The sequence below is a fragment of the Phoca vitulina genome, unplaced genomic scaffold (genome assembly GCF_004348235.1).
Source record: "Phoca vitulina isolate PV1807 unplaced genomic scaffold, GSC_HSeal_1.0 scaffold2, whole genome shotgun sequence".
NCBI lineage: Eukaryota > Metazoa > Chordata > Mammalia > Carnivora > Phocidae > Phoca > Phoca vitulina.
The window spans coordinates 27,194,194-27,338,372 of NW_022589705.1; the positions used below are offsets into that span (position 1 = coordinate 27,194,194).

At 39.9% G+C, this 144,179-nt stretch overlaps 3 protein-coding genes and 2 pseudogenes across 8 annotated transcripts in view; 2 read left to right on the top strand and 3 right to left on the bottom strand.

Annotated features, from left to right (window-relative positions):
• Positions 1-46,066: 46,066 nt before the first annotated feature.
• LOC116644500 (DBIRD complex subunit ZNF326) lies at positions 46,067-68,331 on the bottom strand (the record flags this gene model as incomplete). The annotated part of the gene is made up of 8 exons (XM_032424102.1): positions 65,807-68,331; positions 63,218-63,416; positions 61,181-61,292; positions 56,802-56,949; positions 55,028-55,127; positions 52,931-53,061; positions 51,199-51,294; positions 46,067-46,225 (listed from the first exon to the last, which is right to left on the bottom strand). Coding segments are annotated over exons 1-8 (1,125 nt in total), but the record flags the coding sequence as incomplete, so codon positions are not given.
• A 10-nt stretch (positions 68,332-68,341) lies between these two features.
• On the bottom strand, positions 68,342-79,357 carry LOC116644506 (DBIRD complex subunit ZNF326-like). The gene is made up of 4 exons (XM_032424114.1): positions 79,215-79,357; positions 76,806-76,850; positions 68,553-68,588; positions 68,342-68,457 (listed from the first exon to the last, which is right to left on the bottom strand). Exons 1-4 carry the CDS (start codon positions 79,228-79,230, stop codon positions 68,342-68,344), a joined length of 213 nt encoding a protein of 70 aa, XP_032280005.1. The 5' UTR covers positions 79,231-79,357.
• Positions 79,229-115,179, top strand: LOC116647037 (annotated as a pseudogene).
• LOC116627265 lies at positions 114,356-114,583 on the top strand (annotated as a pseudogene).
• Positions 115,180-133,629: 18,450 nt separating the features above from the next.
• Positions 133,630-144,179, bottom strand: part of LRRC8D (leucine rich repeat containing 8 VRAC subunit D) — a 113,230-nt gene continuing 102,680 nt past the window's right edge. For all 6 annotated transcript variants that reach the window (XM_032424169.1, XM_032424124.1, XM_032424151.1 and 3 more), the window contains one exon: positions 133,630-136,572. In XM_032424169.1, coding sequence (XP_032280060.1) covers positions 133,994-136,570 — 2,577 coding nt within the window. In that variant the 5' untranslated portion in view covers positions 136,571-136,572 and the 3' untranslated portion in view covers positions 133,630-133,993. The remainder of the gene's footprint in view (positions 136,573-144,179) is intronic.

A 144,179-nucleotide genomic window follows, 5' to 3' on the forward strand; every position in this document is an offset into this window, starting at 1 on the left:
ATAGGTACTACTCTTCCCAATTTATTTTTGAAAAAAATGAGGCTTGGGGCGCCTGGATGACTCAGTCAAGTGTCTGCCTTCTTTCTGCTCAGCGGGGAGCCTGCTTCTCCCTCTCCTGCTCCCCCTGCTTGTGCGCTCGCTTGCTCTCTCTCGCTGTCAAATAAATAAATAAAATCTTTAAAAATAAAAGAAAAAGAAAAAAACTGAGGCTGGGAGAGGTTATGAAACTTGCCCAAGTTCACAGAGGTAGCAGCCAGGATCCTAATATATGTAGCCAGATTCCAGCGTTTTTGTTTTTGTTTTTGTTTTTGTTTTTTAACCATTACACTAGGAATCTCCCAGAGAGCTTGGAATATATATTTTTTTTAATCAGAAAGTATTTGGCATTCCACATGGAAACCTTGCTGCCTCAGACCAGCATTAGCCCAAGTCACATCTCCTTACCCATGAGAGAAAATGTGCTGTAAGATAAATACCAGGAAGATGAGATATAGGTGGGTGATTTGGGGTAAAGGTACTTAAACTCTCTGAACCCCATTTTTCATCGTTAATAAAACAGGGAAAATAATACCTACTTCTCATGGTTGTAGATGAAGATTAAATTAGATAATAAATGTAGAAATGCCTTAATGTGATACATTACAACTGTTAGCAGCTACAATGATTCATTCCACTAATATTTATTCAACACTATGTTCTAACCGATAGAGATGAAACTGTGTAGTCACAGCTGTGCCTATCAATGAGGCATTTAGAGTCTAATAAAAAGACAATCAGAAAATAAAGTAGTGGGGCACCTGGGTGGCTGAGTCGGTTAAGCGTCTGACTCTTGATTTCCGCTCAGGTCATGGTCTCAGGGTCATGAGATTGAGCCCCGGGTCGGGATCTGCGCTGGGTGTGGAGTCTGCTTGAGTCTGTCCATCTGCTCTCTCTATTGCTTTTCCCCTCCCCCGACCCCCACTCTCTGTCTCTGTACTCTAAAAAAAAAAGAAAAGAAAAGAAAGTAGGAAGTGCCAAAACAGAGGATATATATGCCGCAACAAGGACATGCAGGTAGAATGCCTACTCCTGACCTATAGGGGTGAGGAGGGCTTCTTGGAAAAGGGGAAACCTATATCAGGACCTGGAATGCGCTAGGGAAAGAAAGTGGGAAGAGATGATGGGAAGGTAAAAGACAGAGATGTCTACTAGCATTTTGGTTGGATGTTGGTGCCTTTTCCTGGTGTAAGAAACATTGAAAGAAATCATATTTGGAAGAAATGATAGTAAGTTGTTTTAGATATTAAGGACCTGAGGTCCCTGTGGCTAGAAAGAGCTGTCCACTAGGCAGCTGGATAAAAGGATCTGGAGCTCAAGAGATTGATTTTGCAGGAAGCTATAGATTTGGAAGTCATTAGCATGTACATAATACTTGAAAGCATAAAAGTTATACAGAGTAAGAAGAAACAAGATGGTCTAGTTCAGGTAGAAAAAGAAGCTATGAAAGGCTTTGGATTCTCCTTTTTTCTGCTTTCACATGGATCTTATTCCATCAAGTGTCTTATCCTCTTTTACTTGTTTTCTTAACCTCTCCCTTGCTAATTATTCTTCCAAAGGGCAATTAAATATACTAAGTCTCTATTACCAAAAAAACAAATAGCTTTTTTCTGCCCCCTAATTCTCTCTAGTTTCGGTCCCATTTACCCCCTCTCCTTCAGAGCTGAACTTCTCTAAAGGGAAATCTACAATGGGGACTCTCCTGTTCCCCCCTTGCCATTCACTTCTCAACCCACTCCAGCCTGTCTGCTGCCCCTGTCTCTCTAGTGAAGCACTCTTATCAAGGCCCCTAAGAGCCTATTTGTGGCTAAATCCAAAAGATACATCTTTACCTTTATCTTACTTGACTTCTCCATCATTTTAGAGATTGGAAATGTCCATTCACCCTCTTGTTTGGAATGCACTCGTGCCCTGGCTCCCTTAACATGACACTTCCTTGCTTGTCCTCTCCCCGCTCTGACTGCTCTCCACGCCCCACCCCCATCCCTGTGATGGCCTCTTCCTTCTCCATGCCTCTCAGACCTTGCCATTCCTCAGGATGCTTTCCTGGGCCCTTTTCTTATTGCACAAACACATTCCCTCCCTTTCCCCAAACCTGATATTTTAATCCATGCCCATGTTACTAGCTAGGATAGACATAACCTCAACTTTTTTTAACAGACAAGAAAGAAAAAAAGGATAACAGAAGCCAGGAGTAATTTTTTACATTGCGTTGCAAAAAGTTACACCTATGTGATGGTTTATATTTTCTCTGAAAAGTAACAGGCACAGGCATCTGCTGAACATGTGGGAGAAAGTGGTAGGGTCCGAGAATATTAGGAAAGAAGTCTTGAAATAGTTGTTGTGGAGGACTGGAAAGAAGATTAAGTAGAGAAACATAAATGGATAACTGAGAAATGCTGAGGTTCTAGTTACAGCTGTAAAGGATGGTTTTTAAAGATCTCCAATCTGCTTATGACTTCCTCTAGCAATCTAAATACAAGCATGGAGAAAGCCACATATGGTTTGATCCAAGGTGGAATTTTCCAGGTGGGCTCTACAGAACCTACAAAAGGATAATAAAGGAGTTAAAGATAACAACAAGAGAGTGGCAAAGTGTTGATCTATGGATGTCTAAGCTGAGAAAAGAGAAAAGTTTAAATAGGAGGGATCAGAGAATGAAAATCTTGATAAGTTTTGGGGTGCCTGGCTGGCTCAGTCAGAAGATCATGCAACTCCTGATCTTGGGGTCATGAGTTTGAACCCCACATTGGGTATAGAGATTACTTAAATAAATAAAACTTAAAGAAAAAAAGAAAATCTTAAGTTTGAAGGAACAGCTGTAACTGACCATAACTGAACAAGCAAACTGGGAAGACTGGTGAGTCTGGTCAGAGAGTTGGATCATGAATCTTATTGTATCAGAGTTGGGACAATTCTAGATGATGACAAAGCCCAGAATATGGCCATGGTAGTGGTTGAAGATGAATACAGAGGATGGTCATTGGAGATGAAAGGTAAGTTCATACCTGTGTAGGTGCCCAATTAAAATGATGCTTCTGCAAATTCATCATTGCCCAACTCAGAAGTATTGTAGGCTCCTTCTGTGCTCTTTCCTGAAGCATTTCTATTATTGCCCTTATTCCACTGTGTCTACTTAGTATGGTCTCTGTTTATCCTCTACTTGTCTGTGAGCTCTTCAATGAAAGGTGTCAGATTGTCTTCTTCCCACCCACCACAGTACACAAGGTCAATTAGCAAACAATACTGAATGCATAATTAGTAAAAAAATTGTTTCAATGTGACTTCAAGCATGGGCCTCTTTCTCTAATTCCTGGCATATTTCACTGTTTTTATCCAAAAATAAAGATAACTATGCATTTCTTGTGTATTCATTGCTCTTTTTTACTGATAAAATATTTTTTTTCTCAATAACTTATTTTCTAAAGCTTTAGAGATGGAACCATGATCTTTATTTTTCCCTCAATATTCCTTTATCACTTTTCCTCACATCAGAACCATGCCAAGGGTTTGGCTAATGTGGAAATGCAATCTTCAGATAGATCCTTCATGATATAGAATCATCATTTCATTCCATGAATGATTTATTAGTTGCCTACCATATGTCAGGTGGGCCAGTAACAAGGCTCCGGGGATGGAATAGTGAACAAGATGAGTATTTCCCTCAGTAAGATGTAGAGACAGGTGAGGAAGTAGGATGATGGCCCAGCAATGGCTGTATCCGTCAACTGACATTGCAATAACCAACAGGCCCCAAAATCTTAGTGGCTAAAAGGCTACAAAAGTTTCTCTCTCCATCATGGGTCTCCATGGCAGATGTCATCCACATTGTGCTTCACCATTGTACCTCCATTATCAACACGTGCTTTCAGAATTGCCACGGCCGAGGAAAAGAGAGAAGGATATGAGCACAGGATAACTGTCAATCTGCTCACAAATCAACCAAATCGAACCATATGGCCACACCTAACTTCAAGAAGGTGAGAAGGTGCGATTCTCTCAGATGCTCAAAAGTCAAGAAACGGTTACATTCAACAGTGGAAGCAGTACGGCCACAGTGGCAATGTGGAAAGACAGAGGCCATGACAGGTACGAGGGTATTATCAGAGTCCTTGAAGACCTCTAGGAGTCATGGAAGACTTAACGGGGGACATAACATTTAAGCAGACATGCAGAAGATACGTAAGAATTTAATAAGTTGAACCGACAGCAAAGGGAGGCAGAAGGAACCATTTATATAAAGAAAGCATGGGAAGTCTATCCCCCTCGCCTGGTCCTGCTCATGCTACAAAAGTGGCAGCCAATGACATGGATGTAAATGGTGAAGTAAGAAGAATCAGGGCTGGAGGAATCCGTAATAAGCCCTAGACACACACATACACATACTCATACAATCATATATAAAAAATGGAGAGGTGTAGAGTGGCTAATATCAAAAATACAAGAATCAACTCTTGGTGAGGATGTGGAGAGAAAAAAAGGAACCCTCATGCACTGTTAGTGAGAACACAAACTGGTACAGCTACTGTGGAAAACAGTATGAAGGTTCCTCAGAAAGTCAAAAACAGAACTACCCTGGGGTACCTGGCTGGCTTAGTCAGTAGAGTATGCGACCCTTGATCTTGGGGTTGTGAGTTCAAACCCTACATTTGGTGTAAAGCTTACTTAAAAAATAGAATTACCCTATGATCCAGTAATCACACTCCTGGGTATTTACCCAAAGAATAAAAAACACTAATTCAAAGGGAGGCATGATATGGAAGTAACTCAAGGGTCCAGAGATTGATGAATGGATAGAGAAGATGTAGTGTGGATATATATATATACACACACACACACACACACACACACACACACACACACATACATACATACACACACACACTAGAATATTATTCAGCCATACAAAAGAATGAAATCTTGCCACTTGCAATGACATGCATGGATCTAGAGAGTGTAATGCTAAGCGAAATGTTAGTCAGAGAAAGACAAATACCATGTGATTCTACTCACATGTGGAATTTAAGAAACAAATGAATAAATAAAAGATACACACCAAAAAAAACCAGACTCTAGCTATAGAGAACAAACTGATGGTTACCAGAGGGGAGGTGGGTGGCGGGATGGATGCAAAAGGCAAAGGGGATTAAGAGTATACTTATCATGATGAGCACTGAGTCATGTATAGAACTGTTGAATCCCTTTATTGCACATCTGAAACTAATACAACATTAGTATGTTTACTGGAATTAAAAAATTTTTTAAAATTTAATAGGTGCCCCTGAAGTTTTGATGATAATGCCTTCCCTCACTACCGTCTAGGGACGAAAACACCATGATGTACAAAGGAATTCCAAAGTTTCAAAACAAAGTTCCATGGAGTCCACTGACAGGGACAAAACTACTTCCCTAGCAACTGGGTCCAAGATAGAGAAGTAATGAGCTGATTATATATCCCAACCTATGTCTCCTGATATCCCCCACCCTCAGAGCATCTGCTCTCCTGTACTCTGGGGCCAACCTCAAATGGTTACTCTGAGGATCCAGTAGCTCGAAGCTCACAGTTGCTTAGCACATAGTAAGACCCTCAATGAAGTCAGCTCTTACTCTGTGGCCCACACTGAATTAGGCACTCTTTGTAAGCTATATACTTTCAAACCTCCCCAGTTGGTAAGAACTATCATCTCCATTTTACAGATGAGAAAACTATGAATGACGGTATAATATCCCCAAGGATACACCGCTAATAGTGACAGGAGCCAAGAATTAAAGCTAGGATGGTCTTAATTTAAATGCTGCTTAAATGGTGTTTAAATTACTACCAACAGAGGTAGAACTGCCGAGTTCATTTAGAATGAGGATACTGTATTTGACTGAAATTTTCTTTATACAGGTATATACATATAAAGCAGTAAGCAAGTATAAACCGTGAGCCAATCATAAAGCCCAGTCAACACTGTGTGTAGTGATGGTGACCCTCTGGCATAGACATCAAAAGACATGGTTCAAGTCTTCCAGTTTAATTTTTAAGTGTCCATCTCATAATTCCATGACCCCTCCAAATTTTTATAGTTGGCTGGAAGCAACTCAACTCTTAGAATCACATATCTCTTTCACTCATCTGAACACACTTGTTAGTGCAGATTAGAACTTGTTAAAGATTAATTCTTAAAGCATCCTCAAGCTTCTTTTCCAACAAAGGAAACATCAATTATAGGCTCACACATAAACTTTGCCCCTTTCTTGAATACTTGCTGCCCTTTATAAATCTTAGATTTCTTCCCCTTGAGTATTCGTTCAAAGGAGAGATTTTATTGCCTCCAGGGGTTGTTAAACTGATTGCAATACTGCCTACTTAGAGCAGTTCAGTGGGAATTATGCTGGTTCGATGCTGTCAGACCTAGAATATAGCTGTCAAATAGCATTACAAGTAAAACACCCTTGATAAGAAATAATGACCAAATGTCAATCTGCTTTTCACTACCCTTACTACAGACTTGTGCCACACACACACACAAAAAGCAATGTTTTACACATTATAGTAATAGCACATTTCTGATATTTCAGTTAAAATTCTAGCAGTGTTTTCAAGGACAAAAAAAAAAATAGTTCCAAACGCAATCTGGGCTCAAAAATTGATGGAGACTTTCTCCTTTTAATGAAGTATTTGGCCATCTGTTTCAAAACTAACAAACTTTATTAATGCAAGTTAATGTGACACGTCTTAAACCATTTTTATACATCAACTACATTTCGATTTTAAAAAAGTGTTTCATCATTCATTCATTCATCCCACTGAAATTTGTTGAATTTCTAGGAGTGTGGCATTGTGCTGGATGGTTATCAGGGTACACACATAACATTCCTTATAAACCACTTTAATGGGTCTAGATTTAATCCTGCCAGCAACTGGGAGTAAATGATCAGATCTGATCTTTAGAAAGACTAATTTGGTTATAGTATCATTCTCTCTCTTCTCTGTCCTTTTTCTTTATAGCACTGATCATAATTCATAATCACATATAGGTTTATACCCATCTTCCAACTAAATTATAAATCTATGATATCCGGGATCATGTCTATTTTATTCATTATTGTATACATAGAGCCCAGTACAGTTACTGGTATAGAAGCCATTTGGTAATTATTTGCAAGATAAAGTGACTAAACACATGTATTGCAAGGGTTTGACACCGTATTTTAAAAGACCAGTAAGACTGTTGTAGTTTATGGACAGTTCATGGGAACCTAAAATAAGGTAGTGATATTGTGCCAAAATAAGACTTGAATATATGTTTAATATTATATGAGGATGACAGAGAAAAGTGTCTAGAATAACTCAGAAAGTCTAATTTGACCTAATGAATACTGCTATATCCAAGTCAAAAAAGAAGTATGTAAGAGTAAATGACCATTTATCAGCTATGTCCTGATGAAATATTTCTAAATTTTAGGTATTATACAAGATTCAGTAGATACAAATAAAACATAGTATGTAGCCCCATAAAAAGGTGTCTATTATATCATTTTAAAATAATTTGGGGGGGCGCTTGGGTGACTCAGTCGTTAAGCATCTGCCTTCAGCTCAGGTCATGATCCCACGGTCCTGGGATCAAGCCCCACATCGGGCTCCCTGCTCAGCGGGGAGCCTGCTTCTCCCTCTCCCACTCCCCCTGCTTGTGTTCCCTCTCTCGCTGTATCTCTCTCTGTCAAATAAATAAATAAATAATTTAAAAAGTAAATAAAATAATTTTGGGGGGACCTGGGTGGCTCAGTCGGTTAAGTGTCTGACTTTGGCTCAGATCATGATCTCAGGGTCCTGGGATCAAGCCCTGCATCGGGCTCCCTGCTCAGTGGGGAGTCTGCTTGTCCTCTCCCTCTGCCCCTGCCCCTGCTTGTGCCCTCTCTCTCAAATAAATAAAATCTTTTAAAAAAATAAAATAATTTTTAAAGCACAAATAATGATTTAATTAGTGATTTAATCCATTTAATCAATTAATGATTCAGTATCACACTGATAAACAATCCTTTCCCCTTTGACCACACCCCCAGTTCCATCCTCACCATCAAGGAAAATTATTTTTAATCTGAAAGAATAGAGTACAAGTTCACTAACAACTTTTCAAATCATTTCCTTTACTGAAAAAGGTTATTATGTCAGTACAATATCATAATGTCCTAGATCTCAGAAAGATACTTGATTTGGTTTCCCAAACATTATTCACTTCCCCTTCATCCATTCTTTACTATACATGTCATTCCACTGCTCAGAAACCTTTAATGGATCCCCCACTGAATTTAAAATTACATTCAAATTCAGTAGCTTTTCAATCCCAGCTTTGAATCCTACTGCCTTTCTAATTTATTTCACATACATGGCCAATATCACCCTAGGAGCCGGGTTTGGTTTCTTCCCCATCACAAGAAAATTAGTCTCATCACACCGTGACCATGTTTTTTGGTCTTTGACCAAAGAATAGACTGGTTGCTGTTTCACCAGACCTATTTCTCAGGGGCCTTTGCTATTTCTAAAAGCCAAATTGACCCCCCCACACCCCCGCCCAAGAGTAAAATTTTTCCATTACTGAAAAAGGTCACTGTGATGGTTCATTTTATGTATCAACTTGAGTAATATAATTACCAACAACAAAAAGTGCAACAGGCTCCAGAGGAAATTCTAAAGGAGGTGTTCTATAAATAACGTTAAGGATAATCTCATTAGAACAGGGGTTACATTTCCAAGATGACCACTTTGAAGGGACTTACATGTACTGAAGTTTCCTTTACAGCGGCTAAAACACTGGTTTCTTTTCTTCAGAGTTCCCACTGGATTCTTAAAGTCTTTATTTTCCTTTTTAACAAGGCTTTTATTAAACATAGATGGTTGGCTCCAGTTTGACACATTCTTCTTTTTCTCATTTCAATTAATATTTACATTATTTAAGGTACCTTTCAAATAGTTGAAACACAAATAACAAAAATCAATATATTAAGCAAAAGATTTTAATGTGTTCAATCTTCCCTATAAACAAACCAGAATGGAACAAAAAATTTTATTATGAGTCTTAGAGTTTTTTCAACAGGACATTAAGAAATAAAAATTTTTTAAAGATTTTATTTATTTACTTGTGAGAGAGAGTGCACGCACAGAGGAAGAGGGAGAAGCAGACCCCCACTGAGCAGGGAGCCCGACACAAAGGACCCTGGGATCATGACCTGAGCTGAAGGCAGATGCTTAACTGACTGAGCCACCCAGGTGCCCCAAATTGTTTTTAACTCTGATGTCACTGCTGAATTTATTTTCCAAAATTAAAACTCTAAAATAATTAAGTACTCCTACATTTTTGTTTTATGACTTTTAATCTGAAGACAAGAATATTAACAAATAAGAAAACTATTTTTAACTGCAAAATAAGGCGTAAAATATAGGAAACTTTGCTGTATGTTAATGGAAATGCTATTCTCTTGAAGAAAAAATAATATACGTCAACCTTCCATCATGTTTCCTAGCCTCTCTTGAACATTCTACATAACAGAATAAAAAGAATACAGAACTGAAATGAGGGCATAAGACATAAAAATCTCAAAGGTTTTTAAAAATAAAAGGTTTTAAACATAATTTAGACAAAATGTTATTGTTGATTAAAGCAAATTACTTTCATCTTCACAGGAAATGAAATGCATAGTTTAAAAAAAAAAAAAAAAAAAAAAAAGTTCCAGATCAGGCACTCACAGTTGCTCTCAGCTGTAGGTCTCTTGTCTCACTCTGAGTGTGCTGGGTCCATTACAACTGAATGGTTTGGGGTTATTTAAGTTTATTTAAGTCATCTCTACACCCAACATGGAGCTGAAACTCATGACCCAGAGATCAAGAGTTACATGCTCTACTGACTGAGCCAGCCAGGATCCCCAAGATCTGCTCTACAATCTTTTTCTAATCTCTGGTCAACAACCTTCCCAAGCTCCACACCTTTATACTTTTAATCAGAAAGCCTGTAAATGACCCCTGCCCCAACATTCTTGGAAGATGGGGGAGTGGGGGTGAAAGGCAGGGAAGGAAACCACCAGACATTGAAAATCCTTGTTTCCTCTCTCCCCTAGTTTATATAAATTTGAGCCCATCCTCCCCATCAGCTCTGAGACTGATCCCTGCATGTTCTCCCTTTCATTCCATCCTACCTTGTCTGGGACCTCATGGCATCGATTACCCTCCCTACTCTCCTCTCCTAACCTCTCCCTCAACCTTGCCCTTTCCACCAGATCCTTTGCCTTGGCTTATGCAGACATTCAGGTTTTCCTTCTTGATCCTACTACTCCCTTTACCTAGCTTCTTTCCCTTTACTGCCCAAGAAATAGTCTACTTAGCTGTTAGTCCTCAACTGGATTCACTTCTCAGTTCATCACAATTGAGCTTCTGCCTCCACCTTTAGTCCTAATACAGCACCTCTCCAAGATCACTACTGTAATGGAGCCAGATCTAGTGTCTCCTTTGCAGTCTCCATCTCGTCTGACCTTTCTTTAACATCTGACCCATAGAAGATTCCTTTTCTCTCAGAATTTCTGAACCTTATTTTTGTGCCCCTCTGACAGTCTGCTGAAGTCTATGGCCTACTCAGAATATTGTCCCTAAAGACATAAAATGAAATAGTTGGAATTACAAAGGAAACCAATTTATTAAAATACAGCTATAAAAATATTTTCATTTGTGACATAGTAATATGTGTACTGCTTCATTAAAGCATTAAATGAGAAGTCAGTGGATCTAATAACTACCATGATTTCAAGGTAGTGATGAGACATCTGCAACAACTTAATATGGCACAAAGACACCTGTAATTCCTATTAATAAAATCCACAGGTACTATAAATACCTGTGATATAAATGGCTTGTTACCAATAATTATACCAAATATAAATGGTTTGTTACCAATATTTATAATAAATTCTATTTGATTTATAGCTCTACATTTCATATTTAGGTCTGTAACCCATCTTGAGTTCAATTTGTATTTGATGTGCAATAAAGATTCAACTATATTGGAGATAACAGTTGGTGAGAAAGCGAGCCAGGGCTTCAATGTTGCTAAATAAACTGTAGTAAACAATCTATCCTCTCCCATCCAATTTGTGATGCTATCATATATCCGTGGATCTACCTGCCCTGTTTTTTTTGTTGTTGTTGTTGTTCTTTTTTTCCATTGATCTGTTCTTATGTGTGAACCACAAGATTATAAAACAGCTTTGTACATGTCCCTTCTCTTTGTTATTCTTTTTCAAAAACTGGTAATTATTCATGACTTCCATGTAAATTTTAAATGTTTGAGTTCTTTAAAAAATCCTATTAGAATTTTTATCAGAATTACACACATTTATGAATTAATAGAATTAATGAATTAATAGAGAGGGAATTTGGTAGCTTTATAATGTCATCCCAACCATGAACATGTTTAATTACTCCATATGTTGTGATTTTTTTTATGTTCCTTAATAGAGTTTAAATTTTTTCTCTTTAAAGGGCCTATGTATTATTTAATTCCTAGATACTTTATAGTTCTAGTTGCTATTGTGAATAATATCTTCAATCATATTTTCTAGTTAGTCATTATTGGCATAGAGGAGCACTTTTGATTTTTTTTTAATTGATCTTGTATCCAATAACATTGTTGAACTCTCTCATCAGTTCTTATGTTTGGCTACTAAAATGCTGCTAGATTTTCTCTGTTGACAATTATATAATAGGTCCTTTCAATTTCTTTACCTCACTTCTTTTCCTTATCTTAGTCTATTGGTTAGAATCTCCAGTACAATGTTGAATAGTATAAGGGACATCTTATATTTTCCTGAATTAAAAAATTCATCTTTGTTAAGTATAATATTTGTTGAAGATTTCTGAAATATGGTCTTTATTGTACCATATCCATTCTGTTGACAGTTTTCTGGGACTTTTTTTCTTAAGGTTTTATTTATTTATTTGAGAGAGAGAGAGAGAGAGAGCGTGCGTACAAGCTGGGGGGAGGGGCAGGGGGAGAAGCAGGCTCCCTGTTAAGCAGGGAGCCTGACCTGGGCTCAATCCCAAGACCCGATGAGATCATGACCTGAACCGAAGACAGACGCTTAACCAATTGAGCAAACCAGGCACCCCACAGTTTTCTGGGACTTTTTTAAAGAATAGATGTTTAGGGGCACCTGGGTGGCTCAGTCTTGATTTCAGCTCAGGTCATGATCTCAGGGTTATGAGATGGAGCTCCACGTCAGGTTCTACACTGGGCATGGGGTCTGCTTAAGGTTCTCTCTCACCCTCTCCCTCTATTCCTCCCCCTCTCCCCACTCTAAAAAAAAAAAAAAAAAAAAGATGTTTAAATGGTATCAAAATTTTTCTGCATGGATTTAAATTACCATGTAATTTTTCTCCCTTAGTCTCTTAATGTAGTGAATTACTCTGATAGATTTTCAGATATTAAGCTATTTTTGCATTCCATAGATAAATCCTATTTGATCATGATGTATTATTTTGTAGTATAAGGTCAGATTTTTGTCAGCTCATATTCATCTAGGATGTTCTTCATAGTTTTAAAACAAGTCTGTAAGTCAAATGGACATACCCTTTTCTTCTTCTCTTGCACTATCTTTATCTAGTTTTCAAATCAATGTTAATTTAACCTCATAAAATAAATGGAGCACTTTAAAATGATTAATTTTGTGTTTTGTGAAATTCACCTCAATTTGTAAAAAATGATTTAGGCAGTTGTCTTTTGTTTTTTATTTCCTTGCATAACTTGTATACCATAGAGAAGTCCTCTCCTTGAAAAACAGATAGAACTCATTTATAAAACCACCTGGGCCTGGGACTTTTTTTCTGGGGGAAAGAGAGAAAGATCTTTTACTATCATTTCCAATTCCTTAGTGGTCTCTAGCTTATTCAAATTTTCTATTTGTCATTCTATATTATTCTGGAAATTGTTTAGTTTTTTTCCTTGGTTTTCAACTTTTTGGTGGATATGGGTCATAATATTCTTTAACAGTTTTCTAATATCTTTAGTTTCTGCAAGTTTCTCCTTTTACACCCTGTATTTTGCAAACTTTAGTTAACCTTTTCTGTTTTATTGCCTCATCTATAAAATGGAGATAATAGTACCTACCTCATAGGGTTGTTGAGAGGATAAAATGCATTAATAGGGGTAAAAGTTTAGAACAATTTGCAAGCACTAACAAGTGTAACAATATAGTAAACACTGTTAGCATTAGCTGCTACTGTCTAGTTTACTGATATTTTCAAAGAATTTTGGATTTATCTTCTCTAGTTTGGTGAGATTCTATTATTTATTAATTTTATCCCCCAGTTTTGTGTTTCTTAAAGTATCTTTTTTTCTTAAGATTTTGTTTAAATTCAAATTAGGTAATATACAGTATATTATTAGTTTCAGGGGTAGAATTTAATGATTCATCAGTTGCATATAACACCCAGTGTTCATTACATCAAGTGCCTTCCTTAATGCCCATCACCCAGTTACGTCATCCCCCTAGCCACCTCCCCTCCAGCAACCCTCCGTTTGTTCCCTATAGTTAAGAGTCTCTTATGGTTTGCCTCCCTCTGTTTTTATCCTATTTTATTTTTCCTTCCCTTCCCCTATGTTCATCTGCTTTGTTTCTTAAATTCTCCAATTGTGATTCTTAATTTATCCTTTTTTTCTCCATAGTTTGTCAACTCTTTTTATTATATCCTTTTATTGTTCTTTTTTACCAGTATACAATGCCCCTCTCTGACTCTAATGACATTTTTCACCTTAAATTCTATTCTTTAAATAGTGCTTTCATCAAGGTCTTTTAAAAATTTCAGCTTCATGTGTCTTCTGTTTCCCATGAAGACCCTGATACACTAATATAGAGATTTGTATGTCAGTCCTCCATCTCTCTTAACATTTATCTTATACTTTCTTTTTATCTTTCTTTTTTAAAGATTTTATTTATTTGAGAGAGAGACACAGCATGGGGTGGGGGGGGTGGGTGGAGGGTCAGAGGGAGAGGGAGAAGCAGACTCCCTGCTGAGCAGGGAGCCTGACGCAGGACTCAATCCCAGAACCCTAAGATCATGACCTGGGCCAAAGGCAGATGCTTAACCAACTGAGCCACCCAGGCACCCCACGTGCCTCTATCTTTTCATCTTTCTTAATGTGTACCAAAAGAGTTCTTGGCCATAATCTACTAATTCACTAATTCATCCTTTGGCTATATCCATTATATGAATCAATTTATTGAATTCTTGTTTTTGACAATTATAATTTTACAACCAGTGTTTACACTTTGTTCTTTTCCACTTCTTCTTACAGCTTTGTAGCTTGGATACATTCCATATCTATTTGAGAGTATTTATTATGCTTATTTTAAACTCTTATCCTATTGGATAAGAGGATTCTTATTAGATTTAAGAATGATGAAGTATTGGGCACCTGGGTGGCTCAGATGGTTAAGCGTCTGCCTTCGGCTCAGGTCATGATCTCAGGGTCCTAGGATCGAGTCCCGCATCAGGCTCCCTGCTCCTTGGGAGCCTGCTTCTCCCTCTGCCTCTCTCTCTCTGTCTCTAATGAATAAATAAATAAAATCTTTACAAAATAAAAAAAAAGAATGATGAAGTATTAATTCTGCTTCATCAGACAGAGGTTTTTTGTTTTTGTTTTTTTTTTGGTCATCATGGTTTTACTCCTTCAATATTTTCTTCTAGCAGTTCACGTTCCCCTAGGCAGCCAACTCACTGGTCAGCACTCTGCACCTTAAAGAGAGGAGATAAAGGCCAAACCCCAACTCACTCCCCTCCGTGAGAATTGGAATGCGGAAACGGGTCTTCCACTGCACAGTGGCTGCCGTTAACATCTAGGTTTGGCCACTTCCCACTGGTGTTTGTTGTGTCAGATAACCATGCCTCACAGGAACCTCCACTCTGGTCTTTCTTATTACCTACACCTTGTGGTTTGGATGGGTAGGGGGCAATATAGAGACTTCTGGCTTTTGTTACCTGCTCTCATGCCTTGTGTGGCTCAAGCACAACTCTAATATTATTTCCCTACTCCTACCAATAGCTGATCTGGTGATGCAATTTTCTTTTGATGACAAGGATGGTCATGACCTACTCAGGGCAATGGGGAGGATAAAACAAAACAAAACAAAACAAAACAAAACAGCACAACTGAAAAGTTTTCCTCTGCCTATTTCTGGTTGTTGGCATACAGCCCTCTTATGCGCTGGGCCACCACTGCTTTCCTATAAAGGGGCTCAACCACATTCTCTCTCTGCAGAGACATCTCACAATTTTTATGTTGTTTTCTCAGATCCAACAGCCCTCTTCCTACTCTGTCAACAGCTTCCATACTGAGTTCAGGAGAGGGAGAAATAGCTCATGTTACCTCACCACTACTTTCTCTTAATTATAAAGTATAATCACCCCTAAAAAAAAAAAGGGAGGAAGAGAGCACATAACCATAGGATCCACATACAACATTATTCAGAGCCACTGGCCTTGCAACTGAAGGCCATTCTGCTTATATAGAAAGCTGGAAAGAGCATCAGTACCACCTGAGAAGAAAAATCCAGATAAAGGACAAAATCCTAACTTTCCTTAAACCTACTAAAACTAAAATCACATGGCAACCAAGTAGCCTGAAATATAAGGAAAGACAGGCCTTTCTAAGGATAAAAACACAAATGCTGGCTCACTTGTGGCAAAGCATAGGAGAGAATCAAGGCACCGTATAAGAATGTAAGTAGAATTCAACTAAAATTTTTAACAAATTGTTAGGCTGAGCATACACTAGTATGAGTGCATAGGATCACTGATCTCTGCAGACACACAGAGTTCACACCGCTCTTCTCCTCTGATATCTATTATGTGCATACAACAGGTTAAGGGCAGGGCAGAAGGCCAGGAAAATCTTCCTTCAGTGATGCAGGCTAGGAAGACACACACACACACATACATACACACACACATACAGGTACACAATTCTAAGCACATCTTATTCCAACCGCTAAAAACCAAAGAAAAAGAGAAAACGTAGAAGGCAAGAGAAAGCTGCAGAAAAAAGATAAAAAACATACTAAGGAGAAAAGATATGAATTATAGCAGACTCTTTGTCATAAACTATAGAATTCAAAAGACAATACAGTGACATCTTTAAAATACTGAAAAGGAAAAAAACAAAACAAAACACCCTATACCCGTGGAAAGATCTAACAAAAGCTGAGAGATTTCATTGGCAGCAGACTTGCACTATAAGAAATGTTTAAAAAACTCGTCAGTAATAAGGAATAGGACATCAGAAACTTGAATCTACACAATGAAATTACATCTCCAGAGATGATTAAAATAAAGATAAATGTAAAAGATATTTTCTCATTTTAATAGTGCTAAAAATAATTGACTAAATTTAAAATAGTAATGACGAATTGAGGGTTTATAGCACAGTATGCATAAAAGTAAAATATAAGACAATGATTGCACAGAAGATTGAAAGGAAAGAGGGACAGATTAGGAGTATGTTGTTGTAAGGTTCTCATGCAATAGGTGAAGCAGGATGAAATTATTTGAAGGTAGACTGATTATTTAAACATGTACACTGTAAACACTTGGACTCCAACAAAGAAATCTTTAAAAGGAGTATAAATAGTAAGTCCAACAATGGAGTCAAAGTGGATTTTTTAAAAATACTCAATGCAATGGAGCACTGGGTGTTATGCACAAACAATGAATCATGGAACACTATATCTAAAACTAATGATGTAATGTATGGGGATTAACATAACAATAAAAAAATTAAAAAAAAAAATACTCAATGCAAAGGCAGACAGCAAAAAAAGAGGAGCAAAGATAATGGGACCAAAAAAAAAATCCACTAGCAAAATGGTATGTATAATTTCAACCACATAAATTATTACATTAAATGTAAATTACATAAGTACATCATTTTAAAAACAGATTACCAAACAGTATAAAAAACAAAACCCAACTACATACTGTCTACAAGAAACTCACTTTAAACCTAAAAATTCAAACAGGTTAGGGACACCTGGGTGGCTCATTCGGTTCAGTATCCAGCTCTTGATTTCGGCTCAGGTCATGATCTCGGGATCCTGGGACTGAGCCCCATGTTGGGCTCCAAGCTTGGCAGGAAGTCTGCTTGAAGATTTTCTCTCTACCTGCCCGCCCTGCCCCTCCTCCTGCTCATGCACACGCACACGGGTGCGCTCTACCTATCTCTTTCTAAAATAAATAAATATTATTTTAAAAATGCAAACGGATTAAAAGTATAGGATGAAACTACATATATCTTGCAAAATAATGATTAAAAGAAGGCTGGGGTGGTTATACTAAGACCAGACAGAATACAAGACAAGAAATATTGCAAGGAATAAACAAGGACATCACATAATAAGAGTCAATTTATTAAGAAAAAAAATAATTCTAAATGTTTTCATACCTAACAGCTGAGCTTTAAAACACATAAGCAAAAACTTATAGAGGTGAAAGGACAGACAGATACATCCACAATTATAGATGATGATTTCAATGCTATGGACTTCAATAATAATTAAAAAAACAAAAAACAGAAACTCAGTAAGTATACAGGAGAGCTGAACAACACTATTAACCAACTTTACATAATTGACACCCAACACCAGCAGAATACACATTATTTTAAGTGCACATAGATCATTCATCAAGAAATATTCCAGGCCATAAATCACACTCCCTAAATTTAAAATAATTGGAATGATATGAAGAATGTTTATTGGCAGGGACAGAATTAAATTAGAACTCTAAACCAGAAATATATTTTTAAAATTTCCCTAAATATTTGGAAATTAAATAATGCACTTCCAAATAACCCACTGGTCAAAGAGAAAGTCAAAAGAGTAATTAGAAAATATTCTTAACAGAATGAAAATAAAAACACAACATACGCAAAATTTGTAAGATGTAGCTAATACAATGCATAAAGAGAAAGGTATGGCATTAAATGCCTTTATTAAGAAAAAAATGGGTCTGAAATCAATGATCTAAGTTTCCATCTTAAGAAACAAGAAAAAGTGCAAATTAAACCCAAAGCAAACAGGAGAAAAGAAAAATAAGAGCAGAAACCAATAAATTTGAAAATAGAAAAAAAGAAAAAAACAATGAGGCAAAATCTAATTCTTTGAAAGGATCAATAAAATTGGTAACACTACAGCCAGACCGATTCAGAAAAAAAGGAGAGAAGATGCAAATTACCAATATCAGAAATAGAAGAGGGGATATCACTACGGATCATACAGTCATAGGATAATAAGTGATTACAAACAACCTTATGGCCATTTATTTGACAAAAAAAAGATGAAATGGACAGAGTCCTTAAAAGACACAAACTACCAAAACTTAAGAAGAAATAGATAACTTGAATTTTCCTACTATCTACCAAAGAAAATAAATTTGTAATTCAAAATTTCCTATAAAGAAAACCACAGGCCCAGATGGCTTTACTGGCAAAAAAATTCTCAAACTTTTAAGAAAGAAACAATATCAAAAATGTAAATTCTACACAAACTCTTCCCAAAAATAGAAGAGAAACGAGCACTTCCTGTCTCATTTTAAAAGCTACCCATTACCCTGATACCCAAACCAGGCAAAGACATTACAACAAACCATTATCCTTCCTGGACATAGCCACAAAGCTCTTCACTAAATATTAGCTAACTAAATCCAGCAGTACATTCGTAAAATAACTATACCATGACCAAATAGAGTTTATCCCAGAAATGCAAGGCTAGTTAAATATTTGAAAAATCAAACAATGTAATTCATCCTATCAAAAGACTAAAGAAAAAACTGTTGTGATCATCTCAGTAGCAGCAGGGGAAAAAAAATCCGATAAAAGTCAACGTCAGGGGGTAGGGGGATGGGTTAGCCTGGTGATGGGTATTGAGGAGGGCACGTTCTGCATGGAGCACTGGGTGTTATACGCAAACAATGAATCATGGAACACTACATCAAAAACTAATGATGTATGTATGGTGATTAACATAACATAATAATAAAAAAAAAAGTCAACGTCCTTCACTATAAAGCCCTTCAGCAAACCAGAAACCGAAGAGAAATTCCTCACTCTACTAAAGGGCATCTACAGAACACCTGCAGCCCACGTCATCCATTAAGGTCAAAGACCGAATGTTTCCACCAGCGCACCGGGCGGCCCCGTGGATCTGTGTCTTGCTTCGACAGCGCTCGGACAGGAGAGTCCCAGGACCCCGTCTCCCAGCCCCCCACCACCCTGCAACCTCTTTTCCAGTCCCAACCTTGGGAACCATCTTCTCGGCCACCCTCTGCCCCCGGGACCAGCCAACACGGTGTTCTGCGCTTCGCTCCTGGTAGTGGATCGACCACGAGCCCCCAGACCTGTCAGAGGGACTCCCCCCACCCCCCGGGTGGAGGCCACCCAGCCGTCCCCCGCCGGGTCAACACGCTCCCGGGGCTCCCGCACCCACCTCTCTCTCCACCGCCAGGACGAGGCTCCGCGGGGCGGCCCGCTCCTCCAGGGCTGGCCGACGCCAAGCCAGACGACTTCTCTCGAAGATGCGAAACCAGCGCGGCGGCCGGCCTCTTTCCGGCCGTGCAGCAGAAGCCCTCTCAAGTCGAGGGGCGCAAAGCCCCGGACGCCACGCGAGCCCCCAGCGGCCTGGAGCGGCCCCTGAAGCCCGCCCTTTACCTGCGGGTCTGGCTTCCGCCCGCGCAGGCGCCGGTCTCTCAGGCTGCCCGCAGAACGGCCGCCGGGGGCCGCAGGTGAAGCTCATCCCGAAGGTGGCGACCACCTGACTCACCTGGCAGGCTGGCGGCCCCAGGCTGGGCCCGGGCGGGCGTCTCTTCCAAACGCCCATCCTCCAGCACGGTTAGGAGCCTCCAGAGCCCAGCAGGCTTTGAGGGGCCCTCTGGCAACCCCCTGGTGTCAGGGCCTGTGGGTGAGGGTCTCCCTGCAGCGGCTAAGCAGCTTGTTGACCACCCCGAGCCCTCTCCCAAGCCTGGACCCAGTGGATACAATAAACCTTTTTGACAGCAAAAAAAAATATTTTTTTAAAGAATGAAACTAAACCACTATCATACACCATATACAAAAATTAACTCAAAATGGATTAAAGACTTGAACATAAAACCTGAACCCATAAAACTCCTAGAAGAAAAATGGGTGGTAAGCTCTTTGACATCAGTCTTGGCTATGATTTTTTGGATTTGACACCAAAAACAAAATTAACAAAAGCAAAAATAAACAAGTGGGACTCCATCAAACTAAAAAGCTTCTGCGCAGCAAAGGAAACTATCAACAAAATGAAAAGACAACCTACTGAAAGGGAGAAAATAATTTGCTAATCATATACCTGACAAAAGGTTAATATCCAAAATATATTTCAAAATGCATACAATTCAATAGCAATTTCCCTAAGATTGTTAAACTACAATTTTCCTAAGTCCTTTCCAACTGTATGATTCCAGTTGTAAAATAGTAAAAAAAAAAAAACCCAAACAATCCAATTTTTAAAAATGGTCAGAATATTTTAATAGATAAGAAGATATACAGATGGCCTACAGGTACATGAAAAGGTACTCAACATCATTAATCACCAGGGAAATGCAAATCAGAATGACAATATCAGCTCACACCTGTTAGAATGGCTATTATTAAAAAGATAAGAAATAACAAATGTCAGCAAGGATGTGGAGAAAGGGAACCTTTGTGTACTGCTGGTGGGAACGTAAATTGGTGCAGCCACTATAGAAAATGGTATGGAGGTTCCTCAAAAAATTAAAAGTAGAACTACTATGATCCAGCAATTTCACCTTTGAATATCTATCCAAAGGAAATGAAATCACTAACTTGAAAGATATCTGCATCCGCATGTTCACTGCAGCATTATTTACAATAGCCAAGACATGGAAACAACCTAAATGTCCACAGATGGATAAATGAAAAAAGAAAATCTGAAATATATATACAATGGAATATTACTCAGCCATAAAAAAAGATGGTAATCCTTCTATTTGCAACAACATGGATGGGCCTTGAGGGCATTATCCTAAGTGAAATAAATCAGACGAAGAAAGACAAATACTGCATGTTTTCACTTATTGTGGAATCTATAACCAAAAAAAGAACAAAAACTAAAAAACAAAATAAAAAAAAACAAGCTCACAGACACAGAGAGCAGATTGGTGGTTGTCAGAGAAGGGGGAGGTTAGGCAAACTAGGTGAAGGGGGTGACAAATTACAAGCTTCCAGTTATAAAGTAAAAAAGTCATGGGAATGTGATATACAGCATGGCAGCTATGGTTAATAATACTATGTTGCATATTTGAAAGTTACTAAAAGAGTAAAACTAAAGAGTAAAAGAGTAAAGAGTAAAACTTTACCATCACAAAAAAAGTGTGTAACTGTGTGGTGATGGATGTTAACTATATTTACTGTGGTGATCATTTCACATTATATGTATATATTGAATCATTATATTGCATACCTGAAAGTAATGTTATATATCAATTATACCTCAATTAAAAAAAAGAAGCGCCTGTCTATCCACACACCTTCTGCCAAAGTTCTTAGTTTTTAGATCTGATTCTACCATTTGACCTTACGTTACCCTCTCTATGCCTCTGTTTCTTCATTTTTAAAATAGGATAATAATAGTGTCTACTTCATAGGGTTGCTGAGGGATTGAAATGAGTCAAGAAATGTAAAGAGCTATCAATTACACCTGGACTATCATAAGCAGTCAATAAATGTTGTATATTATTGGCACATTAGCAAATGAAATAGCTAGAACAGCAAAAAAGCACCAGGTTGGAGTCGGAAGACCTGGGTTCTAAATCCAGGTCCAGAATTAACTCACTGTGTGACATTAGGCAAGTCACTTTACTTCTCTTCATCTTAATTTCCTCATGTATAAAATGAGATTGTTAAACTACAATTTCCCTAAGTCTTTTCCAACTGTGTGATTCCAGTTGTATCATGTTCTGAATTCTGCATTAAAGGGAAGTTAAAATAGACATATATTAAGTGGGAATCAAGTTTTTTGTTCCATGAGCATTTACCAAAGCAGTGTGCAAAGATAAATAAAGACACATTTCACCGCAGAGGAATTCATAAGATGGTGCACAGACTAAGTGTTGTGAGTAGCGCCGGACCTGGGGTTTACCTCAGAAGAATAAAATCTGGGAGCTTATTCTGTGGGCATTTGTTTCCAAATTTAATTATAATGCATACCGTACCACTCTTGGTGAAATAAGATAAATGCCAGTTAGACAATCAGCCTATATTTACTCTGTCCAGAGACATGAGAATGTATAAGCACGCTTATAACAGAAAGAGCACCCTTCTTCCAAGTATGTAGAGTAGGGATCAAGGAAGACTTATGACATATTTTTGGACAGGATGAAATAGTCACCCTGCCCTCTCCATATTGAAAGCTTTCTTCCTTTAGCTAGAGCATTGAACGCCTATTAAAATGCAATGGACAGTGACTAACATAACATAATAAAATTAAAAAAAGATGGAATGGACCCTGAGAGGGGCTGCAGTCGTTTATTTCTTAATATGAATGAGTTTAGTCAGGGCGTGCCTGGGTGGTGCTGCTGATTAAACCTCAGACTCCTGGTTTTGGCTTGGGTCATGATCTCAGCATCCTGAGATCGGGCTCCACACTCAGCGTGGAGTCTGCTTAAGACTCTCTTTCCCTCTCCCTCTGCGCCGCCCCCCCCCCCACGCACTCTCTCTCTTTGTGTCTAAAATAAATAAATAATAAATCTTTTAAAAAATATATAAATGAGTTTTGTCAGTTCTTTCTCCTAAAAAAAGGAAGAGAAGAAAGCATGAAGACAGAGTTTCCCCCTCCAAGTGGAGGAGAAAGGAAAGGTGGGGAGATAGCTGGAATAGTGCTCTAATCTTTCCCATTCATAGTTCATTTAAATATTTAATTAAATTATGTAATTATAATTACAAATAAGCAGACTTAGGAACAAGAATAGGGACCCACTGGAATCACACCCCTTACAAGAGAAGCAGGTGCCCGTGGGAACCCTGGAGAGCAGCCAGATGACAGGAGGGCTCGGCCAGCTGTGGGCATCAGACGGCAAGAGCTGGTTTGGTCAAGAGCTTCAGTTGTACTTCACAGTTTGCTTAGGGCTGGGTCTGTCTACCATTATCAAACTCCACCTCTGCTAATTCAGAATTCATTGTAGCACCAAACCCAAATAAGTCAACGTCATCATATTGTTGAGCCACATGCTATGGCAAGTACGTGCACTGTGTGCTAAATGCTAGGTATTGTTAGTTGCTCTTGTTTTTATTTTCTTCTTTGGTCCACAGTACAACACAATCTTATGATGGAGGCTTTATTATTCCATTCTACAAATGAGGGCCATAGACAGGTTAAGTAATTTTCCTGAAGACTGAACAGCTATGAAGAACCGGGATTCAAACCCATGTCCAATGACTCCAAAGTCTAAGCTCCTAGTTACGATATTTTGCTGAACTTTGTATGCATTCCTGTGAAACGCCACCAGCAACGTCTATGCACCTTTCATTCGCTGGAACTTTTGTGGAGCACTACAGGCCAGGTCCTGGGCCGTGAGTGCAGAATAGGGACAGGAGCACAGCCCTAGTCCTGAGGAAACTGGAATCTAGTAAAAAATACGGTATAGTCAGATCACCTGGGCTCAAATGCCAACTCTCCTTCTACCTGGTATGTAAACTTCAGGGAAGTTAATGTCTTTCAACTTCAGATTCCCTGCGTGTGGAAGACCATAAGAGCTCCCACCACCCAGGGTTGTTGGATGGAACCATGAGACAAATACCTTAATAGCCCAGTGCCCAGAAAACACAGTGGACACACAATAAACATCAGCTGGTATGATTACTGGTGCCGACACTGTGAACAGGTAGCGCTCCTGGGAGGTCATCACAAAGCATGATCCCACCAGTCATTTACAATTTAAGCTGAAGGGGGAGTACTTCTACTGGCCCTGGACAAAATCGCAGACATCATCACAGCATTCTGAAGATGCCTAGGTAATAAGAAGCTTATTCAGGTCACTTGAAGGCATACTAACTGTTAATCCAGCCATGAGAAGGTCCAGTCCTATGAAAGAAATAGAACTCGAAGCTGGTTTAACGTTCAGTATCTCTGGAGGGTTTTGCTGAGGGCTGACAGTGTTCCTAGTGAGACAGACAGGCCTCGTCCTCTCCCTTTTTCCCGAGGTGCCTCCCAGACCTCAGCATTTCCTCCCCCCCCCCCCCCCCCCTTGTCACTAGGTTTCTCACCCTGCCAGAGGCAAAGAAAGTGGGATGGAGGAGGAGCGGGAAAGAGGGGCCGGAAAGTTCTAATTTGGAGGATTCTCTTTGGGGCCAGTTTCTTGCACTTGGACTCTTCGTTGCTGTGGGCGTTTAAAGATGACGCTTTTTAACAATTTGACGGATTGTTCAAAGCCTCCCCCCTCAAAAGAATTTTTTGAGTCGTATTGGACTACTTTTCCTTTGTCAGAGGGAATGCATTTTGCCCTGGCTGGCCCCCTCCTTTCTCCCCAGCTATCCTGGAGGGGAACTTCCAGGCAGCAATCGTGGGGAACATTGAAAATGACCCCGGACTGCTTCAGTCTCTCACGTCTCACCCAAACTTGTTCCTGCCATCAGAGCAGCTCACTGACCTGTCTTTACCTTTTACCATTTCCAGGCGAGACTCGAAAAGGAGTCATGTCTCCCTAACTGCCAGAGACCCACTATCTCCATGGAGTCCTTGTGACGCCCTTCCTTGACTGGAGGTGAAGATAGAAGCACCCTCCCTGCTCCTCCTGCCGAGCACGGAGGACTCACAGTGGAGCTCTTTCAAAAGAAATCCTCCTCACCAAACCTTTCCTCATCTCCACTCTCTTGATCCTTCAATATCCGCAAGGTGAGCAGGGTTTTTGTTTTTGTTTTTTTCCCCGAGTCAAGAAACTCGTGGAAATTTCCATCTTTGGAAATTTGTATGTATTGCATCTTGGTGCCTCAATCAAAACTTTCAACTTAAAATTCTGTTACATTATTTTTGTTATCATCTTTATCAAAATATAAAGCAGCTATCATACAGTGGGGTAAGTGCTATAATACAAATGTAAATACAAAATACTACAGTAAAATGGAGGGCAGATAAGCGAATTTTATCTAGGATTGGGAGAAGTCAGGCATGGAAAGCTTCGCGGAGGTGATGACATACAAGTCGAGCCTTCAAGGATCCGCTTGTTCATGTAACAAATATTTATTGAGTTGCTATTATGTTCTAAACAGTACTCTGGGTGCTTGAGATCTATCAGCGAGGCAAACAAAGATCCCTGCTCTCACAGAGCTTACATTCTAGCAGGATGGGGGGGACAGACAATGCACATAATAAATAAACTACATAACTTGATAGAAGGAGATAACTTCTATGAGGGCAAAAGAAAGAGTAAGGCAGGAAAAAGAAGTTCATGAAACAGCAAAGAGGAAGGATGTTCCGAGGGAGAAAACAGTCTGAACAAAGGCCCGGAGGTTTAAAGGACATGGTGTGATCAGAGAACTGAGGACAGCGTGGCGTGACCGGGGTTTGGAGCGATATGACAGCGTGCGTGCCAGTCCCTGCCGCAGGCTCATCCCCACTCAGCCCCTGGCACTGAGCACCGGCCCAAGAGAGTTTGTACCCTTGGACTTATTCCCATGGTCAATGCCTGACACCTAGAGAGAGAAGACGTATAAATAAAAAGCCGGGGGGGGGATGCTGCATTTTAAGAGAAATTTTATTAAAAACTCCATATGGCATGAGGTGAAAAGACTCTGGTGCCTCTTCAGCAGCAACAACACGACGATCAAGCCCCCGTTCCATCGCCGGCAAAGCGCTGGTGCGGCGGACACGGCCGTATACGGCGGTACACGGTAGACGCGGCTCCGTGTCACAAAGCAGAGCCCGGCCGCTCTGCACGGTGCCCGCAGGACCGGCACACCGAAGGCCCGCAGTGGGACCCACTGCTCAGGGATCAGCGGGTCCACCTGCTGGAAGACAGCCCAGCCCAGCACTAGAAACAGAAATGAGAGGCTTCTGTGCCCCTGCTTCACGGGGGAGACAGTAGGTGGAGGCTGAGAGGTACGGTGACAGGTTGGAAAGTGCTCGGCGGTACAGCAGTCGTGCGATAGGTCAGAAACCAAAGACGGCTGTTGTGAATGTGGGTTCGTTTCCCACCCTTATCCCTCTCCTGAGTGGAGGAAGCCTGCCAACAGCAGCAACAAGGACTGGGGACTATACTTAGCATGACTCTAACAGTAACAGTAAATGGATCTTAAAAGAATGCTGTGGCAATGGGCCTAATTTCCTTAAATTTCCTGTTGCAAGTCCAGCACCAAGCCTTCCACTGAGATCGCATCAGACTATCACCAGTAAAGAAGTTCTTAACTCCTTTCTTTAGAAGAAGTTGATATAATCAGGAGCGCCTGGGTGGCTCAGTCGTTAGGCGTCTGCCTTCGGCTCAGGTCATGATCCCAGCGTCCTGGGATCGAGCCCTTCATCGGGCTCCCTGCTCCGCGGGAAGCTTCTCTCTCTCCCACTCCCCCTGCTTCTGTTTCCTCTCTCGCTGTGTCTCTCTCCGTGAAAAAAGAAAAAAAAAAAAAAAAGTTGATATAATCAGCTTGGAGGCACACTCCCCCGAAGTCAGGCTTTAGATCCATACGCTGCACCCAAAGACAGCAATTTTGGAATCAAATTACGTTCTCCAACTTTTTTTTTTAAAATTTTATTTATTTATTTGAGAGAGAGAGAGAGAGAATGAGAGAGAGAGAGCACATGAGAGGGGGGAGGGTCAGAGGGAGAAGCAGACTCCCTGCCGAGCAGGGAGCTCGATGAGGGACTCGATGCGGGGCTCCAGGATCACGACCTGAGCCGAAGGCAGTCGCCCAACCAACTGAGCCATCCAGGCGCCCACGTTCTCCAACTTTTAAAAAGGGGATATGGTTTCATTAACAAAAAGGGTACAAGTCGGGGACGTGAAAACTATCTTTCTTCTTAAGTTATGGCCAGACTCTCCTTTGAAAAGTGGGACTCTGCTGCCCCCTGCCTTCCACTGTAAAAATTGCTTAGGATAAAATTGGAAATCACTAAATCATTGAAGGACATATCTTTGTGTCACACACACACACACACACACACACAAGCCCGCACGCGCACACGCACATGAACGCACACATGCACACACACCCCAAAACTTAAGGGTTCCAAAAACATCCTCTGTCATCTCAGCCCTACTATTATCTAAACACTGGTCCCCTAGACACAGTGACAAACACAGTTAGGCCCTGCATGAATCTGCCCTTCTGTGCTCGTCCTGGAATAATCTGACTCCAGCCATCACGTCCACGCTAAAGGAGAATCACCAACTCATACCACCCAAGCTTTACTCATACCTGGATATCCCACAATGCCTCTCAACTCAAAAATGACCGAAACCAAACAGCATTTTCCCTCATAAACCAGCCAATACGAGGGTTTCCTTCAGTGAGCTTGATTTCTTTTAATGGCACTACTAATCTCCAGTCACCCAAGTCAAAAAATCTTATTCCATTGCTGATTCCCCCCTCACAGGACTCCCCACATCAAATGAACTGCAGGTACTGTCCTTCCCTATTAACACCTTTCAAACCCACATCCTCCTCTTCGTTGTCACCCTGGGTTAGGCACTCATTGGGCCGCGGCTATTTCTACCTGGAATGTTCCACTAACCTAACTGCAGGCTCCAACTCATACCAGCTTTTCTCCACTCCAATACAACTTCAAATTGCTGGCAGATTTATCTTCCTGAAGTCCAGCTCTGCTCATGTCACTCTACCATCTCCTGCTTGCCTCAGAATAAAATCCAAACCCTTTAGTCTGGCATGGTCTGTGCCATCTGCCACCAACGGCTTCTGCTGCCATGTTCACTGTGCCACGCAGACGCACAGCCCTGGAGACGGCTGTGGTTTCCTTCTGCCTTGCTCCTGATACTGCCTCCTTGACCGCTTTTCCTCCACCACCTCCACTATCCCTAGTTCTTTCCATCCAAGTCATTAGCACCTCTCAAGTCCTAGGTCAAATGCCACTTTTCCCACAAAACTTTCCCTAATTCCTTCAACTGGAGCAAATCTTTGTCTGAAGTCCAATCATCTTCCATCTGTTCCTATCTTCAGTTCATACGAGCAAACATTTATAGAGTTCCTCTTATGTACAGGAATATACTAGGTCTTGGCACATTGGGGCAAACAAAAACAGACATGACACACCCCCTGTGTATCTTACAGTCTAATATTTACCACTTTCCAACTTGTGTTCTTTCTGTGCATCTTACTTTTCCTCCTAGACTGAAAATTTTGTAAGTACAGCATCCATGTTTCCATGTTCCATTTGTTTTTTTTTTTTTAAAGATCTTATTTATTCATTTGAGTGAGAAAGAGAGCACAAAAAGGGGGTCAGAGGGAGGAGCAGATGCCCCACTGAGCAGGGAGCCCAATGTGGGACTCAGTCCCAGGACTCCAGGATCATGACCTGAGCTGAAGGCAGACGCTCAACCAACTAGCCACCCAGGTGCCCATTCCATTCACTTCTTATGCCTCTTTCACACATAGTATCTAACAGAGTGTCTGTGTTTATTATTCAATAAGTATTTGAATAAGTCAATAAAAGTATTAAATGTTCCTAGATGGCTGAATTTCAGGGTCATTACTCACTTCCCAAGTTCAAGAAATGGATTAACTCAAACTGAGAGTCTAACAACTTCTATGGATTCCCTGATTTAAAAATTATTCATTTATACTGTACTCAGAACAGATTTAAGTTACAAGCTTTGGAATCAGAGAAAACTAGACATGAATTACAAGTCTGCTCTTTACCTGTTTAGCTGTGTGAACTGGGGTGTGATGGGTCCAGGGGCATTACTTAACTGCTCTGGGCCTCAGCATCCTTATCTGAGGTTGGGTGAAGATTAAGTAATATAATAAAGGCAAGGCAACTAGCACAATCTCTGATATGTCAATATTGTCAATATGTCAACAAATTGAGGTTATTACTGCTATTTATCATGACTGCTTTCCTCTAAATCATAGCATATCAAAACTATTCCCCAGAGTTTGTTGGAAAACTGACTCAACAGTCTCTGCCAACATTCTTCTTCCTTGCCATCTTCCACTACAGACAACTGGGGATGGCCAAGTGACCCAGTTCTGACCAGAGAGAGATAAGCAGAAGCCTGCTAGAGAATTTCCAGGAAAATACTTTCTTTCCCAATAACAGAGACAGATATGCCTGGGGACTGCCTGCCCCTCCATCCCTCTTGCTGCCTTAAATGTGGATACATTACTTGGAGCTGCAACAGCATCTTGAGATGACAAGGGAAAGACCAAAAGAACCAAGATGCTAACTCAGATGACATTGAGCAGCTGAGCCAATATCAGCAGTTATCTGACTCCAGAATCCTTGTTATATGAGAAAAGTAAACCTATTTTTTTAAGCCAACATAAATTGACTTTTGTTACTTGCAGCCAAACACATCTAAAACCTAGTCAGCCTCCTAAAGCAGTTTAGGGTATATGTAAGAGAATATTATAAAAGGTAAATTAATAATAGTTATGTTCTCCAAAGAATCTTCAATGCATAAAAGTCAAATAATTTATCAAACTTTGTATAGGAGGGGTTCTACCTAGAAGTCTAAAAGGGATTCAAATTAAACTAAGCATCATCCTGAAACAATCCTGAGGGAAGAAGATACAAGAACCCATTAAGAAAATCTTGCCAAGGAAGATTTCTGTATGTTTATCACTCAGCTATGTCTCCTGCTCTAGTCTCTATTGGCTCTATCTAAATCGAGAACTGTGAGTGAAAATGGAAAGATCTGTATAATCATTTGGATTACCAGTCAGCAAATATTCAACCCCCTTCACCTCCGCCGTAGGTGGTAGATTTCCCTGCCTTTTGACTTTGGTCTTGGTCACGTGTCTTGCCTCAGTATGTTTGAGAACATAACAAAGCAGAAGTTTGAAATATGCTAGCATGATTGGGCTGGCCTTTTTGCACATCTGCTTTTCATGGTGAACATGATTCAGGCAGCCACTGATCCAGAGAGAATGAGAATTTGAAACAGACCTGATCATATCTGCAGCTTGACATCAAACCTAGCCAAGCCCAACCAAGATCAGCCCAATCCCAGCCAAACTGCAGGCACATGAGAAGAAACAAATGAATATATGTATATAGCTATATGTCACTGAGTTTCAGAGTATGCAGCATTAGGATAAAAATAACCCCCCAAAAAAAATGTATCTCTAATAAAACTCTGTAAGAAACAGGTGCACAAGTCTCCCTGCTTTGGATCTCTCTAAAAAGTAGTTTTCAACTGGAAGTGATTTTGCCCTTAAGCAAACATTTGGCAACATCTAGAGACATTTTGGGTCATCTTAAATTGGGGAGGGGTGTTACTGGCATCTGGTGGGCAGAGGCCAGGGATGCTGCTAAACATCCTACAATTCACAGGACAGCCCCCACAACAATGAGTTATCCCATCTAAAATGCCAATGGTGTCAAAGTTAAGGAACCTTGTCCTAATACAATATGATACAAATAAGGATGAGATATCTTCTCCCATTTTGCCACATACCTCTGCTCAGCCATTTATGGCATGATTGATTGATTAACTAACTAGGTTAATAAGTATTTACTGAGTGCCCACCACCATTCTATGTGCCAAGGATCCAGTGCTCAATTAAAAGAAAATATTCCTGTTCTCATGGGGTTTACATTCTAATAAAGGAGTGATGAACAGATAAATACAATGATTTTCAGTAGGGGTGGGTAGTCAAAGGGTAATGTATGTAAGAGAATGACTGCATGGAAAGTCATGTCTGAGAAAACTGCAGTTTAACATAGCTGAATGATGGAAGACACCCAGTCATGCAGTGGTTTGGGAAAAGAACATTCTGGGCAGAGAAAGCAACAAACACCATGGCCATGAGACAGAAGCAAGTTTGCTGTATCAGCAAAGGCCAGTGTACCTGTGGCATCATGAGTAAGGCAGGAGATGAGGTCCAAAGACATTTGCAGGGTCACATATGGTATTGCTGGCGTGGTACCAACTGTAGATTCCAATGAAGGTTTTAGAGATGTCGTGCAGAGGGGAACCTTGGTGTCTGGCAGGGACCGTATGCAGTGTGAGCAAGTATTCATGAACATATGTGGGACACTTCTTGGTGCATGTGGAAAGCTGGAGTGGGGAGGGTGGGAACTTTACAGGGAATCAAAAAGAGCAAGTTAGCGAACAGATAGGGATGAGAGTAGGAGAATCCGAACTATTTTTGTTACTATATTCCATCAGCATCCACAGAAAGCTGATGGACCCTAATCAAACTCAGGGATACATCTGTAACTAGAGGAGAAAGCAAGCTATTCAACACTTTTTTTCCCATGCAAAATCTTGTGCTTTCTTGGAATGCTGCCTCTCTAGGTTCCTGCAGGCCCTTTGTTGTGAAGAGACCCTTAAAAGCAGCACTGCCTCCTCATTACTTCCTAATGATAATCCCACTACTGTTGACCCCAAATTTCCTCCTCTGGTGTTCTAGAGCATGGCAAAAGCTGTAAGAAAGAATTTAGGCTCTCTGAAGCAGAAGGCAGAGCCTGGACATCTACAGGCCATGATTCTACTGCGCCATGTATCTATAGGAGGTTTCTAGACCCTTCATAATTTTGATTTACTTGGAAACCAGTGATGTCAGACATGAGTGCACAGATCATAACTGTCTGATCATAACTGATCCATAACTGGATCATAACTGTCTTTTAATCATCTGTAAAATTCCTAAGGACAAGGATTATGTCTGTTTTGTTTGTAACTGTGTCCTCAGCTCCCAGCATTAATGTCTGGCACGTAGTAAGCACCCAATAAATATTAGGTGAATGAATAATGATTTATGAATAAAGTCTCACAGGCTTGTAACAATTAAAGAGATAACACAAAGCAAAATAAAAGAGCTGCACACATCTATTTTTTAAAAGGTCATTTTATAGATATAAACTTCCAAGAGAAAAGTAACTGTAATATCCATTCATACATCCAGTTCAAAAGAGCCATCCACTGTGCCAGATGCCGGACATAGAAAGAAAGAGGAAGATACAGACCTTTCTGGGAAGCAGAGGCCTACCGCACAGAGTGGAGAAAGAAACATCTACAGCATGGCTTACTGGTGAAGAGAGGGGGAAAAGGTCGAGAAAGCCCAGGAATACTTCCTAGAAGAGCTGAATCTAAGGTGGCTTTTTTTTTAATCCTAATATTATCAAGTAGATCATTTAGAGTTCAATTTCACACCCAACTGCCTTTAATATATCTAGACCAGTGGTTCTCAACTGGGGGAGATTTTGCCTCCCAGGGACACTTGCTAATGTCTAGAAACATTCTGAGAGAATTAGGAAGTGCCCTGCAAATAAAAACATGAGTACAGCTGACCCATGTACAACACAGGCGTTAGGACTGCCAATCCCTCATGCAGTCAAAAATCTATGTATAATTTTTGATTCCCCCAAAAGTTAACTATGATAGCCTATGGCTGACCAGAAACCTTACTGGTAACATAGTCAATTAACACATATTTTGTATGCTATATTATATACCATATTCTTACAATAAAGTAAGGCGGAGAAAAGAAAATGTTAACAAAGTCATAGGGAACAAATACATTTACAATATTGTACTGTATTTATTTTAAAAATCTGCGTGTAGGGGCGCCTGGGTGGCTCAGTCATTAAGCGTCTGCCTTCGGCTCAGGTCGTGATCCCGGAGTCTTGGGATCGAGCCCCGCATTGGGCTCCCTGCTCAGCAGGAAGCCTGCTTCTCCCTCTCCCACTCCCCCTGCTTGTGTTCCCTCTCTCGCTGTGTCTCTGTCAAATAAATAAATCTTTAAAAAATAAATAAATAAAAATAAAAATCTGCATGTAAGTGGACCTGCCAATATTGCTAAAGGGTCAATTGTGTATCACTTATTCAAGGTTTTTCTAATGCAATTAATATGATAATAGGAATCATTTAATAGCTTGACTCAACTGTAAGTCAATATAGTACGAATAGTAAAACAGTCAATTAGGGGTGCCTGGGTGGCTCAGTCAGTTGAGTGTCCAACTCTTGATTTTGGCTCAGGTCATGATCTCAGGGTCCTGGGACTGAGCCCCGTGTCAGCTCCTCGATCAGCGTGGAGTCTCCTTGAGGATTCTCCCCTCCCCATCTCCCGTCCCCTTGCTTGCTCTAATAAAAATCTTTAATAATAAAAAAAAATTCAATTTTTTTTTTAATCGTTACATTTTTTTTTTTAAAGATTTTATTTATTTATTTGAGAGAGAGAGAATGAGAGAGAGCACATGAGAGGTGGGAGGGTCAGAGGGAGAAGCAGACTCCCTGCCGAGCAGGGAGCCCGATGCGGGACTCGATCCAGGGACTCCAGGATCATGACCTGAGCCGAAGGCAGTCGCTTAACCAACTGAGCCACCCAGGCGCCCCCAAAAAATTCAATTTTTGTGATGACCATCAATAAAACACTTAAGTCTCATGTACAATTCAAATATTTATATTAATCAGTCATATTCTTAGCATTACACATCAAATGCAGGGTGTCTCAGGAACACACTGCCTCATTAGAATTCCAAATTGAAGAATGTCATACTTACAAAGAAATTTGGATTTTTTTATAGGTTTTAGCTCTAGGATGGAAAAGGCTTAGCCCATTCCTTTTGAGTTTAAAATTACAGTCATATGATCGGCATCCTTTAGCTGGATACGTTTGTTCCCTGTAGGAAGTTTATAACTAGTAAAAGGAGTTTTATGCAGAATACAAATTGGGAGTATTACATGACAACCTCTTGAGGACACTGAGTTGTGCAAACAACATCACTTTATCTGACGTAGTAGCTTTGGATTGGTCTATGTGTTCACCCTAGGGTTATCTAGAATTATAGATCAGGGACATCACTGTCATACCCCAGCTGCTGCAGAAAGCTACTGGAAGAAAAGGAGATTTATGAGTATTTTGGTTGTACTGAACCAAGGATACAGGAGCTATACAACTGGGAGCCTGGTGGCTCTAAATTGTAGGCATTATGCAAAAAGAAAATGCAGAGTTGGGTGTCAAGGGAGTCCTCCAGGAGCAATAGGACATCTTTGTAAAATCTCTAAAGAATAAATTTAACAGTTATTAAAGAACACCACCCTGTTGTTGCAGGCACTGAACTTTATATTACAAGAAGAGATACAAGGGATTTTCAGGAAAACATCTGTCATTTAACAGTGATAGTGACCTCAGCACTTACAAGCAATCCAAATCCCAGTTGAGGAGAGTTATCTACCTCTTTGCAGTGGCTGAGTTTGGAGTTCTAACATTAGCAGGTTATTTAATATCCTGGTGAGGTGAGAACGTCTGATGCTGAAGGAAAAAGTTGTTTGGAATAACTATGATTAATTAGTTCTGTTATATGAGACATTCATGAATTATTTCCCTTTCATTATATTAAATTACCAGTTTGTGATTTTGTTAATTTTGACCAAAGGCCTGTGCAAACCTTATGGAGAAGAGTAAATGTAATGTAATCTTTAAAACACATCATGAAAGATCAAGACATGTTAAAATGAATGTGAAAAAAAAAAACTAAATTTCTGTATTAATTTTACCAAGGACTTACCAAGTCAGTACTCCCACTTCTCTTTTATCTCTACTTAAAAAGAAACAAATACATGTGCATTGATATATTTAGGTAACAGTAAAAAAACTAAAATTTAAGTGTTGAGAGCTAAGCACTCCAGACAGTGCTACATATTTAATTTTGGCAACAATAGCGCAAGGCAGGTAACATTACCTTCATTTTGTAGATAAGAAAATTGAGGCTTTTTTTCATTTAAACGTTTTTCCCAAGATGGACAGATGGACGGGACTAGAAAATGATACAGTGAGGGTAGGGGGTGGGGAACAGCAGGGAAGGCAGAGTTGTTGAATTCCAGGGCTAATATGTCATGTTGCACTATGCTGCCACAAGAAATGACATTTTTATTTGTGTCAGACACATGAATATTAAAATCCATCACTTGAAAGGGAAAGCATTAATACTGTAAGTTGATCATGAGCTCCCCCTATGCTCCACGCCCATATATCCAACTGCTTACGTGACATCACCATTTCAGTGCCCCACAGGCCAACTTAACACGCCCCCAAAATGACTTCTCATCTTCCTCACCTACACCTGCTATTCCTGTTTCTCTTACCTCAAAGAACAGTGTCAACATCTACCCAGTTGCAAAGAAAAATGGATTAGAAAGAAATACACGAAAACTGTTAATGGTGCTATTATCTGGGTGATTGTACTCTAGGTGTTTATTTTATTCTTTATACTTCTCTGTATTTTCCAGATTCTTTTTAAACATTTACATTATAAACATGACACATGACTATGTCCTTATTATTTAAAAAAGAAAAAAACAGAAATAAGCAGTTAAGAAAAAAAACATTTTCACAATGCAACTTTCCTCCTCACAAGTAAACACTATGTATCGTTTCCAACTTCTCTTCTATGTAAATATATTACTTTTATCTTTGTGCATTTCTATACAAATACATAGTTTGGTGTTTATACATATATATCTCTTCCAAGTAAAACTCTAATACATATAACTCCTTTTTTCTTCTGAACAATATGTCTTGGAGATTTTTCCACGTCAAAATATTAAGGTTCCCAGTTTCTCATTATTACAAATAATGCTGCAAAGACCATTCTTTTATACTCTTGTTTCAGCATTTCTTAGACACACTCCCCCCCCATTTTATTATCCATCAGGCTGGAATGCATCTTAAAATTGATGGCATCTTACCATTGCTCTCAGCCAGGTGGTATTTGTTGTGTTAAAAACCTTTTTTGACACCTTCTGGTAAAAGTAAAGAAGTATTAGCCTCAAAACATTTTAGATGAGGTGAAATAAGTAATCTTTGTATTCATGCACATTTCAGGCATTTGTGATCTCAAGCAAATGAATAACTATTTATAGGCGGGATGGCTGGATCAAATAGTCTGTACATTTAAAATTTTGCTAGTTACTTCCAAATTGCCCTCCAAATAAGGTGAAACAATTTACTCACCCATCAACCATGCAGAAGAGGGACTTTTTCACCCAAAGTGGCTATTATAAGTCTTTTTTTTAATTTTTTTTTTATTTTGAAGATTTTTATTTATTTGTCAGAGAGAGAGAGAGAGAGAGCACAAGCAGGGGGAGAGAGCAGCAGAGGGAGAGGGAGAAGCAGGCTCCTCACTGAGCAAGGAGCCCAATGTGGGACTCGATCCCAGGACCCTGGGATCATGACCTGAGCCGAAGGCAGACGCTTAACGACTGAGCCACCGAGGCGTCCCTATTATAAGTCTTTGAATGTTTATTAACATAATGGTTGAAAAATGGAAGCTCTTTATTGACTTAATCTTTGGTCTCTTGTACTGCAAATATTCTTCCCTTTTACTACTCTTTCAACTTTGTTTAGAGTGTCTTTCACCCTGCAGTCATTTCTTTCATGTACCATATTTGTCAGTATTTTTCCCTAGGTCTGCTGGATCTTACATCTTACTGAGAAAAACCCAAAATTATAAATAAGCTTCTTACATTTTAATACTTGTGTAGGGGTTTTTACCTTTATCTCTTTAGTCCACCTGAAATTTACTTTTGTGCAAAGTATGACATAGGTAGGTCTTTTCCCAGTGTGACTCCTCTGTCTCCAAACCATTTTTAGGGTACTTTATATTTTATCCATGATTCAAAATTATACCTTCATCATATACTATATATTTAAATAATATTGACTCTTTCTTTAATGTTTCACTTATCTATTTACCTACTTATATTTGATATATTGTTTTACATTTCTAGTAAATGTAAACTAAATTTTCATTGTTTTTTTTAAATTTGTTTTTATTTGCATATGAACTTCTGAATCAGTTTAAATGGCATACACTGCTATGTATATCCATTTTCCCCTTTCCTAAAATAGAACCCCTGCTTTTTAGCTGGAAAGATGTCCTATCGAATAAATACAATTCCCGCCTTCTTGGCAGGTGCATTCATGTGGCTGTTGTAAGCAATGGAAATAATGTACAAACACAGGTGCAATTTCTGGGACCTGTTCCTTCTGTGAAGGTGTGTGACTTTCTTCTCTTCTTCCTCTCCACTGACAGAAACAGAGACAGGATGACTAGAGATTAGGGTTTTGAAGATGGCAGACCAATATAGAGTGAGCCTCAGTTTACAACACCTGGAAAGGCACCACCACCCTGGCATTGCCTACCTGAACTTTCATATGAAAGACTGCAATCTTAAGCCACTATTCTTTTTAACCTTCTCTTACAGACAACACTAATTCTAAGTAACAAAATCGTATTGTAACTAATTTATGAATTCATCTGAGGATAATTAACATCTGGACAATATTAAGTTTTTACAAACAGGAACAGAATGTTTACTATTCATTCAGGCATTTTATACCCTTTATTAAAATGTGTAGTTTTGGGGGCGCCTGGGTGGCTCAGTCAGTTAAGCGTCTGCCTTTGGCTCAGGTCATGATCTCTGGGTCCTGGGATCAAGCCTTGCATCGGGCTTCCTGCTCAGCAGGGAGTCTGCTTCTCTCTCTCTCGCTCTCTGCCCCTCCGCACCTCTTGTTCTCTCTCTCTCTCAAATAAATAAAATCTTCTAAAAAAATGTGTAGTTTTCCTCATATGGATCTTGCACTTTTCCCATAAAGTTTATACCTAAATAATAGTTTAGATTTTTATTGCAAGTAAGATTCAATTTCTAATTGGCCATACTAGTCTACAGAAAGCTACAGATTTTCGTATGTTGAACTATTAAACAAAAGTACCTTTTATTATTTCTAATAGTTTTTCTTTTTTCTTGAGAAAGAGTGCACACAAGTGCGTGCATGCCCCATGGAGGGTGGGGGGGATGGCAGGCAGAGGAAGAGGGAGAGAATCTTAAGCAGGTTCCACGTGCAGTGCAGACCCCCCTGAAGCAGGGTTCCATCTCACAACCCTGAGATCATGACCTGAGCCAAAATCGAGAGTCAGGTGCTTAACCCACTGAGCCACCCAGGTGCCTCTAACTCCAATAGTTTTTCAATTAATTCTCTTAGAGTAACTATCTCCACATCACACTGCGGAAATAACGGCTGTTCTCTCTCCTAATATTTCTATTTCTTGTCATTAAGTGATTCTATAGACAAGAGGCTTGTTTCTATCTCAAATGTGGATGTTTGCTGAAGGTTTCCGTTAGACATCCTCAGCCAAGTTAAACAGCTTTCTATTCCTAGCCTGACAAGATTTAAATCTGGATTGAGTGTTAAATTTTAGGAAATGTTTTTCCAGCATCTGTTGAGATTATCATGTGATTTTTTTTTAATTCATCTGCCTTTTTTTAATTACAGTAAAAGATTTCCTAATGTATTGAGTTACAATAAGATTATGCTCTATGCTCAGGATAAACCCCATTTTGTCATGACACATACTCTCTTGGATTTAATTTGCTAATGTTTTTTCAATAATTACATTTGTTCCTAAATGAGATGGGCCTATAGTTATCTTTGATGGGCAACATTATGGAATAAGGGTTCTGCTAGCCTCAGAGACCAAACTGAGAGGTAATTCAGATTTCTGTATAATCTGGAAGAGCTTAAATAAAATAGGAATTCTTCCTTAAATTTTCGTAAGTTGTTGTTTCATTTTAAATGTAAGCATTACAGGGACCATGTTTTCTTTTATATCTGACTAGATTTTATTAACCGATTGCTATCCACTTGTTAATTTCTAACTTACTGCATTGTGACAACAGGGAGGAGCCTGTATGTAATTTCTTTGTGGCCTGCTTTTGGTCATTTTTCATGGTATTTCAGAAGAAATACTCTATAATTCTTAAAGTTTTTGCATTACATGGTTCAAAACCAGTGTCCTCAATTGTGAACTCTTCAGCAAATAATTTCTGATAAAGAGCTGTGTTCAAATACTTAGCTCGGATTGCAAATATGCCAGTTTCTCGTCAAGTTTTTCATTATAATTTGATAACATGTTGTGCAGTTTTGTGACAGTTAATTTCTGAATCCATGGTCTTGATTTTCTAAAATGTCTCTATTGTGCCCTCTTTCTTAAAACGACAATTTAGGGGCACCTGCGTGGCTCAGACGGTTAAGAGTCTGCCTTCGGCTCAGGTCATGATCGCAGGGTCCTGGGATCGAGCCCCACATCGGGAGCCTGCTTCTCCCTCTCCTGCTCCCCGTTTGTACTCCTGCTCTCGCTATCTCTCTCTGTCAAAAATAAAATAAAATCTTTTTAAAAAAATAAAATAAAACGACAGTTTAACTCAAGATAGAATTCTAAATTCAAAATAATTTTCCCACACTTTAAAAATAACAGTACCTTCTAGCATCCCAACGTACAGATGACAAATCTGAGACCAATGTGATTCTTTCCCCTTATAGGTAAATTGTTTTTCTTTAGAAATTTTGAGATTGTTTTCATTATCCTGGGATTACAGAAATTTTGTCAGGATATATTTTTTCTCCTTTTTCATTATTTTTACTCAGTACTTCAGACTTTTAGTATGTGGTCAGTCTTTCATCAGAAAAAAATTTTTTTCCTATTGTCTATTTCTTTTCTTCACTTTTTCTGCTCTCAACTTCTGCACCACCTATGCATACATACATATATTCACTGATTCAAAAATATTTACTGAGCATTTACAATGCACCCAGCACTGTGATAGATGTAGGACTTTCAAAGCTAAATTCTCTATACATATGGCTCCTAACCTCATGAAGTTTCATTTTAAATGGATGGTATTTACCTGGATCTTCTGTCTCAACTTTTCTCATAATTTCCATCTTCTGACCTTTCCTTACATGATTCTGGAAGTACCCCTCAGCTTAAAATTCTAGCTCAATAATTTGATTTTCAGCCATGTTTATTCAACTACTTGGCCTAAAATAATTTTTATTTTAGCAACTATTTTTTATTTCCGAGATATTTTTCTTATTACAGTTCGTGTTTTTTTAAAATTAGTGCAAAAACCTCTAAAATTCTTCGGAGATTATAATATAATGATATATAATACTATATCTAAGGATTACATATAAAAATACTTAGTATAATTACTGCTAATTATTATTACATAAAACACTGAATTTACATTAGTATTTACTAAAATATTTTAAAGTTTAAAGGTTTTTGTTTTTGTTTAACCTGCATTATATCCCCAGGATTATTTCTGCTTGTTAAGTTTACTGTTTATCTTTCATGTTGCTCTCTTCCTTAAATGTTTGTTGCTACTGCATTGACTATTATGAGTAAATAAGAACTGAACCTAGGGGGTCAGCAAACTTTTTCTGTAAAGGGCCAGTTAATAAATATTTTAGGCTTTGGAAGACACATTAGGTATCTGTCACATTTTCTTTATTTTTGTTTCCTACAACCTTTAAAAATTTTAAATCCATATGAAAACAGGCAGTGGGAGGCTTGCAGTTGGTGATTTGCAAAACTACTAGATTTTTTGGTGTTGTTACCTGGGGTTTATTTTCTCAATTTGAGTGAAATTCCCTGGCAGATTTTGATTACAAAGAACCTGGCATTTCAATTGTGTGAGGGAGGAGGGGGCTGGAATCAGTTGGAAAAATGGAAAATGGACAGTCACCAGGTTTTGCTGATTGCCTTTTTTCTAAATATGAGGAATCAAAGCCCCTTGTGGTATCCACAAAACACCTAAGGCATTACCATACTTTGATGGCTGCTATATATATGCTCTGGGAGTCTACTACATCAGAAGTTTCACTCTAATTGGCAAACAGTAAGCTGTGTTATGGCTTTAAATTGGAGGAATATCACGGACCAAGATTCCCAAGCCAGGGACTAGCATAACTATTCAGTCCTTCAATAACATGGCTTACCATATTAGAGCCACCCACTCTGACAGCTGCCTCTAAAAATGGAGGTGTGGGCATCTGGGTGGCTCAGTCGGTTAAGCATCCAAGTCTTGATTTTGGCTCAGGTCACGATCTCGGCTCAGGTCATGATCTCAGGGTTGTGAGATCCAGCCCCACGTCAGGCTCCATGCCCAAGTTCCCTCTCTCCCTTTGCCCCTCCCCACCTCTACTCTCTCTCTCTCTCTCTTAAATAAACAAACAAACAAACAAACAAATAAATAAGGAGGTGCTTCCTTAACTTTCATCTCTATGTGGACTGTGGCTCTCTGTTTCACCAAGATCTGATCCCTTGTTTTGTATCTTCTAGAAATGCTTCACAGCAACCATGGTATCTTTCTAGTGTAGTTATGAATTTATTTTTATTACTGTAATTATCATTGTACAGTTTCTGTAATTTTAATAGAACTTCAGAAGATAATGACTTGAACCCAGTATGCCATTTTGATCTGGATCTCTCCCCAAATTCATAATTTCTATTCATCTAATAACTAAGCTGCTTATAAGTTGTTCCCTTCTACACTCTCGGTCACCAAGAAGGCCATCTCTTATAACCAGCAACTCTGCCTCACCCTTACCTCAAACATAGTTTTTAAAAATTTTTAAACACAAACTAGGAAAATCAGAAGGGGAAGGGAAATGCGGGAAGAGACCAGCATAACTGCTTCCGAGGAGGCCCAAATTGGTGGCAACAGGGACTGAATTTCCCACACCCAACAGTCTACCCCCAGGCTTGCAGGTTCCCTGATTTTGTCTGCATAACAAATAGAGAACCAGCCATCTGGGTAGGAACTACCAAATAAAATTACACTGTTAATTTAAATATGAACTGTAACTGTCACATGGACTAAAACACTTCTGCCTGCATGACTACTCCAGTCCATCAGCAGAACTACCACGGATTCCAAATTGTAATCAAAAGTTTGTCATTAATGCCTCTGAAATGTATGCTCAAAAATGGTGAAAGTGGTAAGTTTTATGTTATGTGTATTAAAGTTTGTATTCACAGCAAGGACAACTTGGTAGGCGAAGTAAATGTCAAATAATGTAAGTCTGATAATAAGATAATCTGATACCAACTACTTCTAAATAAGAACAATCTTGCCAATAAAAAGAGAACTCTCAAACACATTTTAACATGCATTACCAACATCTGCCCTTGTAGTTCTTTTTTTCTATATGTCCATGACTTCTGGTATACAAATTGCTAAGAATTTTCACCCCATTCTTAGGATCAATGGTTTTTTAGATATGTTACATAATACTATACCATTATAAAATATTACATTATAAAATATAAGTATATTTTATAATATGCTATAGTATAGTTGTATAAAATATAATAGCTAGATTTTTAACACAGATCATAATTAAATCTTGGCAACTCTAGGAACCATTCTGCCTCCTGAAGCGTATCATAAATTCAAATGTTTACAGGCACCGGCAGTTAATATAAATATGTTAAAGACTGAGATACAAGGCTGGAGAAGCAGGCAAGGAACAGAACATACAGAACCACAGAGGCCATATCAAAAGAATCTGGATGTTACACTGACATGTATAAGAAGCCAATAAAGGATTTCAAGTAGGGGAATGATATGAAAGAGCTTGTTATATGGGAAAACTGTTAGTTCTATTATTAGAACTTCAACTTGTAAGAATTACATAACCTAATGGGAGTAAAAGAACAAAAACAAGAAAAAGGTCCAGTTTTCTGACTCCCAGAAATTTGTAACAGGTCATTCCAATGCTTTTGTAAAACATTATGAGAATTCCCCAAACCTGTGCCTGTCGACTGAAGGGCAGAAGCCCCTGCTTTGATACCGGAGTTGTATGCACTAGAAAGTAGAGGCCACTGTAAGTGTTCTTGAAATGCAATCACTGACCACTACCATCAGAATCACCTGGGTATCTATGAAAATACATCATCTCCCAAGAATATGGTCTAGTAAATCTGGGGTACAGGGGCCCCAAATCCTTACTTTTACAAAAATTTAAGAACTACTGCTCTTATGTTTCCTTAGAAACGCCTCGTCTTAACATTTAAGGTGACCTAAAGGATAAAGAGTCCAAAAAAAGCTGACAGGTATAGATTACAGAAAGTGCAAAGGTCTGGACATAGGGAAGAGCTCCATTTAAAAACTAACAGAAGGCCACCATGGCCGGTGAGAAGAACAGCACGATATAAAGCAGGAATGCTAGGCCAGGCCTGATTACCATGAGTAAACGTACAGATACAAAAAGAAGCAGGAGACTAGTATTATCTTTATTATATTTTTAGAAGACTAGACTTCTGTGTGGAAAACTGAATCTAGCAGGGCAAAACTAGAAACAAGATTAGTTTATAAAGTATTTTAATAGTCCAGGAAAGAGATGATGGGGACTTGAACTGGGATTGGTAGCAGAAGACGTGGAAGAGGGGGAAGATAAATTTTGGAAGTAGAAAACACAGACTTTCTGATAGACTGGAGGTGGGAGGTGAGAAAAAGGGAAGAATATAGGATGGTCCCTAGGCATCTGGCTTAAACAACTGTGTAAGTTGTAAATAAATTTCTTTGGTTATTAAAACTACATGTTTAGATTTTTAATAAACAAGTAATACTTGGATAACAGAAGCTGAAAGGTTATTAAGGATATCATATAAATTCTTAGCACAAAAGTATTGAAAATATAAACTCAAAGGATCACAAAAATTAATCTGCCTGCAAATTAAACTGCCTATCTACAAATTATCTAATAGGATATACATAAATTTGAATTTCTGAAGTAAGTACAATAACAAAATACCTTTATTAATAATAATACCTTGCAAATAAGCTAGTCTGAATAAAGGTTTTTACATGTTTCCCACCAAAATTACTACTTAGATGTTATCTCTTATTCTAAAACATTTATGGGGCACCTGGCTGGCTCACTCAGTGAAGTGTCAGACTCTTGATCTTGGGGTTTTGAGTTCGAGCCCCATGCTGGGTATAGAGATTACTTAAAATCTTTTTAAAAATCAAATAAATAAATAAAATGCTTACTTAGAAGTTGTTCTACAGATTCTTGTTACAGGATTCTTTCCAAAAGTTTCAAATCTCAAATTACTAGGGACATTCTTTTTTAAAAAAAACACCCTACTTAGTACCAAAAGAACCCACTAATTATAATCCAAAGGGATCTGTTCTCCTTTTACCTTACCCCTACATAAATATTTTCAAATAAAGGAGAAACTAAATAAATAAGTGAGAATCAAGACCGCTGATCAAGTCCTATTATCCTTAAAATTTTAACTCCTGAGCACAAAGGCTTTCTGAAGCCTATTTAAGTAAATACAGACTCTTAGCTAGGATCCAAATTTCTCCAGTCTTCAACTAACCTCTTATTTGGCTCTAAATTCCTATAAGTGGATACAAAGGACTTAAAACTTAAAGATAAGCAAATTAGCCCAAAACAATGAACCCATATTGGCCCCCAAAAATGTATTTTTAAAAGCTCTGTTGTATGCAAAAAGAGAAATTACCCGTGAAATGCTACAAATGCCTATACATTCATGTACTTAATGCTTTAAAGTTACTTAATATTCCCATACGTATACTCATCCATTCAATGCCTCAAAATTTTGGGAAGCTAGTTTATTTCACTGAGAGTCCCTCTCTCAAAAGAGGCCAGAGTGAAGATTCAAAGAAATAAGAGCCCTACTTTTCAGTGACACAGATGGTCATTTGAAAATAGACTGTCAATCTCATCTTCTCTTTTTCAGTATGTAAGTCTATAAACTACAAAAAGTTAAAAAAAAAAAAAAATTCAAGACAGAAATACTTTTTTAGAAAAGTGATAGTTTGTTTCTTGGTTCTTCAGCTAAAAACAGACATGACAAAAGAACTAACACAACTATAAAAAATTATTTGTATCCAAATGTATTTTCAAGAAGATTTCAAGAACTGACATAGGCATAAAGAAAAGGAAGGAACTGAAACAAGTATAAACAAGTCAGTTATAGACTGACCTCAACTTGAAATATGTTAAAAAATATTTTAGTAGTACTTTTAAAAAATGATTGAAGTAAATTTTTTCTTTAATTCAACTCTTCTCAATCATCTTGATATATCTGTGAGCTAAATTCCTACATTAAGGCAAAAACCTCATTTTAAATACTCATTTAATTAATGAATTCTGTTTCATTTAAAATTGCTAATCCAGGGAAAGAGTTTTTGTAAAAATCATTTTATTGCTACAAAGGGAAACATGGTCACAAAAAGCCTTTAAGCGTATCTTAACGCAAATTACTATTCAATTCCAATGCCGTAAAAAAATACACAGTCAGAGCACAAAATACTTGCCCAATTTATCTCTTCCAGGGTAAGTATTCAAAACATTAACGCACACTTGAATATATACTCCCAACAGCAGCATTTAAGTTCAAATGATTAGAGTAAATATACTAACAATACACATCTGTTATCCTTAACACCAATAAAGTAATAAAAATTAAGCTTAAAAATTATACAAACAATTTATCTAATCTAAGTTTGGTAGCTATAAAAACTAAACTAAAATAGTCTTACCTTCATTTTATTAAACAAATGCCAAACATTTAGAAATTATATAAAACAAATCTGAATGTGTGGAATGCATGCAACATGGGTGTTAATTCTCATATTTTAAACTATTAAAATTCTTACCCTTTTCCATATTAGGAGAGAAATTTAAAGCTTCTTTTAAATCTGACTAATACCTTATATTTAATTTTCTTCAGGTTGGTCAACAGGGAAGTCAACAGGCTCTTCCTTTGCTTCTTCCTCTACTGCCTCTCCTTCTCCCGCTGCCTCTCCTTCCCCCGCTGCCTCTCCTTCCCCCGCTGCCTCTCCTTCCCCCGCTGCCTCTCCTTCCCCCGCTGCCTCTCCTTCCCCCACTGCCTCTATGTCCCCTGCTTCCTCTGTGTCTCCTACTCCCTCTACTCCTCCTCCTTCTCCCACTTCCTCTGCTTCCTCCACTTCTTCTACTTCCTCTACTTCCCCCACTTCCTCCTCTTCTTCCTCTTCCTCCTCCTCCTCTTCTTCAATAGGTTCATCAATCTTTTCTTCCTCTTCCTCATCTCCTTCTATTTGTTGATCTTGAGAATGATCTTGAATTTCAAAAGGATTCTCACCCTAAAAAGCATGAGGAAAAATAGCTTTTAAAATCAGTACATTCATTTTTGTTATCAGTGAAATTTTTATTTGCTGTAACATTAAAAATAAATGTAATTTGAAGCTTTTTAACTCATGACAAATTCACTAAATAATTGTTCAGTACCTATTTCATACCAATGTGGGTATATAAATTACTAAAGTCACTACTTTATATCCCATAAACTGGAATGCTTAAAGGCTGCATTTTCCTAACTGAATTTCTAAAATCATATGTATATGACAAAAGCAAATATGGGTTTTGGTAGAAATAAAGTAAATAAAGCAAAGATTTATGTTCTACTAAAGTACACCAGGATTCAATGTACTACTGTGGTAGGATCTCTTTAAAACACTCAAATGAAAATCAAGTCTTTTTTAAAATTCAAATGAATGAAAATCAGGTACCTATTAGATATGCCTTACTTTTACTTTAAAAAAGTAGATAAATCTTTAATTCACTATGGGTGCCTGGGTGACTCAGTCAGTTAAGCGTCTGCCTTTGGCTCAGGTCATAATGTTGGGGTGCTGGGATCGAGCCCCGCATCAGGCTCCCTGATCAGCAGGGAGTCTGCTTCTCCCTCTCCCGCTGCCTCTGCCCCTGCTCATGCTGTCTCTCTCTCAAATAAATAAATAAAATCTTAAAAAAAAAAAAATCTGTAATTCACTAACATTCACAGATACAACTTTATTATTTTAATTTATATAAATACTTGAATTATGTGTCTGGATTAAGTCTCATAAACTAGACCATATCAGAAGGCTGTATTAATATAGTAAGAAATGAAGAGGCAATGAAGGTTATTAAACAGCAAAGTTAAGCCTGGTGCTATACTTCAAGACCCATCAGGTAGGAATGAACAGGATGAACTGAAGTCATAAGAGAAGAAATACTAGTGAGGCGGTTACTCTACTAATCCAGGAAAGGAGTGTAAAAGATGTAGCGGCACCATTAACAGAATATGTAAATTAGGACGGCAAAAGTGGAAGAAGCAGATGTATGCTATATATAATTAGAATTTAAGACGTCTAAATGTCTAAGAGGCAGCTTTAAATTCACAACTCAAAAGAGAAGAGAGTTCAAAGTAAAGACATTGAGATTTGTGAATTGTTTGCACAGAGTGAATAGTGAGGCCAAGGAAATAAGTAGAATAAAAGGGCCAGGGAAGTAAGCAGAATAAAAGGGCTGATGATAAAAACCCACTGAAAATGCCTATACATAGGGACAGAAGTTAGGAAAAAAAGAAAAAAAATACTCAGTGCAGGAGGAAACCCAGGATAGTAAACTATTATCTGGCAAAACAAAGTTTCAAGAATAAGTGACATATTAACAGTATCAAATGATGCAAAGAGGTAATACTAGGAAAGAACTTAAAAAGGTCACTAGAGTTGATAATTATTAAAGTTGAGTGAGGGTACTTGGGGGATTTATTACACTATCCCCTTAACTTTCATATGTTTAAAATAGTAAATAAAAAATGTTAAAAAAATTTATTTGAAAATTAAGTCACCAGTTATCTTAGAGCAGTTCCAAAAGTATGATGTAAGTGTAAGCTGGACAGCAATGACTGCCCAAGAATGAATCTTCATAATTTCCTCTAAGCTCTCAAAACCCACAGGCCCAAGTCCCACACTCTGAGACTTTAATTTAGTCAAGTACTAGAGCTCTTGCTAAAAACAAAAGTTCCTGAATCAATTTCAGACCTCCTGAATGAAAATTTTCCAGGGAAAAGATCTGGTAACCTGCATACTTAAGAAGCATTTCACGAGATATTAATGAGAAGTTTGGGAAACTCTAATTCAGAAGGTCTTAAAGAGGGCCTAGGCAGCTTTTTGTTTGATTTCAGCTTCACAAGGAATTCTAATTACATGTCTCCAATTGAGAACTACCAAGTTAAAGAGCTGAAGTACAGAGCACAATGCAAGGTAAACTACCTTTCTAAGTATGGTGATAAGAGAAAAGATAAGATTGGAAGGGGCAGAGTAGGAAAAGTCAAGTCATTTTTAGTTTAGGGAACTTATAAGCATGTCTGTTTGTAGAAGAATAAAATAATAAACAGGGAACAAATAAGATACAAGCAAGGAGAGAGAAAACTGATGAAAACAAGAATACAGGTGAAGGGCAAAAAGGGGGTATCTTTCTTCACAGATAACAATAAAGGTGAGAGTAAGGTACATAAATCTAATGCAGGAAGGAGAAAACTTACAGTTCACATCTAATGGTCTCAATCTCCCTAAAGCAAGAGAAGTGATAAGAACATGGGAAGTAAAGACAGTAAGGATGAAATCTAGATACAGTAAGAGTGGAAAAGCTTTGAAACAGCTTTGAAATATGTAGGAAGCATATTACATTGAATGGTAACAGGCAAAATTACTGTGAACTGCAGTGAAAATCTAGCAAACACAGTATTGGTACAATTCCATGACATCTATAGCAAGATAGTTAATAAAGCTAACCAGACAGGCACCTGGGTGGCACCTTCGCCACCCTTAACTTTGTTAAGTGTCTGCCTTCGGCTCAGGTCATGATCTCCAGGTCCTGGGATCAAGCCCCAGCATCGGGCTCCCTGCTCAGTGGGGAGTCTGCTTCTCCTTCTGCCTCTCCCCCACTGCTTGTGCTCTCAATCTCTCTCTCTCTCTTGCTCTCAAATAAATAAAATCTTTAAAAAAAAAAAAAAAAAGCTAATCATGGCATAGTGCTGGGAACTGCTAAGTGGCAGAACAAGTAAGTGAGGAATTTTAGAATGGCAGCACTGCATTGTTATAAGGACTGACCATGAGTATCCAGGCCAGAGCGTGAAGGTAGAACAAGGTGATACAGTTGGAGAATTAGGGGAAATTGATGAATTGATTATTTTCACGGGACAAAGGTTAAAAAAGATATTTTGTCAGACTGAGAGCACTTAAAGGTTAAAAAGTTTTAAGTGATGAACAGAGCTGACCATGGGCAGAGGATGTTCTGGGGAATAACAGCAGGGAACAGAGCAGATAGGAAAGCTGAACAAAGGGACATCACTGAGTAATGTGACACCAGTGCTTCTTGAATTTTAACATGTCTCAGTGCTTCTTGAATTTTAACATGTCTATGAATCAGCTGGGATCTTGTTCAAATGAAACTGCATTTCTAATTAACTCCCAGGAGATGCCAATATTGCTGGTCCATGGATCACATTCATAGTAAAAAAATTCTAGAAGAGTTCTCCTCAGTTCAGGTACTTTCTCCACAATATGCACGTGAGAAAGACACTCCCACCAGTGATGTCTCTCATTCCATGAAGTGACTCTCAAGTGTAGCTTGAAAAGTCTACATAGAAACTCACATTTGTATTCTTCTCTCATTAACTATTACTTTCATACATCAATAGAAACCATTATTAACTTCTCAAAAGTTTGTGATATAGCAAGGATAAAAATCTAATTTTTCCTCATTTAGCAATGGTGCTCTTACCTTTTTGATGCCATATCTCCCAAAAAATTGAATTTCAATTAGGGCTGCAGTCACTATTTTTTTGTTGTTGTTGTTGGACTGCATTACTGTTACAATTTCTGCATTCACCTTTTAAAAATGGTGCCAAGAATGTAGTAAAAGTGACAAATATGACAAATCAGAAAATAGGACCCTCAGGAACAAGATGAAAGAATTGAGATTTATTCAGCTTGTAAGTCACTTGGTTGAGGTATAAGTTAATGGTCAATCAGGCTTCTTCACAAAGTACCTGTTAATCACTACAATAGCCAAAATAAACAAACTTCTCTAATCCATAAAATCAAGATTTAGTTACAAATGTAAATAATAGACTTACAAATTTTCAACATAACAGCTATCTTCAGTGTAGGATGATTTTAAATGAGGTATTATTTTACAAAGACTCAAAAGCTAACCTCTAAAATGTATTTCTGTTAATTTCCTGAATAATAGTAAATTCTTATTTGTACAATAAGTATACATAATATGTAAAGAATTTTATGTAAAGAAGGATTACCACAAAAGCATATGGCTAAAAATCCTAAGAAGCAGTGTGCCAGGGGTACCTAATTATTCACATCTGCGTTTACTAACATTCAGCGCAAACCTCCTCCTGGCCTCCTGATTCCATGAGGGAGCTTTTTCTGAAGCAGCATATCTGACTTCCCACTTTCCCTCCAACTTTTATCCAAGGAAGAACAACTTAACCAATTAATATGCTTCGAAGAAGAAACTGGGCATGTAAAACTTAGTCCTTTCTTGGTCCCCTCTTTTGGGTCTTCCTAGCAACAGACAGGGTGCATTCTAGTCTATTGTAGGCCAGGCCATGTGGTAAACTAGGGGAAGCCTACTGCTGTCTAGCTGAACCAGTAACAGAGGCTGGGGAGAGGTAAGTTTATCTAACTTAGAAGTGAAATACAAAAGGTCCACAGTAACTACACACGTAAGACATATCCCCAAGCTGCCCTTTCTTTAAAAATCAATAGGGGTACCTGGGTGGCTCAGTCAGTTAAGCATCTGCCTTCCGCTCAGGTCATAACCCTGGGGTCCTGAGATGGGGGCCCGTGTTGGGCTCCCTGCTCAGCATGGAGTCTGCTTCTCCCTCTCCATCTGCCCCCTGCTCATGCTCTCTCTCTCGCTATCTCAAATAAATAAATAAAATCTTTAAAAAAATAAAATAAAATAAAATAAAATAAAATAAAAAATAAATAAAAATCAAGAATAAAGCTGACATTTTGATCTTCTATCAGACTCCTGCATATCTCTCAAATGATCCAGAGTGAGAAAGGGATAAGAGAGGAATGGCTTATTGCTCCCTCACCCAAAAAATCCCAACAATTAGGAAAAAGGATGTTTTACCTATATGCAAGATATTAAGCAAAATTCTTCCTAATGTTGCACTATATTTAGACATCGTAGTTACTATGTCACCATTCAATTATAAAGATACTACGATATAACCTAAAAAGGTTTTGCCGTAAAATCTTACCTTAACAAAACGTTCATATCGTGCCTTCACTATTGGATTATTTAAAATGCTTGTTGCAGTCAAGACACTTTCTCTTTTTATTTGCTCCTTATAAGCCTATGAAAAATAGAACACACTGAGATACTTGAAAACCATACCATGAAAATATTTCTATAATTAAAACAACATCGTATGCTCAAATTCTTAGATTTAAATAATTTACTTTCTGGCATATTAAGCTATAAAGCAACAACAGCTATTGTGATACAATCTAAATCATCCATGGATTAAAACAATGAAGATTCAGTAAGCCAATCAGACTTATTAAAAAACACTCAGTCACCAAATATGATACGCCTAGATCTACTAGATAGCTGCTTTCTCTCCTTCCTATTCCACATGCACATCCCCCTGCCCCAACTCTTCCAACTACTAATTTTCATGCTATCAAAAAAGAAAGAATAATTTTTCATACTGCTAGAGTAATTAGCCTTCCTCTGGACTGTAGTTAGCGTAAGACTATATTATATAAAGGAGGAAAGGTAATAATATGGAATGTCTAGTTGCCAAAAAGGTGTCAAGGGGATATCAAAAGAGAAGAGAAAGTACAAAGATTTTTAAAAGATTATATGTGCTCAAAGTGGCTAACAAAGTCTGAGTTAATTGAGGATCACATCAATACAAAATATGAATTTAAGACTCAGGTATGTTCTATTTAAAACTTAAGTCTTTGGGGGCACCTGGGTGGCTCAGTCTGTTAAGTGGCCAACTCTTGATTTCAGCTGAGGTCATGATCTTGGGGTCCTGGGATTGAGCCCAGGGTTGGGCTCCACACTCGGTGGAGAGTCTGCTTCAGGATCCTCTTCCCCCCTGGCCCTCGCCCGCCCCGCTCGCTTGTGCGCATGCACGCAGATGTGCATGCATTCTCTCGCTCTCTAAATAAATCTTAAAAAAATAAATAAAACTTAAGTCTTTATTATTTGAATTTTTAAATTTGCTCCTCAAATGAGCTAGTTTCCCACAATATAAACACTTCTTATTTTAAATAAACTGGACTAAATAAAATCAACCAATACAAATGCAGAAATATGCCAATCAAAAAGAAAACAGTACATTTTTCCTAGAATTTCTGAGTAAATTCTACTCAGAAATGTAACAATAAATAACTGATAATACTAGTTTATTTTTCCCAGCCATCAGAAAAACTTATGTTATAATCAAATCTTTCTTTTTTGATCTAAAACACACATACACACACTCTCTCTCCTCATAAAACTATTTTGTACAAACTTAAAAAAGTGTTCATGAAAAGAACAATTCAACAGCTATGATTTCCTGAACGCTTACACTATGTAAGCTTACACTACGTAAGGCTTATACTAGTCAGGCACCATTTTAAGTGTTGTTTATACTTTAACTAGCTTTATCTTTAAACAGTTATGCAAGAGTAGAATGATTATCCATCTCCATTTTACAGATAAGGAAACTTAGACAAAGAAAAGTTAATTTCCTTGCTTACCACATGTTATATACTGAACCAGAATTCAAACCCAGGAATTCTTGCTCCAGAGCCCAATCTTAACCACCATGCTTAACTACTATGCTACACTGCCCCTCTAGGTAATCTTTATAGTTTTTTACACAGATTAATAGACTGTATGGAAGCAGGTTAGGTGTGAAACAATGGCCTTTAAAGGACAATAAAGGACTGATGAATAATTCAGTGACTTAATTAAGACAGATCAAAACGTACCTGCTTCCCTTTGATATGATCAGGAGATTTTAGGTGTTGCTGCACAGAGCTATGTAAAGCAGGGATATACACACTGCACGCACTGCAGTGAACAGTCTCTACTTTCATCATGTGATCATCTGCAGTAACACCTACAAAAGAAAGCCAGTTATTAATAAGAAAAGTAATGATTTACATATTCTTATTTCTGACAAAACAAGTTTTTATTATTTTGTTTCCATGGTTATTTATAACCCCTTCTCCCCAAAAAAGGATCGAAGTATGTAGGTTATGTTAAGTTTTTCTACCACATCTCATAAATCTACACATATAGATTAAAATATGGATAACAGATAAAATTAGAAAGTATAATTACATTATATTTCCTAATCATGTTATACAATCATGTTCTGAGGCCTAGAAGTCCATCCCCTAAAAATATAACATAAAAGAAGACAAATGTTGATTTTTTAGTAAGAAAAGAATTTCCATAATAAATGTGGGTGGGCAGGGATAGGAAAAAAGATGTCAAGATTGGATTGACAAGAAACAAAATACATGTTGGATCCTGAAAACTGTGATCAAGATCTATTATAGGTAAAGATATAAATATATGCAAGGGAAAGGTGTGAGAGAAAATGGCACTTTATGGGAATTGCAAGTAATTCAGTATGGCTGGGGCACTAAGAATAAAGAAAGGACAAAAGAGAAAAAAGACCAGGGCCTATACCATGGAAATCTTTGCATGCCAGGCATAGGAATTTGAAATTTATCCTGTAGGGGATGGAGAACCAGCTAAAATTCTTAAAGTATTAATAAAAGTCATGCAGAATTAGAGATAAGACAGACTGGAAGTATGGAAACTAGTTAAGAAAATAATAATTGCCAAGAGAACAGATAGAGATTTGAACAAATGTAATATTTAAGGAGGTAAAGAAGCAGACCTGAAAGATATTTAAAAGACAGAAGTGATAAGATACAATGTTACAGATATAGTAAAATAAAATTACTTAGGGCTAACTTCATACTTCTAGAAGGCTTTGATCATGGGACCACCTTCCAAGGTAGATAAAAGACAGATCAACAGGGTTTTTGTTATTTTTCTGTATGGGGTGGAGGATGCTCAAAGAGTATACAAATTTTTTTGATACACGGATTTTGTGAGACTGCTAAAGAGAGAAGGCAGTGGGCAGTTGGATGTTCGAGACTAGGGTTCAGAGGAGAGATCTGTGCTAGGGATATAAATGTACAAGTAATCAACATATAGGTGTTAGTTTACTATCTCTGCAAATCGAATCATGAGGAAGAAATAAAAAAGAGAAGATAATGGAACTAAGGAAGAGCAGCGGGAAATACCAACTTGTAAAACCCTCATGGAGAAAGAAAAGCACAAATAAACAACAGCAAGGTAATAAAAATCATCAGGACAGTGATATACCACAGAAACCAGGGGAGGAAGCAGATTCACAAAGAAGAGTAAAAAATGCTGCCGAAGTAAGATAATGATTCAGAAGAACCTGCTGAAGCTGCTGTCTCCATCAGAGCAGTTTCAGGAGACCACTGGTAGCAGAAAGTGTTCTACTGTGGAAAAGTAGTAATGGGCAGTGAATAAACAGATCAGTGTGGACTATGCTTAAAGAAGCATGGTTGTTCAAGGAGAAAAGCAAGTTAATTAGTTAGGGAAACTAGTGTCTGTTTTTCTTTTCTTTTCCTTTGTTTCTTTGGAGAGTTTTTTTCTTTTTTAAAGATGAAAGCGTAGGCTTCAGAAACAGAATCAAAAAAGAAAGAAAGACTAAAAAACAGAAGAGTTCACTATTTGAGCAGAAGTCCTTAAAGAGATGAGAAGGAATAAGACAGAAGAAAGATGGAAGAATTCACTTCCATCTAGAGGAAAAGCTGGTTTTTCTTGTAACTGAAGTGAGAGATATAACGGTAGATAGTGATAACTTATAAGCATGAGAAGAGAAAGTCAAAGGAGTTCATTTCTAATAACCTACTCACGGCTACCACATTTGACTATGAACTCAATCACTCTAGAAGGCATCATTTACACTGAAATAGGGTATGGTATGTAAAAAAAAAATGTAAATTTCCAAAATAATTTGTTTAAATACTTACCTTCCATAACATCTTTTTCAATTATTTTAACTACTTCTGTTTGATTATTTGTCTGTTGCTTACGAATAGATGTTTTCTTGAATTTATTCACCATACATTCCTATAAAACAAACAGGAAGAAAGCCAAAAAGTTCTCAGTGAGCACTTAGAATACGCTTAGCAGCAAACTCAGCCTATGGAAGATAACCTCTATTATAGAAGAACTAGTATCTGTTCTCAAGGAGCTTACAATTCAGTTGAAAAAGACTATCATAAAATACAAAGAAATTACTAAGACACTTATAAAAAGTATTTGCTTTCAAAATGTATTTTATATCAACAATAGCCAACCTATGGAAAGTGACCAAATGTCCACTGACTGATGAATGGATAAAGATGTGGTGTATATACACAGTGGAATATTACTCAGCCATCAAAAAGAATGAAATTGTGCCATTTGCCATGACATGGATGGAGCTAGAGTGTATTATGCTAAGCGAAATAAGCCAGTCAGAAAAGACAAATACCATGGGATTTCTTTCACTCATATGTGGAATTAAATTAAATTTGGAAACAAAACAGATGAACATAGAAAAAGGGGGGTGGGGGGAGAGAGAGAGGGAAACAAACCAAAAGAGACTCAACAATAGAGAACAACCTGAGGGTTGATGGAAGGAGGTGGGTGGGGGATGGGCTAGATGGGGGAATGGGCATTAAGGAGGGCACTTGTCATGATGAGCACTGGGTGTTGTATATAAGTGATGAATCATTGAATTCTACTCCTGAAACCAATATTGCACTATATGTTAACTAACTAGAATTTAAATAAAAATTTAAAAAGAAAAAAATGTACTTTAGGCATAAAGAACAAGAGAAATCAAGGAGAGTTAAGAGGTCTTCTCAAGGCAGTTGAGTACTTAAGTCCTAAATGACAACTAGGAACCAGTTAAAGAATGAAATTACAGAAAGAAATGTTTATAAAGGTATACAATTCTGCAAGGATATGGAGGAATGAATGATCATTGTATTTCTAATCCCATAACAATTGCATGCTTTTGTCCAAATTAACTGTATGTACAATTAGCAGTCTAGCTCTAGTCCCCTCCTTAAGCATCCCTGGCCCCAACTATCCTCCCCTTCTTCAAACCCCCCTGCCTACATTCTCACTCCTGGCCCTTCAACTTAACTGTGCCATCTGTGGATATACGAGAGTGTTCTCTTTCCAATTACTGTTAGTTCACAGAGGGTGGTATCTGAGTCTTTGGTCTCTGCACAGCACCTTTTGTTAAGTGTTCAAGAAAAACTGTTGAACTGGTGACCACACACTGATAATATAAAGGACACCAAACAGACACCCACTCTCTGGCTCTGAATCAGACTGCCACTTAACTGAGTCACTACACTGCTCTGAGCATGATCTTTCATGATAAAACAGAGTTGTGCTGAGGCTCAAATGAAACAATGAATGAAAGTACCCAGCACAGCACAAGGTACAGAGTAGACTCTCAGTGAATGATACCTGATTCTGCATCAATGAACAGCTGTTAAAGGAATCCTTTTCCTGACACCTCTGCTAGAAAGTAATGTGAAAAACATAAAATCATCTCTCAAATTACAAATCTAAAATCTATTACAGAGGAATTCACATCTAATTCTGAGCTAATTTTTTTTAAGAACTCTTTAAGTAAACAGTAAACTAAATTTTTAGAAACTTAAAATGGGAGATGGGAAACTGAAAAAGTAAAAAATTAAGATATCAGATAAAGTGCTTCTCATTTTAAAAACAGCTACTTACATGCAAAAACTCCATAACTACTTTATCAAATTTGGTTTGTTTCTGAATATGATCTAGTGTTTCCTGGTGTGAAGAACTTTCCAGATGTAGTTCAATATCTTTTTCTTCAAATGTTCGGAATTTACAAAATGAACATGTGAATGCCATTCTATAAAGAAAAAAAAAGTTTTTCTTTAAATATTACCTTATTTACTTAGAGTTCATAAGACCACACCAATAAAACTAATTTTACCAGCATAAATGATTTCCTTTATTCCATTTTATGGTTGATCTAAATTTAGCTGAAGTCAGAAAAACCAGTATTTCTTTAAATACCTATTTGGACAAAACTGTTATTATACCACTTTGCATTTCTGGCCCACCCTGGAGCTTCTGGGTACAAACGATGGAATCGGTGGATCTACTTAATCTAGTCCTAAGCTATCCACTTCAAGCCTAGACTAGTTAGAAAGCCAAAGCAAACTTCAAAAAATATCAAGTTCCAAAGTTCCACTACTTATTTTATTTTCTGTTCCACTCTTAGCTTGCAGTCCACCAAGGCAGTATCAACAAAGCCAGGTGGAACGCCAGACAACCATAATTCACTCCCCTGGAGCTCTTGGGTGAGCAAAAGCCTGCCCTCTAGGGACCACTTCAGGATGACTGACCAGCCTGGATTAGGAGCCACTCGAATATGAATTTCCCTTTTTCCCCCCATAAAGTATTCCTGCCTTATGTATTCTTGTTATTTCCTTTTCCTTGAATTATGACAACAGTTTCTTAACTGGTTTGTCTCCAGTCTCCATTTTCCAATTAATTCTTTATACCACTATTCTATTTATTTTCCTGGTTAAGATTATAGGATAGGATTTAGAGCCTACTCCTGGGTTTATATCCTAGTCCTCTTGTGTGATGTTGGGCAAATTACTTAACTTCTCTGGACCTCAGTTTTCTGATCTTTATGAGATGAAAACCCTTACAGAAGCAATGTGAGGATTAAAAAAAATTAACATATAGAAAGCCCTTAGGACAGTTCCTGGCACATAGTAATAATTCAATTAATAATTGTCATTTCCTCAAGGAGGCAACAGCACTTCATTGCTCAAAATACCAGCTTCACGGACTTAAGCCTCAAAAAACAAAGTCAAAACACTTTTAGTTGCCATTTAAGAAAGTTTTTAATCTCTCCTGTATCTTTTTGGCTTTAACCACTAAATACCTTTAACAGTATCTGGCACACGGTATGTCTTCATTATTTAAATTAGATTACACTTTTCAACCCCCACTAGATTCATTTTCAATCTACACAGCTTTCCATTTCCTGAATGTCAATGAAACATCCCTGTTTCTTTGCTTTGACCTCGAGCCATGGCCTCTACCTGGGCTGCCTAACAGCTCCTACCCTCCCTGAGTCAGTTGAAATACCACCTTCAACCATTTCCCTGATTTTCCTGCACTCCTACTGAGAAGTCATCTCCTGTAAGACACTTTGTACTTCTCTTTTGGCACTCTTCCCCGTGTACTGCTGTTTGTCTATACCTCTCACACCCCTGTCCTCTTCCCCTCAGGTTCCCTTCTTTATTATATTGAAAGCATTCAAATATCCAAAAAGAACGTATTATAAAAATAGTTATTTACTGTCAATCTCTTATCTTCCTAACTCAAAATAAAACTGCTCTGATAAATTAAAATAAGTTTAGACTATTTTAAATGGTTCTTATCCTAAAATGACAATTTAATTGAACTGACATTCTTTGGCTTATATCCTCAGATTTATATTTAGAGTTATGGAGAAAACAGCTAAATAAAAGTGCAGTTTTTTCATTTTCTCCAAGTCACATATTTATTACATAACATGGATATATCCTAACCCCCATGCTGTTTATGGGCCAAGTGTAATACCGAGCTCACTAAAATCAAAGACAGTCTAAGCAAACAAAAAAATCTGGGAATTCAGATGCCAGTGAATTTTCTTTTACTACATTTTACATGAATAAAATCAACGTATATATTAAAACCGAGTAGTAACAAAAAATATCCTGTTTAATATGGAAGAAACCACAATTTAAAAAATATCTCCATGGAAAGGTCTACAGATGCTTGTCTTAAAAATGTTATATTCTGAACTAACAAAGTTTTAGACTTCTAGAAAATTCACTTATGTGTAATATTTCATTCCCCTCATGCTACACAAAACAAATTAACTTTTAAAGAGCAAAACTAGGGGCGCCTGGGTGGCTGTTCAGTTAAGCATCTGCCTTCGGCTCAGGTCATGATCCCAGGGTCCTGGAATCGAGTCCCGTATCAGGCTCCCTGCTCATAGGAGAGCCTTCTTCTCCCTCTGCCCCTCCCTCCTTCTTGCACACACACACACACACATACACACACACTCTCTCTCTCTCTAACTCGATCTCTATCTCAAATAAATAAAAATCTTAAAAAAAAAAAGAGCAAAACTATATTCTGAATAGAAAACACACTTAATTTACTTTTTAAATTTTATAATCTTTATTTTCCTAGGATAAGCAGTAATTTAAGAGAAAGATGATGGAAAAAATATTAATTACTGTCCTTAAAAAAATTTTTCTTTTTGACTTTTTCATGCGTATTTTACATGTTGTATATTATCACTTGTTCTACTCCGCCTGCATTTTCTCCATGTTACTACAGGCTTTATAACCTTCATTTTCAACAACGGCCTAAGAGCCCATAAAGGGAAGTATCAAAACTTACATACACTTGACCACTTGCTATCACTGGTATTTATTTCATGTTTGGAGCTATTACAAACAATGCTGTAATGGCCATCTTTTTAGATTAAACTCTTTTATACTTTTATATTATTTTCTTCGAGAGATCACCAACTATAAAAAAAAATTCAAGACATTTTTAAAAACTGCTAAATTGGGGCCACCTGTGTGGCTCAGTCAGTTAAGCTTCCGACTCTTGTCTTGGCTCATGTCAGGATCTCAGGGTTGTGAGATGGAACCCCGCATTGGCAGTGCTGGGCGTGGAGCCTGCTATTCTCTCTCCTTCTCCCTTTGCCCTTCCCCTTTCTCCCTCTCAAAATAAATAAATAAATAACCTGCTTAATTGCTTCCCAGTAATTATAACCATATTATTTGGTTACCAACAAATTATAATAGTGTGCTTTGACTGTTTCATTGTTAGTAAATCAATGTTTCTTTTCTCCTCACTAATAAAATGCCATGCTATTATTTAAATTTCCAGTTTATCTTACAGTGAGTTTCAACATTTTCCTGAAAATTATTAACTAGCTGGTGTTCCTTCAGCCAATCATGTATTGAGCATCATGTTTTCTTCCTTTTTAAAAAACACTGGTCGGGGGTGCCTGGGTGGTTCAGTCAGTTAAGTATCCAACTCTGATTTCAGCTCAGGTCATGATATCGAGCCCCACATCGGGCTCCTTGCTGAGCATGGAATCTGCTTAAGATTCTGTCTGCCTCTGCCCCGCCCCCCAACTCTCTCTCTCTCAAAAAAAAAAAAAAAATACTGGTTGGGTGATATTTATCTTAGACATTAATCATTTCTTCTGTTTATAGTATTTTCCAAGTCTGTTTGCTTTCAAGTTTTAAATTTTTATTTAAAATAATGTGGTCATTATTTCCTTTGTAACTTATTCTATAACTTTTAAGCCTGGGGGGGAAAAAAACTTCTGCAGCAATTATTTATAAATATTCTATTTTAGTTTTCTGTTATTTTCCATTTTGTAGGTTCTTTAATCCACCTGGATTTCATCTTCACTGTATAAGAGGATCTAAACTATTTCTCTTATTATTCAGTTGTCCAAGCAATCCCTTTCCCCCCTATTTTTAAGCAAGTCCCCTTTTGTTTGCAACCTCTTCTTTATATTATATTCTTACATATAACACAATTTTTTATAAGTTAATAATTCTATTATACTAATAACCTTTTTCTGGTACCACATATTTTTGACTATTATAGCTTTGTAATGTTTCAATTATCTAGAAAAGCTAGTACCTACTCATTTACTCTTCTTTTACAGAATCTTCTTTGGAATCAAGATTCACAACACCTGTTACATTTCTAAATATTTAGTTTTCCTATCCAAGAATATCACTATGTCTCCATGTACTCAAATCTCAAGAAGACTTTGTGGTTTTCTTCATGTTATGACATGTATTTCTTTTTAAGAATACTGTATTTCCAGGTATTTTTTATTTTTGGATTACCATTATGAATGTAACTCCTTTTTCTTATATTTTCTAAGTACTGACTGCACATAAATACCAAAAAATCTTTGATCAAACCTTTTCATTTGACGCTTATGAATTTTTTCACATTCCAATTAATGTATTTGCATTTTCTAGGAAACCATTTTTAATAAGACCAATTTTCAGACTCTACTAAGCACAAACCTGTATCCATCTCCGTATTTCTCACTGTTTTTTTCTCTTCTGCGCCTTTGTTTCTCTCGCCGAGCCTCAATTCGTCGCTTTTCTTCTTCCTCATTTTTAGGGTCAGTTTTTGCTAGGATATCAGCAAAAGTCAAAACTAAAAATCATTTTTCCATTCTCCCTTTTCAGTCTCCACTTCAAAAATTATAGACATGCAAGGTTTACTTGCTGACCACAATCTAAGTTGAGCTCACCAGAAAAATCAGAGTTTGAGATTAACCAGTATTTCTGAAACTCCATTCATTTGAATACCATCATCATGAATTCAGTGCTTTTAGATAATTTTTTCATGTTCATATGACAAACTACACAGTAATTATAATTGTAGAAGTTAAACCGGTGAATCACCTAGTATAGTACTAATCAGTCATGAACATCAAAATTACCCAGATACTTTTTAAAAATGCACATGCCCTGGGGTGCCTGGGTGGCTCAGTTGGTTAAGCCTCCAATTCTTGGTTTCGGCTTGGTCAGTATCTCAGGGTTTTGACATGGAGCCTGCATCAGGCTCCATGCTAAGCGAGGAGTCTGCCTGAGATTCTCCCCTGCCCCCCGCTCTACTCCTCCCCCCCATTTGCACTCTCTCTCTCAAATAAACAAACAGATCTTTAAAAATGCATATGCCCTGGTCTACCTCTCCTTATTTAGGATGGAATCAGAACATCTATATGTTTTAAAAGGCTTCTCACATGATTCTGAGTCAGAGTTTTGTCTTGGGTGTTATATTTATTGTTGGAAGCTATTGTTGAGGATATAGTATTCTCCCAATACACAGAATCCCCTTTAGAGGACAAAGGGAAGACATTTTTCATGGTTCCTGATACCAGGAAAAGATGTGTTTCTTCCTGATACCAGGAAAAGGTGTGTTTCTTCTGGAAAATTAATTTGCTTTTAATCTTGTGGACATGACAACTCTTAGAGACAGTCACATTTCCAATTTTACATTGTTAAAAAACTTTTTTAAAACCCAGCTGACCATAGTTTTATGAATTTTTTTCTGGACTCTCAGTTCTGTTCTGCTGATCTATATGTCTGTCCTTGTGCCAGTACCACAAGGTCTTGATTACTGTGGCTCTGTAGCAAATTTTGAAATCATTGAGTGTGAGTCTTTCTATTTTGTTTTTCTTTTTAGGATTGTTTCCACTATTTTAGATGCCTTGCAATTCCCTATAAACTTTAAAATCAACTTGTCAATTTTTGCAAAGAAGTCAGGTGGAATTCTGACAGGGATTGTACTAAATCTATAGATCAGTTTGGGAGTATAACCACCTTAACAATGTTAAGTCTTCAGATCTATGAACCACTTACTTAGTTTTTCCATTTATTTAGATCTTCTTTAACTTCTTTCAACAACGTTTTGCAGTTTTTGAGGTATAAGTTCTACACTTCTTTTGTTAAATTTATTCCTGAATATCTAGTCTTGCTGATGCCAGCATGAATGAAATGGTTTTCTTAATTTCATTTTCAGATTGGCTCTTGATTTTTTTAACAATGTAAAGTTGGAAATGTGACTATCTCTAAGAGTTGTCATGTCCACAAGATTAAAAACAAATTAATTTTTCATAAGAAACACACATTTTCCTGGTATCAGGAACCATGAAAAATGTCTTCCTTTTGTCCTCTAAAGGGGATTCTGTGTATTGGGACAATACTATACCCTCAACAATAGCTCCCAACAATAAATATAACACCAAGACAAAACTGACTCAAAATCATGTGAGAAGCCTTTTAAAACATATAGATGTTCTGAGTCCATCCTAAATAAGGATTTAGGGAAGAGAGGTGGACCAGGGCATGTGCATTTTTAAGAAGTATCTCTGGGTAATTTTGATGTTCATGACCAATTAATAACTACACTAGGTGATTCACAAATCTAATTTCTACGATTGTAATTACTATGCAGTCTGTCATACGAACATGAAAAAATTATCTAAAAGCACTAAATTTTTAAAAAATTGGAAGTACCTTAAGCCATAGCAATTATGTTTTCTTACTTACTAGGTGATTTGCTGAGGCTCATCTTCTCCACAGGTTTTGCTAGCTTGGGTTTCTTGATAAAGGTTCCACCAGGCTTATTAAATGGTTGCATCATTTTTCTCTTTATTCCTCTTGCAGCAGCAACTGTCACATTGGTGGGTTTGTTTTGATAGTCAACAACAATTCCAGGTCTATGAATGCTTCCAAAATCACTCATATGCTGCAAATTTGTGAAATCAAGAAATATTAGCATAGTATCCAAAGATAAAGTAGGAATTCACACAAATTCTATGTGTTATCTATCTAATAATTTCACCTGAAAATTCCCCAGAATGTAACTAAATTTTACATGTCACTCTGAATAAACACATTGAAAAGCTTTGAATTATTACATGAACTCAAATCCAGTGAATTAGTATTTTTATTTCCAGTAGAACAAATATGGATATTTCCTACTTATTTTTTTATTTGTACCATTCAAAATTACTTGAGGTCATAAACAACATATGTGCCTGTCAGAATATTACCACTTGTACAACTCTCTGACAACTCCTCTTCAGAGTTCCTAATTGATGTTTTCCCATGAAAAGACCTTAAAAGACATCTTTATTTCACTAAAACCTGGCTTAAAAACTAAGATGCATAAAGAAGACCATATTTGAAGTCTGAAGTAAAAAAGATCCAGAAATCATTTAGGATTTCTCCCTGTTGAAAAAGGGAATGAGAAGGCGAGATGGAACATTAGTATGAAATAGGAGAGTTAAAGCATAACCATGCATCAACTTCCAGGACACACTTCAGATAAAGAATTACATCTGACGTTCCATTCACATTCTTACCTAGAGAAACATATTCTGACCCAGAAGCCCAAGAAGCGAAAGTTTACAGACGAAGAGTCATGCAACCAAATGACTCTTGTGTCCCTTCCTCTTCTCTTGTCATTAACAAAATCCACTACACCAAGAGGCCACATGTCCACAGAAATTTATTCTGCTAATCTTACTTTTAGAAGATAAAGATTGAGGAGTAATCTGAAGAGAAGGATCCAATGGGAATTGTACAAGTGAAGATTAAAAAAGAAAGTCCTGTTGGTTCATCTACTTCATTAACAGGAGGAAAGAAAGAAAAGTCCATTCAGACTAGAATGGTGAACACACAGTACAGGAATGCCTGTTTTTCTATTGTGAAAACAAAATTAATATTTGAAGTCTCATTAAGAAAAAAAATCATTTGCCTAAAGTAATATACAGCATGGAAATGTTAAGTGTTTTTCAAATTTTCAAACTGGAATTGATTTTCAACTTCAAAAACCAAAGCCTACTACCCCAACAATTTTCAATTAACCTATAGTCACTAATTATGGTGGAATAGCAACATATCAGTTGCTTACATTTATGTATTATGCTTAGGAATCCCTAGCTAACCTAGTAGACTTGAATAGATTAGTGTTACCAGGTAATTTGTAGAGTCACATTAGAAATATCTTCATTAATTATCCATTAAAGGTGCAATGCATTTTACATTAAGTAAAGGGTAACTGTTATAAATGCAAAATTTCTACACAAAAGTGACAAACTACACTCATGTACCAAAGGCTAATGAACAGTTAAAAACGTGTGCCCTACTACATTTTTTTTTTTATCAGAAGTACTTTCCTCTGCAAAGAGAATATTAAGAGTAACTGACTTAAAAAAAAGAAGAAAAAAAAAACATTTCTTACATTAAATCAAAAATACAGTATCCTTCATATGACCAAACTACAAAACTCCACAATCTACATACACTTACTAGGTAAAATTTCATGTCAGTCAAGTTACCTAAGAACATAAGTCATTATCTTTATACTACGTCCTGAAATAAAACACTTGAAGACTAGTATATTTACTCATGTAAGCAATGATTTACAAAATATTACTTCCTAGGAAGGAGCGAGAGACATGTTTGTACAGGTAGGAACTTACTTCTCAATAGTATAAACTAGTGACACAAGGGAAAACAGAACACCCAGCAATGGGACATATTGCAAGAGAGTGAGTTAGTAATTATACTGACCACAAATCATTCTTCAACCTATTAAACATATCAACTTCTTCACCATGTAAACATGGCTAAGCTACCCTCATCTATCACCAACTTTTAGTCCCTTGTGTTTAATGTGAAATATGGAGCTCTGAAGAAATTCTATGTGCTAGAGTTAGCAGCAAAGTATAAACATTTTATCATACATTGCACCTTTAACCTACTCAAAAACTCCAAAGGGTTCAGTTACCTTTTACAATAATCCAAGAACTGTCCCACCAGCAAAACTGCTAGTGTTTACAAGGAAAAATGCAACTCCTTTTAACCCCTTTTAGACCAAAACCTAATATCCTCACCTTTTTAATAAAGGGAGATTTGGCAAAACTTATGAACAATCATCTCACACTGCCACTTATTTTCTGAAGTGCTGGAAAAACTTTTATAGGCAACCTAAAAATTATGCTTATGATTGAACTTTTGCTTCAAAATACACTGGGATGAACAGTGTTTATTCTAGATGAAACCATGGTCTTGAAAGGGTTTAAAAGAGTGACTAGTGAAAAGAATCTGAAAAGATTCTGTTGTACTTACTCCTCGGCCTCGGCCTCTGCCTGTTGATGGTCCTCCAAAAGCATCATAGTTTCTGCTTCCAAACGTACTTTCAGGATAAGCAGGCGTTCCTCTCCCCCGAGAGCCTACAGGTGCAGGCTTCATATGGGGTGAAGAAAAACTGCTGTAGGAAGAGTAATTCTCTCTTCCTCTGTCCTCCATAAACCCAGGCCTCAATTTTGAACGGGAGTAAGGTGCTTCCCAGCTAGACCCGCCCTGGTTTCTACCTCCGAAAGAGTCAAGGCTATTCCGGTAGGAGCTCTCAAATCGACCACCATAACTACCTCCGAAGCGGCTTTGTTCGGGTTCATTAAAACCATAGCCAGATCTGTACAGATCTCGCCCACCCAGAGAAGACCTGGAGTCGTAAGACTCATAAGGTCCAAACCTGGAAAAGTTGCACAGTGAGGGAAAAAACAAAAGTAAGCTTACTAATGTTAGACAATTCAAAAGACAAATTATCAGATGACATTTATCAACTAAAATTCATTTATACCATACTGGTTTGCACAGTTCTACTTTTATTCACACCTGATTAGGGCTGGGCAGTTCAACATGAGACCAGATAGAAAGCTATCTGAGTCAGTTTTTAAATATGAATTGAGTTAAGTAAACCTTAGCTTAAAAATCTGCTTTGTAGCAGCTTTTCTATTTTATTAAAAAGATTTGTCTGTTGGTATTTAAGCCCAGCCCTAGTCTTGGAAAAAGTCATTTACTAAAGTTCACAAACTACTCAAACTTTCTTTGAATCCATCCCTAGTATTGGAAAATACCAAATATTTACAATATTTTGGCTTTCAATAGGGACAAAAATTGAAGACTACACTGATATAAGCTATTTGTGACACAAAAGAGATCCTTTTGCACCCCCAATAATCTATATCACAAAACTGCTTCATTGTGTCTATAGCAGTCAAAATTTGGAGAATTATCTCTGGTTATGAAATTTGATATCCTGCCCCAACTTTGGGTAAGGTCAATAATCAATCCTCAGTCACTTTCCACTTGTAGACTAGCAAATCTAACAAATCTAAAAGGATAAGCACATAAAATAGAACATAAAAGACCACCAACATATACCCTCTGCACATAAATTATCAAGGCAGATGAGAAAGAATACATTTTAAGTCTTCAATTATTTAAAAAATTCTTTCCTGGCAGGAAATTATCACATAAAACTACTCTAAAAAAGGGGAGCACACAGTCTCCTCAAGGTTTTAATAGAGTCAACAGAAGAAACAAATCATCTTACTTCTCACAAATCCAAAGCATGGATTACAAAAGTTGCTTGATATCTTACAACATAGTTTTATAAAGGCCCACAATTACACATGAGATAAACAATAACATCTACATAGTTTATGCACAACACATTTACAATGCAATAGGGCAATAACGGATATATTAAAACATTTAAATGTGTTACATTATTTCAATTATTTACAGATCACTAAATAGAATGTACTATTTACTTCTGAATCCTGGTAACCATATAAAAATTATTCCTCTTTCCAACTCTTTTTAAAACATCTATCACATAAGCAAAATTGTTGTATCTGTTCATTTTTTTTATTTTCCTCTACTATAAACCATAGTGGCACACTTGAAGCAGAAAGAAGGAAAGTAAGCATCATTCAGTCCATCCTTAAGGAATCCAGATCCTTCAACTTATGAAGAAGGAGGATAGTTTCAAATGTTACCTAACTAGTTATATTTAGTAGAAATATCTGTGCCTCAAAAGGTATACCGCCTTTGCCTGAAATGTGGTCAACCCTAAAGCCTATACTAGTTCAACTAGTGTTAAGCTTTACAAGGTATCAACAGTGAAATATAAAAACAATCTAAACTCTAGTGCATTAAAATAAACGAAGGTATAGTATTCATGGCTTTGATACAATGCTCCTAGCTTAGAGCACAGTGTTTTTGGTATAAGTAGTACCTGCCAATAAATAACCTAGACATGAACTTAAAGAACGTTTTATTATTACAATATGTTCTTACAACTTACTCTAAAATTGAAATTGAAAGAATAACTATCTTAAATGTTTCTCAGAAACTGAATGTTGCTAGACTGGTTCAGTTAAACCCATTCCAGTCAAAGACTGCTTTGCTGCTTTACAGAACACCCCATATTAGAAAAGATACTTTTAAAACTCATAAAGAAAAAAACTTCACAAATAATATTTCCAATAACATTTTTATATCATTTGTTCAGAACATTCTGAATGATAAGGAGTTAAAAGTAAAAGAAGTAAAAAAAAAATCACTACTGAAGACAGAAAATCCTACTCTACTGTATTGAAATGAAAATAGCTACTTGAAGTTTTCCTAAAATAATGTCTGTCAGTGACCCTGAGATAATTTTTAGAACCATTAATTAACACCTTTAAACATTTAAGGTGATTATTCAATACCAAATAGTGAAGTTCAAGTATCATAACATGCGTAAGGAATACTTAAATTAAAATATCCAGAATCTTATAGTCATCTAATTATTTGGCCAAGTGATTAAGCAATTTACCTGCTACCCCCACCACCACCACTGTGATTGTCCATGCCATATGACTGGTTTAGGTAGGAGTCCATGGATCTTTGACCCCCATAGGATCCATGGCCATAGTCACGGTCCATCCCTATAAAGAGTTTAAAAAGAAAAAAATTAAATGATGCTCACCTTTACTGGCACCCAAAAGAAGAATTTTTAGATAAATATCCTTGAATGTCAGACCTCCATAAGATCCGGGGCCATAATCACGATCCATTCCTAAAATAGAGTCAATAACAAAAGGTCAGTAAGATATACCATTCTCTTTGGGAATCTTTGCATAAAACATGAGATACTCATATCAGTTATCTGAGATAATAATTCATCAATAACATTTAAGCTAAACTCACACTAGACATGGACGGAAAAAACTCACAGAATAATCTACTGAAAAATCAGATTTGCTAAGAAAACTTAATTTTTCAAAAAAAAATTATCAACTAAAAAGTTCTATGTTAGAATTATTTTCAATTTAGCCAACATTTATTTGACTAGGGTACTCCTTTAAGGTTCTGTATTAGGAATGATACAGTATGTAATCAGTAACAAATAATTCCTACTCTCAAGAAAAGTCAGCATTTAATAATGTCAAAAAGAAAAATTTTTGTTTTAAGTATAGTTTTTGCAAATAACTGTCCTCAAAATGTCTAAAAACCCAGAAGCAGCCACATTTTCAACTAGCCTAATTTCAATTTGTTCATATATTAACTGAAATAGACATTTTTAAAAAGTAAAATCATGGAGTAGGGGGCTAATCTGTGGTACTACGCCTGTAAATAATAACAACTCAACAAACATTTAAATCCTCAAATACTCGAATGAATGTGAACTCTAGCAATTCAAAACACTAAAAAAAATTCTGATACATTAAGGGTACTGAGTATATTTTATTACACTGCAATTCCACCTATATCCCAACCTCTTACATTAAAAATACAACAAGAGGTAATAAAATGAATTTACTACGATTTTAAAAATGAAAAAATTTTAGAACCATTTAGAATGTGTCCTATAAAGTCCTTTAAAATCCTTTATTACCACCCTCCCCAAATTTTATGCACTAATAAATACAATAGTATACATAGAGCAAATACCTTAATTTGTATTTTTTTAAACACTAAATTTTAATTACAATCACTTCAATATTGCTGGTCCTAACAACAACAATAATGACAACAGCAACAACTTCACAAAAATACCATGCAGAATCTTGCAACTTTAAAGCTGGAAGCAATCTTATTTTATAGATTTAAGGATAAAATTCAATCTTATTTTATAGATTAGGGAGCTAAAATCGAAACAGATGAAATGATTTTCCCAAAGTTCAGTAAGTATCCACCCCTCCAGCTTTATGCTGTTGCTTTTACGTGAAACACTCTCCTCTAAAACCCCAAATATCTGCTTCTTGAAATCTCATCTTTTAAAGTTCATTTCAAATACTAACCCTTTTCAAGAACACTTTTAGTGATACTGTCTCAGTTGATTATCATCTCTTTCTTCTAACTATCTACAAGTCTGTAGCTCTTATATGGTGCTTATGATACTCTGCCTTACATTCTGAGACTTGTGGCCTCATCTTAAATGTACACTAGTCTTGTGGTCAGGGTCTGATTTTTATTAATTCTCTTATACCCCCGAGCCACAGTTCTCAAGGAATAGCCCGTTCACCACTGGGAGTTGCCAGGACCCTTTCAGGGATCCACAAGATCAAACAATTTTCATAAATAATACTACAACATTATGTGCCTTTTTCACAGGGTGACATTTGCACTGAAGATGCAAAAGCATGGTAGGTAAAACTGCGAGCGCCGCAGCACAAATCAAGGCAGTGGCACCGAGCCGTACTAGCAGCCAATGCAGTCCTCCACACGGCACACGCGTGGTAAAAAAATAATAAAAGAGCACTGCCATCTCCACTTACAAAAGTCCTTGATGAAGCAGTCAGGATTATCAGTTTTATTAAATCGTCACCTTTGAGTACACTTTCTTTCTGATATTCTCTAGTAAAACAGAAAGTACACAGAAAGAAAGCAATTTTGCTGCATACCAAAGTAGCACAGTTTTGTCCAGGAAAAGCCACTGTGCAAGTGCTTGGTTAACTGAATTAGCCACTTTTACAAGGAAGACTATTTTTCCTAGAAAGACAGACCAACATTCAAAAACTAAGGTTGTCAGACTTGAGCATTTGGCAGACATTTTCTCAAAAATGAACAAAGTAAAACTGTCAGTTCAAGGAAAACAAGTAACAGTACGTGCTGCCAATAATAAAATTTGATCTTTCAAGTGAAATTTAGAATTTTATAAAACTTGTACGTACCAATATGCATAACAGAGCACAAAAAGTTTATCAATATGCAAAAAGTACTAATGAGCTCTTCTACTTTTTTTTTCATACTAAGACTTTCTATGAGGTATGTAATTTACATTTACGACATATCTCAATTTCAACTGTCTACATTGCAAGTGCTCGATGCGGATAATGGACCATATTAGACAACACAGTTCTAGACTAATAGAAGAGCCAATTATTTGTCTTTAAAGTTGGTAACTTATGCTCATATCATCACAGATAGAGGGCAATTTTGAAATTAAAATAAAAATTTCAAACTTAAAAGCCTTCTTCTAAGCCTCATATTAAAAATAATCTTAAGGGGCAGCTCAGGTGGCTCAGTAGGTTAAGCATCCAACGCTTGGTTTCACCGCCGGTCATGATCTCAAGATCATGAGACTGAGCCCCACCTTGTGCTCTGCACTCAGCACAGAGTCTGCTTGGGATTCTCTCTCCCTACCCTTTGCCCCTCCCACTGTTCACGTGCTCTTTCTCTAAACGAATAAATAAATAAAATCTTTTTAAAATATAAATAATAATAATCTTAAGAGTTAGGTTCAGTTAGGTACACAAAGTAAAAAGTCTTGCATTTTGTTATTTCTGCCGATTTCAATTTTGAGCTCACAGAGGCTGTATTTGGATACTAAATCCTTTTGTTTTTTATTCTGTGTGTTTTTATTTCACTACGGAGTCATAAATTACTAATATTTCTTGAACACCCACCTTTTGCCAGGCATTGCGGAGTACACAAAAATTAAGAGAGCCACCTTTACATGGCAATGACTTTGGCTTATTGTTCATAGTACTGCTATTATTCAGTTAATTAAAAAGGAAAGAAGGAAAAGTCTTTATACTGTATGTAATCAGTGTGATTACAGGGATATAGATTCTACAAGATGACTACTTATATATGAACAATATTCTTCCAGGTTACCAAATGAACTTAAAAATCACTTTAAAAATAAAACTGTAAGAATATAACATTATACCTTTACTATTAATATTAAATGAAACTAATTCACTCAAAAATAAAACTGACCTAATGTTTTAAATCAAATCTATTGTTTCAATCACTCTATCATACAAATAAGCTCAACAAATATTAAAACTAGTTACAATTAAATCACAAGGAAGGAGCTGAGGAGTATAATAGGAAAAAACAACTGACTTAGGATCAAAATAATTAATGAGTTGTGTGACACTAAGTCTTGAACAGGACCACTTTTCACCATATCCATACTTCCAGCATCCTGCTACAGGCCACCAGCATCTCTCACTTACATTACTTCAACAGCCTCCTAACTGGTTTTCCTGCTTCCACTTTTGCTCCCTTTGTTTATTCTGAAGAAAATAGCCAAAGTAATTCTGTTAAAGTTTAAGTTTAAATCATGTTCAATGCTTAGTAACTTCCAATGGCTTCCCATCTTACTCAAAGTAAAAGCCAAAGCCTTAAATAATTTGTAAGGCCCTATACAGTGGCTCTGAACCAAGGACAATTTTGCCCTCCAGGGGACATTTGACAATGTCTGAAAGCACTTTTGGTTGTCAAAACTGAAGGGCAGGTGCTGCTCACATCTAGTGCAAAAGCGAAGGATGCAGCTAACCAGTCTAAAATGCACAAGACATCCCCCACAACAGAGAATTATCTAGTCCAAAATGTCAATACTGCTGAAGTTGAGAAATCCTGCCCTATATAATTCACCCCATCACTTCTTAACTTCATCATCTACTATTCCCCCTTATCACTCCAGGTATACCAGGCCCCTTGCTGTCCCTAGAATACAATAAGTATATACCCATTTTGCATCTGCTGCTGCCTCTGCCTGGAATGCTCTTCCTCTGTATCTGTACCTCTCAATCCCTCCACTCTTTCAGGTCTTTATTTCCTATTCTCTCTCTTAGATATAAACAAATTATCTTTGATTTTCAATGCCTCTGGCTACAACTCTTACCATTCTAACCTTGTCTTAAGACTGTTCGGGGGCGCCTGGGTGGCTTAGTCGTTGGGCATCTGCCTTCGGCTCAGGTCATGATCCCTGGGGTCCTGGGATGGAGCCCTGCCCGCATTAGGCTCCCTGCTCGGCGGGGGATCTGCTTCTCCCTCTCCCACTCCCCCTGCTTGTGTTCCTGCTCTCGCTATCTCTCTCCGTCAAGTAAGTAAATAAAATATTTAAAAAGAAAAAAAAAAAAGACTGTTCAGCAAAAATCATCTGCTCTAGTCAAAACATTCTTCTTAAGTCTAGGAGAACCTGAGTGGCTCAGTTAGTTAAGCGTCCAGGTCTTGATCTCAGGATCATGAGTTCAAGCCCCGTGTTGGGCTCCATGCTGGGCATGGAGCCTATTTACAAAGAAAAAAAAAACCCAAAACAAAACAAAAAACAAAAAACCATTCTTCATGAGTCTCTCTGAACCCCAATGCACTCAACCCTATCTTTATTCCTGCTTTCCCTCTATCTGGAATGCTCTCCCTCTTTTGTCTGCTATTTATATAAGAAGTTATTATGAAGCAGGAAGGAAACATGGAAACAATGCAAATACAACTTCCTTCCAAGAAATGGTATGAAGGGAATTTGGAACTTGACAGGTTTTCCAGTACCTTTTAGTTCATCTCAGTCACTGAAAAATACAACGCTGACAATGAATTGTATTGATGGCTTCATTTGGTAACTACACATCTTTTATATTCTAAAGCCTACAGCATTCTTCCTCTAGATAGCCCCATAGCTTGCATCCTCACCTCCTCAAATCTGTGCTCAAATGTCACCTCCTTAATAAGTCCTTCCCCAACAAACACACACATACTACCAACACCACCACTACTACCACCACCACCCCTTCCCTCTGTCGTTTTTCTCCTAAGCAATTATTACCATCTAACATACAATATATGTTACTTCTTTATCTTGTTTAGTTTCCATTTCATCCCACTAGATTGTACGCTCCCCCCAAGGGCAAGAATATGGGCTGCTATATTGCCAGCTCCTAGAATAGTATCTGATATACAGCATTCACTCAAGAAATATTTGTTAAATGAAGTCAAATTATATCTCTGAAATTAAGCTCCTCATTTATAAAATGTAGATAACCTAGACCTCAAAATAATGTCAAATAATGATCTTTAACCAGCAGTGCATTCCAAAATCATTCAGAGTACTTTTTCATAACATGCACAACTAGGGACCACTTGTCTAAAATTAAGATTCAAGAGGACTAGAGTATGACCTGAACAGATATACTTTGAAAAAGCTCTCCAGGGGAATCTAACAATCACAATGTTGGAACTTACATTAAGAGAAAAAAATGAAAGTCATAACATTAGTAAAACATTAATCCAAAAAAATATATGCATCCCCACGTTCACTACAGCTTTATTTACAATAATTAAGATATGGAAACAACCTAAGTGCCCACTGAAGAATGAATAGATAAAGAAGATGGGGTATAGATATACAATGGAATAGGACTCAGCCATAAAAAGGAATGGAATCTTACCATTTGCAACAACACTGATGGACCCTGAGGGCACTATGCTAAGTGAAATAAGTTACAAAGAAAAACAAATACTGTATGGTTTCACATGTATATGGAATCTAAACAAACCAAAAAAAAAAAAAAAAAACACACAAGCTTATTGATACAGAGAACAGATTGGTGGTTACTAGAGGAGAGGGTAGAGGTGGGCAAAGGGAATCAAGAGGTACAAATATTCAGTTATAAAAAAATAAGTCATGGGGATATAATGTATAGCATGATGACTGTACATTAAGAAAACAAACTTCTGGCCTGGTATGATTCTGCATTTCAAAGTCCTATATTTAGACATTAAGTCCAACTCTCTGATAAACACTACTAGAAACTGAAGCCTTCTATCATTCCAAATCTCTCTCTTTGGTGAAAGTTTTAGTCCTACTCATTCCAGTTTAAAATCTTGGACCCATTTTTATTCATCCTTCTCAATTTTCTACTCACTACTAGTCAGCTTGCAAGTTCTGCTAATTTTCTCTAGAAACTTCTTAATATTTTAAAAATTATTATTGTCAGGTGCCTGGGTGGCTCAGTCGGTTAAGCATCTGCCTTTGGCTCAGGTCACTGTCCTGGGGTCCTGGGATCTAGCCCCAAGTCAGGCTCCCTGGTCAGTGGGGAGTCTACTCCTCCCTCTCCTTCTGCCCCTCTCCCCCACTCGTGGTCTCTCTCTTACTTGCTCTCTCTCTCAAGTAAATGAATAAAATCTTTAAAAAAAAATTAATTTTGTCATCTCCCAAGTTCAGGGTCTTTAAGTCCTAACACCTAAATTTATGAAATGGTTTTTTAGCTAATTTTCCAGTTTTCTTTTTTTTTTTAAAGATTTTATTTTTTTTTTGAAAAAAATTTTTTTACTTTTTTTATCATTATGTTAATCACCATACATACATCATTAGTTTTTAATGTAGTGTTCCATGATTCATTGTTTGTGCATAACACCCAGTGCTCCATGTAGAACGTGCCCTCTTTAATACCCATCACCAGGCTAACCCATCCTCCCACCCCCCTCCCCTCTAGAACCCTCAGTTTGTTTTTCAGAGTCCATCTTCTCTCATGGTTCGTCTCCCCCTCCGATTTCCCCCCCTTCATTCTTCCCCTCCTACTTAAAGATTTTATTTTTAAGTAATCTCTACACCAAACGTGGGGCTTGAACCTACAACCCCAAGAGCAAGAGTCGCATGCTCTACCAATTGACTGAGCCAGCCAGGCACTCCTAACTTTCCAGTTTTCAATCTACCTAAGTGTGGATACAAATCAAACTTCCTTTGCTAATTTTATTATGTCACTCAGTATTCTTGGCACCTGGGTGGCTCAGTGGGTTAAGCATCTGCCTTCGACTTGGGTCCTGATCTCCAGGTCCTGGGATAGAGCCCGGCACCCACTGGGTTCCCAGCTCAGAGGGCAGTGTGCTTCTCTCTCTCCTTTTAACTCTCACCCTCAACTTGTGCTCTCTCTCTTTCTCTCAAATGAATAAATAAATTCTTAAAAAAAAAACAAAAAAAAAACAAAAAAAAACTGCATTCTTCAGGGGGGCCTGGACAGCTCAGTTGGTAGAGCGTGCAACTCTTGATCTCAGGGTTGTAGGTTCCAGCCGCAGGGTGGGTGTAGAGATTACTTAAAAATAAAAGCTTAAAAAACAACAACAACAACAACAACAACAAACAACTATATTCTTCAGCATTCAATATATACTGACCACTTCCTATATCTTGAGCCTTTTTAGCCCATATGAAGTACAAAGTTTCTCTAAACTCTTAGAGATGATACAAAGAAATTAACTGGATAGTAATTATTCTCATAAAATGGCACAGCTTTACTTAGTAGTACATTTGCTTCAGTTTTATTTTATGAATGTATTATATTCTGTTCCATTTCTCGGGCAATCAGGATATTTACTTCCACTCTGGGGTCCTTTTTTTAACCTCACTGAATTGTTCCACGTTCTTTTTTATGTTATCATCCTGCCTGGCAGAGTCTTAACTTTAATAACTATCAAAACAACATCCAATTGTATTCTGCATACCTCCTATGATTTTATCTAGCTCTGTAGTCACAACTCTAACGTCACACTTAAGTCAATAAATAATCAGGCTTTTTCATGTGCTCCTCTAGACAGCTCTTTATATACTAACACATTTCGACACATTAAAGCAAATGACCTCAAAAACAAGGTCAAAATGCATTACATTAGAAGGAATATAAAATCAAGCCAATAATCCACTTAATCTACATTATTCAATACCAAAGCTTCTCATTCAGCAAAAATAACTCAGCTAGTTTCTTGTAACTCATCACTCAGAATGTAGTCAAGGCCTTTTGGAATAAATTAAAGGAATCATAATTCAAATAAAACAAAGAGTCAAACTAATCTGAATAGCCCTAACTTTTCTGATCACAAATTCCCTAATTCAAATACTATACACAGTATGACAACATTAACACAGAGCAGTGATATATCAAGAGACAACACAATGACTGAAACAAGGTAGAACTGGCTTTTTACATTGTTACTTTATGTGCATGTGGAGAAAAACTGAAATGCATTCCCTTAACATATTTAAGAACAAACGAAAGAGGATACTCACCATTAAAGCCCTGATAAGTATTTCTGCAAGCAGAGTGTGTGTAATCTATGAAGACACATTTAACAGAAAGAAATTAGTACAATATTAGCAAAAATCTGAAATTACATACTCATCTATTCAAATGAAACACAATTTTTAAAAATGCCATTAACTCACTTATCTGCAAAATTGGGGTATAAATAATTACAAATATTTCATATGGGAAAACACAGATCTCTTCCTCTTCACTATCTCCCCAAGAGGCAGGTTTATCATCCAAATTATGATAATGTAAAAATTAGCTTATAACACCTGATATATAATTGCCAAACGAGGAATCCAGTACTGATTTATACAGGGTAACAAAGGGAAAGCAGACAGATTAAATTATGTATCAAATATTGCAAAAAGGGCCATCTGAGAATTGATTCTATGTAACATATAATTTTTTCAAAGTTAATATAGTTCTTTTACCTATTTGCTCTCTAAGGTTTTCAAGATTTTATTGGAGAATGCATATGCACATATGCATGTGTATGCCTGTGCTATATCCATCCAGGAAATGGCATCACCAAAAACCATACTGGCAATTTCCGTCAAAACTGACTTGGCAATCGTTAGATCCTTTAATTAATTTTACTAATAAACAGTAAAAGAAAGGAAGTTAATATAGTGGTCACTCGGATACAAGAGAATCCAGCTACACTACATAGGATTAGATTCAGACATATTGTCAGTCAAATTCCACTCCCAAATACAGCAGTATAGGCTAAGAGGAAGCAAGAGAGGGGGGGAGTATTTTCTCACTGACACTGTTTATAATTTTATTACTGACACTGTTTGGAATTGTAGGCACATGGTGACAATAAAAGCAAACACACTAGGTTTTATTATTGTTTCTCAAGTCTCTACAGAAAATGGATTCTCCTGCGGGGGCGGGGGGCGGGGGCAGAGACACCACTCCCATTGTTCCCTCCCCCCACCTAGGGAGCTCCCGCTGTACCATGGGTGTTGATACTGTCATCAAACTTGGGCATGAAAATACAATAATATATTTTTTTTAAGTTTCATTCCTAGCTTTGGCACTTCAAATATTCATAGTTTAAAAGGTATCTATATCAAAATGAGTCAAAGTCCAACCAAAACAAACAAAAACATCAGTGTGCTAGTCTTGAGAGCTGAACTCCCTATTTCAAAATAATTTAAAAGGATCCACAAAAGGGTTATTCTAGTACCCTTTCACATACTTAGATTTGGCAGCTTTAATTCTTTGTGGCATGAAATCAAATCAAAGATCAAAAGATCATCTAGTCAGACTCACACGCTGGGCTCACACTACATGCAATGTTAAAGAAAACCAGGTTTTGGTTGGGTTTCGGACTTACAACTAGTTAGTGAATCTGTTTTATTAGAAACGTCTGGCTACTCAGGATTAAGTCCAGTTTAATCACTCAAACCCTTCTTCACCTCTCCCTAATGCTGTCATTACCGACGCATTTTATCTTGACACCAATTCCTATAAAAGTTAGGCAAGATTTGAAGACAAGGTGAAGATGAAATTAATTTTATTTTGTGAGCCCGTGAAAATGGTTTAAAGAACTAGTGTGAGAGTCAACTGAAAGGTATTGCTGAAATACAGTTTATTTAAACGGTAAGTCCAACTCAAGCGGCTGTGCACAGACCTGAATTTGAAGGGCATGTGATGCTGTGCCAGAATTCTGACTAACTTAAGTCCCATCCATACACAATCCAGAGGAAAAATGCTTTGGTTCACAGAAGTATTTCAAATTAGGGATTAACGACCAGGTCATTTTGGTGGATAAACATCCCAGTTTGCCAGCCGGTAATATCTTAGTTTCCATTCTGTACAGATATCTACCTATACTTGTCACTTACAGACGCCCTTTAAACTCAGCTTAAACTAAGACAAGAAACATCCACTGTGAACGAGCCTCTGAAAATTGGTCTGGTAAGAAGCAACCTGGTGGAGGATTTACTAAACGGACGAGCTGGGTCGCCGCCCTGTGGGGCGAATGCGAGACGAGGCAGGGGAGGCCCCACTCGCCCCTCTGCCCGACCCCGGGGAGTTGGAGGCGTCGGGGCAATTTCCACGCACGGCGGCCGGGGCGAGTCTGGAGCGCGAGTCCGGGGCCCGAGTCCGGAGGCCGTGGTGCTCTGGGCGCGCCCTTCCCCGCACCGAGGCCGGCACGGAACTCCCAGGTCCCCGGCGGCAGCGGGCGCCGGACGGGCGCGACAGGGCGCCGCGGGTCCCCACACAGGCCGATTCCGGGCACTGGGCCCGCGGCGGGCGGGCGGCCTCCGGGCCCGCAGAACAAAGCCCACACGGCCATCTTGAGACCGTAAACAGACCCCCGGGGCGGCCACCCTGCCTCCCGCCCGCCGCGGCGACCAGCCAAAGGCTCTGCTTACCGTCCTCGAAGTCCATGGCGGAGGTTCGGGGCTCACAGGCTCGGCGGCGCTGGGATGAGCTGTGGCCGGCGGCGAACACCCGGGACCCGCGGTTCCACACCACCAGTCCGCGCGACCGAAAGCGGCGCTACCGGCCCGGCAGCCGCAGGCCACAGTGAGGCTGAGGGGCGGGGCCGGCCGGCGCTGCCAGCCGGCGCAGCGCGGCCTGCGATTGGTTGACGCCGGCTGGTGGGCGGGCCCTCGGGTGGGGGCGGGAAGCAGGTCCGCTGTCACGCTCCGGGGTGCTGACCCTCTTGGAGCCGCAGAGGAGGAAGGAAGGTGGAAAAAGGAGCGCCAAAGACTGACTAGGGTCACGGGAAAGCGAACTGGGTGTTCGGGAAATTCTGGCTGAGGCCCGCCATGTTTGATCCTGGCAAGAGCGAAAGGATCGGGTTGGAATACCTTCCTCCTGCCCAAACTAATAAACCACGTGCCGACCTTTTGCTTTTTATTGGCTGGTGACGACTGTACAGAAAATGTTAAAAGTACTTGTGGACTGTTTTGCTGTGGAGACGCAGAAGTCCCGGACGATTTTTACAACTGTGTGAGCCGCGGAGAACAGATTGCTGAATAGGAAATAATTATGGGAATGATCCAAGACAAGCTATTACCAATTTCTGAATTTTAAGGTGCAAAATAAAGGGGCTGTAAAAGTTCAAAGACGGAGAAGATTTGTGGCAGAAGTCGTCCAGAACTTGAAGAACGACCATACGCAAACCCCCACACATATTGGTATTGTCGTCTTGCCACTTGGGAAGTAGTGTTGGGGAAGTGGGCAAAATTATTCACCCCACAAGGCAATATGGAAAAAGACAATTGTTCGTTCTGACCCTGCAGCAGCTTAACTCCAGGTTATTATTATTATTATTATTTTAGTAGAGCAAATAGTGTCAACAATGAGTTCATCACAGGATAGGAAACCATGAATCAAAACCATTTTCTCTTCTCTGGGGTCTGCTCAGTTGCTGGAACCAAGTTCCAAGACGGCAGCCTGTGGAGATAGGACTAGAGGAAAAATTCACGGATACACCATATGTATTATTGTAGCCCCAAACCTTGACAGGGCATTGTTTCTTCCTCATCGCTTTCCTTCTCCACCCCTATTGATTCACCCAGTTCTCCACTCTTGTTTTCTTCTTTTTTTCCCCCCCTCCTATACATGTTTTCTATTCACCTGAGCTGAACATGTTGAAAACTGAACTCATAATTTCCTTCCTCAAACCTGCTCATCCTTATTCTTTCATCTCTTTTAGTGGTGTCATGAGCAACCACCCACTAATCCTAGCCGGAAGCCTGCACGATTCATCTAGTCAAGACACAGGCTTCTCCTCCCTCCCCCGTCCACACTGAAGTCTTTCATCGGCTTATTACCTCTTAAAACGTCTTAAACTTGTTCCCTTTTCTCCATTCCCACTGCACTACTCTCATTCTCTTTCTCCCACACTATTGCTGTAGCTTCCTAAATAATTTCTCTGCCCTTTGACCTTGACCTTCTCAGGCTTCTCAGGGCTGCAGTGTTCTAAACACGAATCTGAACATGTCATCATGGGTCTCTATTATGGATTAGGTCAGGGCAAAGCTCCGTAACCTAGAGCATGTGCAGCAGGATCTGGCCACTGCCTAACCTGCCATCTTCCTCCGTTTCTCCCTCCTCTCCCGTGCTCTCTCCCTTTTGGTGAGCAATTTTAAGTCCCCAAACATCCCTACGCTTCTTCATGCCACTAAACTTTTACTTACGCTGTTCTGTCTGCTTCTTAAACCACCCGGTGAATCCTACTCATTCTCAAAACATAGCTCAGGATTTACTTCCTTAAGAAACACTCCCACATGCCATCCCCGCAGCCTAGGCCAGTACTTCTCAAATATTAATGTGCATATGATTCACCTAGCAATCTCATTAAAGCCCAGATTCACATTCAGTCAGTCTGGGTTGGAGGCAGAGAGTCTGCGTTTCTCACAGGTTTTCCGGGAGAAGCTGCGGCAGCTGGTCAAAGCATACTTGCAGCAGCAAGGCCCTGAGCTAACCTCTGTTAGAGCACTGTCTCCCTTGCATTAAATACTCTGTTTGGCTTTATGTCTACCCATATTGAAAGCCCTTTGAGATTAGAACCAAGTCTTCTTTGTATCCTAAGTGCTGAGCACATTAAGTTTACCAAATCAAACTGAGCTCTCTTGACGTTTTTAACTTTTTTCTTGGCATCTTGGCAAAGGAATGGTTTGTAGCCTGTGGTAGTCAGGTCTTGTCATGAGTGTAAGGAAATAAATAATTGGGTCACTATTTGTATTTCTGTATTATGTGCATGTGTGCGCACATGCATGCGTACACACACACACACTTCTTTCTCTCCTGAAAGAGAAAACTACCAGTCAAGGAACTCCTAACTCCAGAAGAAATCTGGCCTCAGCACAAATGCATGGAGAGCCAGAATACACAGATATCTTCTCCCCTTCCTTCCTCTTTCCCAAATAGGAAGTTTCTGACGGAGGGGGCAATACCTGAGTTACCCCACAAGACCTGAGACACCTTGCAATACCTGACAGTCCATCAAGTCATCCCTTAATTCCTGTATCAAACGAATATTGATTGAGCACAGCTATGTGCCAAACATCATTTTCTTCCTTCATTGTCATCTCTTTCCTATTCCCCAGAAACTAGCCATGCTCCTGGGCCTGTTCCCACTTGCTTAGGCTTAGATTTTTATCCCGAGGGGCCAGTGTTTTGTACAAAGTCTTAGGCCATTCCATCCTCCATTCATTTCGCAATAGGCAGCAGGTTAGTCAACACCACACCAGCAAAGCCTATTGGAAAAGAGAGAAGAATATGGCTTTCTAAGTGCAGAGGTTAAAGGGATATATGGGCTGAGGCCAAGAGAAGCCTGCAGGGAGAAGGAGGAAATGGGGGGGCTACACCTAAGACCCGATCCTGAGGGAGCTGTCAGAGAAGCCCCATCATCCCCTTCCCCAGAACCTGAGAAGAGCTGGGTGAGTGGACCCCCTGAAGAACCAGGGGCCCCTGTTCCTCGTCTCCTAAGCCCCCACCTACATACCTCCTACTCCAACAACATGGGATCATCTGCTGCTCCCCAGACAAGCCATGCGTTTTTACAAGCCCCTGCTCACCTTGTTCTCTCTGCTTCTATTGCATTCCTTCTCCTTCTTGCCATTCTTCAAGGTTCAATAATCTTGTGGCCTCTTTTTTTTTTTTTTTATTTTTAAAGATTTTATTTTTATTTATTCATGAGAGACAGAGAGAGAGAGAGAGGCAGAGGGAGAAGCAGGCTCCCAAGGAGCAGGGAGCCCGATGCGGGACTCGATCCCAGGACCCTGGGATCATGACCCGAGCCGAAGGCAGACGCTTAACGACTGAGCCACCCAGGCGTCCCTTTTTTTTTTTTTTTTTTTTAAAGATTTTATTTTTATTTGTGGCCTCTTTTTAAACCTCTCCCTAAGCTCTTAGTTAGAAGACCCTTCCCTCTATGTCACCTTAATAGCGGTTAGCACAGTTGGATTCTTGGTTGTAGTGAGTTAGTTAGTTATAGCCTTGTCTACCTCTTTGTTCAGACTCTTTGGAGACCCTTCTTTGTACCCTATTTATGTGGCCTGTAGGTAGCACATCACCACTGAAGAAAAGACCTAATGAGACTGAAACTAAATGTCCAGAGCATCATCTGCAAAAAACCACAGCAGCCTATGATTATTTTGGAGAGTAAGTGACAGGAGGTTTACAAAGGGGAGTCCTAATTTCACAATGCTTTCCTAATTTGCTCCAAATAACTCTTTCTTCCTCCCCATGTTCTTTAGGGAATTCATAAATACTTAGGGAGGTCAAGAACTAAAAAGGACTGTCATAAAGCAAAGCAGCCAAACTTAACATAAACAAAGTAATTCTTACTGTGGGCTCTGAGGACTTACCAAAGGAGAGCTGGTTACAGAACCATAACAATAGAAAGCTGCTGAAAACAGTTGGTGTTGATAGCACCGAACGGATGTGTTTTATGCATAGGAGAAGATGTCTGTCTCTGACTTTAATATGCAACTTCAAAAAGATGCAGGTGTCTCTCAAAGCTAAAAGGAATAGCATTAAAATAATAATTAACTTTTAGGGGCACCTGGGTGGCTCAGTCGTTAAGCGTCTACCTTCGGCCTGGGTCATGGTCCCAGGGTCCTGGGATCGAGCCCCGCATCGGGCTCCCTGCTCCGCAGGAAGCCTGCTTCTCCCTCTCCCACTCCCTCTGCTTGTGTTCCCTCTCTCGCTGTGTCTCTTTCTGTCAAATAAATAAATAAAATCTTTAAAATAAAATAAAATAATAATTAAATTCTAGTAAGCCCTATATATTAATAAATGGTCCAAAGCCCTTTATATGTATTAACTCATTTTATCTGCCTAAGATGACTATGATATTAGGTAGTACTGTTGCCCCCACTTTACCGATAAGTAAACTGAGGCCCAGAAAGGCAAAGTTACTTGCCCAAGGTCACACCACTGAAAAAGAGAGTAGAGCCAAGATTCAAACCCAAGCAGCCTGGCTCCAGAGCCCACAATGCATCTCAATCACGCTCTGCTGAGCAGCTATTGTGTGCCAAGTATTTTGATGGATGTTTTTACATGCCTTAGTTCTCCTCCTTACAATGAGCTAGGTTATATCCTTTCCAAATGAGGGAAATTAAAGAGAAAAATTAAGTTACTTGTCTAAGACTGCACAACGAACAATTCCTGGTTCCATATTCGTGACAAATATTATATAGTCATGCTTAGGTCTAGTGCCATATGGAGCCAACCTTGTAGACCCAATGTCATCATCAAGGTGCTCAGGTTAAAAAAAGAGAGATTTTGCCAATCTACAGATCATCTTGCATAATTGTACATAATGTAAAGAGAGTATGTAGTAAAGAAGTGATCATGAATGCTTTAGAGATTCCCCCACTTTGTCCTGTGCTTTAGGCCTTCCTCAGATTAGAAGAACTCAGTTTCACATGCATTTCCTTCCCCCAAAAAGCAAAGTAAAATTCCAAATGCAAAAGTGCTTTCAAAATGTATGGGGTGACTGGGTGGCTCAGTCAGTTAAGTGACCCACTCTTGATTTTGGCTCAGGTCATGATCTCAGGGTCATGAGATCCAGCCCCACGTTGGGCTCCACTCTGGGTGTGGAGCCTGCTTAAGATTCTCTCTCTCCCTCTTCCTCTGCTCCTTTCCCCACCTCTCTCTTCCCTCCCTCTATTAAAAAAAACCCTGCAAAATGTAAGAGTTACCTTCCTTCCTTAGGTATGTATTATATAAAGTATACATTCTAGAAAATGATGTTTATTCCCTTCTAGGAGCTCAATTAAACCTCTGAATTATTGTCACTCATTTTATCTTCTTAATGTGTTTAGTCCACCATAAATTTTAATTTTCTAAATAAATTGAGAACAAGCTATGACATCTGTCAACCCCACTGATTGCCAGAATTGATTTGGTAGATCTGCCCTGCTAGGAAGGTGTCCCCTTTCTTCCTGGCTCTGCTACACGTGTCTCTGCATGGTTAATTGAAGAGGATGATTTTCCTAGAGAGAGGAGAACAAGCGTCTACATGGAATCAAGTTCTCCCGTTGGACTGTCCAGGACTTAGTGAGTAGGTTATCCCACCTGGCTGTGACACTCCCACTAGCTAATGAGCCACTTGAAGGTGAAGATCTCATCTTTGTGTCCCCAGCCTGGTAGCACCGTACCTGGCACATGGTAGACTCTAAAATGTTGCTGGATGAATAAGAAAGAAACAGACCCACAGTCAGCTCCTGTATTTAAATAGCTTCAATTCTATATTAGGGAAACAGATGTAAATAAAAATACAAACAACAAATACAAACAAAATTCAGACATGTACACATGCGATCTAACCCCCTTCTTTGGGGTCCTTGCCAACACATATAGTTTACAAACAGAAAGAGGGCACAGTCCTAGGACACCCAGTAGAGGGCACCACACACCAAATATAGTCAAGGTTTGACTACAGAAATGGAGCATGTGTCTTTCAATCTAGTTCCTGCTGGTCTGAAGTGTTCTAAATGCACATGGGGTAGAGAATATTCCTGGGGACCTCTTCTCTGAAAGTACCTGAATTTCTATTTTGGGTCAATTGTGGATATAAATTTCCCTGTTTGCCTCATTTCAGTAGATTTGTTTTTAGAGATGATCTTTTAAAACACAGAACAGTGGGAAATGTTTACTATAATGGTAAACTTGAAAAACAAGATACAAAATTGTTTATGGAATCTGATAACAGCAATGCCAGTAATTTTTTAAAAGACAAAGCATAGAGATAAAATGGAAAGAAAAATTGTGAAACATGAACAGTGATTCTTTTTGTGATAACTGTTTACATACTCAGAGGCATACATACTTACTCTTCTATATTCTCCAAATTTCTTTAGCACTTTTTTTTTTAAAGATTTGTTTATTTATTTGGGTGAGGAGGGGCAGAGGGAGAGGGAGAAAGAGAGACTTCTAAGCAGACTGCACTGAGCACAGAGCCCAATGCAGGGCTTGATCTCACGACCCTGAGATCACAACCTGAGCCAAAACCAAGAGTTGGACACTTACCAACTGAGTCACCTGGGCACCCCTTTAGCATTTTTATAATGTAAAATATATATCTGATACAAAACAAGATGTAACATCTATTAACCATAGTTCTCCTTAGCCAAATGTTGTATTTCATTTTCTTTGTAGATATAATTATTGTTGGGGATAAGGGAAGGCGCTTTGATTGGCCATTTAAGTCAGTGGTTCTCAAGCCTGGCTCTACTCTAGAATCATCCAGGGCACTATTAATAAGTGCCAGTATTTAGGCTTCACTTTGGAGATTCTTATTTAAAGATAGACTTAAAACCACTACCACTGTTGATTTTCAAGATACTTACAAGAGATGCTATTGGGATAAGTTCACTTCTGGTTCAGTAACTTGTACTTATTGAGAAGATGTCAAGTTTAGAAAAGGAACTTTAGAGATTGAGTAACCACACATTAACCAATTGATCCATGTGTGGGAAATGGTGTAACAACTACATCTGAAATGGGGCTGGTAGAGACACTTGTACATCTTACAGCTCTAAAACCTGGCTTGGTTCCAGTATTCCCTGTAACTACCCTGCAGCCCTTGGGAGGTAATTAACTAATGACAGTAAAGGGCTTTTAAACTGAAACATGTTGTATAAATGCTAAACACAGGAAACACACAGAGGATTTCCTCTGATTGCCAATACTTTTCAACAAGAAAGAGTTGATGCATCTTTCAGGCAATTTCCCTTTTGCAACTGAAATCTTCCTAATCCTTATTTCAAGGGAAACAAAAGGAGGGTTTTTTTTTTTTTTTTTTTTTTTTTTGTAATGCCTTTCCTACAAATCAAAGACCTAAGATTACCCTTTTACTTTCTCAGAAGTAACGTTCCTGCCTCAACAAAACACCACGTGGTAGCGTGGTTTGTGTGAATGGCTGGTTGGTTTGGATCACCGAAGGTGGGTTAGCAAAAGGGGTCATATTAGGTGGTCTAGTACGAGTCCTGGCACCACCCTACACATCATCTCTGGTTTTAAAGCAAACAATTTGTGCACATGGTAGCAAATGCAATAGTATAAAAGAACTTCCAGTGCAAAGCAACAGCCTTTCCTCTTCTCCTTGCTTAGCTCCGGTCCCCTCTACAGGTGAAAACTCTGGTTTCATCCAGGGTGAGATCATTTGGTGTTTCCTTCCACTGCACTCTATTATCTCTCTTCTTAGATTACCAACTTTAGTGAATATCAATTGATTCCACAGTTTGAAAATAAGCATGTATCTCATACTATCCTTGTCTTCCAAATTTCAATAGCAATGGTAGCTTTTTATTTCTTCTATTAGAACTAAACTTTTATGTTTTCAAATAAGGACTCTAATTTCTATTTCTTTTAATAGAGTATCTGTGCGTTTCCTCTTCTATAAAATGAAGGTATTGCCCCCCTCTTCCCATTGCTCCACTTTTCCTCTGCCTTTCATTGTTGTCAGCACCACTTTACCACCAACAAAGTTGTCAATATTTACATTCTGTACTGCAACCACAAAATATTCTTTTCTACTTTGTCTGCAGGTTGACTTTAGAAGTTAAAAGCCTGGGGGCGCCTGGGTGGCTCAGTCGGTTAAGCGTCTGACTTCAGCTCAGGTCATGATCCCAGAGTCCTGGGATCAAGCCCCATGTCGGGCTCCCTGCTCAGCGGGGAGCCTGCTTCTCCCTCTGCCTGCCATTCCCCCTGCTTGTGCTCTCTCTCTCTCTCTGACAAATAAATAAATAAAATCTTAAAAAAAAAAGAAAAAGAAGTTAAAAGCCTATCTACTTTCTTCCAAAGAGTACAGTGTGATGGGGGAGCGGGTAACTTTACATTGGAGATACCTGGCAAACACTACCTCAACCAGGTTATCAAGGTCAGTAAGAGTGATAAGTCGATAAGTCATGTTGATAGTATGTACCCTTGGTTTGATGTGACAAAAATGGCCGATCTTTGTGGTGTTCCCTGCAAAACCCATAACCCTAATCTAATCATAAGGAAAACATTAGACAAATCCCCAATGAGGGACATTCTACAAAATACGTGACCAGTACTCCTCAAGCTTATCAAGGTCATCAGAAACAAGGAGAGCCTGAAAAACTATTATAGTCAAGTGGAGCCTAGGGAGACAGGATGACTAAATGTAATTGGAATAGAAGACATTAGGAAAAAAGTAAGGAAATCTGATAAAACATGAACTTTAGTTAATGATAATGTATCAACATTCATTCATTATAACAAATGGATAATACTTACATAAGATGCTAATAATAGGGGAACTCTCTATTATCTTTACATTTTTCTGTGAGTCTAAAACTGTTTTAAAAATACATTTATTAAAATATAAAATAATGGAAACAAGCCAATATGCTGCATGTATTTTATGATCGATATGAACATTGTTTAATATTAATATGCTAGGATGACATTTTCCATGAACCCAGTGTTATAACCCCTGGGTCTCTCAAATTAGGCTATTTCTAGCATCAAGGTCAAATGGATTGCCTTTTCTTCCACTCTGTTAACTGCTTGTATTCATGCCTGGATGTAGTTTGCTTCATGTGTGGCCTATGACTTCATTGTTCAGAATTTGCTTTTTCTCAAGTTTCTAATTGCCATTTTATCTTGTATATTCTAGCCTGTGGTACTTTCTGCCTAATCCAACCATAATCTTCCCCTTTTACCTTTCTATCTTTCAGACATTTTTTTTTTTAATCTCCACTCCATTGGCTTCTACCCTTTCCCCTCACACACTTTTTTTCCTACTTGTTTATTTTTAATCCAGGGGAATCTTAGCAGGGAGGCAAGTGCACATAGCCTCACTCTCCTGTCTTGAAAGAGAAGCTTACTTCACCTTTAGTATAGTTTCATCCGCAGTCCTGATGAAGAGTGAACTAGCTGGGATCAGGCTTAAAGAAAGGAAAGTAGCTTCTTCTCCGAGAAAACACCAAATGTATGACACTGGTGCTGGGGGAGGGCCCTGGAGGGACTTGGGAACCTGGAATGGGTGGCAGCAGCATCCCGGCTGAGGTCTCCACCATAGTGGGGGCCCCTGGCAGGGCCGAGGCCAGGACTGCAGAGCTGGCGGAGGCAAGACTGAGGACAAGGAGTGGATCCCTGTCACCTAGCGGGGCCACCTGCTCAAGGACATGAAGATCAAGTGCCTGGAGGAGATCCGTCTCCTCTTCTTCCCCATCAAGGAATCTGAGGTCACTGACTTTTTTCCTGGGGGCATCCCTTGAGGATGAGGTTTTGAAGAGGATGCCTGTGCAAAAGCAGCCCTGTGCTGGTCAGTAGACCGGGTTCAAGACATTTGTTGCCACTGGAGATCACAATGGATACCTCAGGGTGTTAGTGCTCCAGGCAGGTGGCCACTGCCATCCGTGGGGTCATCCTCCTGGCCAAGCTTTCCATCATCCCTGTGCAGCGAGGCTACTGGGGGAATACGGTTGGCAAGCACCACACTGTCCCACCCAAAGTGACCCGCTGCTGTGGCTCTGTGCTGGTGCGCCTCATCCCTGCCCCTGGGGGGTTGTCTCAGGCCCTGTGACCAAGGGGCTTCTGATGATGGCCAGTAGTGACCAGTGCTACACCTCGGCCAGGGGCTGAACTGCCACCCTGGGCAACTTTGCCAAGGCCACTTTTGATGCCATTTCCAAGACCTACAGCTATCTCATCCCGACCTCTGGAAAGAGACAGTTCACTAAGTCTCCCTATCAGGAATTCACTGCCCATCTTGGGCAGAGGACCCTGGCTCCAGCTGTGGCCGCCACCGTTTTATACAAGAGAAATAAGTGGGGCGCCTGGGTGGCTCAGTCAGTTAAGCATCTGCCTTTGGCTCAGGTCACGATCCCAGGACCCCGGGATGGAGTCCTGCACCAGGCTCCCAGCTCAGCGGGGAATCTGTTTCTCCCTCTACCCCTCCCCCATGCTTGTGATCTCTCACTCTCTCTCTCTCTCAAATAAATAAAATCTTAAAAAAAAAGAAAGAAAAAGAATGTGTATTAAAGCCTGTTAAAAAAAAAAACAAAGGAGGCAAGGAAAGAAGGAAAGCATATGGAGTCATACTCTGGCCAATATGTAGTCCTTAAGGAGAAAGAAGTAGTGCATTTGATCAATCGGTGGCCTTCCTGCCACCAGATATTTCTAGAAGCACATTATTCTGACCAACCAGTCCTCATACCTGTTTTTAAAGAACGCTATGAGTGTAGGAATGGGAGTTGTTTTAAAAGGAAGGTGCCTGGATATTTTTCAACAGACCCCTACAAAAAGCACACACTGCTTTGCATTGTCTTGGATGAAGCAAGTGCAAGCTATACCAAAGAATTACAAAAGAGAGTCCCAGTTGTCGGGTCTTAAAAGGCATTCAAAGATCATCTAGCTCTAATCCCAACCTTTGACTTTTCAGATGAGGACAAGGGGGGTACTTCTCCAAGGTCACTTAATTAACAAGTGGAAGCAATAAGACTAGAAAATGGGTAAGGTTAACCCAAGGAGCTTTCTGACCCACACCTCATGCTGAGTGTTGAATCGCTGTTTTCCACTCACTTCTCTACAATTTCCTCCCCTCCAACCACATCCTTTCGGGAACTCTAAAAAGAGGTATGGAGACAAGGGCAGGATGGAGTAGGAGGATAAGAGGACTATAGCTGGGAAGAGGTCTGTACCATTTTTTTCCAGGGATTAACTTGCCCTGGCTGGGATCAGTGGGCAAAATTACTGACTCTGGAGGCGCCCCCCCTTCTTCCTCCACTCCCTCTCCTACTCCAAACCTGCCTGGGAGAGGTAGGTTAGGCTCTAGTTATTTTGACAAAATATGTGCCCTGGCCCTAGGAATGAATGATGCGCTTACAGAAGGTAGTAGATGTCCTGTTTACATAGTACACCATTCTCCCCAAAGTTGTTTTACAACCTAAGTATTCCCACCGATACAAATTATTAAGGGAAGAAAGGTCATAATTTTGTGATTTCAGTTCAGTAATTAATGTAAAACAAAGGAATTTTTTTTTCCAAACCGCTTAATTTCTTTGTTGTTTTTTGCTTCAGGAAACTGAAGAGGAGAAAGAAAGATGTTTACTTGACTTTATTTAATTTTTAAAGCACAAAGTAACAAAGAAGAGGTCCTACTGCATGTCCTTTAATTGTCTTCTGCAACTCTACTCAGACATTTTCCTGCAGGACAACCATTAGAATACCTGTGGAGGATGTAACTGCAGAGCCTAAGAACAAAGCCATATTCAGTCGTCAGTGCTCATGGTGCTAATGTGCCATAACACCCCTCCGAACCCCATGTTGAAAATGCACCACCCCTTCCTAGAAGTCAGCTCTGTGAGGTACAGAGATCTCGCATCCGCATGGCTCCACTAATTCTCATTCTTTTTTCTGAAAATGCAGGACAGCTGTGACTCAGCAAAATTTCTTATTTATGAGGGACAGCCTTTGTCTCCCTTAGCAACTTCTCTCCAGCCTTCCAGATTCTTGTCCTTTGAGCTCTACCTTGCCAGAGAGTTAGAAGGTTCAATACCAGAATCTTCTAGTTTTTTACTTAAGAATTTTGGCAAGTGTGAGTTTAAAAATGAAGTCTCTACATTAGAAAAATTCATTTTGAGGTTGAAATGAAATAGTCAAAGCTCTCAAAAAGTTCACCCTCCAAACCAACAAATGCCTAAATAAGGATGATGAGACAGCACTATAAAAGCTATTTAAAAATTAAAATATGTGGTTGCCATGTAATAGCTGGTTATTATAGGCCTACTAATAGCATCAAACGTGCTATTAATAGGGATTAAATATTGGTGTTAAAATATATTGGGGGACATGTTGGGAAATCAGAATACAGATTGGGTAGTAAATAATCTTAGAGTACAACAATTTAGTTACATTGCTACGTTATGACCGACACATAATACATCTCTTTTAATGCCCCAAAGAAAACTCGCAGAATGAGTAAAGGGTGGGTGGTAGTTAAAGCAATAGGCACAGGGGCACCTGGGTGGTGCAGTCCATTAAGCATTTGACTCTTGGTTTCAGCTCAGCTCCTGATCTCAGGGTTGTGGGATCGAGCCCCGAGTCAGGCTCCATGCTCAGTGTGGAGTCTGCTTAAGACTCTCTCTCCCACTGCCCTTCTTGCCATCTCTAAAATAAATAAATAAGTCTTTAAAAAAAAATAAAGCATATAGGCACATATATAGCTAGAGTTTAGATCCTAGCTCTCCATTCAGTTCAGTGAACTTGAAAAGTTTCTTTATCCATAAAGTGGAAACAACAATGGTGACCAATTCATAGGGTCATTGTTGTAAGAACTAAATGAAAGAATCCATTTAGCACATGGTGCCTGATAGTAGTAAGCACTCCATATATGCTTTCATTATAACTCTTGACAGACTTTTATAGATTACTCATTTAGGGAAAAGGTTTTCTGGTATAAATGGTCAGCAGAAATCTGATGTATTCTTTTTTCTCTACATTTCTCAATTAAGTTTCTTTAAAAGGGGAAAAGGGTTTAAGATGACTTTCAGAGTCACTGCATGAGGACACATAAATATAGCAAATTCTGTTATCCAAGGCAATAAGAAAAAGGGGTGCTTTGTTTAATCCAATACTCTAATTAACACACAGTTGACAATTTCCAAGGAATTGAAATATTGTATGCATTCGGTATAAAAACTGCACTAATCACTGTTTAATCTCATTCTTTTTTGTGGGTTTTTTTTTTTTGACATTTCAAAAAATAATTCATGGACTTTATTAAAATTTAAATATTTTGCTCTGTGGAAAATACCATTAAGAAAAGAGAAAGGCAAGCCACAGATTGGGAGAAAATATTTGCAATGCACACATCTGACAAAGGAGTTGTATCTAGAATATCAAGAACTCTTACAATGCAGTAATAAGAAGACAACCTGATTTTTAAAAAAGGGGGAACATATTTCAACAGGTGCCTCCTAAAATAAGATATACAAATAGCCAAAAGCTTATGAAAAGATGTTCCACACCATGTATCACCAGGAAAATAGAAATTAAAATGATAATGATGTACTATTGTGCATCCAATACAATGGCTCTACTTAGAAAGACCAATGCGTCAAATATTGAGAAAATTGTAGAGTAGCTGGAACTTGGCCACACTGCTGGTACGAATGGAAAATGGTACAAACAACTTTGGAAAACAGTTTGGTGGTTGCTTATAAAGTTCATACCAAACAGAAATAAAAATATATGTCTACGTGTAGACTTCTACTCAAATGTTCATGGCAACTCTATTCATAATAGCCCCCAATTGGCAAAAATCCACATTTTCATCAGCAGTGGAATAGCTAAACAAATTGCGGTATACCTTACAATGGAATAGGGCTCAGCAACACGCAGAAAGGACCTACTGATGCAGGCAACTCTGTGGATGAATTTCAAAAACATTATGTGACATGGAAGAAGCCAGACTCAAAAAAGTACGTACTATCTAATTCCACTTGCATGGAATTATAGAGAATGTAAACTACTCTACAGTAGCAGAGAGCAGAACAACAGTTGCCCGGGGCCAGTAGGTTGGTGAACTGTAAAGTGACATGAGGAAACTGTGGAGGTGATGGAAACACTGTACACCTTAGCAGTGGTATCAGTTACAGGGGGGGATACTTTTGTCAAAACTCACGGAACTGTACGCTTTCAATGAGTTCAGGTTTTTGTATTAAACCATATTTCAATTAAGTTAATTTTAAACAGAAGTACTAATGTAGTTTATCTTTAAAAAATAGTGAGAGGGGCACCGGGGAAGTACTAATACAGTTTATCTTTAAAAAATAGTCAGGGGGCACCGGGGTGGTGCAGTTGGCTAAGCCTCTGACTCCTGGTTTCAGCTCAGGTCGTGATCTCAGAGCCGTGAAATCGGGCCGGCATCAGGCTCTATGCTCAGCATGGAGTCTGCTTGAGATTCTCTCTCCCTCTCCCTCTGCCCATCCTGCTTGTTCTCTCTCTCTCTCTCTAAAATAAACAAATAAATCTTAAAAAAAATAATCAGAGCACTGCTAAAATGTCATTGCAGAATTAGTTATAATAGCAAAGAATAGGAAGCAACCTAAGTATTCATTAACAGATATATAGTAAAATCAATTATGATGATGGGGCGCCTGGGTGGCTCAGTTGGGTAAGCATCTACCTTGGGCTCAGGTCATGATCCTGGGGTCCTGGGATCGAGCCCCACATTGGGCTCCCTGCTCAGTGGGGGTCTGTTTCTCTCTCTTCCTCTGTGCACTCTCTTTCTCTCTCTCTCAAGTAAATAAATAAAATCTTTTTAAAAATCAATTATGATGAATCTGTACTACTTAATGCTGTGCAGCCATTAAAAAGATTGAACAGGTGCCTGGGTGGCTCAGTCAGTTTAGCATCCGACTCTTGATTTCAGTTAAGGGTTGTGAGATCAAGCCCCACATCAGGCCCCACACTGGGCACGGAGACTGCTTGATTCCCCTTCCTCCCCCCTCTAAAAAAAATTGAAGTAGTGCTATATGTTTAATATAGTTGTTTATGACATATAAACTAAGAAGGTAGGTTACTCAACAGTATGCATAATATGATCTTACTTGCATAAATATATTCTATATACATGTATATATTTATATGCATGAAAATTTCCAAGGGACCTATACTAGTCTATTGAGTGTTTACCTGGGGGATTAACCATGGGGTGAGACATTTACAAAGGGGATTTCCACTTTCCATTTTTCAATGTTGAATCTTTACAATAAGCCAGTTTTACATGCATAATCAGCAGAAATAGTAATGATATTTCCATCCGGAAAAATAAAAGACAGCTGGAGATGGCCAGGAACCTTCCAGGCATCATTAGAAGACCAATCATTTTGTCCTCTCCAAGTGAGGAAACGCTGAGTAATGGGGATTTCTAACTAGATACCAATAAGCATGGATTTACTGTATGTTGGGAAGGAAAACATTCCATTGCATTCTTCCACCAACCAGCTGAAGAAAGTGTGCCATTGAATTTGTGGAAGGGAAAATATGATTATCGAATGTGGCAAGGTAGGAAGTTTCCATCCTAATTACTTGACCTATCTTTCCAAGAGAATCAGTCAACATCTGCTAGTCTGGGCAACAAACTGAGAGCGTCTGCCTCGCGACCCCTTATGACGATACTCTCTGAGGGTAAAACTGATAAAGATTAGAGCACTACAGCACAGCTTTCTTTGCAGATCCTTGGAATCTTCTTGAGGAAATGAAAATTTTGACAACCCTAAATGCTCAGACGAAACATCCAAGATTCCCTTTACATAACAGGCAACGTCAGGGCAATCCCAAGAAATACGTCTCAGTGCAGCTTTGTTCTCAGAAGCGACTTTCAAAATACTGTCGTCTACATATGTCTTCTCAACTCTGCAATTAAATATTCACTTACTGCTTCCCATAGTTCCCCAAGTCTAGACACTGTAATTATCATGACAATTTCTCCAATGTCCTAATTAACAGAGAACAGAAAGCCCTGGGAGAAGAAAACAAGGACCCCAGGACTTCGATTCAGCAGTCAGATCTGCCAATGCCAATGAGGGAATTAGCCAAATATAGAGGAGAATGATTCATCTCTTTCCTCACTTCCCTATCTCCCTTGTTTGCCCTTCCTGTATGCTTCTCAAAGGAACATCTCCAAACTTTGCTTCTACTTTTCCTGCTCCCCTATTTAATCGTAATAGGGCCCAGCTCGGCGGGCAGAATTAAGTAGATAGCCTGCCGTACCAAGACATTCCAGCTTGCAGTGTGTTTTGGAAAGCTTTGTTTTTATAAATAAATTTGAATTTTTCCTGTATACTTCAGTACGTTTTTATGTGACAACCTGAAAGTGAGCAACCTGAGCCCACTCGAACAGGGCCTAAATTTCCAATCCAGGACAGGAGGTCTGCTAAAGAAGGATCTTGGCAGGCGTTTCTCCCTACCTTCCCTCCTGTGCTTTAAGGAGGGATCCAGTGAGCTCAGCAAGTAAAGCCACTGGATTTGGCAGGACCATGCCCTCGTTCAGCTACCTCTGCAGTGAGTCAGGGAGTTCCAGGGGTGCCCAGATGCAGCTCTGGCCAAGGTTAGGGCCACTTTTCATACAAAGGGCTTGATACTTACTGGCATCTACAGGATGTTTGCTTATGAGCCAAAATTTCCCAGTTCTGTGGGCTGAACCTCCCAGCCCTTCTGGGGAACTCACACCCTATATCATATGACTTCTGTCTATTCACTGTCACCTCTCTCTTTTCAGCTTTGATATTTTAATTTCCTGTTTACTTTATTCCTGGTATTTAAAGAAATTTGGAGAGGTTAGTGGCAAAAAAGGGACCATCAGGGGGTGCCTGGCCAGCTCAATCGGTGGAATGTGCGACTCTTGTGGGTTGGAACCCCACGTTGGGTGTAGAAATGACTTAAAAATAAAATATTTCTTAAAAAGGGAGGGGGACCTTCAGCAAAGGGGAAGAGAGGCTCTGAAGAGATAGAAGAGGGTTCTTTAGGGGTACATGAGTGGCTCAGTTGGTTAAGTGTCTGCTTTCAGCTCAGGTCATGATCCAGGAGTCCTGGGATCGAGCCCCACGTTGGGCTCCCTGCTCAGTGGGGAGCCCACTTCTCCCTCTCCCCCTGCTCCCCCTGCTTGTGCTCTCTTTTCTCAAGCAAATAAATTTTTAAAAAATCTTAAAAAAAAGAGGGTTCTGTATTCTCTGTCAATCGTTTTACACACACACACACACACACACACACACACACACACAATGTGTGCGTGTGTGCTTACAAACACACATATACCAAGCATCCAGAGCCTTGTGAGACCCTGAGGACCAGGACTGTGGCTAGCTAGCCCTGGACACCCCTTAACTAAGGGTAGCGGGGCATTCCTGCCCACTCCCACCCCGCACTCCCCACTCCTTACACGCTTCCTGTCACTGTTCTCTTTATAGATGAACTGTTAGCCTTTCTGAGAAGCCAAAATGGGTCATAACGGCTTGAGGTTGTCTCTTTCTGATAATAATGCCATGAGTATAATATTTAACAATTTACCCAGCCATTTCACCTATATGCTATATGCTATCCCACTCAAGCTTCACCACAATCCTGTGAAATAGGTTTCATTTTTATCCCCTATTTACAGAAAAGGAAATCTGAGTGCAAATCTGGTCCAGCAAAGTGGGCATGATACGGCACTGGGACTTGGTCTAAATGCAAGTCCCAGAGACTGTGTTATCTGACACTTGCTTCTAGCATATACTGCCCTGCCCACAGCCCCCTGGATCAGGGAAGTCAGATTAGGCTGATGTCTGTGCATCAGTGATCACTGAGGGGAATAGAGGTGGGCACCTGACCTGGGGCAGCCTGTCCATCAGCTGGCTAATGGCTCATGAAGATGCCTTGGGCCAAGAGCGCTACCCAAAGGGACAATGTGATTAAGCAAAGTCATTTGGACTAGCTCTTTCTGGCATTTGGACTGAAGAATTGGCCCATTAATACATAAAGAAAAAGAGAGCAGACATATCTTAGAAGAAAGGCAGAGAGATCACAAGAGGGAGAAAACCCATAGCATGGGAGCAACAAATGGAACAACCAGTCCCTCACACCGCCTGGACCCCCTCATCAGCTTTCCGGTTCCAGTTTTCTATCTGTGATAAATTCTCTTTCCTAGATAGGCTCAGTATTTCTCTGCTCCTTAAAACCAAGGGAGACTTTTCACTTTCCACCTTGTAGTGTTCCTTGCCTACTCTCCCAAAGCAGTGGCCCCTGTTAGGTCCCCAAAAGGAGGAGGAGGGGTGGGACAAATGGGTCTCTCAAATCCCGCTGTGAGAGGTGGATGGTCTTATTTCCAGATCCTCTGCTGCTCTCCTTTCCCTCTGCCCACAAGGCAATGATCTGGCCAAGTCAATAAACACAGTTCACTGCAATCTCTCCAGTTCAACTGGTGAGGCAGACAACACACAGAACACACCACTGAATCCAGGTGGCTAGTCTGGTTCTTTGAAGATCAACTTCACAAAGATCAAAACTTCTAATCAGAGAAAGTAATCTGTGATAAGGTAAACATGTAGTTTTGATTTACGACTCTGAGGCTGTGTTCCAAGGGGAAAGATTCTTATAAACAAAAGGGCAAATTTTTTTCAGTAAGAAAATACTTTTGAAATTACACTGCAGAGCAATGGGATTGCCTTAGAAAATCTGTCTTGTAAATACCTCCCTGTAACTAAAAGATGTAATATTTGGAGAAGGGAGATGTCTGGAGGAATTTTCTACCTCAAGGAAAGACTTCCCTCAGGAGAATATATTTCCACTCATCTAGATCTTACAAAAGGGAAGATAATCTGATACACTACTCGAAACTAGTCTTTGTACTCTTGCTTTTTTTCTCTCTCTTCAATTTTTCCTTCAGCGAAAACTTTTTTTAAAGTTAATGGGCATCATTTCTATTGTGTTTAGACTTTAGGGAGGAGCCACTCCCTGACTACTTTGTACCTGTTTTAACACGAAGCGCTAGAATATAAGCACCCCAGGGGTTTAAATCAGGGCACTTCAAAAGGCAGCTGGCTCTGCAGTCCGGAGTACAATTGTCTAAACAAATACGATTCAGCTTGCATTTGTGGTAAGACCTAGAACTTCCCAACCAGGTATATCCTGACATGAACCAGATAGTAGAAAACATCTACAATCTTCCAAAACTAAGGTAGAAATGTTCAAGCCCCTATTTTTGGTTACCAGAGATAGGGCAATGGATAAATCAGGGATGTGTTTAGTAGCAAATAAGAACAATGGCGGGGGGTGGGGGTGCACCTAAAACACTGAAGAATGAAAGATTCAGTAGCCTCTCAAACAGTTAAGTCAGGGCATAAGCAAGGCCGACATAAGCCATGAGAGAACCAGGCCCTTTCTTTACATTCAACATCCTTAGCAAGTGGCCTTCCTCTCTGTGATCACAAGATGGCTACTGCACTTCCAGTTCACACGTTTAGATTCAAGGCAAGAAGAAGAAAACAGGCATGAATGAGGACAAAGGAAAAAACAAGTGCCAGGTGAATCTGTCCTTTTAAAAAAGTTCTTCCCCTAGGGCGCCTGGGTGGCTCAGTCGGTGAAGCATCTGACTCTTGATCTTAGCTTAGGTTTTGATCTCAGGATCGGGAGTTCAAGTCCCACATTGGGCTCCACACTGGGTGAGGAGCCAACTTAGAAAAAAAAAAAATTCTTCCCTGGGGTGCCTGGCTGGTTCAGCCAGTGGAGCGTGCATGCGACTCTTGATCTTCGGGTTGTGAGTTCAAGGCCCATGTTGGGGAGATTACTTAAAAATAAAATCTTTTAAAAAAGAAAAAATAATTAAAAATAATTAAAAAGTTCTTCCCGAAACTTACCCAGTAATTTCTGTTTATTGGCCAGAACTGGGCCACATGACCGAACATTCCAGCAAGAGAATCTGGGTAAATAAATATGTTGTTTTCTGGCTTGTATAGCAGAGGGCACTAGGAAAAAGGCTTTCTGTAAGCCAGGCCCCAGTGTCTGCCACAGAAGGAATAGTAGAGGAAAGGAAGGGCCCTAAAGTCACCCACTGAGATGGGAATTTCCTAGGCTTACCCCCTAAGGTCAATGTCCCTTTCAAGACAAGACTTTGAAAATAGTTCTCCGGTTAGTGCCCAGTGTTCTATCTGAACAACTTGTGTATGACCAGGCAGAGAAAAGATGCCTACTCAGAAAGTCTATGGGGAGAAAGGTACTATCTGAGCTGGAGATCGTCTGACTGAAGAAAGTTTTGCACACCTCTGCTTGGCTAACTGCTACCTGATTCTTCAATTTCCAGTAAGTTTAGCAATTCCTCCGGAAGACCTACCTTGATTTCTTAGACCAAATGATACACTTTGCTAAATGACCCCAGATAACCTTGAAGTCATCTTTCATAACACCTCTCTCTCTCCTTTGTAAGCCTCGTTTGATGTCTTCTTTCCCCACTAGCTATGGAAATTCTAAGAGGATAGAATCCATATCTGTCATGTTCATTGATACTTCCCAAGCACTTAGCACATCTAGCATATAATAGATACTCGGTAAATTTTTACTGCATGGAATTAAACTGATCTGGCTCTCCTACTAATATGTTGTGCTCCTCTGTAAGTTATCACATTTATAATGATATAGTTATTTGTGTGATTATTTAAGTAAACTCTACCCCTAACATGGGACTCGGACTCACAACCCTGAGATCAAGAGTCACATTCTCTACCAACTGAGCCAGGCAGCTACCCCATGTGATTATTTGTTTAAAATCTGTTTGCCCACTAATCTATTAGCCCTACGAGAACAAGGAGTAAGTCAGTTTGATTCACTGATGTATCTCCAGCATCTTTCATATTGCCTGGCATACAGGTACAGGTATATTTGTTCCATAAATACTTGTTGAATGAATGAATGAATGATTACTTTAGTTAAGATATGCAACCTCCCTGATCCTCAGTTTCCTAATCTGTAATAATAACTACTCATAAGTTACCATGATGATTAAGTATCTGGCATGTATTATTAATTCCTTTCCTCCCCGTTGTGAACCCATAGCCTGAATCTCCAGCGTTTGCTATAAGGATGAAAAAAGAACAGGGAATTCAAGGAACTTATCTGGGATTTGGCCCCAGGAACTTTAATCTGCAAAAGGTCTGTGACAGGAGGAAGAGAGTGTGAAAGTCTGCTAGGGCTGCCTACCACAGATTGTGTGTCTTAAAGAGAGAAATTTGTTTCCTTATAGTTCTATAGGCTAGAAGTCCCAGATCAAGGTGTCAGCAGCACTGCTTTCTTCTAAGGTCTCTCTCCTTGGCTTGTAGCTGGCTGTCTTCTCTCTGTGTCTTCACGTGGTCTTCCTCTGTGCATGTCTGTGTCTTAACCTCTTCTTCTTATAAGGACACCTGTCCCATTGGATTAAGGTCCATCCCAACAACGTCATCCTACCTTAATTACCACTTCAAGGACCCTCTCTACAAATACAGTCACCTTCTGAGGTGCTGGGGGTTAAGGCTTCAACATATGAACTCAGGGAGGACACAATTCAGCCCACGACAGGGAGCAATGGAAAATCTGCTACTACTCTTCTCTCAGTTCTAAAAATATCTCATACACAATCCTCCGGTGGAGGTAAGTAAGTTTTAAAATGCAGGAAATCTTAACCTTAACATAGATTGCTTCACGAAGCAGAATGCTTTCTGTGTTCCATCAGTGACACAGATGGGAGGCGAGGTGCAAGAATGAGAAATAAGTAATTTCGCTCACAAGTCGCTACTGGGAAGGGCAGAGGTACATAGGTCAAAGGATAAGGATAAATACAATTTATGAGACATGTACTATGTGTCATGCTAAGAATGAGTGACATTAGTCCATTTCTTCTATTTATTCCTAACATTAACTCAATGCAGCAGATATATTATCATTATCCTCATTTTACAGTGAAGGAAGTGTAAACACAGAATCATTAGGTCAGAGCAGGGGTCCGAATCAAAGTTGGTCACACTGCTACCATCTGGGGACAGTTTTCAACATGAGGACATAGAGAGCACAAGAATAGGCATGTCAAAAAGAAGTAGGAGGGCAGCAAAAACAAACTTGTCCTGCTCTATGATTTTGCAAGAATAAAAATTATAATTGTGTGCATTCATCTGGACATGTGGGCTGGAGGCTGCCATACTAGGAATATAGGTGTCAAATGTCCTAGGATTTACCCTCCCACCCCCAACACACCAGCCCAGTTTTGGAGGTGCGACTCTTATCTATGCAGGAAGGGCTGGACTCAGCCCTGGGTGTTCCCCATTCTGGACAGCCTGTGGAAACAGATCCTGTACTTAAACTCCTCCATGACTCAGGGCTTTCTCTAGGGCATGGTTCTCCACCCCACCAGACCTAATACTCCTTTCTTACAACAAATCTTTTGTAACCCTTCCTTTGCCGTCACAGAAATTCTTAGATAATATAACCTACCCACACATAATTTCAGGAAAAAAATAATAATAACACTATCTAGGGTGACCAACAGTTCTGGTTTACTTGGGACTGGAGAACTTTCTGGGACACTGGATTTTTGGCACTAACTCTTGATTATAATATAGAAGAGATATAAAGTAATTAAAAATAAATTAACATGCATTAGAAGTCTTTGCTTGGGGCATGTTTGGTGGGCCATTAGAATACCCATCGAATAGTCAGTTGCTTACACTTACTTACAATGAATGAGTTAAGAAATAAGAGAATGCTTTTTATGCATCTCTGCTAACAGAGAAGTTGGATTTTCATTCTTAGAAAGGTTTAATTTTAATTTAATTGCAAAGTATCAGATCTCCTATGTTACCTATTTGCACGTGACAGTTACAAATGCAGCCTGATACAGTTGTGTCATTCTGTCATTCTGTGTCATTCTGACTCAAATCCCATGAGTAGCATTGCAGTGGGTATTGCGATTTTGTGAAATGGTGAGCATTTCTTGGTAAAGCTCAAAATAAATTAAGTAGGATCTTCCCTTCGTTTAGTTGGTGATTGAATTCCCAAATGCTTCTCCCACACCAACCAATTCTTCAACACCACCTGGTTATCCTGCACTTCCATTCCATTCCGACACTAACTGAAGTTAGCACAGACCTCAGAGGTGAAGGGCTCAGTCCCACAACATCCCTCCCCTCCTGGAGATGCTAATCACAGGTAGTAGGTCCCCAGGTTATCCATTCTTCTGTCTGAGTTGGCTCCAAATCAGAGGTTCACCAGGAACCCCTCCTTGGATTAGATAATTTTCCAGAACAGCTCACAGAACTCAGAGAAACACTTCCTTTTGTTTACTAGTTTATTACATAATTAAGGGCATGATAAAGGGTATTGATGAACAGCCAGATGAAGAAATGGGAAGGGGTGTGGAGCTTCCATGTGCTCTCAGGACACACCACTCTACACAGCACCTCCATGTGTTCACCAGCCTGGAAGCTCTCTGAACCCTGTACTTGGGGGGATATTTACGTACCCTTCAGCACGTAAGCATGATCAATCATTAACTCGTTCTCTAGGCCCTCTCCCCTTCCCAGAAGACAGAGAATGTAGCTGAAAGTCCCAAGCTTCTAATCACGTGTGATCAGCCCCCATCCTAAAGCTATCCAGGAACCCACCGAGAGTCATCTCATTAGAACACAAGGCACTCTTGTCACCTAAGAAATCCCAAGGATTTTGGGAGTTCTGTGTGAGAAACCAAGGTCAAAGACCAAATATTAGAACAAAAGATGTTCCTAGGGCTTTCACCACTTAGGAAATTACAAGGGTTTTACGAGCTGTGTGCAAGGAATAGGGGACTGAGACATATATATATTTCTATTATTTTACATTTCATTTGTGTGTGTAAAATGGAATTAGAACCTAGGTTTGAAGTTTATAAACAGGTTTTTCACATACGTCAACCTTGATCTGGTGTTACATTTGAGAATCCTGTGTGATGAGGGACAATTCTTTGTTGCGTGGGACATCCTACTTATTGAAACATGTCTCTCCTCCCTGGTCCCCACCTACTAAATTCTAGTAGAGCTCATTCATAAAGTTCCAAATCACCACAATTGAGACTCACTTCTCTAGGATGCCATCATAGAGATGAGGGAACCCCAAGTGCTAACAGAACGAATGATCTACCTGGAGATCATAGCTACCTTGTGGGGATTGTAATTAATTAAAATGAGATACTATATGGAAGTGCATAGCACAACGCCTGGTCCATAGTAACCACTCAGTGAGTGGTAATTATCCCAACTTTATCTTACTTCTTTTTCTTTTTCTTTTTTTTGTGCATTAGTTTTCTTGTTTTTGTTTTTGTTTTTTTTAAGATTTTATTTATTTGACAGAGAGAGACACAGCGAGAGAGGGAACACAAGCAGGGGGAGTGGGAGAGGGAGAAGCAGGCTCCCCACTGAGCAGGGAGCCCGATGCAGGGCTCGATCCCAGGACCCTGGGATCATGACCTGAGCTGAAGGCAGATGCTCAATGACTGAGCCACCCAGGCACCCCAACTTTATCTTATTTCTTAAACAACCCAAACCTACTCCAGTCTGAGAGCCTTAGAATTTCTACTCCCTCTGCCTGGAATGTTCTTTCCCAGTCTGACTCCTAATCATTTACATCTTAACTCAGAAGGTCCCTTATCAGAGAACCTTTCATAGCTACCTACCTAAAGTAATAAACTTCATCCCTTCTCATAGCCTATCACATGACCTTGTTTATTTCACTCACAGCAATGGTCATGGTCTGGAATTACCAGGTTCACTTGTCCACTTGTTTATTGACTCTTTCTTCCCAGAGGCCTTGTCTGTCTCACTCACTGGTCTGTCACCAGCCTCTAGAGGAGGGCCAGGCACAGAGTAAGGCCCCCAGTAAACACTGACGGAGTGACTAGTTTGATTCTTAAACCAACATAGATGTGGCTTCAACTTAAAACTGGTCTAGTTGACTAGATCTGAGAACTAGAAGGCCGCTTGTGAGCTCTTCCAGTCTAGCCTCTGGCATTTCCCCTCGCTACAGGGAAGGCAGGGGAAGGAGAGCCCTTCACAGCATGGACAGGCTAAGACCTGACCACAACAAATCAATCACCAGGCAGCTGAGGATAAGAGGTGGGGTAAATTAACTGCTCACATACTTAGCCTCAAATACCCAGGAACATTATGTCTTTTGATTCCCCAGAGGTATCTGAGCCACTAATTTACAAAGAAGTGAAATAGGAGTAGAGCTGGAGCCAAGGGATAAGAAGGTGGTTACCTTCTTAGTCCATGGCGGTGCAAAGAAGTGTTAAAAAGACTGCCAGGAAAATGCAGAGGCCAAAAATGCCCATCTGGAGGACCAGTCAAGTACACAAGCCTGCCTTAAAGCCAGAAACTATGGAGACCTTGTTTGTCTACCATAGACTTTGAGAAGCCCCTAAAGAACTCAAATTTATGAACAAATACATACGGGGCACTTTCTATATGCAAATCAAAGGATGGAAATTAAATGACCATTTCCAGCTGATCTTGTTCCTGGATTTTTCTCTGAGGAGATTGGAGGGACCTGTTTTTTCATGATGATTGGATCCCTGGATCTTTGCAGACTCTGGGTTACCAAAGGGCTACTGCTTGAGAGAAAAGTCCAATCAAACAGGCTTCGGAGTGTCCTAATCCTCTCCAACTTTGCTTTCTAGCCCCCATAAGGATTTAGATGAAGAGAATATTGTGGGAATAGGCACTGGAAAGAGCAAGAAGTTTGGTGTCAGGTGGACACAGGTTTGAAATCCACCCACCAATGATTATTAACAAAGACCTTAGGGGCACCTGGATGGCTCAGTCCATTAAGCGTCTGCCTTCGGCTCAGGTCATGATCCCAGGGTCCTGGGATCGAGCCCTACCTTGGGCTCTCTGCTCAGCGGGGACCCTGCTTCCCCCTCTGCCTGCTGCTCCCCCTGCTTGTGCTCTCTCTCTCTCTATGTCAAATAAATAAATAAAATCTTAAAAAAAAAACGCACACAACAAAACAAAGACCTTAGGTAATTTACATAACCTGCCTGCACTTCAGTTCCCCCCCTTTTAAAATGAAGTTAATAATACTTCTGTTACAGGGCTCATATATGGACTAAGTAAAATTGCAATGTATATAAAATATTTAGCACACCTTTCAGGGGCTGTATGCCAAGTATTTATTTCCTCACCCTTAAGAGGGAGGGTGACAATTACTTCAAAGTGGGGGAACATTATGTGGGTTCATGTAGAAAATAGCAAAGCAGAGACAGGAAGGAGGATACAAAAGTGACTAACGTAGGAAGAGGTCACAGCTGAGTTACCAAGCAGGCTAAAGTTACCTTGGTTCATAATCGGTAATGGGGGGCCCTGGTACAGCTCAGTGACTCGGCTTGGGTTTTATATTCAGAAAACGTGGCTTGTCCCAGCTCTGATGCTTGCCAGTGAGCTGGGGCAAGGCACTTCACTTCTCAGCCTCCTTACAGGTAAAATGGCATTAATAGTATCTGGCTTATTATGAAAATATACTGAGATATAGGATGGAAGACACCTGGCTCCCAGCAAGACTCTTATACTCTTAGTAGCTCCCCTTAACCAGTGGAGAGCTGCTGAGCCAGTGTCTGAACAGGCAGGAACAATGAACATGAACTTCACTTATTTATTAGCATTTCAGCCAGGATAGGCTAGATTATGCTGTTAGAAGTAATCCTAAAATTTCAGTGACTTAAATATGAAGATTTCTTTCTTTCTTAAGTAGGCTCCACACTCAACATGGGGCTCAAACTCACGACTAAGATCAAGAGTCACACGCTCGGGTGCCTGGGTGGCTCAGTTGGTTAAGCGATTGCCTTTGGCTCAGGTCATGATCCTGGAGTCCCGGGATCGAGTCCCGCATCAGGCTCCCTGCTCCGCGGGGAGTCTGCTTCTCCCTCTGACCCTCTCCCCTCTCATGTGCTCTCTCTCTCTCTCTCTCTCTCAAATAAATAAATAAAATCTTAAAAAAAAAAAAAAAGAGTCACACGCTCTACAGACTAAGCCAGCCAGGCACCCTGAAGATTGATTTCTTTTTTCTTTTTTTAAAAAATTTTATTTATTTATTAGTCAGAGAGAGAGCAAGAGCTAGAGAGAACACAAGCTGGGGGACTGGCAGGCAGAGGGAGAAGCAGGCTCCCTGCTGAGCAAGGAGCCCGATGTAAGACTCCATACCAGGACCCTGGGATCATGAGCTGAGCTGAAGGCAGAGGCTCAATCGACTGAGCCATCCAGGTGCCCCTGAAGATTTATTTCTTATTCACCCTACTTTCTAGTGTGGTCAGGTGGGGGTCCTATTCCACACCATTGTCATCTTCACTCCAGGCCCCAGGCTGACAAAGCAGTCACTAGTAGAAACATTGCTGGTTGCCATGACAAGAAAAAGATAAGACGGGGAAGCATCCTGACTTTCAAAGTTTCCACTCACATTTCACTGGCCAAAGCATGGCACACAGTGATACCTTCGAGTGGGTGGGAAAGTACAACCCACCATATGTCAGGAAGGAAGGAGAACAAGAATATTTGTGAACAGCCTTAATGACTCTGTAGTTAGGGAGCAAAGACTTCAGAACGATTTAATTATCTCTTTCCCCAGAGAAAGACTTACCATGAATTAGCTTGTTGAGAACTGGCACATTACCAAGGATATGTTTTTCTTTTCTTGAGGAAAATAAATTATTAGCAAATAATCTTGCTGAGTTGTACTTTTTGCAGTATTTTTGGTTGCTATGCCCACTGCTGGGGTTAACTACACTAAGTTAATTTCTGGAGCCTTCTTTACTGTAATCAAGAAGATGGCCTTTTCGTCACCCATGGATCTCTTCCTCTCTCCCATGTAATAAAGGTGTAGCTCCTTTATATTCTTCCTAACCATATTTTGAAACCCCAAATTTCTGACAGCATCAAAAACATTGAACACTCTGTCAGAAACCATGAATTTGAAATGGCCTGTGTGTATGTGTATTTCCCGCTAAGAGTTGGTTCTCTTGCAACCCAGAAGCATGGGAAAATAATGCTTCCTTCCCAATTTATAATACGCAGGTGTTTCTCAGATCCTCCTTCTCTAAGAAGTCTTCCTAAAACACAGGAGGTGTCTTGGTTCTCTACTGCTGCATAATAAGTGACCCTGATACTTAGTGGTGTAAAAGAACAATAAACATTCATATTTCCCACAGTTTTTGTGAGTCATAAATTCTGAAGCAGCAGAGCTGGAAGTTTTGAATTGAGGTCTGCTGGGAAGTTGGAGTTAAGATGTCAGCCAGGGCTACGGTCATCTGAAGACTTGTCAGAGGCTAGAGGTCTGCTTCTAAGACACATCCAAAGATCCACTTCCAAGTGATTTCCAAGACTCACTCAGATGGCTGGAAAGTTGGTGTTGCCTATCGACAGGAGGTCTCAATTCTTCCCTGTACATGGCCTCTCCACAAAGCTGTTTGGGGTCCTTTCCCCTGAGTGAGCCAAGAAAGGCAAAGATCGAAGCTGCAATATTTTTTATGACTGAAACTCAAACTCACACACTGTCACTTCCACAGTGTTCTGGCCCACATACAGGGTAACATGGGAGGGCATTATACATGAATATGTGAATACCAGGAGGCAAGGATTATCAGAGGCTGTCTTCTTGGAGGCTGGCCGTTACAGGAAGTAATGCAAGAATTCTTTCAATTCCCTTGAAGTCTACTCCAAATATAAAAATAAAAATTACAAGATAAGTTATATGAAGGCAAAGACTTTTTTTTCCTGTTTGTTGTGCTTACCTCTTTGGACATGACTTAACACAACAGATTCTCAATAAATGTTGGTGTAATGCATAGAGAAGATGAAAAATCAGGAAAACTTTTTTTAAAAGTCTCTCAGTAAAACATTGTAAGTACTATATGCTTTTTAGTTTCAAGTAAGGCATACAAATGCCTGGGATATGTGATACACAATGCCTTATCACAATGTAGATACCAAATAAACACTGAGAAAATAAGATCCACCAAGTCCACTCCAAGTTGGTCCAAACTCATCAACTTTTAGAAGCATGAGTTCATCAGGAAGGCAATGTAGCACATGTAATAGACTTGGAATTAAAATCAGAGAAGTCAGATGAGAACCAGTCCTTTTACCTCCCTGGGCCTCAGTCTCCCTACTTACAACAGCAGAGGTTTGGACTAAATGATATCAAAGGCACTTCTAGCATGAACATTCTGACATTACTTGACCTCAATTTAAATTTCACTATACATTTAAAGTGAGGCCTGTAAGGAATTATTTCTGATCAACTTTATTGATTAGATAGTTCTTCCATATGTGCTTGGTTTGAGGCTAAAATGTGTACATAGGTCTGGATTTGTTTAAGGTTTGCTTAAGGTTTATTATTAAATCTATTTGTATAAAAATTCCAGAAGCTTCCTGGGAAAGAATTTACTCTAATGGAAGTGAGAGTTTGGTTCAAAAAACAATTTCTTAAAAACTGGAGGAAAGGTGATTTTAGAAGCAGCCCCCTGTCTACCTAGCAAATTATCTAATTTTGTAGCGTGTTTCATTCCGTCCATGTACCCGACAGGCTGAAGTTAAAACAGATGCATTAAAATCTGCAGCAGATTTTTCATGTATCACCTAAAGCTGAACACAGTACTCTAAGAGTGGTTGGACCACAAAGGAAGAGAATGCAAACATTCCCTTACCTGGGGCTTTAGAAAGCTAGAATTTTATTTGGGAGGTGTACATTTTGTCACCTCTTGATTCACAGTGAGTCAACAATAATCAAAACTTCACATATTGTTGTAGTCACCACATCTTCACCTAGACTTTGTATTAAACATCTTCTTGTTAGAATCATCCCATCGTTCTTAGTCCAGGTGTCCTTGCATCCTGCTTTCTGCCTCTTAGGCATGGTGGGGTTTCAGTTAACGTCCTTAAATTCCTTCTCCTCCCTCCTGTTTGATCTCTTGCTGGATTGACCATAAGGCACAGGAGCCCACTGGCATAGTTCACACAAGTCAGCTTCCACAGAGAGCAGGGTGGATAGTGGAGAATGGATCTGGAGGAACAAGGGCAAGATATTCAGCACAAGTGGTCTTTTCTGGGTCATTAATAGAAATGTGGGAACATCCAGGACCATGAATGGAAATCTTTTGCACAGCCACTAGAAATGTTTCATTTGATATTGATCTATTAATCTGAAACACACAGTCCATATGGTGTAATATCACAAGGAATATTCTTTTTTTTGGTGTGTTTTTTTATTTTAATTTTTATTTTAAGTAGGCTCCACACCCAACATGGGGCTTGAACTCATGAGCCCAAGATCAAGAGTCGCATCCTCCACCCATTGAGCCAGCCGGGAATCCCTAACAAGGAATATTCTTAACATACTAATACCTCCTTCTCCTAGTACTGTTTTTTTTAAGTTTTATTAAGATATAATTCACCAATTCAGTGTATAAATCAATGGATTTTGGTCTATTCACAGTGATGCAACCATCACAACAATCAATTTTAGAACATTTTCATCTCCCCAAAAGAAACTGCATATTCATTACCATTCACCCTTCATTCCTCCTCAAACACCCCCAGCCCTGGCAACCACTAATCTCCTTTCTGTCTCTACAGATTTGCCTATTCTGGATATTTCACATAAATAGAATTATACAAAATGTGGTCTTTTTATGTTTGGCTTCTTTCACTAAGCATACTGTTTTCAAGGCTCATCCATGTTGCAGCATATATCAGGGATTCATTTCTTTTTATTGCCAAATGATAGCTATGAATGTCCATGTGCCAGTTTTTGTGTGGTCATACATTTTCATTCCTTTGGGTATATGCCTAGAAGTAGAATTGCTCTACTCATATGGGTCATGTGGTAACTCTGTGTTTAACCTTTTCAGGAACTGCCAGACTGCTTTCAAAAATGGCCGCCCCATTTTACATTTCTACAAGCAGTGTATAGTGTTTCCATTTCTCCATATCCTTGCCAACACCTATTATTTGTCATTTTCATGATAGCCATCCTAACGTATGTGTAGTCTCTCCTTGTAGTTGTAGTTTGCATCTCTCTGATTGCTAAAGATGTCAAGCATCTTCATGTGCTTACTTTTGTTGGCATATCTTCTTTAAAGAAATGTCCATTTGGGGCACATGGCTGGCTCAGTTGGAGGAGCATGAGACTCTTGATTTTGGGGTCATGAGTTCAAGCCCCATGTTGGTGTAGAGATTGCTTAAATAAATAAAGCTTAAAAAAAAAAAAAAGAAATGTCCATTGAGGTCTGCTGTCCATTTTTTAAAATTAGGTTATGTGATTTTTATTATTGAACTGTAAGGGTTCTTTACATATTTTAGATATATGTCTCTTATTATATATATGGTCTGCAAAACGTTTCTCCCACAGTGTAGGTTCTCATTTCACTTTGTTGATGGTGTCCTTTGAAGCACAAAGTTTTTAATTTTGATGACGTCCAATCTATCTATTTTTTTTTCTTTTTTGCGTGTGCTTTTGGAGTTATATTCTAGTGCTGTTTTGAAAGCTACTTTTTCTTAGCTTCCTGTTCAGGTTTAGAAAAATAGTTCTGATTTCCCTTTCCTGCTCTGAGTTACTTAGAATAGTAGAAGCTAATATTTACTAAGCACTTACTATGTGCCAGGTTTTTGCTAAGAGTTTAGACAGCTTGGGTAACCAGCCAATCTGATTCTGGAGCTTATACTTCACTGTCCTACAGAACGTATCTTCCTCATCTTGACATTTGTTTCATTTTTGCAGGAGGAAAACAGTGTATCTGCTGTTGGTGTTGGAGAGATTACTCTGTCCATGTTCTTTGTTCCCTTCCCTTTCCTGAGGTGAGTCCTCTGCCCCACCTTCCGAGGACTGCCAGAATCTACAAAGTCTCCAACACACACACATACTTGTCCAAAAAGGCAAAACAACACCCTCGTTCATGACACAGAATAGCAAGGCCCTGATGCCACAGCGTAGCTGCCCCTACCCTTTCCTTTGGTTGTGATAGTGTCTAGGGCCTGACATCCAGGAGCAACTCTGACACTCCTGGAAAGTGAATTCCACTCGGGGTTGCCTTGCAACTCACACTGAAAGCCCCCAAGTTTAAAACAGGTCAACTTTCAATGCAATCACATTTCATCACGTGGGGCAATAAATGACAGAAGCAAGTCAGAGGATCCTCTCAGTTCTTCCTTTCACTTAGACAATATTGATGTTTTGACTTCCACTTTAGGTTTTCTAAATAAATGAGGTCAGAAGTATGTAACAGGAGGCCACAGGCTTCTTCCCCCACACCTGCCCCCTGTCCCACTGTATCCAATTGCCTATGGAAGCCATTTGAAACTTCAGAATGTCTCTCAGACTCAGCCTCACTCTCCTACTTCAGCCTTCTTGCCACTGCACCTGTTCAGGCCATTCCGGTCTCTTAGGTGAACTAACTGGAATTCTTTCAAAGTCCCTTCTTCAATCTAATTGAGTTGAAATAAATGATCTCTTCATGGCTGTCTTCCTCAGTAGATTATGAGATCTTTAAGGTCAGAGACCAAAAGAATTAATTTCCTCAGAAATAAGCTTAGGGTCTACCATCTAAAGGTATTTATTTAGGGGCGCCTGGGTGGCTCAGTTGGTTAAGAGTCTGCCTTCGGCTCAGATCATGATCCCAGGGTCCTGGGATCAAGTCCCACGTAGGGCTCCCTGCTCAGCGGGAAGCCTGCTTCTCCCTCTCCCTCTGCTTCTACCCTGCTTGTGCTGTGTGTGTGTGTTTGAAATAAATAAATACATACATACATAAAATCTTTTTTAAAAAGTCATTTAATTAGCATTTATAGAAGGAATACTCAGTGCCATAATGTGCCCAGCACCTATAGTCACGATTAAATGTCACGTGAACCAGGTGTTTCAGGAACCCCTTCCTGCCCTGCTATGAAGTACATGGGCTTTGCTCACATTTGAGAGGGGGAGACCAAGCCAAAGTAGGCATCTTGTCTCAGATAATTTGGGGGGTGTCATCTACTGGCTTGTGAACTCCCCTTTATCTTAGTTATGGGGAGAGTCTGGACTGTGTCCCTGTTAGACCCATCTCTACCCAGGCCCACCAAGTGCTCAGGAAGTTTGTTGTTTCCTAAACACACCACACCCAATTTCCTGAGCCTAAACACCCTTGAACACCGAAGAAGGAGTAACCAAAAAAGTTAGGTAAGCACTTCAAAATCATTCCTAGTAGGAGAACCAATAGTGATATCCTGTCTTAGTAACCTGCTTGCCATGACCTTGTGGGGACAGGTGGAGATGAGCAGATTAAGACAAGGGCTCACACTGAGCCTTCAGGACCTATACCACATGGATGCTGCGTCTCTCCAAGCCTCTGTCATCCTCCTCACATCCTCTAAGTTGCCTAGGTAACACTCCCATCCCTTTGCCACAGAACACTGCCCCATTCCTTACAAGAGGAAGAGGTCCCAAGTTGCTGCTATCTCTTCTTAAGTGTAAAATTAATGCCTTGGGCTTCAGCTGGATGTTTAACGAAAGACTTCCTCTACCCAGCCTACTGCTAGCTCTTAAGTAGGACGAACGTGGGCTGGTCTTGTAGTGAAACACACTGGGGGGACCTTTGATGCCTCTCACTCTTAGGCAGCAAAGGCTGCAGGCAGAGGCAAGTTTCATCTTGAATTACCTAAGGACAGATATCTCTCCATGGTCAGTATTACTCATCTTCCAAAGATAATTCAGGCCAGTAACACTGGAGAAAAATATTTTCAGCCACTAACATGTTTTTCACCTGGCCCTATGATGAAAACTTTGGCATTATTGTGGTAAAGTAGGCTTTGTTTCCTTCCTGGATTTATTTCATCACAAAGGTCCCTTGTTAATTGAGGATGTTTGTTTACTTCCTATGATAGAATTTGTTGATCCCCAAATCTCTCCCCAGATGGAACGGGGGCGGGGAGGATCACTCCTTATTCTGCCACAGCAATAAATAAAAACTTAAAAGTTTGCCTGTAGAAGTAGCAAGATAATTGCAAAGGGAATGTTTATGGATTCAGGGCCTTGAACTATAAAGCATCCTTAAGAAACTGACATCTTCAATTTCAAAGGAAATTGTGAGATTCCTAACCAACATGTGTCTTTTTGCCTAGGGGCTAGACTCTCAACTTGTCCCCCTCCATTTCCAGCTCACTATCTGCAAGATGAAAGGAACCAATCTAAGATTTCTAGAAGATTCTTGGAATTCCAAGTAATTCAATTAACATTAACGTCTACTGAGTATCTGCTATGTGCAGTATTGGGTGGTAAAAATTCAATTTTGTACATTCAGGTAGAAATTCCCATGGTTTCAATAACCTGCTTTGAGAAATTGTGCTAGAACAAAGGTTGACATAAACAGTATTATTTCTTTTGCCTTGTCAACCTAGCAGCAAAGGAAGAAAACATTTTCCCAAAATGATTTATCCTAAAAACCCTGAGCCCTACAGGGGATTCTCATGGGATAGGTCACTGGGGTTTATGGAAGAGCATTCCAAATTCCTTCTATGCTTTCCTTCAATAGTGACTTCACTTAACCTTGACAGTGACAAAGAAACTTCTTCAAGGAAAAATAACTTTAAAAGGAAAAAAAAAAAAAAAAAGGATTTGAACAATAATTCAATCTTAACATTCTTCCAGCAGGAAATATGAGTATATTAATGGTACCAGAAAAAATGTGTTAAAAGAGGCTCAACTGGAAAAAGAAAACATAACTTTTTCTTAAACTCTTTCAAATGACAGAAATTATTCACGGGAATCCAAAAGGGAGCAATCTCTGAGGGTAAAACACTGCTATTTTACTGGTGGGTCTTTAGAAATACCCTAACTTTCCATCCATCCCTATTCTAAGAAATCAACTTCCATTGGAAAATTCCAGGCTTAGGCAAAAGAGTCTATTTAACTTACATTATAATGCAAAACATTGCTTGCCAGAGAACCTCCATCACCTATCAGGGTAGCTGCTGCTTCTCTCTCTTTAAAATGATACATTACCAAATGATTCTAAATTCTCAGATGCAAGACTGTACTTCCAGGCATCATTTCTATAGTTTGTTACTAGAGAAGTTTCTCTGAACATGGAGAGCACTGGAAACCATGGGGAAGAGAGGCAGTGTTCTCTCCTGAGGGTGAAATTGGCTCTTAGTGTTGCCTCTGCCACTGCCATGTGTCATTGATGATCTTTCTTCTCTTCCTTTGTGAGAGGGAGGAGGAGAGTGGCTTTGTGAGAGAGAGCCCTCTGAGTGGCTAAGAAAGAAAGGAAGAAAGAAGAAAGAAAGAAAGAAAAAAGAAAGAAGAAAGAAAGAAAGAAAGAAAAAGAAAGAAAAGGAAGGAAGGAAGGAAGGAAGGAAGAGGGAGAGAGAGAGAAGGAAAGAACGAAGGGAGGGAGGGAGAGAGGGCGGGAGGGAAGGAATTCTCAGTTGCATCTGCCCTTCCACCTTGATTCTAATGTCAGATTCTAAATGAAATTTGTACCAGTACACATACAAACAGAGACTTTAGAAGTAAGAATCATTCTAGATGATTTTCCCTTTTCCACTTACCGAAAATACAAGTTTTGATTTTTTTTTTGTTATTGCTTTGGTTTTACATCTCAGGACATGGTGTCACCTGCTTGATGGATCAGAACATAAATCCAGTTGACATCCTTAATTCCCTTTCCCATCTCCCCATATCCAATTCATGCACTTGTCCTGTAGGCTCCGCCACTATATCACCATCATCACCATCTGCTGCTCCCGATGTCCACTGCTGCTGTCCCGGTCCAAGCCACCAATATCTCACACAAAGGAGTACCACTCTGGTTTCCTGAAACCTCTTCTCCTTCCACTCTTGCTCCCCTAAAATTCATTATTCCCGTAGTCATCAGGTTAATCTTCAAGAGCTTAAATCTGATCACGTTACTTGATGTGGGAAACAAAGGCAGAAGAAAAATGATTAAGCTTCCTTACTACGTACAGCCCACTGACAAGTCCTTGAGACAGGCAGAGGGACCTTCCTCTAGGGACTCAGCTGCCTCGATGTGGATAGTTTGCTAAGGGCAAAAGGCAATCTTAGTCCAGCCCCCAGGATCCTGTAAGTCTATTTTAACATACAAAAATTCCTTCAGAAACTTCCTTTATCTCTACCCCCCCACCACACACGCCAAGATACGTGTTGGCAATCATCCCCCAAGCATATGACCCACCAATATACACCTGAAGGGTCTCATGACTCAGGTTTTATTAGACAGGAATAAATGACCTTTTCCCATCAATAGTTAGCCCCCTCAAGGTCCTGGAAACCTTACTTCCAAAATTGCTTAGAGACTTATGCTCTCCCCAACCCCCCTCCCAAACTGAAAGTATGGAATGGGCCACTCCTCATGACCCTGGTGCAGCTCTTTCTGCCCACGGGTCCTGTCCCCAAGCTTTCATGAAACCAAAAGACGTCTTGCACCAAAGACATCTCAACAATTCTTTCTTGGCCATCGGCTTCGGCTTCGAACCCTAACGTCTTTCCTACACCATTACTTTTCACCCCCTTGACATCTTCTTGTCTTCCATCACACTAAAATAAAATGAAACTTTCTGGCCCAGAAGGCCCTGCATGATTTGGCCCACTTCTTTGACCTTCTTGCATATTCCTCATCCCTTACTCACTGTTCCTAGCCTCTATCAAACAGTATTTCTCTAACCCAAACATCAAATTTTTTCTCACCTCAGCACCTACCCCACAAGTGCTTCATGGACTAGCACCATAGGGATCACTTGGGACCTTATAAGAAATGCAGAATCCCAGGCACAACCCCTCACCTACTAAATTATAATCTGCACTTATACCAGATCACCACTTGATTCATATGCAAATTATAGTTTGAAAAGTTCTAGTTTAGGTCTCAATGCAATTATTACCTCCTCTGAAAGGCTTAGCGGACCCTCAACCCAAATTAGCTTCCCAAATCACTCTCTATTACGCCATTTGGTTTTTTCTGATGGCAGTTAACTTTATTTTTTTAAAGATTTATTTATTTATTTTGGAGGGGGAAGGGGCGGAGGGAGAGAAAGAGAGAATCCCAAGCAGACTCCTGGCTGAGCACAGAGCACAATGTGGGGCTCGATCCCATGACCCTGAGACCATGACCTGAGCTGAAACCAAGAGTCAGATGCTTAGCTGACTGAGTCACCCAGGCACTCCAGCAGTTACCTTTAGAAGAAAATATTTATTAACTAATATCTTTACTGGTTTTTCCCCACCAGAGTGTAAGCTCTGGGAAAGCAGGGGCCATGTTTATGTTGTCCCCTACTGTCTTCCCACCTAGCCTATCTCATCAATACATATTTGATAGATAAATGAATATTCAAATACAACTTTAATCTTAATGATCAAAGAGATGGTGAACTAGAACAAGTTTTTGATTTGCGTTTAGCTGGTTTTTTCTGACATAATTACCAGCTAGAAAAAATTTTGAACTGAATCAATTGTTTTGGCACAAATCACTTGCAGTACCCTAATGGAATTTAGGGAAGGAAGGAGGGAGAGAAGGAGGGAAGGAGAGAAAGATGATTGGCCTTGGAAGATGACAGGGTAATAAATGAAATGGATTGCAAAGGACTGCAGAGGATAGGACCACAGAGGTAACTAAGAGAAGATCACGGTCGGCTCCCCAGTGTGGTGCAAATTATGCTATTATTATTATTTCTCACCTTCTAGAGTTTGTAGAACAGTGAAGACGGAAGCTTTATATTTCCTATTGTACTGCCAGGAATATATCACCAATTAGGAGTCATTAAGAAGGCAAAAGTATGTTAACAACATGTGTGTAGTGAAAAACCTCAGTCCCGTGTTTCTCCCTTATTCTTGCACGACTACAATGCTCATGACACGTCTGATACCAGATGTCTGTGTTGTTTTTTTTCCGCATCAAGCAATTCTGTGACACCAGCTGGGTGTCCCACAAATTAACTCAATTCTGACATCTACCTGGAGATGGCATCAGGTCAGGTGAAGGGCTCAGTCCCATGAGACTGCCCCCCATTTCAAATGCCAATTTTAAGTAGTAGGTCCCCAGGTTACCCACAACTTCTGTTTGACATGGCTAAAATCAGAGGTCCCCATGACCTCCACCCCGTGGATTGGATTATTTGCTAGAACAGCTTACAGAACTCAAGGAAATTCATACATTTACGAGATTATTAGAAGATGTGATAAAGGATACACATGGACAGCCAGATGAAGATACACATAGGATAAGGTCGGGGAGGGTTCCAAGTGCTTCATCCTCCCAATAGGTGAAGGTGTTCACCAGCATGGAAGCTTCCCAAAGCCCATACTTTATGGAGACTTCCTCATGATCAGTTGTTAACTTCATTTCTACTGAGAGTCAAATTGGGTAATTAAACATCAGAAGTTTGTGCCTTGCAAAGAGTAGGCAATCAATACCTATGTACTGAATGAATTAAGAAAAGAATGGTTTCCTTTCCTCATCTCTTTCAGGATGGGTAACTCTATAAGCAAATCTTAACACTCTCCTGGCCAAAGATGGAGACTGTGTGGTGAGAACAATGGGGAGCACAGCTGGAAGGGAGTGTGTTACAGCTCCTCAAGCAAACCATCCTTTCCCTTGGTGTGCAGAGCAAGGAGCAAGGAAGGCCTGCTTTAAGAGTGCAAGAGCTGGGGCTGCCTTGTTGGTTCAGTCAGTAGAGCATGTGCCTCTTCATCTTGGGGTTCTAAGTTCGGGCCCCATGTTGAGTGTAGAGGTTACTTAAAACCAAAGTCTTTAAAAAAGTGGGGGGGCTGCCTAGGTGGCTCAGTCGTTAAGTGTCTGCCTTTGGCTCAGGTCCTGATCCCAGGATCCTGGGATCAAGCTGCGCATCGGGCTCCCTGCTCGGCGGGAAGCCTGCTTCTCCCTCTCCCACTGCCCCTGCTTGTATTCCCTCTCTTGCTGTCTCTCTCTCTCTCTCTGTCAAAATAAACAAATAAAGTCTTAAAAAAAAAAAAAGGAATGCAAGAGCTATATAGTCACACCATGCCTGTTTTAATGCTCTGCTATTGCCTTCTGAGGTTTTTAATGATTTTATCTTTGAGCTTGGATTTTACACATTGATGGGACCAGGAGCATGTGTGTGAGCAGAGGAGATAGGTATAGATATGGGTGTCTACTCTTCCTTGCTGATCCATTTGCATGTCACATTCTTGATGTCCCATGAGCACAGAATGGTGCCTGGCAGTTCAGTTCTCCTCAAAGCAAGGACAAGGTGAGTGAGTTCAGTCTATAAGAGACGGGGGTGGGCATTCAGAGTCCTGAGAGCACTTGCTCTCCAGTTGAACCAGAACTTGATTTGAATGCAGAAAGAAAGTAATAGTGCTCTTAATGTAAATAATGTTAGTTATTTAACAAATGACTAAAGAACCCTATCATATCCTTCCTTATTCGTGTTACTTCCCTGAATTAGCCAACCACATAGGCAAAATTATGATAACATCGAAAGAAAGGGAAAGATGAAAACACAAAGTTCCCCCTCTTTTCAAATCTTTTCTTACTCATCAGTAACCAAAGGCAGTGTTGATAGAATGTGTGTGTGTCATCTGGTGAAATCAAAAGTTGAGTTAGTTTTGTCTGGTACTTCCACTCTTCTGGTAAGAACCAAATCTGCATGTGTGTCTGAGCCACGACATACAAATTGTGTAATTTCACTATTTGGCCTAGAAGTTTAATAATATTCTTATATCGGTGTTTATTTTTTTTTATTTTTTTTATTTTTTTAAAGATTTTATTTATTTATTTGTTTATTTGAGAGAGAGAGAATGAGAGAGAGCACATGAGAGGGGGGAGGGTCAGAGGGAGAAGCAGACTCCCTGCCGAGCAGGGAGCCCGATGCGGGACTCGATCCAGGGACTCCAGGATCATGACCTGAGCCGAAGGCAGTCGCTTAACCAACTGAGCCACCCAGGCGCCCTCTTATATCGGTGTTTAAAGTGTACATTGAAGGGGGTGGGCACAGTGGGTGAAGGGAAGTGGGAGATACAGGCTTCCAGTTGGGGAATGAAGAGGTCACAGGGATGAAAGGGACAGCATAGGGAAGAGAGTCAGTGGTATCGTAATAGTGTTGTCTAGGGACAGACGGGAGCTACCCTTGCGGTGAGCACAGCATAAAGTACAGACTTGTCGCATCACTATGTTGGACACCCGAAACTAATGTAATATGTGTGTCAACTGTACTTCAATTGAAAAAGAAAGAGGGGCGCCTGGGTGGCTCAGTCGTTAAGCATCTGCCTTCGGCTCAGGTCATGATCCCAGGGTCCTGGGATCGAGCTCCGCATCGGGCTCCCTGCTCCGCGGGAAGCCTGCTTCTCTCTCTCCCTCTCCCCCTGCTTGTGTTCCCTCTTGCTCTGTGTCTCTCTCTGTCAAATAAATAAATAAAATCTTTAAAAAAAAAGTTACATGCTTAAAAAAAAGAAAAAAAGGACACTGCATAATATAAAGATGAACGGTACACTGTATGATAATAATCCAAAATTTTAATTTTCATTAGAATGACATTAAGTAGCAAATAAAAAACACCATCACAGGTCAAGAGAAAGAATGAGGCAAAAAGGAGAAAACTTCCTATTTCAAAAATGACTGCTTTTACTCTAACCTCTAACTTGCTTCTAGGTATGGTCGCAAGTTCTCTCTCAAGGGGCTTTTCTTAAAGGCATGAGCCTTCCTCTCTACCCCCTAAAGCACCACCAACTATTTTGAATATACAGAGTTGAGTACTTTCTCCATCTGCTGTGATTTCCCTTTGATGTGAAGATGTACTCATTAACCAAACCTTCTCTAAATGGAACAGCAGCTCACAGCTTGGAAGGTGATTGTTTTCTCTTCCCTACAGGCTAAACCAAGGCTTGTCCAGACCAGAACCACCCGGCAACCACTGGTTAGACACGCAGATTTAAAGTTTAACTTTACACAAACAGTGCAGTGCCGTCCGGGCAAGGTCCACAGAGACAGATCCTGACATCCTTAACTTTTAGTGTCTCGATGGCTCTGGGTCATTGAGACCTTTCGGTTTTGGCCTCCATAGGGAGATTTCAAAGAGATAATGCTTCTTCTCTCTGGTAGACCTCATGGTCTGTAGCCAGTTGGGTAACCAAAACTATTCACCCTACGGGGCTCCTCAAGCACAAAGCCCAGGGGAGGGAAATATGCGAGGCAGAGGGTGCCGTTTCTCAGCTGCACCTGAAAGGTTGCATGATGGCTGCTGGGAAGCCTGGAACGGGAAGTTGGGAAGTCGGAAGCTCTCTTACCAGCCATGTGACCTGGGCCAAGCCACCTGCGTTCGTCTAGGCCTCTCTCCCCTCATCTAGAAAGTGGGAGCAATGATATTTACACTGCCTGTTTCATGAGGTTATTGTGAAAAGTAAAATGGGATACTTTTATTGGAAGGTGCTTCCTTTTTTTTTTTTTTCACGGTAGAAGCATGTCCACAGTCCCAAAGCTGTTAAAGATGAAGGGCATGGAAAACATTTTCAAATGAATGTTTTCAGTGACTTAACTAATTATCAGTCCCCCACCATTGGTCAGGTTCCACTCTAGGTGATAGAGATACAACGGTGATCAAAAACAGGCAAATATCTCTTTGTGTCACATTTGTCATTTGTTCAGCAGGGAGAATAACTATGAAAAAAACAGTTAAGAGTGGAGTGGCAACTTATCATAGGAGCGTGAGGCAGATTGTTCCGGTCATGAACCTGACCAATCCTACTGTTACGCGTCCCCATCCTCCTGCCATGGGCCGTGCTGTTCATCAGGAACCCAGGCCTGGAGAGGCCTCGAAGCTTCCATTCTGGACCTTAGTCCAACATTCGTGCTGGACCAGATGGTAAAAGAACGAGATTTCCCTGAAGAGAGAGGCCCTGTACCAGCAGGACTGGGGCCCGGGCAGGAGGGGAAGGCAACGGCGCACGCCTTGGGCTCAGCTAGATGACGGCAGCTCTTCGATGACCCCAGCGAACCCAGCCGACCCACAGAATTGTGAGAAATAATACAGGGGGCCAGAGGAGGCTTCTCTGAGAAGGTGATGCATAAACAAGAGTAGAAGCAGGAGGTTGTCACAGATGGTGGTTTGTGTCTTCCCCAGACTCCTGTGGTGAAGCCCTATCCTCCACTGTGGCTGTGTTTGCAGAGGGTGCCTCTAAGGAAGTCACTGAGGCTCACTGGTGTGGTGAGCACGTACCAAGGGAAGGCCATGCGAGGACACGGCAAGAAGGTGGCTGTCTGCAGGCCAGGAAGAGAGTTCTCACTGGAAACCAATTGGCTAGAACTTTGATCTTGCACTGAGATCCTCTGGAGCTGTGAGAAAATGCATTTCTGCTGTTTAAGTCACCCAGGCTATGGTATTTTGTATGGCAGCCCAAGCTGACTAAGACAGAAGGCATGCAGATATCTGGGGGAGAACATTCCAAACAGGCAACAGCTAGCATAAAGGTGCTGAAATGCAGGCAAGCTGAATGCTGTCACGCTGGAGCATAGGAAATAGGGCCCGAACTGGAGACCCGCTGGGGCCAGAGAGGGAAGGTTGTGCAAATCAGTAGGCCCTTGACAGGCTTTGTCTTTTACTTGAAGTTAAGAGGAAAGTCTGCAGAGTTTGGAGGGATGGAGTGATATATTTTCAAAGGACATGCATTTCTGTAATATTTGACTTTTATGTAACAATGAACATGTGTTACTTTTGTAATCAGAAAAAAAAAAAGACACCAGACCATTTAGAAGGCTCCATGAGAACGAGCAACAAGTACAAGCTGTGTCCTTTAATGCCAACATGTGAGTACAGAGGAAAGCAAGGAGAGGCAGAGTGGAATAGAAGGGTGGTGGTGGGGTGGGGTAGATTGCAGCTGATGTCTCGTCAGGCCACTGGCTTCGGATTCTTTGAGGACTTGTCCTCTTCTCTGACTATTCTCCCACTGGGAACTGCACCTCTCTGGAATGGTGCAGGGCAAAAGATGGGGGGCAGGGAGCAGAGGGTGGGGCAAGAACAGAGACTAAAGCATGGACTGAATTCTTTCTTGATAGGAATCAAGTTCATCTGATTTACCCCAGCACTTAGCACATTGCCCCACTTCTATAGGGTAAGAGCTAGATGATTTCTTGAAGAAATGAATGAACTGACCTGAGCAGTTATTCTGCACCCCACTCTCCCATTCTTACCCCCTCTTCTTTGTTAGTACAACTGAATTCTAAAGGGGATCTTTAAATCAGAGTGGGCATAGTGGAGGGTGGATCATTGACATAATAAAATGAAGGCATAAGCCCTGTGTCTAGTTTGAAAAATCTAACAAATTGAGCTGAACCTTCGAGTAAGGTTGAGATCTCACAGGTTCTCAGAAAACACTTTACATCGCACCATCGTTTGTATCTAAGTGTGGACTGGGACTGGCAGAGTTAAAAGTGCAATGGAAAGACTGTATGAGTTGTGTTATCTTGCAAGACCTCCATTCACTTTTTTTTTCTTCTTTGGCTGGCAGAGGGATAGATGAATAGATAAAGATGCTTAATGCAAGCCTGGACAGAGAGTACTTTTTAAATGAGCATTCTGTTTAAAGGGCAAATGTGCTTTGCTATAAGCAACAGATGCATTTCCTAAACATTACAAATAACCCACTTCTTTTTCTGAGTTCCAGAGGAGCTAACTCTGCTGAACAGAAGGAAAGATTCTTTGTGTTTTGTGAATGATCACTCCCTTAGTCATCTGTTCTGTAAATTTGGCATTTCATGGATCAGGTATTTTATAAAAATTCTTTGAAGGAAGCAATGACCAATTATTTCTGATCATAGAGATAATTTTTTATCTTCTTGAATAGATTAGAAAAATTTGAACATGTTCAGCCCCAATGACCAGTCTTACTGCAAGTTTCAAGTTAATGAAAAAGAAATACAAAATACTGATCAGACCAGCGAAGGGTGGGGACCAGAATATGCCATCCCAAAATATGCCACTTTGGCATAAGGATTATTTTGAGCTGAAGGCAATTGAGAAGAAGCAGATTAAAAAAAAGCTTTCTGCCCATGCCTATTTGCCTAAAAGTAGGATGTAAATTTGGAAAGGTACCCTGTCTCTTCTCTCTACCAGGAAGGGTAGAAGTTAATCACTGGAGACAACTCTAGACTCTTATCAGCTCAGAGATAGCATCAGAGAAATCTACAAAACAATCTTCGCTAAAACTACCCCTTATCTACCATTAATTTCCCCATATATTTGCCTTTCCACAATTTGCCACCCTGAGAAGGTCAAAGTCCTTTTGTTTCTTTGACACTTCACTAAAAATGTATTGTTCTGTTGTTAAAATGCTATACAATAAGCAAAACAAAAAGACAGCATACTGTATGGGAGAGGACATTTGCAAATGACATATCTGATAAAAGGGTTAATACCCAAAATATATAAAGAACTTATATAACTCACACCAAAGAAACCCAAATAATATAATTAAAAAATGGGCAGAAGTCACGAGCAGACATCTCTCCAAAGACACACAGATGGCCAATAGACACATGAAAAGACGCTCTATATCACTCATCAGCAGGGAAATGCAAATCAAAACCACAATGAGATAACACCTCACACCTGTCAGAATGGCTAAAATCAAACACTCAAGAAATGATAAGTATTGGAGAGGATATGGGAGAAAAAGGAACGCTTGTGCACTGTTGGTGGGAATGCAAACTGGTGCAGCCACTATGAAAAACAGTATGGAGGTTTCTCAAAGAATTAAAAATAGAGTTACCATATGATCAGTAATTCCACTACTGGGTATTTACCCAAAGAATATGAGAACACTAATTTGAAAAGATATATGCACCCCTATTTTTATGGCAGCATTATTTACAACAGCCAAATTATGGAAGCAACTCAAGTGTCCATCAATAGATGAATTGATAAAGAAGATATGGTATACATATACAATGGAATATTACTCAGCCATAAAAAAGAGTGAAATCTTGCCATTTGCAACAACATGGATGGACCTAGAGGGTATAATGCTAAGTGAAATAAGTCAGTCAGAGAAAGATAAATACCATGTGATTTTAGCCATATGTGGAATTTAGGAAACAAAACAAATGAACAAAAGAGAAACAAGGGGGTGGCTGGCTGGCTCAGTCTATAGAGCATGCGACTCTTGATCTTGGGATCATGAGTTCAAGCCCCACACTTGGTGTATAGCTTACTTTAAAAAAAAGAGAGCGAGACGGGGCGCCTGGGTGGCTCAGTCGGTTGAGCATCTGACTCCTGGTTTCGGCTCAGGTCATGATCTCGAGGTCATGGGATTGAGCCCTGAGTTGGGCTCCCTGCTCAGCAGGGAGTGTGCTTGAGATTCTCTCCTTCTCCCTCTGCCCCCCACCCCGCTCACATGCTCTCTCTCTCTCAAATAAACAAATAAATCTTTAAAAAAAGAGAGAGACAAATCAACAACAACAACAAAACCAGACTAAAATATAGAGAACAAACTGGTGGTTACCAGACGGGAGGTAGGGTGTATGGATGAAATACATGAAGGGGATTAAGAGTACACATATCATGATGAGTACTGAGTAATGTATGGAATTGTTGAATCACTATGGTATACCTGAAACTAATCTGACACTGTATGTTAATTACACAGGAATTTTTAAACAATGCAATACCAACCCAATTCTATCTACCCAATTCCCTTTGAGTTACTCATCTCTGGGTGCTCCTGTGTATATGCATGATGCACTTGTTAATAAACATCTGTTTGACTTCCTCTTGTTAATAATGACTTTTATCAGTCTAACTTTCAGGGCCAGCTCAATGAACCTAAGATGGGTAGACAGAAAACAATTTTTTGTCCTCCCCTATATCAGCAACCAATTCCTTATCCTTTACGCAATTAAAATAGTCAACATTCCTTATTGAGGACCCAATAAATTAGCCCAAGACACAGTTCCTTGCAGCTATTCTTCAGAAATCTGTCTTCAGGCCTTTGGCCAGATGGGTCATTGGGTCTGACCCAAGTTTAGAGAACTACTTGGAAACATTCATAACCAACCAAAGAGGGTTCCTAATAATACATAGTCTGGTTACTCTGATTTGCTGAGCAAAATAAACAAGTTAATGAATGTGTGAAAGGCTGCTTGTGAGACATTAAGTCCCCAATGACTTGCCTTTGCTGACTTTTGAAAGGAGAGAAAAGCACAATCCGTTCCTACTTGGGCAGTGTCCATTTCCTTAGCTCTAGCATAATACTACATTTGAATAGCTTTATTTTCCAGATTTTTTTTTTTTTTTTTTTGCTTATGGACATATCCTCCAAATATTTTAGAAACTTCATTAATGAAAACCATTAAAATGTATTAAGCACTCAACATGCGAGATACCGTCCTAAGTCCGTCGTAAGTGCTTCATATGTGTTAACTCACTGAATCCACACAATGCCATGAGACGAACACTATCATTTACCCCATTTCACAGATGAGGAAGCAAAAGCACACCCATGTGAAGTAACTTGCCTCCAAGGCAGTTCCAGTAGCTGGAGCTCTCACCACCACACTCTGCAGCTTCTTAGTCTTCAGTGTCAAAGAGCAAGTGGTTGAACTATTGGCAGAAGCCTCTATTTATAAACAGGGAATTAAGCCCGAGGCCAAAAATTAATTTAATTTCATACAGTTAGGAAAGTAAGTTCTAGCACCTAAGGACTCAGTATGAGTAGTTAACAGACTACCTCTTGCAATCTTCCCCAAAGCAAATGCACGGGGCCTGATTCACTGTCACTGAGCACACGTGTTATTTCCCATGTCTTTAGCTCTGGCTGCTGGAGGAACTGAGGCCATACTTAGAATGTGTCATCGGGCTAATTTTATTCTGTAAATAATAGAATAACTGTTTACAATATTTTAAAACATCCCCACCTTTTTCCAGGCCTCCTCTGAGCTCCTTCTGATTGCTCCATCTGCATACTTTCTTGGTCACCGCTGACTCTAATTTTAGTCCTGGTGAACGAGAAGATTCTTCTTGCTTATATTGTCTGCATATTAGCTGTTTCATCCTGTAAGAGCTCTACTCACTTTTACAAGGCGTCAAAGATACAGAACACACATGTGTTTTTCAAATGACAATTCATGTTTTGGTTAAAATGTACTCCTGGCAAACTGAGCTCACGTTAGGTAAGATATTATAATAAATTACAATGGATTAGGGACAATTACAAAGGATAAGAAAGGCCAAGGGAAAACAACAGTCTGGAGGCTTTGAAATGTAAATCTAAGGGGAGGGGGACGGGTTACAGGGGTACCAGCAGGGGTGGGAATGTTAGTTTCCTCAACTTGATACATTCTTTCTTTCTTCTAAGCCATTTCTTCCAGTAAAACTGGTTCTTTCTCCCCAGGGACCACAAATATCTGATTCTTGTCCTAGCCCAGATGGTGGAGTACAGTGACCATCAACAGAAGAAGAAAGAGATCCAGTAAAAAATAAAGGTCAGGAGATGCAGGCGGCGAGTGCCGCCTGGGTTGGTAACAGCTTGAGAATCTGTCTGAAATGCCATGCTGGAAAGAAAAGTCACATCTGCCCGGAGGGCCCAGCAAATGTTACAGTGTTTTCCTGCACCCACCTTTCTGGACCTGTTGAATGTCACTCTTCACCACATTTACTCTGCATCAAATAGTTAGGACAGTTTTCTCATTTCTGAGTAAATGACCATGAGTAAAGACGGTCATGCCTTGAACATTTAGTGAGGGGAAATAGTTACATTACCTTGGGTGGATTGCCCTTTCATGACTGTCAGACGGCCCAATAGAGGAAACAAGTCGTAACGCTAAGCACAGATGCTGAGACACATCAAAAACCTCTATTACTAAAGAATGAAGGAAAACCTTAGCTTGGGGCAGATTTACATAACCAGATGTCAACGGAGCTTTCACAACCTGTTTCTGAGTTGCTGACAGAGCACCAGACATGTGCTCTGGTGGGAGAGCATAGCTCTGGTTGTGGGCACGCCTGAGTTTGAGGCTGGCGTCTGCTGCTTACAATGTGGAACCAGAGACGGGTTAGACTGTCCGAGTCTGTTTGTTCGTCTCTTCAATGGGGATAATGCCTTTCTCTTAGTGGTCTGGTGAGGATCGAATGAGATAAAGGTATGCACATTATCTGATTTAACAGTACCCGGGTCTCCTGCTGGCTAAGTGACCCGGGGCAGGTTGTCTAAGCTCACAGTTTCCTCATCTGTCAAATGGGGATAATCCACACCTCCCAGGTTTGCTGTGACAAGTAAGTCAAAGTCAAGTGCCCATCTAGTATACAGTCCGAGCTATTATTGCTACTTATATTGTCCAATCCACGTCCAAAGGTCTTCTTCCACCTTCAGAAATAGAAACCTGAGACACATAATCCCCTAAATAACAACGGTTACTTAGAACTGCTAAGTGGAAGGTGTAATCTTGAATATGCATCGGCTACTTCTCAGGCAGGAATGAAAATGCTGACTTGGACTGAATTTTCTGCCTAGCGTGATGATAAATTAATAGCAAACTGTGTTTGCTCACCGTTTATCTCCAGGGAGCTCTGGGCACCGTGCTGACATAATCCTCACAACATCCTGGCGAAGAGGAGATGATGAGTGATTTAATCACCATCTTCAAGATGATGAAGGATGCAGGATTGTCATCTGGCTGGTGACCAGCTGTTTCCACCACAACCCAAGTCAGATAAAGAGCCGGCAGGCCTAAGTCGTAGGAAAGATTTGGGTTAAACCCCTGGAGATACATCTTGAAGAGGTTTCCATCCAGGCAGTACTTCGTTTCAAAGTACTGAATTATGTGGCTACTACTGAATTAGAGTTTCCCAGTGGCAAATTGAAAACATAGATTTCTTTACAGTATATACACAGCTTGGCTTAACACCTGGGTGAGTCCTTTGGGCGGGTCTTCCCCTGAAACGACTCCAGCCAATTTCCATGCCAGGCTATTTGGCAGTTTCCCAGGGACATTCTGGAAAGGCTCAAATGAGCAGGTTATCCCATGGTTGAGTGAGCTTTAAGCAGCTAACCCAGACCCAGCCTGAAGGTGAAACAACACAATGGGGTAATTTAGCTACCTGGGCTTGTGGAAGGATGTCTATGGCCTGAGCACAGGTACATATGTCATTAGAACAGTTATAGGACCTCCAGAAACTTCCGACTCCTGAGAGAATGATATATATTCCCACCACCTCTTCAAGCAGTCAACAAAAGCAGTATGACTATCAGGCCGCCTTCCTACGGTTGCCATGGTGATCTGAATGCTATAGTTGCCGCAGGAGCAAAAGGGAGGCACGGAAGTTGGTATAAAGCCACAAGCACCAGCAAAACCCCAGCTCCTCCCCATGGAGAGCCCAGTGGGAGAGGCAGAACCCAGTGGTGGTAGAAACACCAGTCACCAACACCATCCTCTTCCCGCTCCTGATGGTGACCAGCTGACTGGTTCTTGCTAGGTGTGCTATTTAGGACAATGCTTCTCAGGTTTTACCATGCCTATAAATCACCTGGGTATCATTTTGTTAAAATAGAGACTTTGATTCCATCGGTCTGGGTAAGGATCTGAGATTCTGCGTTTCTGGGAAGCTCCCTGCACTGCAGTTTGAGCAGCGAAGTCTTTAGGACTTGCATGTGTGAGAACCCCCTAATGAATAGGGGCTTCAACAAGACAAGAGTTTACTCCTCCTTTATGTAACCCTGCTCTTCGAAATTGCCAGGGGCCCAGTCTTCTGTCCTAGTGCTGGGCCATCCCTGCTTTGTTGCCCTGTGTCTGCAGTCTACACTGGACTCACTTCTAAAACCTGCAATTTAACCAGCAGCAATGGAGAAGGGGATGGCATGCTCTTCCCTTTAAGGGTCCAACCCAGAAATTGCACATTCCCCTTCCATTCCCATTCCTTTGGCTAGAATTTAGTCACATGGCCAAATCTAGCCCCAAGTAAGGTTGGGACATATTTTATTTTATGCATATTTTATGCTGTGTTCCCAGGTGTGCATTGAAAAGTCCCTACCAAGGAAGGCGAGAAGGCACAGTAGGGGACGCTAGCAGTCTCTGTCACAGTTGGGGATAAAAATAATCGCGACACTGGAATGTTATTGAGTCCTTACTCTCTGGCAGGCAACAGCGCCTTAGATGAATCACCTCATTCAATCTTCACAAAAAAACACCATTGGTAGGTACTATTATTGTACCCATTCACAGATAAAGAAACAGGCTTAGGGAGGTTACGTGGCTTGCTAAGGTCAGGATTCAAATCCACACACTGTCACTCCAGAGCCTGGAATCTTAGGAGTAGGGAAAGGACTGATGATAGAAACAGCAGGTGGGGCCAGGTGGTTTCAACCCTCAGAGGGCCCCCAGCAGTGGGAGGGCGGTGGGTCGTGAGTCTATAAGGTGAAACCCCGCGGGATTGACTACACCAAAAATCTTGCGCATTCCACTGAGAAAGAGAAAGACGATGCTTACCTGGGGCAATTTTTACATCGTGTATTTCCAAGGGCAGAAGGACGGAGACGTTCTCCTTTGGAGTTTTTAAGATTTGTGAACCAAGGAGCTTATTATGCCCCAGGTGTTGGCGGCACGGTTGTCTCCTCAGGCTATCCCAGGCTTGAGAGGCAGGGTCTGTGGCCGGCTGTGGTCGCCCCGCCCCCGCAGCAGACACTACCCTGAATCCCTGGTGCGTTTGTCCCAGGAGAGCCACCGCCAGCCAGGACCAGATGGGACCACTTCTGGTGTCAGTCACAAGTTAGAAGACATTGGAAAACTGTTTTCCAAAGTTCTCCCCACTCCTCCTTCTATTCATGAAAAGGGCTTTTTGTTAGTACAGCCTTTGGGGATTCAGTGGATAAAGGGACCATTTTATTGGAATGAATTACTGACGCAAGTGCTGCCAGAAATCCTAGCGAGAGGCCAGCACTCTGGCTTTTATTCAGCAAGGTGAATGGAAACAGCTACGGGGCGTCGCTATCAAGGGCACTTTGGAGTTCACTGCCATCAGCAACTTTGAGTTGCTGGTTGACTTTGAGTTTAGCAATAAAATAGAAGAATTTCTCCTTTATATATAAAACATGACAAATGGGCAGGAACTGTTGGCCAGGGCTTATATACAATGAACTCTTTCTACCTATTATGAAATTGCTAAATCTCCACTACAAAGACTGGGGTCCCTGTAACAATTCCAGTTTATTCTTCTGAATCCCTGGAAAAGTCACTTTTCTCTGTTGAGCCAAATGAAAGCTGGGGGAAAGAGTCAAACAGCCAAAAGTAAACCTCAGACTTTGTGGGACTCACACAGACCTGGAACATTTAAAGGTTCTTTAAATTAATTCTCTTCAGATGGTGCTCAGAGGAATTTGGAAGAAGGTATGAAAATACTAGTGAGCCAAAACGCGTACATTCTAACTTGTTTCTCCCCCATGTCTGGTGCATGCGGTGCCAACCGTAAATTTAAAGACACATGGACTGACAGTATATTTCTCCATATTCTCATCTGCTGTTTTGTTGAGACTCCAAGACCCAGTATATTTAAGTCTGCTAGATGAGTCAGCATTTCTTGGGCAACCTCTTTTAAAATATTGCTATTTGCAAACAGTGGCAAGGAATGAGGCACTTAAATCAATTGACCGTGAACTCTTCAGAGTTCAAGGAAATCATTAAGGGCTGATAAAGTCAGTAGAAGTTTGGGTAAGAGAAAAGGTTCCCCTTGATGTTGTCTGAAGGCATGTAACACCAATCAGTTCTAAGTGATTGAACCCCAAGTATTGATTAGGAAACAGGTGCCCACGGGCAGCTGTCAAGCTTGGGAGTGTCACACAGATTGACTCCTACAGACCTCTCTGAAAAGCAAGATGAGCAGTGGGGGTCCTGCCATTTATGCCCTTCCAAAACGACATGCACTTGTTTTAAGAAAGGAGGACAAGTTTCCTAGTCTGTAGAGCAAGGATCATAAGATCTGGCCTGTTTATCTCACAAGCAAGATAATGAAGCCTCCTTCTAAAAATGCTGTACCCATGTCTGATGGTGGCATTACTATGCAGGAAGAAGAGTGCCCTATGTGGCTGGTGGGAAGGAAAAGTCCAGGAGTGTTTATAGGCAGAGTTTATAGGTGCAAAACTTCCCTGAAGCTCCTCTTTAAGTGTGCCCCCTCCCAGCCATAGTTCATTCACCCAAGTTCTCTACACCTTCTAGATTGCAGTTATAACCATTTGTATAACTTGCATTACTAATATTCTCTCCTCCACTTTGCCAACAGTTCCTGCCCATTTGACATTTTTTATATATAAAGGAAAAAGTCTTACGTTTTATTGCTAGCACTTTCTCTGCCTGCCTCCCCTAAACTCAAAGTCAACCAGCAACTAAGCTCGAAATTGCTGATGGCAGTGAACTCTGATGGCAGTAAAGCTCCAGGAAGTAGCCAAGGATTTTGACTCATTCCAACAGTGAATTCCCAGTTCTCTGGAGTGGCTAGGCACACAGTAGGTGCATAATAAATTCTACTGAATACATCAGTGAATGCTGAAGAGAAATGGAAGGTACGTACATAATAATCAATTTGCTTCTATATCCCGAATTTGCCCTTGCCCTCATTTTCTGAACTCGAGATTTTATAAACTAGTCTTCTAGGAGGAGAGAGAGTGGCTGGGATGCTGGAGCTGGGGTCAGTTTCTATTTCAGCCAGAGAGGCCAAGGCTTTCTCTATTAGTGATACCACTTCTCAGAGTATTCTCAGAGTATTTATAAACTCCACAGCCAGCAAAGATGCACCACCACTTACAACAGGCCAGTACCCCGAGACCAGTTTTGGGAGGAAAAGCAAGGATGTGAATCCATCTTTTCACATTCTCTGCAAAATCCTTCAAGTCATGCTGAGGTGTGACAAGAGAATGTCCAGTGTCTTTTATTTTTTTGAAGTTTATTTATTTTTAGTAATCTCTATTCAACCCAACGTGGGGCTCAAGCTCCGAACCTCAAGATCAAGAGTCATATGCTCTTCTGAGTCAGCCAGGCACCCCTCCGGTGTCTTATTAGAGGAGTCCGGTCTCGTGTAGAGACGACATTACTTTGTCATCTGGAGCCAGTCTTCTTCTCTTGAAAAAAACACATCTATAGAAAGGCTGAGAAACACTTGCTGACCAATACCTAAACAGGTGGCAGGGAATTTTTTTGCTTTCTGAGATGGGTTTGGACACTTTGTAGGGTAAAAAAGGAAAATCATCATCTAAAAAGTAAATGCTGCCAACACTTCCCTGGGCATGAGCCCTCCTAGCCACAGGCAAGCATAAGAAATACAGCCTGTCGCTAAATAAATACACAAAGTCAGGTTTCCAACTCAGTGAGCTACAAGTCCTATTTTTTCCCCAGCACTGAAAAGGGCAAGAAATTAATAATTGCTTTGATTTTGTGTTATCTTCCAAATGTTGATATATGGGAAAAAGCATTAATCACTAAGCCATTAAAATTTTTGTCTTAGGGGGCGCCTGGGTGGCTCAGTCGTTAAGCGTCTGCCTTCGGCTCAGGTCATGGTCCCAGGGTCCTGGGATCGATCCCCGCATCGGGCTCTCTGCTCCGCGGGAGGCCTGCTTCTCTCTCCCACTCCCCCTGCTTGTGTTCCCTCTCTCGCTGTGTCTCTCTCTGTCAAATAAATGAATAAAATCTTTAAAAAAAAAACTTCGTCTTGGGGGGGGCACATGGATGGCACAGTCAGTTAAACATCTAACTCTTGGTTTCAGCTCAGGTCATGATCTTTGAGTTTAGGGGAGGCAGTCGGAGAAAGTGCTAGCAATTAAATATAAGACTTTTTCCTTTATAAGTATCAGGCTCCCCACTCAATGGGGAGTCTGCTTGACATTCTCTCTCTCCCTCTGCCCCTCCCTACTGTGCTTGTGTGTGCTCTCACTCTCAAGTAAATAATTTTAAAAAATTTGTCCTGATTATAATTAATTTTTAAAAAACATCTTCTATTTATTGGCAACCTTATAGTATTGATAGAAAAATGTGTCTCATAATAACTCCAGACTACGGAAAAACAGCTATTAGTAAGGGGGGGTGTCATTTTTTTATTTTTTTCTTGTTATTTAAAAAAAAAAAATCAACTTCCCCTCTCCTCCCCCCACAATCTACACACCTTTACTGTGTTTCAGGCCTTCAAGAGTGTAAAATCTCTAAAATGGGATTCTCAGAAGTAGAAGCCCTAGCCCAAATCCAGATTTCCAAGCTGGGACCTGACGTGTCTTTAAGTGGTCTGAATTAAAGCAATACTGCACTGATGAGGCAAAGTAAATCAAGACACCTCCAAAAAGGTGGTATAGTAAGAAAAATGTCAATTTAATCATTTACTTTAGCAGGCAAGCAATTTGTAAACATTCAGTAGCGGCAGCATCCAAGTTACAAACGATTTAAAAAGAAACCAAGATTAGTGATTATAATTGTTCCTTCCCTTTCCCCAAAAGAAAAAAAGAAAAAAAGATTTGGAAATGAATGACTGAAAACACTACAAACAGGGAACATTCAGTTACGTCTTCTATCAGCCTTCTATGCATCCTCTCTGTGTTTTATTTTTAAAGATGTATCTACTCCTAAAATGCATTATCTTGCAATAACTTGTACGTGAGTGTTTGCAATCTAGGAAGTTGTTCCTGCACACGGATGTGCACGGATCATCTCAGTTTAAATCCCATTCGCAAAGGGAATATTTATGTCTTGATTCAATGCTTCTTTGACTTCGAGTGGCAGGGTGTCAAAAAGGTGATCTTCCACGACAAGCCCGCTTTTCTTGAGCAGGCGACACTGGCCCAGCTGGGCTGGCAGGCGGTCCAAGCAGTTCCCCTTCAGCTCCAGCTGAGTGAGCTGGGAGAGCTGACCAATCTTCTCGGGGAGGAAGGTGATGCAGTTTTGCCCCAGATTCAAAGTCCTCAACTTCACGCATTTGAACAACTGTTTTGGCAGAATGTCCACTTTGTTCCCAGTGATATGCAAATGCTGCAGGTTCTGAAGCAATCCTATTTCTATCGGAATCACTGAAATGTTGTTGTAGCTTACATCTAAGCATCTGAGTTTCTGTAAACTGAACACTGCCACGGGTAAGGATTCGAGCTTGTTGTTAGAGAAATAAAGTGACTCCAAGTTTTTGACATGGGTGATGGAGGGAGGAATGGTAGCGATTTTATTATGCCATAATTTTAAGCACGTCAGTCGTTTTAAATGCTGGAAACTGATGATCTCCTCGATTGTGCGGATGTTATTTGATTTTAAGTCCAGTTCCTGCAGATTTGAGAGGCTGAAAATAGCATGGGGGATTCTCTCCAGCTCACAGTTCTGAAGTTCGAGCTCGGCGACATTCATCATTTTCTTAAGGCTGTTCAGTACCAAGAGTTTAGTGCCGTCATTATGAATGACTAACTTTGTAAGATGTGGAGCCACATCTGTAATGTTGGAGGGAACTTTGGTCAAATTACTCTTCACGTGGAGAATCTTAAGGTGCCGCAACTCTCGGAGAGATTCGAGTCCAATCATCTTATTGTTCTCAGAGTTCAAATTGCCTATCAAGTACAACTCTCGAAGGTTTTTGAGCAGGTACACCCAGGCAGGGATTTCAGCCACGTCGGTGAACTTCACGTGAAGGCATCTCAAGTGATCTCGGAGGAAGCTAAAAGCAGTCTGTTCCACTTTTGCAGGGCAGTGGCAGAGGTGAAGCTCTTGGAGGTTAGTCATCTGAGAAATCTTAGCGGGAATTTTAGCTTCCGGAATCAGTTCAAGTTTTAGCACATCCAGGTCTGTGAGGTCAAAGACGGCGTCGGGCACACCGGACAGCATGAACAGATGGAGTTCCTGCTTGTCCTGGGCGTTGCGGGACACGTGCTGCCGAAGTTTTTCAAATGTCCACTCGTGGTTCAAACTAATTTCCCTAAGTTTATTTTCACTGACTTCTGACAGGAACACACCAAAGCGCTTTGAATACAGCTGGTCATACTGGTCTACCATGTGCAGGAGGAACGCAAAATCGTTTTTGACATCTGGAATGTCACTGAAACTGCTCTCTTCTCTGACTTTTTCGAAAGAATATTCCTTCAAAGGTATCCTGAACAACCAGAAGAGAGTGTAGAGGCAGATAAAACCATAAACACAAATAATGGATATATAACTGATGAGAAGCTTTTTCAGCATGTAAGCCATGTTGTGGGTGCACTCGAATACCTCATAACCAGTCAGGTGCTCCACTTTGGGCTTGCAGACGTGTTCAAAGCTGATGGCGTTGACGAAGTTTGCAGTATAGCAGAGGATGAAAATGAATTTGGCTGTTTTGATAAATGTTTGGACCACGTAGAGCTTGTAGATCAAGTCACTGTCTTCCACATGAGCACGGAACTTCCTTACTTTCTCAAACAGGGCTTTGGCCTGTTCCCCATCTTTTTTATCCAGGATGGTCATGCTGGGGACTTCAATCACAGGCTTCTCGGCTGAGAATTTGAAGCCTGTTTTGTTGATCATCGGGGTACTGGCACTAGGGCTCCCTTCATCACTGCTGGTAGACACATGCTTTGGTAGAGTCTGGGCACCTGTTATTCTCTGCTTGTTTTCCTCCGAGTCTTCACACGCTGTCTCAGACAACGCTTTAGTAGTCCAAGGAGATTCAAAGCACTTTCCTAATATTGAAACAAAATGTTCTACTTTTGAGCATGTTTTGGGATATTTGAACCAAAAGTTGCTACTGACCATGAGAATAATAGTATGTATGAGAGCAAGGTAGGGAAAGTACTTAGAATACCACGGAAGGGCCAGATGGTAACACATCTGATTAATAAATACATATTGCTGAAAATCCAGGTTTGTCTTTCGGCCTGTTGGATCTTTCTTCTCTTTCTTTGTCTCCTGATTTGGAACTGTCGAATCAGTGTGAGGATATGTGGCTCTGAGAGGTATGTCAGGTGTCACAGCAGATGCGCCAAAGGAAATGTCACTTGCCGCCCGCCCGTCTTGGTCTTGGTCAGTGGCTGCTTCCATCTTGGGGATATTGGTGGTGACGGCGCCATTTCCCGGGGGCGTGTGTGCCTTTGAATTTACAGGAGATGGCAATACTGGCAAGCAGACCACCTGATCTTTGGTAAGTTGCATGGTTCCTGCAAAGATGGCTACCATCAACATAACGACAGCCAGGTAATCCATAAACACGTCCCACCATGGTTTCAGGATTCGGTAAGTTGGTTGAATGTCATTAAGTGAAGCAACTTCTGCAAGGGTAAACATTCCTGGAAAACAAGAAAACAAAAGACATCATTACAAAGATGCAAGGGAAAACATTAAATGAAAAAAAAACTCTTTACTTGCTCCAAATTAAAGTGTTCTCCTCCACGTCCTAGCTTTTTATGCAAGATAGGTGTAGTAGAAAATAAACTAAAAGGAACACCTTTGAGAAAAGTGGTGGTTTGTCGTAGGAGCTTTTCTCTCCAATCCCAAGAGAAGAGAAGAGGAAAAAAAAAAAAAATGGGTGGGGAATAAAGAATGCCTTCTAGGTGAGAAATAAAGGCAGCTTGCCAAAGAGTTGGAGTAGAAAGGGGGGGGAATAGTTTGAGCGCCAGAACGGAAAGACTTGTAACTTCCTGGACCTTGAAGAAGGATATGAGAACAAGACAGTATTTGCTGTGGACTGGACTGATTCAAGGTTAAGACTGGAGTTTTAGGGAGAGAGGTGAGATGACTTCTTTTTTGTACAAGCCAAAATGGAAGGCTCCGTGTATATTATTAAACTCTACATAAGCCTTGTGTACCAGACTCAGGCTTACCACTTACTAATGGTGTGATTCTCTAAGCCTTGTGTTTCCCGTCTGTATGATGGGGACGATTACTTCTGAGGGGTATTGGAAAGCTTAAATTAAGTCCTGATTATAAAGCTCTTAGCACACCCTCTGGCCACAAGTATTTGTTCGCTCGTTACGTTAGCTCTTATCACTCTGGTGGAAATGTACCATGGACAGCTGAAATTAGGGTCTAGAGTTTAAGAGGAGTCTTAGTATATACATACTTGGGATTTATCAGTATAAAAATAGCATCGCCTTGGATACAGCCCCTGTGGAAGCATGTGGCATGAGAAGAAGGTCAAAATCACAGGGAAATGATCAGTGAGAAGACATCAAAGAGGTCAGGGCCAGTAAGACCTTGGATCTCTACCAAAGCAGGTGACCCCAGCCGCAATGAAGGGAACTCCAGTACCAGGACACCTGAAAATGTGGCCACCAGTTACTGATGGCTGGCAGCATTACAGTCCTGAAACTGTTCCTACAAGAATAAAAGTACCTGGACAATCACCCTGGGAGAAACCAAGAAAAACACAATGTTTATAGGGCAAGTGATGGGAATGGGCTTCTGTAATCATGTATGTGAAATAAATGCTTATCTTCTTGAATTTGGAAGTTTCAACTTCTTGAAAAGTAACACCATCCCATTCTACTTTCTTGGGATGCTCCCAGGTTCCAATATTCATATATAAAATGACTTATTTCTTTGAAAAGCTAGTAAAAACACCAGAAAGATGAAAGGCCAGGCAAATACCTAAAGTTCTTGGAATACATTATTTCTTTCTTTTTTTTTTTTAAGATTTTATTCATTTATTTGACAGAGAGAGACACAGCGAGAGAGGGAACACAAGCAAGGGGAGTGGGAGAGGGAGAAGCAGGCCTCCCGCGGAGCAGGGAGCCGGATGCAGGGCTCGATCCCAGGACCCTGGGATCATGACCTGAGCTGAAGGCAGATGCTTAATGACTGAGCCACCCAGGAGCCCCAGAATACATTATTTCTTAAAATAAAGGAAAGAAGATAGATGTTTATCTAATTATGCAAAAGTTGCCTGGACTGCTGTGTTGAGAAGGATTCTGAGGCTGACTCTGGTTTCAGCAGGAAAGTGTTACATGACTGGTTACTAGTGTCTCCCTTGGATGACAAAACAGAGAGTGATGGTATCAGTACTTTGACTCTGCTTGCTCTGTTTTAGAGTAAGTCTCTGAAGGTCGGGACCATGTCTTATTTCTTCTGAAACTCTCTACATACACCTAGTACTGTACAAGGCAGGAACATAATATTTCCTAATAAAATACAATGAATATCTATTCAATTATAATAGCAATTCTCATATCTGTAGTTTTTTTTTTTAACTGAAACGTCTTTTATGTAACTAGGTAAACGTAAGCCCAAGAACTCCAAATACATCTAAACTATTCCGTTGTACTTACACTTTGTGAAAATTGCTAGAAATCACATTTCTAGACTTCAGGACTGAAGTATGAAATGCCTGGCACCCAGTGTTTATTTAAAAATGACCAAGGAAGTGGGAAACAACATCCCCACCAGAATCCCTTTATTCTGAGCTCTTATATCTTGTGCGTGTGTGTTTGGTTTTGTGAGTGGTTGGGAATTTAAGCAGGAAGCCAGGCTACTGGAATGCGCGGTGGGCCAAGCTACATGAGAAACAGTTCAACCATGTCATGTGAGCTCTTTGGTCCCTATATAGAATGCACAAACTGCAGCCCGAGCCACAGGTTACAGAGGGACTCTTACTTCAGTGTATAGAGACTGCAGAACACACCTCACAGGTTTCTTCCTGGCAAAGAACTTCATACGGTCACACCCGGGGGACCATGGTTTTAAAGGGCCATCCGTATAAATAATAGAAAAAAAACAGGTTTTCTTTTTCTTTTTTTTTTTTTTTCTTTTGCACATAATACCTCTTTCTAATAAGATTTTTCTTTACTCTTCAAATAGTTGCATTGGGCTCTCAAGAAGTCAGGATGTTTGGGTTGCAGAACTGAGAGGAGAAAGGAATTTTGAAAGTCATCCTGCTGAGAATATTAGTTACTTCTCTGTTAAGCCCTATTAGAACTGGTTTCTTTGCTTCGTCTTTCTTTTTATTTATTTATCTACTTTTTATTTATTTAATTATGGTTATTAAAGTACAGTTGACGTGAAATGCTCTATTAGCTTTGGGTGTGTAAGACAGCAATTCAACAATTACGTACATTACGAAATGCTCACCGTGGTAACTGTGTTCACCATCTGTCACCAAAGGGGTTACAATGTTATTGACTGTATTTCCTATGTTGTACATTTCACCCTTCTTTATTTTATAACTGGATGTCTGTACTCCCCAATCCCCTTCGCCTATTTCATTCATCCCTGCGCTGCCACCTTCCTCTGGCAACCACTGGTTTGTTCTCTGCATTTGTGAGTCAGTTTCTGTTTTTGTTTGTTTGCTTTGTCTTTTATGGTTTCCCTATATAAATGAAATCATACGATGTTTGTCTTCTGCTGTCTGTCTGCCTCCATTCTTGACCTCCTTCAATCCATCTCCCACCTGCTGTGGGTCCTCTGGTTAAAACTCCTCTTCTCCCAAGATTCTCTATGCCCTAGGTTGATAACGTCTTCTAGCTTCTCCAACCAGCCATTCATTCCCCCCTGTATTCTGGTCCTCCTATGCATTGTTTCCTCTACTTCCTTCTCAATCACCTTCATTAGGCTATCAGGTTTCCTCTACTTCCTTCTCAATCACCTTCATCAGGCTATCATCTTTCCCAGGAAGCCCTCCCTGACCCCTAGTCTGGGTGGGGTTCTTCTCCAATGTGCTCTCACAGGACTCTGTACCTCTACCCCTGAGAGCCCTTGTCACACTGTGGTGGAACCAATTGATTATTCGTCTGATCCCGTACTTGATTTTAAATTCAGTGGGGCCAGGAGCCAGGAACCATGTCCATCCTCCTCATTCCCATATAGCCAATTGCCTGATGCATAGCAGGAGCTTAATCAAGGAAAGACTGTATGGCTCTTGATCGTCATCTTCAGCATGCTGCACCTCCTCAAAATTCCTCAAGAACAACTATCAACTATATATGGCATTGGGCAGAAGAGCATTTTATTAAACTTAATTGCCACCACAGTGCAACTTAGGCCCTTAGGAGAATAAAAACTCTAAGCCAGGCCTCCACATAAAAATAAATAGCTAAAGGATCACAGAGCAAAGAAACTGTGGGATTCTTGTAACCAGTATTTTGTAGCTGTTAAAGCTTCATCTATGGTTTTAAAGCACCTTGGACTCGGGACGGGCTTTGATTCCAGGAGAGAGAAGAGGAGGTTGATCACTTTCCCAGAGGAGGGAGAAAGAGCTAAAGGGGGGGCAGAGAACAGAGCATTAGGGTACTGTAACTTCACAATGACCCTGAATGATCGCTAGCTCAGCCCCCACATCCCAGCAAGGGTGACAACATCTGAACAACAGGGACCAGCATGCAAGGGTGGGCTCTTCTCCTCCACCATGCTGTCTACTCTGCCACTGCCCACCAAGGGTTCTGTGCCCCTGCCATTTCCTCCAGCCCACTTCCCTTTTTCCTTTCTGTTCAACTCCTACTTATTCGTCAAGCACCAGCTCAAGTATTACCTCTTTTCCCAAACTCCTATTGTCTGGTCTAATAATATCTGTTTCTAGTATTTGTCTCTTCATGTAGATCTTGAGCTCCTTATGGGCAGAGACTATGCCTTATTATTCACCTTTGATCCACTGTGACCTACTCTCTCCCCTCTAAAGAACAGACAAGGCATTTAGTGATGATGATAATGATGATGGCAGCTATTATGTGTCGCCTTCCTTCCACATGCCAAGCACTGTAACAGGAGCTTTACATCTGGTATAATCTCCTGCTTTTGTACAGGATGCATTCCTGAAAATGAATGTAAAAAGTTTAGAGTTTCAGGTTTTAGGGGCTGAGGGAACAGTTCTACTTCCAAAATGCTACACAGTATCATAAAAGCTACCAGAATTCCTAAAATGAAAAAGACAGGGGCACCTGAGTGGCTCAGTTGTTAAGTGTCCGCCTTCGGCTCAGGTCATGGTCCCAGGGTCCTGGGATCGAGCCCCGCATCAGGTTCCCTGCTCCGCAGGAAGCCTGCTTCTCCCTCTCCCACTCCCCCTGCTTGTGTTCCCTCTCTCACTGTCTCTATCAGATAAATAAATAAAAAATCTTTAAAAAAAAAATGAAATGAAAAAGACAGATAAAAACAAGTTCTGGTGAGGATGTGGAGCAATGAGAACCCTTAAACATTGCTGGTAGGAATAAATTGGTAAAACCATATTGGGAAACTTTTGGGTTAGTATCTACTAAAACTGAACATGTGCCCACTCCATGACCCAGCAATATACCCATAAGAAATACATATCCTTATCAAAAGCCACGTACAAAGACATTCACAGTGGCACTATTTGCAATCGCCCTACGCTGGCAGCTAGCTAAATGTCCATCACTAGCAGAATGAAAAAATGAAATGTGGTATATTCACAAAGTGGAATATCCGGCATCCATGGGAATGAACGGCCTAGTTATATGGGTCTGCTCGGTTTATAAAATGCGATCTGTATGCTTAGGCTATGTGCCTTTTTGGGTAGTCATTATGTTTTAACCTTCAATAAAAAGTTTCAAAAAGAAATGATAAAAGCACAGACACCTGCCCTACGAATGTGCAGTGTCAGCAGACTGAGGCTTTGCCTTCCCCCATCCCAAGGCTCGCACAGGCTGGCTGGGATCAGAGGCCAGGGACCTACTCTCCCTGGAGTACAAAGGACCAAATCTGCCACAGAAAAGCAGGTGCAGAGGTGTGAATCTACCAGCTCTGGCTGGGACCGGCTGAATGCGCACAGATAGAACACCAATGGATCCCTGCCTGAATTCCATCTAACCCTCACCATGTTACTCTCATCTGCCACTTTCCCATGACAGAAACAGGCTTGCAGGAGTTACGGTGCGGAAGTCAAATAATTAGTGGTGGGATCTGGATTGAAAAATCTCAGCTAAGGCCAAACCACATGTTCCTTCTAGCGGGCTACACTGCCTCTCTTCTTTACTTCTCGTGTTTGCAGTTTGCAAACTACTTTTCTATGAAAGTAGTTTCATAGTTTTCATAGCTGGTTTTCACAGCAACCCAGGGAATGAGGCCCTGCTACTGTCCACCAGGAATGCAGAAACCCAAAGCACAAGAAGTTTAAATGACCTCCCTGGGCTAATTAAGTGACACAGCTAACAGACTCTTTCATCACTGTATCTCCTTCTCTATCACGTGGTCTTCCAATGCCTGTTCTGTTGGCTAAGGTTGGCTGCTGAAGGAGGAACTTCTGACCATTGCCCTTGGCTTTGAGGAGACAGAGGAATGAAATTATGTAATCATCACCTTCCTTCCCTAAGGTGACCTTTTACGACATCCGCTCAGAATTCAAGAAAACCATGAGCCAGGTGCCATGGAGGGGAATGTGGAAATGATGTAACTTAGTCCTTGCCCTCCAGGAGTTCCCGGTCTAATGGGCATCCCCATTAGCAGTAAGTGTGCTATTACAACACAGTAAGAAACTGCCCTGACCAGGTTAATACAAAATACAAGAGGTGCAGGACAGGACAAACCCATGTCTGCATCTGATAACGGGGGAGGGGGGGGGCGCAAGTGGTTCCACAGAGAGGTGGTTTCTAAGCCGAGATCAGGAGGGGGACAGTCATGGGGTGCCTGGGAGGGTAGGAAATACGATTTTGACAGAAGAAGTAGCAAGCACAAAGGCACAGAGATATGGGAGAAATTAGGTATTACAGAAACTACAAATAATTCTGCTGTTAACCCATTCACAGTCTAGTATCACCCTGCATAGACAGCACACTTTACAGGTAAGTCACGAGGTAGAAACAAACTGAGGCATGGATGGTGTAAATGTAGTCTTAAGGAAGTGCCTGGGCCGTAAGGCAGGAAACCAGTATTTTCCAGCAACGTCAGCCACTGACTAGCTCTTATCTCAAACACAGGACTTCAGTAAATGTGCCTGTTATCCTATTTTACCCATCAAAAACTGAGTAAAAACTTCCCACCTCCCAGAGAGTGTTTCAACCATTAACTGCCTGAAAATGCAGTAGCGCTTTGAAAACAAAAGTTGCTTTTCATACATGCAAGTGCATACCAAGTATTATTAAACACATATTCATATAATATAGTATGTTAAGTACATGATGATCCTCAAGTGACTTTCTAATGTGAAAGTCAAGTCAAGGAGAGAGATCAGTACCTAACTTCCTATCTTAAGGTTTGATCTCTTTAGCGAACTGGGACTCAGAATGGATATACACGGTTATCAGTGGATTTTTTTTTTTTTTTTACACAAGAAAGGCACATTTAGTCAGTATTAATTGCATACATTCTTTGGGTTCTCCTTTATAGTATGTCTGTTGTAAAGGACTTAAAATAATTACATTACAAGCATGATGATTTCACATTCCAAGGCTTCTCTGTTTATGGTACATATGAAAATCAGCTTAACATTCCTGTAAGCACACATTTCTCATGGAAATTGAGAAAGTTTTTTGTACTAGAACTGAAAGAGGGAAATTAATGGACTTTGGTGGAACAATGATGGATCAGAAAAGATTGAATCTAAAGAACCTAAATTCTTTTACAATATATGATTCTATTTTCTTATCTGAAAGTATGACCAGTAATAATGGACTAAACCAATAACCGATAGCCAGGTTCAAAAATTAGAAGCTATGATGGTTGGACAACCCTGTGAATATACTAAAAAATGCTGAAAAGTACACTTAACTGGGTGAATTGTATGGTATATGAATTGTACCTCAATAAAGTCATGAAAATTTAGAAGCCAGACTTCAATCTTTATCTTACTGCCTAAACCATCTTTCAACAGAAACAGGATAGTGAAAGTAGGTAGCCAAATTGTAGATAGTCATGCTACACTGTATTCTAGGTTCAAATATGCTCTAAAATGATTGCTATGTTATTATGATTACATTGAACTGGTTCTGGAGAAAAATCTTTAGCACTTATCCTC

Excerpts from the sequence above, each read along its gene's own strand:
- LOC116644506 (XM_032424114.1), bottom strand. Across the intron at positions 68,589-76,805 it reads TACTTATCAGGGCTTTAATG|GAATGGATCGTGATTATGGC; the intron begins GTGAGTATCCTC and ends ACTCTATTTTAG. Across the intron at positions 68,458-68,552 it reads TGGCCCCGGATCTTATGGAG|GGATGGACCGTGACTATGGC; the intron begins GTCTGACATTCA and ends AACTCTTTATAG.